The following is a 124,364-nucleotide window of genomic DNA, read 5'->3' on the forward strand; positions in this document are numbered from 1 at the left end:
TGATATGCCTAAACAGTGGAAACCCCCAAATCTATCTCCAGCCCTAACCCTAACACACCCCTAACCTGAACACACCCCTAATCCCAACCCCAACACACCCCTAACCCTAGCACACCCCTAACCCTAATCGCAACCCTAACTATAACCCTAACCACACCCCTAACCCAACCGTAAACGTAATCCAAACCCTAACCCCAACTCTAGCCCCAACCCTAACCCAAACTTTAGCCTCAACCCTAACCCTAACTTTAGCCCCAACCCTAGCCCTAATGGGAAAATGGAAATATACAAATTTAATCATTTTTCCCTAACTAAGGTGGTGATAAAGGGGGTTTGATTTACTATTTGTAGAAGGTTTTTATAGCGGGTTTTTATGTTTGGCAGCTGTCAGACACTAAAAGATGCTTTTTATTGCAAAAAGTAGTTTTTGCTTCTCCACATTTTGAGAGCTATAATTTTTCCATATTTTTTTTTTCTTGGGGGGGGGGGGCGTTTATACCGTTCCGCGTTTGGTAAAATGGATAAAGCAGTTTTATTCTTCGGGTCAGTACGATTACAGCGATACCTCATTTATATCAATTTTTATGTTTTGGTGCTTCTATATGATAAAAACTATTTTATATAAAAAATAATTATTTTTGCATCGCTTTATTCTGAGGGCTATAACTTTTTTCACTGTTGATGCTGGATGGTGGCTCGTTTTTGTGGGACAGGATGACGCTTTCAGCAGTACCATGGTTATTTATATCTGTCTTTTTGATCACGTGTTATTCCACTTTTTGTTCGGCAGTATGATGATAAAGCATTGTTTTTTTGCCTCGTTTTTTTTTTCCACGGTGTTCACTGAAGGGGTTAACTAGTGTGATAGTTTTATAGGACGGGTAGTTACGGACGCGGCGATACTAAATATGTGTACTTTTATTGTTTTTTTTATTTACATAAAGAAATGTATTTATTGGTACAATATTTTTTTTTTTTCTTTTTTAGGATTTAAAAAAAAATATTTTTGCAAAGTGTAATTTTTATTTTTTATACATTGTCCCAGAGTGGGACATCACTAGATATTGTCAGATCGCTGATCTAAAGGTACCTTCACATGAAGCGACGCTGCAGCGATAGCGACAACGATGCCGATCGCTGCAGCGTCGCTGTTTGATCACTGGAGAGCTGTCACACAGACCGCTCTCCAGCGACCAACGATGCCGAGGCCCCCGGGTAACCAGGGTAAACATCGGGTTGCTAAGCGCAGGGCCGCGCTTAGTAACCCGATTTTTACCCTGGTTACCAGCGTAAAAGTAAAAAAAACAAACAGTACATGCTCACCTGCGCGTCCCCCAGCGTCTGCTTCCTGACACTGACTGAGCTCCGGCCCTAACAGCACAGCGGTGACGTCACCGCTGTGCTTTCACTTTCACTTTAGGGCCGGCGCTCAGTAAGTGTCAGGAAGCAGAGGCTGGGGGACGCGCAGGTGAGCATGTACTGTTTGTTTTTTTTACTTTTACGCTGGTAACCAGGGTAAACATCGGGTTACTAAGCGCGGCCCTGCGCTTGGTAACCCGATGTTTACCCTGGTTACCAGTGTAAAACATCGCTGGTATCGTTGCTTTTGCTTTCAAACACAACGATACACAGCGATTGGACGACCAAATAAAGTTCTGGACTTTATTCAGCGACCAGCGACATCACAGCAGGATCCTGATCGCTGCTGCGTGTCAAACGAAACGATATCGCTAGCGAGGACGCTGCAACGTCACGGATCGCTAGCGATGTCGTTTCGTGTGAAGGTACCTTAACACTTTGCAGAGCACTGTATCAGATCAGCGATCTGACAGGCAGTGCAGGAGGCTTGCCGGCGCCTGCTCTCAGCAGGCAGGTATAGATAGCCATACGCACTACTATATAAGTGTGCCTGGGTAGGATCCCACACCATAGGTATATAATAAGTAGACCCAGCACTCAACTTAAGTGATCAAAACAGGATATTTAATGTGAATCACTGTAGAAAATGTTTCGGTCTTGCATCAGACTTTCATTAGTTACAGTGTAAGGTAAATCAACTTTACTGAAAAATCGTCACTGGTATTCAGTACGGCTACTAGATCAGAAACTTTTTATAGGAGGTGAGGTATGGTGGTGTTAGAGCCTGTTGTCAGGCCAAGCGCTGTGTGGAGCAGTGGCGCTAGCGAATGCGGTGTCCACCGCTAGTCCGGATCTGGCTGTAGTCTGCAGTGTCAACAAGCAAATGGAGAAAAAAGGGGCTCTGGAATGCTTTGTAATAAAATAATCAAGATTAAGATGCAAAAAAAATTATATCTGGCCACTGATACCTGGGGCTATGTATATATGTAATAGGCAGCAGCAGCCAGTAATGGAATGGACCCTCTTGATGTATGCGGTGATATCTATATACCCACATACGGTGCCTGCAGGCCTTGTACTGATATGTATAGAGCCACATACACTCCCCTGCCTACCTAGCACTGCAATCTATATACTCCGGAATTAGTCCTTAGAAGGACTGTTGGTTTAGCTGGATTTGTGGATTCTATGATGGTAGACTCTCACTAACTGAACCCCCCACATCTGACCCTATCTCGGCAGCAGCTCTCCCTACACTGTCTGAATCCGGAGCTGAATGTGACGAGCAGGACGAGGCCAGGTCTCTTATAGACCTGATGATGCTGTGCGGCCAGCCAATCACTGTAATGCCACAACCAACATGGCTACGGCATTACAGTGCGTGGCAGACAATCCCTGCATGTTTATTGTCTCTCTAAAGAGCACCAAACGTGCAGGGCGGGGACCCGAACTCCCACCGAGCAAACCCGGAAATGCTCGGTACTCGCCGAGTACAGCGATGGTCGGGCCAGTAACGACCATTACCGAGTATGCTCGCTCATCACTAGTGTAGTTCGTTCCCCCAGTTTTTCGTTGTCTCTGGCATCCAGAGTGCTCCTCCAATGGATCCTCCATTCTGTAGCCTGAGTGATCAGCCGACGCTCTTTGTATCGCATTATTCACCTCATCAACAACACCTCCCTCATTTTCCCTCACTCCCATTCACTACACATTCTATCAGCTTCCACCATAGTAGCTGACCCCGATACATGCTCACTAGGTTTATGTCTCCTGTCACCAGAACAGCCGCGATCAGGAACAACACACGCTCTTCGAATAGACAGCCGTCACATACAAGATTCAGTCACATTCTTGTGTTGTCAGCACTTCCATTTCTCACTATGTAACACCCCAGGCTGACATTCATTCTTATTACTTATTAACCATTGGGTTACGGATTTGTCTTCTGCTTCAATGGATTCTTTTCCAATAATCCTATTTCTTGAGTCCAATGCTGATCCATCCAGTTCACTAGTGGTGCACAGCTTTACACCACTATACCTGTGACTTCAGAACCTTCCAGAACACCAGGTCACATCTCATATAGGAAACTACTGACACAACTCAATAACACCATTTATATGATTTATTTACTGACAAGAACTTTCTCATTCACATCACATACAGGTTTATTCCTTCTTTTAGGTGACCTCACTTCATTCATAAGCACTTTTTAATATAATTAATGTATGTAAATGTTTTTTGTTTTTTCATGCACCATAATTTATCTTTGATGGACTTTCTCATGAACTTTGACATATTGTGCTTTGTTTGGCTTTTTTTCCCCAAAAAGACGGCATATAAAACGTTCCAAGCTTGACATGTTCATCCGCTATCAGGTTTGTCCTGAGGAAGAGGTCCTGTGTGACCATGAAACAAGTTGACTTTGAAAACCTATTTGAATAAACGTTTTTAAGTAAATCTCCATATCTGATGGTCTTCATCAGCAGTGCAGGTACAGACACATTACACCCGGATCAGCTATTCTGCTCGGTCTTTGGCCCCGTGTCCTGCAGCAGCTGATTTATGCATTGAACATGTTGCTGAGGTGCCGCTCTACCAGGTGAGTGTAATAATCCTCTATTCTCACTATATCTTGTTATCAGATAAGACCCTATTTTTCGCTTGTCTGTTTCTCGGTATCTCGACTACAAGAAATCTCTGTAACGCTTTCAGGTTACTTGGTTAGAAGCAATCATGGACTGCTTGGACCTTAACGGGGTCCATCTGAAACCCCAATGCAGAAGCCAAATGTCCTGAGAACTGGACCTGCTGTACCACAAATTGCGATTTCTCCAGGTTAGCAACTAAATAGTTGTCACGTAGAACCTGGAGAACCTGTCTGACATGCTCACCATGCTCCTCCAGAGGACGTGAGGAACTCAATATATCATCCAGGAAAATTACCACAAATCTACCAATCAGTGGGAAAAAATATAATTAATGACATTTTCACAGACTGCCGAAGCATTGGTTACCCCGAATGGCAGCATCAAATGTTCAATCTGCCCCTCAGGTGTATTGTGTGCGGTCTTCCATCCGTCACCATGGCGATACATATAAGGTTATATGCCCCTCTCACGTTAAGGCCGGCCTCACACTTGGCGTAAGACAATACACCACGTATTATACGTCCGTACTACGGAGAAATGTTCCCAAAATATTGATCCGTAGTCAGGGTGTGTCAGCGTATTTTGCGCATGGCATCCTCCGTATGTAATCCGTATGGCATCCGTACTGCGAGATTTTCGCCCAGGCTTGCAAAACCGACATCTAATGGATTTATGTGCTCAAATGTTCGGGAAAACATATATACAGTATACTAGATGGTGGCCCGATTCTAACGCATCGGGTATTCTAATATATGTATGCTCACGTAGTATATTGCCCAGTGACGTAGTATATTGCCCAGCCACGTAGTATATTGCCCAGTGACGTAGTATATTGCCCAGCCACGTAGTATATTGCCCAGCGACGTAGTATATTGCCCAGTCACGTATTATATTGCCCAGCCACGTAGTATATTGCCCAGTCACCTAGTATATTGCCCAGCCACGTAGTATATTGCCCAGCCACGTAGTATATTGCCCAGTCACGTAGTATATTGCCCAGTCACGTAGTATATTGCCCAGTCACGTAGTATATTGCTCAGTCACGTAGTATATTGCCAAGCGACGTAGTATATTGCCCAGCCACGTAGTATATTGCCCAGCCACGTAGTATATTGCCCAGCCACGTAGTATATTGCCCAGTCACGTAGTATATTGCCCACTCACGTAGTATATTGCCCAGTCACGTAGTATATTGCCCAGTCACGTAGTATATTGCCCAGTCACGTAGTATATTGCCCAGTCACGTAGTATATTGCCCAGCCACGTAGTATATTGCCCAGCCACGTAGTATATTGCCCAGTCACGTAGTATATTGCCCAGCCACGTAGTATATTGCCCAGGCACGTAGTATATTGCCCACTCACGTAGTATATTGCCCAGTCACGTAGTATATTGCCCAGCCACGTAGTATATTGCCCAGTCACGTAGTATATTGCCCAGTCACGTAGTATATTGCCCAGCCACATAGTATATTGCCCAGCCACGTAGTATATTGCCCAGTCACGTAGTATATTGCCCGGCGACATAGTATATTGCCCAGTGACGTAGTATGTTGTCCAGAGCCACGTAGTATATTGCCCAGCCACGTAGTATATTGCCCAGTCACGTAGTATATTGCCCAGTCACGTAGTATATTGTCCAGAGCCACGTAGTATATTGCCCAGCCACGTAGTATATTGCCCAGTCACGTAGTATATTGCCCAGCGACGTAGTATATTGCCCAGTGACGTAGTATATTGTCCAGAGCCACGTAGTATATTGCCCAGTCACGTAGTATATTGCACAGTCACGTAGTATATTGCACAGTCATGTAGTATATTGCCCAGTCGTATATTGCCCAGTGACGTAGCCCATTGTCAAGCTACGTAGTATATTGCCCAGTCATGTAAGTGACAGGTTAATAAATAAAAAAATAAACATACTCGCCTTCCGATCCGAAGTCCCCTTGTAGTGTGTACATACTCACCATACCTGTAGTTCTGTCGCCTGTGCTGCGCGGTACAGGCTGCAGCTTGAGGTCCTTGGGTGTGCTGACGCCGCGGTCACATGACCGTGACGTCATGGCAGGTCCTTCTGCCATGCGCTAAGTGGTACCGGAATCTACCGCTTGCACAGAGCGGTTACCGGAGGGTGGCGAGGAGCGGGCAAGGCATCGGAAGGTGAGTATATAATGATTTTTTATTTTTTACAACATTAGATCCTTTTACTATTGACGCTGCATAGGCTGCGTCATTAGTAAATCTTGGTCACACAGGGTTAATAGCGGCGGTAACGGAGTGCGATACCCGCGGCATAACGCGATCCGTTACCGCTGCCATTAACCCTGTGTGAGCGGAGGGGTGTATGCGGGCGCCGGGCAGTGAGTGCGGGGAGTAAGGAGCGGCCATTTTCTTCCGGACTGTGCGCGTCGCTGATTGGTCGCGGCAGCCATGACAGGCAGCTGCCGAGACCAATCAGCGAACGAATAACCGTGACAGACAGAAGGACAGACGGAAGTGACCTTAGACAATTATATAGTAGATATATATATATGTCATTGAGACACATATATATATATTCTGTATTTAGATTTCATTCAGCGCGATATCTGTGAAAAGCCGGTAATTCAATTGCCGGCTTTTCATTTCTCCTGCACAAACCCGACAGGATATGAGACATGGTTACATACAGTAAACCATCTCATATCCCCTTTTTTTTTGCATATTCCACACTACTAATGTTAGTAGTGTGTATGTGCAAAATTTCAGCGCTGTAGCTGCTAAAATAAAGGGTTAAATGGCGGAAAAAATTGGCGTGGGCTCCCACGCAATTTTCTCCGCCAGAATGGTAAAGCCAGTGACTGAGGGCAGATATTAATAGCCAGGAGAGGGTCCATGGTTATTGGCCCCCCCCCTGGCTACAAACATCTGCCCCCAGCCACCCCAGAAAAGGCACATCTGGAAGATGCGCCTATTCTGGCACTTGGCCACTCTCTTCCCACTCCCTGTAGCGGTGGGATATGGGGTAATGAAGGGTTAATGCCACCTTGCTATTGTAAGGTGACATTAAGCCAGATTAATAATGGAGAGGCGTCAATTATGACACCTATCCATTATTAATCCAATTGTAGGAAAGGGTTAAAAAACACACACACACATGATTCAAAAGTAGTTTAATGAAATAAACACAGCGGTTGTTGTAATAATTTATTGCTCTCTCAATCCATTTCCAGGCCCTCGCTTGGTAAAATAATAAACGCACAATGAGCGCCCCCCGAGGAAGCAATATTCGCGAAACGCGCGTCGGGGCTCCCCTCCTCCGCATACTGCTGCAGGGTGACTCTACGTGTGCATATATCTCTTCATTTGTAAGTACACTGTGCTTGGAATTTTCCTTATTGTATTTACATATTGGCACTAGGATTTACCATCATTATATGCAAAAGGCACTTTATTGTCCTGTATGACTCATGTGCACACCTATTGTCCCCCTGTACCTGCTCCTTATATGTGAACTGTCACGCTATTGTTGTTAGGATATTTATATATAAATGTGATAATTGGATCTCACATATTTTAGCAGGATACATATGTATGCGGCACTAGTGTCGCTTCTCCTCTACTTATTATTTATTATTATCGTATTTTATCTGTATGTATTGTTTGTATGGTTCTTTAATAAAATTGTAATTTTTAGCTCGTGGAGTCCATCTTCTTTTTGGTTTATAATAAACGCACAATATACATACCTTCTGATGTCCGATCACTTCCCACGATGTAATCCATCTGAAGGGGATAAAATAATTTACAAGCAGGAGCCCTGCTAATGCAGCGGTGTGCTCGTGCCTGTAATCCTCGGCGAATGAATGAAATGTAGGTCATTGACCTGCATTTCCTTCAGTCGCGGTGATGCGCCCCCTGGTGGATGTCCTCATATTACCTGGAGCGTGGGAAAAAGTTCCCAGGCTGCAGTTCATGAGAATATCCAGCAGGGGGCGCATCACCGCGACTCAATGTAAGTACAGATCCAGCTTTCCTTTCAGCACCCGGGGATTCCAGGCACGAGCGAGTGGTTTATCGCAGCTCGTGCCTGTAATATTAGTTAACCCCTTCAGATGGATTACATCGTGGGAAGTGATCGGACATCAGAAGGTATGTATCTTGTGCGTTTATTATTTTGCCAAGCGAGGGCCTGGAAATGGATTGTGAGAACAATAAATTATTACAACAACCGCTGTGTTTATTTCATTAAACTACTTTTGAATCATGTGTGTGTGTGTGTTTTAACCCTTTCCTACAATTGGATTAATAATGGATAGGTGTCATAATTGACGCCTCTCCAATATTTATCTGGCTTAATGTCACCTTACAATAGCAAGGTGGCATTAACCCTTCATTACCCCATATCCCACCGCTACAGGGAGTGGGAAGAGAGTGGCCAAGTGCCAGAATAGGTGCATCTTCCAGATGTGCCTTTTCTGGGGTGGCTGGGGGCAGATGTTTGTAGCCAGGGGGGGCCAATAACCATGGACCCTCTCCTGGCTATTAATATCTGCCCTCAGTCACTGGCTTTACCACTCTGGCGGAGAAAATTGCGCGGGAGCCCACGCCAATTTTTTCCGCCATTTAACCCTTTATTTCAGCAGCTACAGCGCTGAAATTTTGCACATACACACTACTAACAGTAGTGTGGAATATGCAAAAAAAAAGGGGGATATGAGATGGTTTACTGAATTGAATTACCGGCTTTTCAATAGAACACCGCTGCGTATTTCTCGCAATGCACACGCATGGTCCGTGTGTAATCCGATTTTTTCTCGCACCCATAGACTTGCATTGGCGATTCTCGGCCGAGATACGCTGACAATCGCAGCCTGCTGCGAGTTCCCTCGGATCCGAAATACGGTGGAGAAAATATCGGATGATGGGAGCTGAACCATAGATTAACATTCGGCCGAGTGCTGTGCGATCTTTTATCGCATAGCACTCGTCCGCATTACGGTCTAGTGTGAGGCCGGCCTTAGCCGGACACTGGAAGGAGGTAAATAAGCGAGATTTCGGCCTTTTAGCTCCCGGTGTGGAGGCGATAGCACAATCATATGCCGCCATATACTAGACGTCCGGTAACCGGTGATAATCCCCTCATGTGTGGGGTCTATTTGTCTCCAGAGAAATCACACGTTACATTCCACACAGAACATTGTGTAGAAAAGGCGGCGCGAGGTGATTGTGCCAGTAGTGAGGGCGAATAATGGCGGGAATGTCACTGACTGAGGAGAAGTCTCCATGTAGCGTCTTCACTGCGGATCACGTGACCCCTGACTCCTCCCCTGTGACCTCATCACAGGTCCTGTGCGCACAGAGCAGCCATATCTGTGGAGTGCGGCTCTGCAGGTGGAGGTATGTGGAGATTCCCCAGTACTGAGCGCAGCCGGGGACATTAACCCCTTCTGCACGGAGGAGACTCTTTTGGGGTTGTTGTTGCCCCTTTATAAGAACCATAACGTTGTTGTTCTGTTTCCTGTAATAGATACATACGAGCCAACTATGGAGGACAGGAAGTGAGGAGCGGAGTGTTCTCCTAGTACAGGGCCCCTTTCTTGGCCCCACACAGTGTAATGCCCCCATTATGCCCTGTAAGCAGGTTCTGCCCCACACCCAGCTGCCTCGGGCACTTTACCATGAGCTGGTACCTCAGATTCTTCCCCGCACCCCTTTCCTTTGTTGGCGCCAAATCTGTTCTGCCTTTGGGGCTCCGGCCTTTATAATATCAGTAACTGCGCCATCAAGGTCTCCTGACCAGGTGCACCCTCTAGACTCTTCCCTCCGGAAACCTCCCTCTTCCCATTGGTGTCACATGGTCCCGTCTGGACGGCAGATAGCAGTCTGTACAAATGCAGCACAGCCCTGAGGAGGCTTTTTTATGACTCTCCTTTTTACACCCCTTATGTAATATATATGATGGCGCTCACACAGTATAATGTTTCCACAGTACTGGCATCTCTCATAAAAAAGGGATTTTCACACTACCGCCATACCCCCACACACAGTATAATGTTCTCATAGTACCGCCATACCCCCACACACAGTATAGTGTTCTCATAGTACCGCCATACCCCCACACAGTATAATGTTCTCATAGTACCGCCATACCCCCACACACAGTATAATGTTCCCATAGTACCGCCATACACCCACACAGTATAATCTCATAGTACCGCCATACACCCACACAGTATAATGTTCCTACAGTACCGCCATACCCCCACACACAGTATAATGTTCTCATAGTACCGCCATACCCCCACACAGTATAATGTTCCTACAGTACCGCCATACCCCCACACACAGTATAATGTTCTCATAGTACCGCCATACCCCCACACAGTATACTGTTCTCATAATACCGCCATACCCCCACACAGTATACTGTTCTTATAATACCGCCATACCCCCACACACAGTATAATGTTCTCACAGTACCGCCATACCCCCACACACAGTATAATGTTCTCACATTACCGCCATACCCCCACACATATTATAATGTTCTCACAGTACCGCTGAAGCGATGGCCGGGGGACCACCATGGTGCAGGAAGACTACTGTACACAAGATGAGGTGCAAACAACAAAGGGTAGATTTATTGGAAGGCAAGAAATGAAGGGAATGAGGAAAATGCAAACAGGGGTATACAATGGCAACAGACAATTTACAAGATTTATGAACTTTAACTTTCCGTAAAACAGCACGGTGTTCCAACTATTGCAGACTCAAAATATGTCTAACAACCCAAATGTAAACAAGTGATGATGCTACTCTACATATAACCTCTCTGGCCTTTACTAAGCAGGCCACACGGCTCCCGTGTACTGACTATTGAAGCCTACACTAGGCCCTAACAGGTGCACCAAACAGGAACAAACTCACGGTGATGTTGGGGACTCAGGTCCAGTCCCAGGGGGCCCCCAGCAGTATAATATGGTGGTGCGCACGGCTTTCTGTCAGCTCTGTGAAACGTGGTCTTCTCCTTGCTTCTGGATCCTAGGGATGCTCCTGGAAACTGTAAATCCCTTTCTCTGTATCGTTGTGGCTCTCTTGCAGCTATATCAGGACACAGTTCTTCTCTCTTTCAGCTATCAGCACAAAAGTCCTTTTTGCAGCAGCCTCAGCTTACACATGCTGCACCAGCTGCACACCTGCACTCTGCACAGACTAGTTCATCACACCGACTCTTGCAGGGGAGAAGCAGAACATTCCATCACACCAGACAAGGGGGTGCAGCCTCTTAAAGTGACAGCGTGTTCCTTACTGTCCATAACAGCACCACCCTCTTACATGCATCCCTTCCTAATGATGGTCGTCCTCGGCCATCACAGCATAAGGGTCAAAGTGAAATGGAGAAACGTGCAATGCGGAAACAGCACCTACAGAGGAGGCAAAAAAGTTGTAAAAACAGACAGAGCACACTGTTCTACATATCGGACTGGTGGAACCCCTGAATTAGACCTCTGGGATCTCCGAAGCTCTTGGCTGTCAGGCAAGGCTTGACTATCTTCCAGAGGAACACTTGTTGCAGGAGATATTGTGAGCTTGGTCTGGCCTCGTCCTCGCATGGCGGTACTGGTACATCCATGGGATTACCGTCTCTGTGCGGCTGAGGACCCCCTACTGTGTCAGGGACGGTCCACCACTCATCATCAATTTCACCATCAGGCATTACAGATTCAGGAAGTGGAGTAGCGCCTTCAGGCGACAAGGGCGTAGAACAGACCTCAGACTGGCAAGGCCGTAGCATATTTCTGTTAAGTACTCTAGGTGCCGATGCCCCAGTCTCAATCTGTACCTTGTAGACAGGGCCGTTAGCATACACTCGCTCGATAACTTTGTACAGCTGTACTTCCCATCTCCTCACTTAGTTTTCCCTTGGGGCGTTTCTCTCTGACTAATACTCGGTCTTCAGGTTGGAGCGGTAACTCTTGAGTCGGTTTGTGGCCCGTATGTTCTTTTTCTTGCAGCTGCTGACCCGCCAACCGCCGTATCGTTTGCAATCGTTGACTTGCCGATGCTCTTTCACCCATGAGGTGACAGTTCGCTCCATCAGCTCCTCTGGCTGTTCCAAATTCAGCTCAATGATCTCTCGTCCAGCTCTTCCAAACAACAGTAGATAGGGGGTATAACTCATGGTGGAGTGGACCCGATTGTTGTAGGTCCAGACCAATTCCGGCAGATAGTCTGGCCAGCACGCCTTCTTATCCTCCTCCAAAGTTCTCAACATTTGAAGTGAGGTTCGGTTGAAGCGTTCACAAGCTCCGTTACCTTGAGGGTGGTAAGGGGTGGTCCGGGACCGCTCGATGCCATACATATGATACAAATCTTCCATCACCTTGCCTTGAAAACATGCGCCTTGGTCGGAGTGGATGCGCTTTGGGCACCCATACACCCGGATGAAGTCTTGACATATGGCTCGCGCCACCGATTCCGCAGTCTGATCTCTAGTCGGAGTGACTACTGCGAATTTAGAGAAATGATCGGTCATCATCAAACAGTATTGCAGCCCCCGGGCCGAGTGTCCCACGAGGAGATAGTCGATCATCAAGACTTCTAGCGGTTCCTTAGTTTGTATGGTCTGGATGGGTGCCCTCTGTTCGGTACTCTTAATGAGGTCACATACTCGACATTGCCAGCAAACCTCTTCCACCACAAACTCCAACCGGGGGCAATACACATACCGCTGTAACCATTGGTAGGTCTTTGTGGGGCCGAAGTGCGCTCCAAAATCGTGGGCTTCTTTAGCTACTTCTTGAGCCATTCTTCCTGGGATGACCACTTGCCACCTTACTTCCATATCTTTTGGCTGTTGCCTCTTACGATATAGCACTGACTCTCGCACTTCCAGTCTATCCCACTGGTGTAACACACTCCTCATTTCAGAGTCCAGTTCATCTCTCTCTTGTTTGCCAGGCTTCCGCTTTTGAGTTACCCACCATTTCATCTGTCTCAGCCCTTTGTATTCATCCTGAACATGTCCCCATTCCTCATTGGTTCTCCCCAGGGACCGGGGTAATGCGCAGGCCTCCCTTCTTGACTGGGCCGCAACCATTGGGGGCTTAAACTTATGAAAGTCTGGGGTTGCTTCCTCTTCGAGTTGCTCATCAAGATCCCCCACTGGAGTCTCCACAGTCACTCTTGACAGCCCATCAGCATTTGCGTTTTCGGTAGCAGAGCGATAACAGATGGTAAGGTCGAACTTGGCTAGGCGAGCCACCCACCGTTGTTCTAAGGCCCCCAATTTAGCATTCTCAAGGTGGGCCAGGGGATTATTGTCTGTTCGAACTTGAATCTTGGTACCTGTCAGGAAGCCTGCAAACTTTTCTGTCATGGCCCACACCAGGGCCAGGAGCTCTAACCGGAAGGAGCTGTAATTGTGAGGGTTTCTTTCGCTGTCTCGCAGGGACCTGCTGTCATACCCAATGACTCTCTCATGTCCATCCTGTATCTGAGAAAGTACTGCACTGAGTCCATGAAGGCTACCATCTGTGTACAACAGGAACGGTTGATCGAAGTCTGCGTAGGCCAAAATCGGGGCTGAGGTAAGTGCATTCTTTATAGGCTGGAAGGCCTCTTCTTGTCCCTGTGCCCAGGGGATGCACTGGGTCTTCGGCACTCCAGCGGTCCCCCTCAGCAACTCATTGAGAGGACCCGCCACCTTCGCGAAGTCTTTAACAAATCGGCGGTAGTACCCAGCGAGTCCCAGGAAGGCCTGGAGTTCTCTCACTGTTCGAGGGACTGGCCACTTCTGGATAGCAGCCACTTTTTCTGGTGAGGGTAGAACTCCATCTTGTGACACTGTGGCCCAGGTACTCGATCTCTCTCTTGAAGAGGTGGCACTTCTTTGGCTTCACCTTCAGGTTATGGGCCCACAGTCTTTTGAGTACCTGTCCAAGCCGGGCAAGGTGTTCTTTGAAAGAGGTCAAAAACACAATGATGTCATCCAGATAGATCAGGGTAGCCTCAAAATTTAAGTCTCCCAAACACTTTTCCATCAGCCGTTGAAAGGTGCCTGGAGCATTGGAGAGCCCGAAGGGCTTCCGGTTAAACTCGAACAGCCCCATAGGGAGGATGAAGGCAGTTTTCTCTCTGTCTTTCTCTGCCATGGCTACTTGCCAGTATCCGCTTGTTAGGTCCAGGGTAGAGAAGTACTTGGCTTTCCCCAACGCTGTCAAAGATTCCGGGGCAACGGATAAGAGTCTCGAACAGTGTAGGCATTGAGTTTCCTGTAATCTACACAGAACCGGATGGTCCCATCCTTTTTCTTGATGAACACCACCGGGGCTGCCCAAGGGCTCTGACTACTCTGCACCACTCCTGAATCCAGCATCTGCCTCAGTAATGTTTTCACCTCTTGATACATCTTGGGCGGGATCTGCCGGTATCGTTCTCGAATTGGACGAGCTTCCCCAGTGGGTATCTCATGCGTGATGGCTTCAGTACAGCCGAAATCTTCGTCGTGACGGCCGGGTGAATGCGGCCTGATTTTCCCACAGCATAGTTTCTATTGCTTGCACACGCTCAGGGCCCAGAGCATTCACATCCACTTCCATTTGCTCAACTCCACTCCGGGGATGGCGTCTCTTCGTCCCCTGCAGCAACTGCTAGGGTCCACCCCTCTCCTTCTTTCGGTGATAAAGACATCTCCTTCTGACTCACCACTTCACCCTTATGTAGGTACACCAGGGCCAGATGTGTCCCTCGTGGCAAGGTGACCTCCCCGGGGCCCACATTCAAAGCTCTTATGGGGACATGTCCTTGCTGGACCACAGCTATCGTATGAGCTATCATGACTTCTTGGTCTACTCCTCTGCCTACCACAGGCTGAACAGCCACTTCCAACCCGTCAAGGTTGCGGTGAGTCCCCACTGGAAGGTATACTATAGTTTCTCGCTCGGGAGGTAGGATTACAGGTTCTTTACCAGGAGCCCTGATGACCCCTACCGTCTGATAAGATGGCACACTCTTCTGCGTCCCACAGATGTGGATCAGTCGTTGAAGGGCTTCTTGAGTAGGCTTATGTGTAGTAGCCTTCCTCCAATATCCAGGTCCCCGTTTGGTAAACATAATCTGATTGAGTTCACGTAGGATATTCATTCCCAGTACTACAGGCACATCTTCCTTGATAGGCTCAGGGACTAGCAGGATCCCTTTTTTCCCAACTTCTTGCCCACAGATTCGAATATTCATCCACATGACCCCTGTGACCGGGATCGGTTGTTGGTTGGCAGCAAACAACTGGATCAATGTCTCTTTTTCTGGCTTGGCCAGGGCCTGGAAATGCTGCTTGAAGTACTCTTCTGGCATCGTTGTCACTTGTGACCCGGTATCTATCAAGAAATCCACCATAACTCCTTCGAATTCAGCACGTAGGTGTAATATTTATAGGGGATAACTCAAGAGATTCTTTGCGTGGAACAATACAACTACAGGACACAGTTTTATAAGTGGTAAAGTCTATATTCTCACACAGTGATTCAAACAGGTGCAGAGAGAAACTCAAGTCCACAACACTTGGTGCAAATAATAAACGCAGCTTAGAAGTCTATACGAAACTTCAGAGAAACAAGCAATCAAGCAGAAAGTCTATGAAGTACAGTTATACTTGAGGATACTTGACAAGAATAAATCCTTGACTTAGTCCAGACACAGATAGATATGCTTATAAGGCAGTTCAAATCATATCTTAGCTCAACCAGGGAGGCCTGGTTAATAGTCTAAGGTTATTGCAGCAGCAGCTTACATGTCCAGCAAATGCAGATGAAGTAAACACGAGCAGCAGATGGAGGATTACTGGAGACTTGTGTATGCAGCAGGAACTCTGAGCAGAGTAGCAGGATCACCACACAGGTTCACAGGAGCAGGTGTATAGCCAGGGAGTAATCAGAGGTCAGGAGCTGGATGCAAGGCAGAATAATCTACCACAGACTGAAGGCTGGGGTGGAGTTTTATAGCAGGAAGACAAGTGCACATGAGACCAAAGACGCCATGTTGGAAAAGGGCAGTGATGCACAAAAGGTAAAAAATGTTCAGAGTCCTGACATTACTCCACCCTTAGAAGCGGCCTCAGGACGATCCTGGACCTGGTTTCTCAGGGAATCTCTGATGAAAACGAGAAATCTTCTGTTGGGCATTGATGTTTTCCACAGGTTCCCAAGAGTCTTCCTCAGGGGGATATCCCTGCCATCTTATCAGATATTGGAGCCGATTCCTGCTGATCCTGGAATCAATAATTTCCTCCACCACAAATTGTTCTTGCCCATCAATCACCACAGGCTGCGGAGGTGGCACAACACGTCCCTGGAAGGTATTAGGAGATACAGGCTTTAGTAAAGATACATGAAAAACTGGGTGTACCTTCATTGTCCTAGGTAGCTTTAGCCGGCAGGCCACAGAGCTCACAATACCATTGATCTTGAAAGGGCCAATGAATTTCTGTCCAAGTTTTTGTGAAGGAATGTTTAACTTCAGATTCTTAGTTGCTAACCACACGGAATCTCCTACCTTGAACATGGGTGCAGGTTTACGGAATCTATCAGCCGATCTCTTATAACATTCTTGAGCTGTGGTCAGGGATTCCTTCAGAACCTCCAGATTTTGTCTCATCGCAGTCAGCCTTTCCTCCACTGCTGGAACCGGAGAATTAAATGGAGACCTAGGTAAAATACACGGATGATAACCCAGATTGGCAAAGAAAGGTGTAAATTTAGTGAAGGTGCTCTGAGAATTATTGTATGAAAATTTGGCTAACGGCAACAACTCCAGCCAATCATCCTGGAGATGGCTGACATAACATCTTAGATATTGTTCCAGCGTCTGGTTGGTACGCTCAGTCTGACCATTTGTCTGGGGATGGTAAGCAGAAGAGAGACAGACATTAATATTGAGTGCAGAGCAAAACCCCTTCCAGAATCTTGAAGAGAACTGTACTCCACGGTCCGAGATGATCTCATCCGGCACCCCATGCAACCGAATGACATTCTGTATAACCAAGTTCACTGTATCTTTAGCTTAGGGGAGGCCGGTGCACGGAACAAAATGAGCAGCTTTAGTCAGGCGATCAACTACCACCATGATTGTATTCATGCCCCCCGATGTAGGCAGCTCCACACTAAAGTCCATTGATATAGACCCCCAAGGGCGGGACGGAACAGGTAATGGTTGTAGAAGACCCGTAGGTGCCACATGAGGAGTCTTGTAACGGGCACATACCTCGCAAGAGAGAACATAGTCCTTGATATCCTTCAGGCAAATTGGCCACCAGAAGAATCGGCTCAGGAACTCTTGTGTCTTCTGTACCTGCCTGTGACCAGCCAACTTGGAGTCATTTACCAACCTGAGGATCTGCAGACGGACGACCTCTGGGACGTAGATACGTCGATCTCTGAACCACATGCCACCCTTAAAGACAAGATTAATATCCACAAGTGGGTTGGCCAGAAATACATCACCTTCATAGGCCTCCCTGCACTCCTTCCACAAGTCCTGATCGTGGATAACTCCGATGAAATTGGCATCAGATAGAATGGACTTGGACGGGGCTCCAGGTACGGAATCCGCAGCATGGATTCGGGATAAAGCATCAGCCTTCCCATTACGAGAACCTGGACGGTACGAGATAACAAAGTTAAATTGATTTAAAAATAAGTTCCAACGAGCCTGACGAGGAGAAAGACATCTAGCGGATCTAAGGGACTCTAGATTGCGATGGTCAGTTAGCACTATGATCTGTTGTTCAGCTCCTTGCAGATGATGCCTCCATTCTTTGAAAGCCGCAATATAAGCCAGCAATTCCTTGTCTCCCACGTCGTAATTCTTCTCTGCTGAGGTTAGTCTATGGGAAAAGAAAGCACAAGGATGTAGCAGACCCTTCTCTCCAGTTCTTTGGGAGAGAATAGCCCCCAAAGCATTATCAGAAGCGTCCACCTCCACAATGAAAGGAAGTGTGGGATCTGGGTGTATCAACAGCAGTGCTGATGTGAAACAGATCTTCAGCCGATCAAAAGCTTCTTGAGCCTGTGATGACCACTTAAAGGGTTTTTCCTTCTTTGTCAAGGAAGTAATGGGACGGACAATATCAGAAAAATTTCGAATGAAGAGTCTGTAGAAATTTGCAAAACCAATAAAATGTTGGACCTCCTTAATGTTCTTGGGTACCGGCCAGTCAAGGATAGCCTGAATCTTACCAGATTCCATGTCCAGTGTTATGATCTGGTGGCCTAGGAGCAGCATGAGACGTGCTCTGGAGAAGGTGGTACCTTTACTGACCGCAGACCCTGAACTTAACACCACAACTAGAAGTAGCTGTGGGATGTTCCTGTCACTCCCTAGACACCTCGTCACAGCCTGAGGACTAATTACCCCTAAAGAAAGAAACAGGAAAACTATCTTGCCTCAGAGAAAATCCCCAAAGGATAGACAGCCCCCCACAAATATTGACTGTGAGAGAAGAGGGAAATTACATACGCAGACTGAAAACAGAATTTAGCAAAGGAGGCTAAGCTAGCTAAAAAAAAAGGACAGGACAGAGCACTGTGCGGTCAGTATTAAAATACTACAAAATATCCACCACAGAGAATACAAAAATCTCCACACCTAACTAAAGGCATGGAGGGTAACTCTGCATCTCCAGAGCTTCCAGCTTGGCTGAATAAATCCTTACGCAGACAAGGCTGGACAAGAAAAAACATAGAAATGCACAGAGCTATAAGGTCCACAGCATGTGAACTGCAAAAACAAAGCCAGGACTTATCTTTGATGATTTGGACAGTATAACAGGAGAAACCAAGCAGAGATGTGAATCCTCCAAAAACCATGGACAACTGGCACGGACTAAAGGATCTAGCCAGATTAAATAGCCCAGTCAGAATTGGTAGTGAGTGAAAGCACCTGATGAGTGCTGAGATCCAAAGGAGCAGCAGTACCACTTACAACCACCGGAGGGAGCCCAAGAGCAGAATTCACAACAGTACCCCCCCTTGAGGAGGGGTCACCGAACCCTCACCAGAGCCCCCAGACCGATCAGGACGAGCCAAATGAAAAGCACGAACCAAATCGTCAGCATGAACATCGGAGGCAGCAACCCAAGTATTATCCTCCTGGCCATAACCCTTCCACTTGACAAGATACTGAAGCCTCCGCCTCGAAAAACGAGAATCCAAAATCTTCTCAACCACATATTCCAACTCCCCATCAACCAACACCGGAGCAGGAGGATCAACAGAGGGAACAACGGGCACCACATATTTCTGCAACAAAGATCTATGGAAAACATTATGGATGGAAAAGGAGACTGGAAGGGCCAAACGAAAAGACACTGGATTAATAATCTCAGAAATCTTATAGGGACCAATAAAGCGAGGCTTGAACTTAGGGGAAGAGACCTTCATAGGAACATGACGGGAAGACAACCAGACCAAATCCCCAACCAGAAGCCGGGAACCAACACCCCGACGACGGTTAGCAAAACGCTGAGCCTTCTCCTGAGACAAAACCAAATTGTCCACCACATGGGTCCAAATCTGCAGCAACCTATCAACCACAGAATCCACACCAGGGCAGTCAGAAGGCTCAACCTGCCCAGAAGAAAAACGAGGATGAAAACCAGAATTGCAAAAAAAGGCGAAACCAAAGTAGCCGAACTAGCCCGATTATTAAGGGCAAACTCGGCCAATGGCAAAAAGGTCACCCAATCATCCTGATCAGCAGACACAAAGCATCTCAAATAAGTCTCCAAGGTCTGATTAGTTCGCTCGGTCTGGCCATTTGTCTGAGGATGAAATGCGGAAGAAAAAGACAAATCAATGCCCAGCCTAGCACAAAAGGCCCGCCAAAACCTAGAAACAAACTGGGAACCTCTGTCAGACACAATATTCTCAGGAATGCCATGCAAACGAACCACATGCTGAAAAAACAACGGAACCAAATCAGAAGAGGAAGGCAACTTAGGCAAGGGTACCAAATGAACCATCTTAGAAAACCAATCACAAACCACCCAGATAACAGACATCTTCTGAGAAACTGGAAGATCTGAAATAAAATCCATAGAAATATGCGCCCAAGGCCTCTCAGGGACCGGCAAAGGCAAAAGCAACCCACTAGCGCGGGAACAGCAGGGCTTGGCCCGCGCACAAGTCCCACAGGACTGCACAAAAGAACGCACATCCCGTGACAAAGAAGGCCACCAAAAGAACCTACCAACCAAGTCTCTGGTACCAAAAATCCCAGGATGGCCAGCCAACACAGAACAATGAACCTCAGAAATCACCTTACTAGTCCATCTATCAGGAACAAACAGTTTCCCCGCTGGACAGCGGTCAGGTTTATCAGCCTGAAATTCCTGAAGAACCCGTCGTAAATCAGGGGAGATGGCAGAAAGAATCACCCCTTCTTTCAGAATGCCGACCGGCTCAAGGACCCCAGGAGAATCAGGCAAAAAGCTCCTAGAGAGGGCATCAGCCTTAACATTCTTAGAACCCGGAAGATACGAGACCACAAAATCAAAACGGGAGAAAAACAGGGACCATCAAGCCTGTCTAGGATTCAGCCGCTTGGCAGACTCGAGGTAAATCAGATTCTTATGATCGGTCAAGACCACAACACGGTGCTTGGCCCCCTCAAGCCAATGTCGCCACTCCTCAAATGCCCATTTCATAGCCAACAACTCCCGATTGCCGACATCATAATTGCGTTCCGCAGGCGAAAACTTTCGGGAAAAGATGGCACATGGTTTCATCAAGGAACCATCAGAATTCCTCTGAGACAAAACGGCCCCTGCCCCAATCTCAGAAGCGTCAATCTCAACCTGAAAAGGAAGAGAAACGTCCGGCTGACGCAACACAGGGGCAGAAGTAAATCGGCGTTTAAGCTCCTGAAAGGCAGAAACAGCCGCAGAGGACCAATTTGTCACATCAGCGCCTTTCTTTGTCAAATCGGTCAGGGGTTTAACCACACTGGAGAAGTTGGCAATAAAACGGCGATAAAAATTTCTGAAGACTCTTCACAGATGTGGGTTGAATCCAATCATGAATGGCCTGAACCTTAACCGGATCCATTTCTATAGACGAGGGAGAAAAAATGAAACCCAAAAAAGAAACCTTCTGCACTCCAAAGAGGCACTTAGACCCCTGCACAAATAAAGCATTATCACGAAGAATCTGAAATACCATCCTGGCCTGTTTCACATGAGACTCCCAATCATCGGAAAAAATCAAAATATCATCCAAATATACAATCATGAATTTATCAAGATAATTGCGGAAGATATCATGCATGAAGGACTGAAACACAGATGGAGCATTAGAGAGCCCGAATGGCATCACAAGGTATTCAAAATGGCCTTCGGGCGTATTAAACGCAGTTTTCCATTCGTCACCCTGTTTAATATGAACAAGATTATACGCCCCTCGAAGGTCAATCTTAGTAAACCAACTAGCCCCCTTAATCCTAGCAAACAAATCAGAAAGCAAAGGCAAAGGGTAATGAAATTTGACCGTGATCTTGTTCAAGAGGCGATAATCAATACAGGGTCTCAAGGAGCCATCCTTCTTGGCAACAAAAAAAACCCCGCTCCCAAAGGTGAAGAAGATGGCCGAATATGCCCTTTCTCCAAGGACTCCTTAATATAACTCCGCATGGCGGTATGTTCTGGCACAGACAGGTTGAAGAGTCGACCCTTAATGAACTTACAGCCTGGAATCAAGTCAATAGCACAATCACAGTCCCTATGCGGCGGAAGAGAACTGGATTTGGGTTCATCAAATACATCCTGGAAATCTGACAAAAACTCAGGACTTTCAGAAGAGGGGGAAGAGGAAATTGACATCAAAGGAACTTCATTATGAACCCCCTGACAACCCCAACTAGTCACAGACATAGATTTCCAATCCAGCACCGGGTTATGTACCTGTAACCATGGAAAACCCAGTACAATAGAATCATGCAAATTATGCAACACCAGAAAACGACAATCTTCCTGATGTGCTGGCGCCATGCACATGGTCAGCTGTGTCCAGAACTGAGGTTTATTTTTAGCCAAAGGTGTAGCATCAATGCCCCTTAAAGGAATAGGATTCTGCAAAGGGAACCCACAACGCTTGGCAAATTCTAAGTCCATCAAGTTCAAAGCGGCGCCTGAATCCACAAATGCCATGACAGAAAATGACAACAATGAGCAGATCAAGGTTACAGATAACAGAAATTTAGGCTGTACAGTACTGATGGTAACAGAGCTAGCAAGTCTCTTTGTACGCTTAGGACAATCGGAAATAACATGAGCAGAATCGCCGAAATAAAAACACAACCTATTCTGACGTCTGAATCCTTGTTGTTCAGCTCTAGACAAAATCCTATCACACTGCATAGGCTCAGGACTCCGCTCAGAGGACAATGCCATCGTGTGCACAACTCTGCGCTTGCGCAAGCGCCGATCAATCTGAATGACCAGAGACATAGAATCACTCAGACCAGCAGGCGTGGGGAACCCCACCATAACATCTTTAACGGATTCAGAAAGACCCTTTCTGAAAATTGCCACCAAAGCATCCTCATTCCATTTCGTGAGCACAGACCATTTTCTAAATTTCTGGCAGTATACACAGGGTCAACAAGGTCTTTTCTGCATGATCCACTTAATTAGGTTCATCATACAATAACCCTAGCGCCTGAAAAAAGGTGTCTACATTAAGCAAGGCCGGATTCCCAGATTCCAGGGAAAATGCCCAATCCTGAGGATCACCACGCAGCAAAGAGATGACAATTTTAACTTGCTGAATGGAATCACCAGAGGAACGAGATTTCAGAGCAAAAAACAGTTTGCAGTTATTTTTAAAGCTCAAAAACTTGGACCTGTCCCCAAAAAACAAATCAGGAGTTGGAATTCTAGGCTCTAAAACCGGAGTCTGGACAATATAATCGGAAATACCCTGTACTCTTGCAGCAAGCTGATCCACACGAGAAGCCAATCCCTGAACATCCATGCCAGCGCCAAACTCCTGAGCCACCCAGAGATTAAGAGGGAAGAGAAGACAAAATAGACTACAGAAAAAAAAATGGCTCAGCACTTTTCTTCCCTTCTTTTGAGATGCATTTAACTCATTGTGGGCCAGTTGTACTGTTATGATCTGGTGGCCTAGGAGCAGCATGAGACATGCTCTGGAGAAGGTGGTACCTTTACTGACCGCAGACCCTGAACTTAACACTGCAACTAGAAGTAGCCGTGGGATGTTCCTGTCACTCCCTAGACACCTCGTCACAGCCTGAGGACTAATTACCCCTAAAGAAAGAAACGGGAAAACTATCTTGCCTCAGAGAAAATCCCCAAAGGATAGACAGCCCCCCACAAATATTGACTGAGAGGAGAGGGAAATTACATACGCAGACTGAAAACACAATTTAGCAAAGGAGGCCAAGCTAGCTAAAAAGAAAGGACAGGACAGAGCACTGTGCGGTCAGTATTAAAATACTACAAAATATCCACCACAGAGAATACAAAAATCTCCACACCTAACTAAAGGCATGGAGGGTAACTCTGCATCTCCAGAGCTTCCAGCTTGGCTGAATAAATCCTTACGCAGACAAAGCTGGACAAGAAATAACATAGAAATGCACAGAGCTATAAGGTCCACAGCATGTGGACTGCAAAAACAAAGCCAGGACTTATCTTTGATGATTTGGACAGTATAACAAGAGAAACCAAGCAGAGATGTGAATCCTCCAAAAACCATGGACAACTGGCACTGACTAAAGGATCTAGCCAGATTAAATAGCCCAGTCAGAATTGGTAGTGAGTGAAAGCACCTGATGAGTGCTGAGATCCAAAGGAGCAGCAGTACCACTTACAACCACCGGAGGGAGCCCAAGAGCAGAATTCACAACAGTTCAGCCCCTGGGGAGAGATAATATATACCCTAAGAACTGTATCTCAGAACGATGGAACTCGCATTTCTCCGGCTTAATATACAGATGGTTCTCTTTCAGACGTCTTAAAACAGTTTTGACATGTTCTTCATGTTCCTGTAGAGAGTCAGAAAAGATTAGTATATCGTCCAAAGAGATCACTACAAACTGGTCCAACAAATCTCTGAAAATGTCATTAGCAAGGTGTTGAAATGTTGCAGGGGCATTACAAAGCCCGAAGGGCATCACAAGAGATTCAAAATGTCCATACCGGCATCTGAATGCTGTCTTCCACTCATCCCCTGGACGAATACGCACCAATTTATAAGCCCCACAAAGATCCAGTTTAGAGAACACTTTAGCATGGCGGACTCTTTCCAGTAATTCGGGAATCGGAGGCAAAGGGTAACGGTTTCGTATGGTTACCTTATTGAGTTCTCGATAGTCAATACAGGGTCTCAGGGTCCCGTCCTTCTTCTTTAAAAAGAAGATAGGTGCCACTCCTGGTGAGGAAGAAGGACGTATGAAGCCTTTGGCCAGATTTTCATCAATATATTATTTTAAGGCATGAAGCTCAGGTGCCGCCAAAGGGTATACGTTACCAAAAGTAATGGCTGCCCCGGGCAGCAGCTCAATGGGACAGTCATAATGCCTATGTGGAGGAAGCTGATCTGCATTCTTCTTGTCACAGATGTCAGAGAACTCTTTATAAGCTGGAGGTAAAGAAAATACCTTTACATGTGGTTTCGTAGCTGTGGACTCAGGGACAGCTTCTGTTAACGTTGAGTTGCTCCTTGTTAGGAAGATAATCATCTTGGTCTCCTAGTTGATACCGTATTTCGCGGACTATAAGACGCACCGGACCATAAGGCGCACCCCAAATTTGGGGTGAAAATTGCAGAAAAAAGGATTTTTTATAAGATGGGGGTCCATCTTATTGTCCGAATTTACAGTATCTTACCTGAGGGCTGGTGGTGGCAGAGCAGGGTCACAAGAGGCATGGTGGCGGCAGAGGTGGGGTAATGCGGTACGGCGTGCACCTGAGCAGGGTCCCTTCCTGCTTAGGTGGGCGACGCCACGGCCTAGTGTCCATGGGAGTGTGGCAGCAGTGGTTACTGACAGAGGTGCTGGGATGAGGAGGCACAGTGAGAGGTATGGCATGAGAGGGGTCCCTTTCCCCGGTGAGGTGATGGAAGGATCTCGTGGGCACATGGACTGGAGATGATGGAGGTAGTGGTGTACATTTTGAAGCGAGTATTCCACAGGAGCTCATATGTCTGAGTCCTTGCCGCTTCCCGGCGCTCCTCAGCGCAATAATTATTTCAGAAGCCGGTAATAAGTGAGGAGCTCCGCTACCGAGACACAGCCGCCATGACCGGACACTGCGGGAAAAGCGCCTCTGTACTGCTGCGAGCCCTGCTGGAGGCGGAGAGCCGGCCGTGCCATGCGGTGCTGAGGAGCGCCGGGAAGCGGCAAGGACTCAGACATCTGATCTCCTGTGGAATACTCGCTTCACAATGTACACCACTACCTCCATCATCTCCAGTCCATGTGCCCACGAGATCCTTCCTGAACCTTGCTGCACCCATCCTGGGAAGCAAAAGGATGGAGTACGGTATACAGAGTCCAAAGTCCCGGTGAGGTGATGCAGCAGCCCGGTAATGCAGCAGAGCCGGGTGAATCCTGTTGATATCGGTGGGCGCGGCCATCTTCCTGAGGCCGCGCGTTCGCAGATGGAGCTCTGCTGCCCGGGGCTTCAGGAAAATGGCCGCTGCGATCCCCATCTGCGCACGCGCGGCATCCCGCGGCCATTTTCCTGAAGCCCCGGGCAGCAGAGCTCCATCTGCGAACGCGCGTCCTCAGGAAGATGGCCGCGCCCACCGATAACAGGATTCACCCGGCTCTGCTGCCTTACCGGGCTGCTGCATCACCTCACCGGGAAAAGGGACCCCGCTCACTGCGCCTCCTCATCTCCGCACCTCTGCTGCCACACCTCTGCCGCCGCACCTCTGCCACCGCACCTCTGCCGCCACGGTAAGCCTGCATTGCGACTGTTAGACGCACCCCCCATTTTCCCCCCTTTTTTGGGGGGGAAAAAGTGCGTCTTGTAGTCCGAAAAATACGGTAATTGGGTTTTGAGAATGCAACCAAGGAATGCCTAAAATCACAGGGAAATGAGAAGAGATTAGCAAGAAAGAAAGTTGCTCCTGATGATTAGGCTCCAACAAAATTTCAAGGGGTACGGTCTCCTGATCCACAGGCCCAGAGATTAAAGGTGATTCATCCACTGTTTCCATGGTAATTGGAGAGGCTCTTTGCTGAGTTTTAATACCATGTTCCTTGGCAAATGCGATATCCATGAAATTGCCACCTGCACCAGAGTCAATCATAGCTAAACTGGAAATCCACTGTCCTGAACACAGGATCTTAATAGGGAGAGAACAGTGAGAGTTCTTTTCCTTCAGCTCCTTGGGGGGTGAAGCCATAGAAAGTGAATGGAATACAGCGTTTAAAGGCAGGCTACATTCAGAGATGTCAGATTCATCATCACAGTTGTCATACTCCCCTATTGCTGCTAGCACCTTGTTAGGCCGTCTAGGACACTTAGGACAATTGATCAAGAAGTGGTCAGACTGGCCGCAGTAGAAACATAGACTTTCACGAAGGCGATGCTCCCGGCGCTCATTGATCTCGCGCCTCTGAACAGAATCAATTTGCATGGGCACCTCCTCCACCTCCCGAGAGGTTTTACCTGCAGGCTCTTTGGAAGGAAGGGAAAAGTTAGAAACACGGTTATATGCAGCAAATTTCTCCTGCCTACGCTCATTAAGGCGAATGTCTATGCACACACAATGCTGTATAAATGTCTCTAGCTCTTGTGGTGACTCAGAGCGGGCTAGTTCATCTTTTGCAATGCTAGACAGATCCCTTTTAAAAATAGGCATTTGTGCATAACTGTCCCGATTGGTATCTACCGCCAATCTCCTGAATTCAGTGGCATACTCAATAACAGAACGTTTAGCCTGGAGTAAAGACAACAAAGCAGATTCAGCGGTTGCATGGCAATTAGGGTCATCAAACATTAATGCCATAGCGGCCAAGAAATCATCCAAGTCACTTAACCGTGGGTCAGGAGACTCAATCATCGGATTCGCCCAGGCGAGTGCTCGTGAGGTCAGTAGCATTATTACACACAATACTTTGGATCTACCAGTAGGAAAACGGTCAGCATGCACATCAAAATATAGCATACATTGATTCACAAAGCCACAAAATTTGTCGCGATCACCATTAAATCTGAATGGGGGCAACTTAGGTGGGCTAGCTGGCGGCGGTTGCCCAGAGGGTAAAGTCACTTGTGCAGCTATTTGCGTGCTTATGTCCTGAAAAGCCCGTCCATACTGGGACTCTATGCCAGCAAGTTTGTTTTCCTGGGCTGCCATGCGGTTGCTCAAGTTCTGCAAAGTTTATCCAAACACCTGTTGATTGTGTTTAAAGCTTCCAAACTTCTTTTGCAGACCTTCCACATCTTTATGCAGTGATCTAATTATGGAAAACACCTGCTCTAATCTGCTTTCTGCAGTCATTGTTCCAGAAGTCTCCTTTTTTTTTTTTTAGGCTAGATTATCCTGTAATAATTATAGGGGATAACTCAGGAGACTTTTTGCATGGAACAAGACAACTACAGGACACAGTTTTATAAGTGGTAAAGTCTATATTATCACACGGTGATTCAAACAGGTGCAGAGAGAAACTCAAGTCCACAACCCTTGGTGCAAATAATAAACGCAGCTTAGCAGTCTATAGGAAACTTCAGAGAAACAAGCAATCAAGCAGAAAGTCTATGAAGTACAGTTATACTTGAGGATACTTGACAAGAATAAATCCTTGACTTAGTCCTGACACAGATAGATATGCTTATAAGGCAGTTCAAATCATATCTTAGCTCAACCAGGGAGGCCTGGTTAATAGTCTCAGGTTATTGCAGCAGCAGCAGCTTACATGTCCAGCAAATGCAGATGAAGTAAACATGAGCAGCAGATGAAGGAGGATTACTGGAGACTTGTGTATGCAGCAGGAACTCAGAGCAGAGTAGCAGGATCACCACACAGGTTCACAGGAGCAGGTGTGTAGCCAGGGAGTAATCAGAGGTCAGGAGCTGGATGAAAGGCAGAATAATCTAGCACAGACTGAAGGCTGGGGTGGAGTTTTATAGCAGGAAGACAAGTGCACGTGAGACCAAAGACACCATGTTGGAAAAGGGCAGTGATGCACAAAAGGTAAAAAATGTTCAGAGTCCTGACAGTAGGATGGGGCTCCCAGCAATCAAGCGTTCGTTATGATATGGAGCGGCCTCTCTCCTTGCCTCCCCCGCAGAGTGCCGCACTACTGCAGGGGTTGGTAGTTTAACGGCGGCTTCCGCTGGCCTTTAGTATAGTTCCGACAGTCTCTGGCAAGGTGCCCCCGTCCTCCACATTCCCAGCATTGGATGCCTCCTTCTCGCCGAGGGGAACCTCGAGCCTGTCCTCGTGCCTCCGATGCCTGACGGGAGGGGGCTTGCTCCCACTGATCCCTTCGGTCTGGCTGAAAAATGGGTGCATGAGTGGGTCAGACTGTTGTAGTTCCCCCACTCTTTGCTCCATCTGGGTCAGTTTCTCTTGCACGTTGACAAGGGACCGCTGCAAGTCTTGCACCACCTGGACCAGCACCTCCTGATGGTTTGGGTCCCCTCTGGTATTTGCGCCCTGCACACGCATCACCCCAGACGCATAGCTCTCTTTACTTTGGGCCACTGTTTCTGACAGGATTTGAGGAAACGTAAGAGCCAGATCTGCCCGGACCCGTTCTGACAGTGCTCGCCTCAAGGATGTGCTGTGCAGTCCCAGAATGAATTGCTCCCGGAGTATCCGGTCTTTAGAGCCCATTCCGCCAAATCCATCCGCCTCCTTTCTTTGCACCTCTGCTAACACTTCTTGCAGTGCTGTTGCATACTGAGAAATTCCTTCTTCTTCCCGCTGCAGCCTAGAGAAAAATTTGGCGCGAAGGTGTCCGGCGCTAGCTGTCTCGCCGTAGATCTCTTCCAGGAACTTCACTAGCTCCTTCAGGGTACTGCGGGTGAGTTCTGGTTGTAGGCAGACATTTCTACGGGCTTCTCCCTCTAGGGCAGTTAACGCAATGTCCACTTCAAGGTCTGGGCTGTTGTTATAAATCTTCAGGGTGCTTTGCAGCCGGGACACCCAGTCGGACAGTGGCATATTCTTGCCGTCAAACTTTGGTAGCACACTAAATATGGTGCCCATAGGGAGTGTCCTTGCAGGGGTTCCACCAATGCCCACAGCATCTCCATTAAAATTAGCATTCCCGCCACTGCTGTCTGCTGCCTCCATCTTAGTGACAGTACCTTGCTCGCAGCGCCACTTGAAGCGATGGCCGGGGGGACCACCACGGTGCAGGAAGACTACTCTACACAAGATGAGGTACAAACAACAAAGGGTAGATTTATTGGAAGGCAAGGAATGAAGGGAATGAGGAAGATGCAAACAGGGGTATACAATGGCAACAGACAATTTACAAGAGTTATGAACTTTAACTTTCCGTAAAACAGCACGGCTCTCCAACTATTGCAGACTCAAAATATGTCTAACAACCCAAATGTAAACAGTAAACAAGTGATGATGCTACTCTACATATAACCTCCCTGGCCTTTACTAAGCAGGCCACACGGCTCCCGTGTACTGACTATTGAAGCCTACACTAGACCCTGACGGGTGCACAAAACAGGAACAAATTCACGGTGATGTTGGGGACTCGGGTCCAGTCCCAGGGGGGCCCCCAGCAGTCTAATATGGTGGTTCGCACGGCTTTCTGTCAGCTCTGTGAAACGTGGTCTTCTCCTTGCTTCTGGATCCTAGGGATGCTCCTGGAAACTGTAAATCCCTTTCTCTGTATCTTCGTGGCTCTCTTGCAGCTATATCAGGACACAGTTCATCTCTCTTTCAGCCATCAGCACAAAAAGTCCTTTTTGCAGCAGCCTCAGCTCACACACGCTGCTCCAGCTCCACACCTGCACTCTGCACAGACTAGTTCATCACACCGACTCTTGCAGGGGAGAAGCAGAACATTCCATCACACCAGACAAGGGGGTGCAGCCTCTTAAAGTGACAGCGTGTTCCTTACTGTCCATAACAGCACCACCCTCTTACACCGCCATACCCCCACACACAGTATAATGTTCTCATAGTACCGCTATACCCTCACACACAGTGTAAAGCTCCCACAGTACCATCATCCCACCACATACAGTATTTTGTTCCTACAATAGTGGCTTCCCACAGACACAGGATAATGTTTCCACAGGACTGGCATCCCCCTCACACACAGTATAATGTCCCCACAGTACTGCCATCCCTCCACTTTCTAATGTTCCCACAGTACTGCCCCCTACATGCATAATATGGTGCCATCTGCCTCAATGGCTACCTCCGACCACCGACAATTAATAAATGCTCACTTAGCCTCATTCTTGGTGCAAATACTAATGAACCCAGGATCTATGAGATATTTACCATACGATAGTTGGATAGGCAGGAGTGTATCATCCATAAAGGTAGCTCACTCGGTTGCTATGATGCCTATGAAGAAGAAGAAAGATTGGACTAAAACAGGCCCGCACAACCACATAATGTAGAAAAATATAGCAAACGTTTTATTGAACACCACAACAAACAGCATAAAAACATTTAAAATGCACAAATATGTACACAACACTCCAATTAAATTGAATATGCAGAATAAAGTGTGTATATATTACACTAATATGCTCAACAGAACTAGCACATATGCACCAACATGATTGCCAAGACCTTAGGGGACCCTCAGAGTGAACCAAGCAATGATGGAAAAGGTCCAAAACAATATGTGATGGGTCCCTATGCTCTAAAATAAGATAAGGTAACAAGGAGGCAAGATAAGACTGCTGAATGTGCAGAAAACGGCATCATGCCATAAATACTAAGCTAGATCAGGAGCAAGTCGGAGCCACAAAAATGTGAGGCTGTAGGAGTCACCTAAGCCCGCATACCGAAAATGGTCGGCATGAAATGCAGATGGGGTGTGAGGAACTGGCCCCACGCGTATCGCTGCCGCAGCAGCTTCGTCAGGGGAAGTGAGTGCTGTGGTGAACCACCCATGTTATATATAGTAAAAATAAGTAAACTGACTGAACAATATATATATATAATTTATGCTAGTGCATAGCCAAAAATAGACACATACAAAATAGATCAATGGCCGCACTCATCTGTGCTAAAATAAGGAAATGTGTAATATATGGAATGTGAATAGCATAATGGCTTATGAACGTTATGAAAAAACACATGAGATTTTTAGCACAAGATTTGGCCAAACGTTGTGAGCCCATTCACCAAACGTCAAGGTAATCTCAGATCGAATGGGTAACTACACTGACTGCCTGGTGTGAACACTTACCTCCCAAATACAGGGGAGACAGTATGAAAATGTCTAGTATATTACAGAAAGAGACACATAATCAAGATATTATCTCTGTTTTTGGACACAGGACTCACAAAAGGCACAAATCAAACTGGCTATAATGTGCACCAAGTTCTCTTCTTGTACGTCAAAAGAGTGCACGTAATAGTGTCCATGGAGACCAAGCCAATAAGTCCATTGTTCATAAGGTGAAGAGATGTCTCAATTCTCTGTTCCGTTAATTCCTCCAAAGGGTAATCCCAACGAGAACACATCCAATAATCACGTCCTTCCGGATCCAGGCTCATGGGGGTCAAAAGTCCCAACCTCCTCACTGTTAGGGTAATCAGGAAACCAGAATATCCATAGGTCATGTACAGGAGAGCACGTGATATCCAGCATGCAGAATCATAGGTCTGAGTGAATAGATATAACCACCAGAAGAGGCTAAAAATGATACAAATGGAGGAAAAATAGCATTAATACAACACGGATGAAACAGTAGAGGTTCCTGAAGAGGTTCAACTACCTAAAAACCCCGTGAAGAGAAGTTCTTCATTTAGGCCAGAGGGAGTCACTGATTGTAGCTCAAAAATCCATCTGGACTCAATTTGTAAGAGGAGCTTGTGACTGTCTCCTCTCTCATTGGGGGTGAGTTTTTGCAAGCCCACCATCCTAAGATTAGTCGAAGAACCCCCGTGTTTAGTTAAAAAATGCTCAGCCACTGGGGTGAGGGTTCTGCCCCTCTTAAGATCTGAGGTCGCTAGATGTATCGTGGAAATATGTTTCTGTGTGCGTTTCCTCAGTTCTTGCGAAGTTTGCCCAACGTACACCATTTTACACGGGCAAATGAGGGCATAAATTACATCCCCAGATCTGCAGTTGATATATGCTTTTAGGGGATGTCTGCTAAGAAGTGTAGGATGGACAAAGAGGTCGTGAGTCGGAGCCATGTGGGGACAAATGTTACACCCCCCGCATGGAAATGAGCCTCTGAGAATAATGCCTCTATTCAACCTCACCGTAGACCTTTTTAAATGGCTCCTCGTGAGTATATCTCTCAGATTTGGTGCCCGTCTGGCTGTCATGAAAGGTCTGTCACTCGTAACTTCCATCGTTTGATGGTCCGCTCTTAAAATTGGCCAATGTTTAAATAGAATATCACTGACCTGCTTCCAGCTGTTATTAAAGTCCGTGATAAATCTAGTCTGTGTCTCCTGGCGTTGTCTTCCAGATGATAGAAGTGACTTCTGATCCTGTCCTCTCGCTCTTTGATAAGCTGTAGAGATGACACGTCGAGGGTAACCCCTTTGCTTAAAGCGAAACGACAGATCCCGGGCCTGGGCCGAGAAATCGCAATCACGGGTACAGTTACGTCTCACACGTAAAAACTGCCCTGTGGGCACACCCACCTTGGTGTGCCAGGGATGAAAACTGGAAAATTCCAGAAGTGCATTAGTTGCCGTAGGTTTTCGGAATAGATTCGTCGCCAGGCGATTCTCGTAACGAAAAATCTTCAGGTCCAGAAAGGTGATTTCTCTGTCAGAGATGGAATAAGTAAGGAAGATGTTGTAGGGGTTAGAATTTAGAACATTAAAAATTTCAATACACTCCCCTTCTGTACCTCTCCAGAGGATAAAGACATCGTCTATAAAGCGAAACCAGGCGTGTACGTGGGCAGCGAGGGAGGGTAAAGGGTAGACGAATTTCTCCTCCCACCAGCCTAAAAAGGTGTTAGCATAGGCTGGTGCACATTTCGCGCCCATCGCCACGCCTGATCGCTGTAAATAATAGACTCTATCAAAGAGAAAAAAATTATGGTGAAGGAGAAATATCAAAAGATCAAGTAAAAAAGAAAAATCATGCCCTCTATCCATGGAATTGTTCTTGTACAGAAAATAAGCTACCGCCTCTGTTCCATCTTTGTGACCAATGTTAGAATACAAAGATTCCATGTCGCACGTTGTTAATAGGAAATCCTCATGGAGTTCAACCTGATCACATAGTTCAATAAAATGTGAAGAGTCACGAACATATGAAGGGAGAGAAGAGGCAATAGGTTGAAGGAAGAAATCCAGGTACTCACCCGCCCTTTCACACATGCTGCCGACACTTGAGACTATAGGTCTACCGGGAGGCCTTGTGCTGTCTTTGTGTATCTTCGGCAACATATAAAATGTTGCTGTAACTGGATTTTCCTCCCACAGATACTGTTTCTCTTGTGGGGTGATGATGGCAAGCTGTAGGGCCCTGCAAAGGAGTCGTTCAAATTTTAAGAGGAACACGGATGTAGGGTCAGAAGGAAGCTTTTGATAGTACTGGGCATTATTAAGTTGTCGTTTGGCTTCAACCTCATACAATTGAGTGGACCACAACAATACGTTGCCCCCTTTTTCCGCCTCTTTAATGGTAAACCCTCTGTTGTTTTGTAGGGCAGTTACAGCTCGTTTTTCTTCTAATTTTAAATTAGAAGGGCCACTTACCCGAGCTGGCATAGCCAATATGTCCCGCTTGACCACCTCAAAGAATATCTTTATAGCCGGCACCAGGGTGAAGGATGGTGTTTTAACAGATTTATTCCGGTACGGGAACTTCCTTCTAGTAGACCTCGTTTCATTTTCCTCTAGTAGAGCCAGCAAATCCTGAAACGTTTGGCGTTCATCCATAGGAATCGTCTGCAGAATATCTCCCTTTTGGAGAGCAGACAACTCGGCAGATGTAAGATGATGATCGGAGAGGTTGATTACCTGTAATGCCGTGGAGTTGGACTCGTATTCTGGGGTGTCTCGACAGGGAACATCCAAATCCGCTACTTCCGTCTGGTGGGATACTTGTGACGGTAAGGAGATCCGTGGCCTCTGTAGCGGGTTGGTCTTCTTTGTACGTTTCTTACGTTTTCCTCCCCGTCTGGTCCGTGGTCTACCTCGCTCCCGGTTGAAGATAAAAAATCACTGGAACTTTCCTCCCTGCGAGGGGAAGTCGTAACCAGCGATGAAGAATAGTCCCTGTTTACTCTTGGACGACAGGCGTTACCCGTGTGTCTCCACATATGCCATCTTTTGTTCGAAATCCGTCTTATCCCTCTGGAACTTCTTATGTTTACGTTATGTCACTTCAGTTTCATATTTGTCAAGCGTATCCTTCAATTTACTCTTGAAGGTCATAATTTGGCCTTCATCAAATACTGCCAATTTAGTTTCCAGATCTCTAACCAAAGTTTTAGTAGATGCAAAAAGCGTTCTATCGTGTTCAAGTAATAGATTCATCAGGATAATAGAGCAACGTGTTAGTCCCTGTTCCCAATGCTGTTGAAACATGTCAGAAGGTTCCCAAGCTGGGAAAATCGGTATACGGAGTCCCCTGGGGATATAGCCAGATTTAATGTACTCCTCTAAACTTCTCACATTCCACCAGAGTCTGACACACGTCTTGTGAGCCCTGGTTATATCGGAACAGAGTGCAGAAAAACCACTACTTTCAACATGAGCCGTGGAAGCTCCTGTACCCTCAAAAATACTGGAAGATTTAGCCCGCCAAGACGCCTCTCGGGCCTCCCAATCCATGGCACCAACTGACAATGTCTGAGCCACACAAGGTAAATAAATCAGAAAATATGAGTAAATATCTCTCAACAGCACCACCTAAATTGGTGTGTGCAACCCTTGGAAAATTGCCCTGGAACACAGGGCTAAACAATGAGCATGGAATTATAAAGAAAGGGTGCACCCTAGCTGTATACTGACTATAAATAGGGGTGCAGTGCCTAGTCCAATGATATATATGGCCACAACAAAGAAGAAGAAGAAAGATTAAACTAAAACAGGCCCGCACAACCACATAATGTAGAAAAATATAGCAAACATTTTATTGAACACCACAACAAACAGCATAAAAACATTTAAAATGCACAAATATGTACACAACACCCCAATTAAATTGAATATGCAGAATAAAGTGTGAATATATTACACTAATATGCTCAACAGAACTAGCACATATGCACCAACATAATTGCCAAGACCTTAGGGGACCCTCAGAGTGAACCAAGCAATGATGGAAAAGGTCCAAAACAATATGTGATGGGTCCCTATGCTCTAAAATAAGATAAGGTAACAAGGAGGCAAGATAAGACTGCTGAATGTGCAGAAAACGGCATCATGCCATAAATACTCAGCTAGATCAGGAGCAAGTCGGAGCCATAAAAATGTGAGGCTGTAGGAGTCACCTAAGCCCGCATACCGAAAATGGTCGGCATGAAATGCAGATGGGGTGTGAGGAACTGGCCCCACGCGTATCGCTGCCGCAGCAGCTTCATCAGGGGAAGTGAGTGCTGTGGTGAACCGCCCACGTTATATATAGAACATGATTACCTTAAGTGCCCACCGTTGTGTCGCCTCAAGGAAGGGAGACATGAACCGCGATGTGCGCGCCAGCCGGAAATGGAAAGGAGCTAGGCGGAAATCATAAGAATCTCCATGGAGAAAGAGTTGCGCATGCGCACACACGGCTCCAGTAATGAGCCATGTTGCGCAAGCGCCAAGCAGAGGAGAAAAACCGGGTAGGAAGGATAAAGACATACAGTGCAATCATCGCACCAGAATAAAGTAAAATATAGCGCAAATACGGGCCCCAGAGACACAGGAGGAACATGAGGCAACCTATATAGCAAGGGAATAAATTATGTAATTAGTACATGAGAAAACAGACAAATGTAAATATGCATGCAAGCCAGATGGTCATCAAATGATTCCCCAAAAGTAAATAAAAATACAAATACAGGGGAGACAGTATGAAAATGTCTAGTATATTACAGAAAGAGACACATAATCAAGATATTATCTCTGTTTTTGGACACAGGACTCACAAAAGGCACAAATCAAACTGGCTATAATGTCCACCAAGTTCTCTTCTTGTACGTCAAAAGAGTGCACGTAATAGTGTCCACGGAGACCAAGCCAGTAAGTCCATTGTTCATAAGGTGAAGAGATGTCTCAATTCTCTGTTCCGTTAATTCCTCCAAAGGGTAATCCCAACGAGAACACATCCAATAGTCACGTCCTTCCGGATCCAGGCTCATGGGGGTCAAAAGTCCCAACCTCCTCACTGTTAGGGTAATCAGGAAACCAGAATATCCATAGGTCATGTACAGGAGAGCACGTGATATCCAGCATGCAGAATCATAGGTCCGAGTGAATAGATATAACCACCAGAAGAGGCTAAAAATTATACAAATGGAGGAAAAATAGCATTAATACAACACGGATGAAACAGTAGAGGTTCCTGAAGAGGTTCAACTACCTAAAAACCCCGTGAAGAGAAGTTCTTCATTTAGGCCAGAGGGAGCCACTGATTGTAGCTCAAAAATCCATCTGGACTCAATTTGTAAGAGGAGCTTGTGACTGTCTCCTCTCTCATTGGGGGTGAGTTTTTGCAAGCCCACCATCCTAAGATTAGTCGAAGAACCCCCGTGTTTAGTTAAAAAATGCTCAGCCACTGGGGTGAGGGTTCTGCCCCTCTTAAGATCTGAGGTCGCTAGATGTATCGTGGAAATATGTTTCTGTGTGCGTTTCCTCAGTTCTTGCGAAGTTTGCCCAACGTACACCATTTTACACGGGCAAATGAGGGCATAAATTACATCCCCAGATCTGCAGTTGATATATGCTTTTAGGGGATGTCTGCTAAGAAGTGTAGGATGGACAAAGAGGTCGTGAGTCGGAGCCATGTGGGGACAAATGTTACACCCCCCGCATGGAAATGAGCCTCTGAGAATAATGCCTCTATTCAACCTCACCGTAGACCTTTTTAAATGGCTCCTCGTGAGTATATCTCTCAGATTTGGTGCCCGTCTGGCTGTCATGAAAGGTCTGTCACTCGTAACTTCCATCGTTTGATGGTCCGCTCTTAAAATTGGCTAATGTTTAAATAGAATATCACTGACCTGCTTCCAGCTGTTATTAAAGTCCGTGATAAATCTAGTCTGTGTCTCCTGGCGTTGTCTTCCAGATGATAGAAGTGACTTCTGATCCTGTCCTCTCGCTCTTTGATAAGCTGTAGAGATGACACGTCGAGGGTAACCCCTTTGCTTAAAGCGAAACGACAGATCCCGGGCCTGGGCCGAGAAATCGCAATCACGGGTACAGTTACGTCTCACACGTAAAAACTGCCCTGTGGGCACACCCACCTTGGTGTGCCAGGGATGAAAACTGGAAAATTCCAGAAGTGCATTAGTTGCCGTAGGTTTTCGGAATAGATTCGTCGCCAGGCGATTCTCATAACGAAAAATCTTCAGGTCCAGAAAGGTGATTTCTCTGTCAGAGATGGAATAAGTAAGGAAGATGTTGTAGGGGTTAGAATTTAGAACATTAAAAAATGCAATACACTCCCCTTCTGTACCTCTCCAGAGGATAAAGACATCGTCTATAAAGCGAAACCAGGCGTGTACGTGGGCAGCGAAGGAGGGTAAAGGGTAGACGAATTTCTCCTCCCACCAGCCTAAAAAGGTGTTAGCATAGGCTGGTGCACATTTTGCGCCCATCGCCACGCCTGATCGCTGTAAATAATAGACTATCAAAGAGAAAAAAATTATGGTGAAGGAGAAATGTCAAAAGATCAAGTAAAAAAGAAAAATCATGCCCTCTATCCGTGGAATTGTTCTTGTACAGAAAATAAGCTACCGCCTCTGTTCCATCTTTGTGACCAATGTTAGAATACAAAGATTCCATGTCGCACGTTATTAATAGGAAATCCTCATGGAGTTCAACCTGATCACATAGTTCAATAAAATGTGAAGAGTCACGAACATATGAAGGGAGAGAAGAGGCAATAGGTTGAAGGAAGAAATCCAGGTACTCACCCGCCCTTTCACACATGCTGCCGACACTTGAGACTATAGGTCTACCGGGAGGCCTTGTGCTGTCTTTGTGTATCTTCGGCAACATATAAAATGTTGCTGTAACTGGATTTTCCTCCCACAGATACTGTTTCTCTTGTGGGGTGATGATGGCAAGCTGTAGGGCCCTGCAAAGGAGTCGTTCAAATTTTAAGAGGAACACGGATGTAGGGTCAGAAGGAAGCTTTTGATAGTACTGGGCATTATTAAGTTGTCGTTTGGCTTCAACCTCATACAATTGAGTGGACCACAACAATACGTTGCCCCCTTTTTCCGCCTCTTTAATGGTAAACCCACTGTTGTTTTGTAGGGCAGTTAGAGCTCGTTTTTCTTCTAATTTTAAATTAGAAGGGCCACTTACCCGAGCTGGCATAGCCAATATGTCCCGCTTGACCACCTCAAAGAATATCTTTATAGCCGGCACCAGGGTGAAGGATGGTGTTTTAGCAGATTTATTCCGGTACGGGAACTTCCTTCTAGTAGACCTCGTTTCATTTTCCTCTAGTAGAGCCAGCAAATCCTGAAACGTTTGGCGTTCATCCATAGGAATCGTCTGCAGAATATCTCCCTTTTGGAGAGCAGACAACTCGGCAGATGTAAGATGATGATCGGAGAGGTTGATTACCTGTAATGCCGTGGAGTTGGACTCGTATTCTGGGGTGTCTCGACAGGGAACATCCAAATCCGCTACTTCCGTCTGGTGGGATACTTGTGACGGTAAGGAGATCTGTGGCCTCTGTAGCGGGTTGGTCTTCTTTGTACGTTTCTTACGTTTTCCTCCCCGTCTGGTCCGTGGTCTACCTCGCTCCCGGTTGAAGATAAAAAATCACTGGAACTTTCCTCCCTGCGAGGGGAAGTCGTAACCAGCGATGAAGAATAGTCCCTGTTTACTCTTGGACGACAGGCGTTACCCGTGTGTCTCCACTTATATGCCATCTTTTGTTCGAAATCCGTCTTATCCCTCTGGAACTTCTTATGTTTACGTTATGTCACTTCAGTTTCATATTTGTCAAGCGTATCCTTCAATTTACTCTTGAAGGTCATAATTTGGCCTTCATCAAATACTGCCAATTTAGTTTCCAGATCTCTAACCAAAGTTTTAGTAGATGCAAAAAGCGTTCTATCGTGTTCAAGTAATAGATTCATCAGGATAATAGAGCAACGTGTTAGTCCCTGTTCCCAATGCTGTTGAAACATGTCAGAAGGTTCCCAAGCTGGGAAAATCGGTATATGGAGTCCCCTGGGGATATAGCCAGATTTAATGTACTCCTCTAAACTTCTCACATTCCACCAGAGTCTGACACACGTCTTGTGAGCCCTGGTTATATCGGAACAGAGTGCAGAAAAACCACTACTTTCAACATGAGCCGTGGAAGCTCCTGTACCCTCAAAAATACTGGAAGATTTAGCCCGCCAAGACGCCTCTCGGGCCTCCCAATCCATGGCACCAACTGACAATGTCTGAGCCACACAAGGTAAATAAATCAGAAAATATGAGTAAATATCTCTCAACAGCACCACCTAAATTGGTGTGTGCAACCCTTGGAAAATTGCCCTGGAACACAGGGCTAAACAATGAGCATGGAATTATAAAGAAAGGGTGCACCCTAGCTGTATACTGACTATAAATAGGGGTGCAGTGCCTAGTCCAATGATATATATGGCCACAACAAAGAAGAAGAAGAAAGATTAAACTAAAACAGGCCCGCACAACCACATAATGTAGAAAAATATAGCAAACATTTTATTGAACACCACAACAAACAGCATAAAAACATTTAAAATGCACAAATATGTACACAACACCCCAATTAAATTGAATATGCAGAATAAAGTGTGAATATATTACACTAATATGCTCAACAGAACTAGCACATATGCACCAACATAATTGCCAAGACCTTAGGGGACCCTCAGAGTGAACCAAGCAATGATGGAAAAGGTCCAAAACAATATGTGATGGGTCCCTATGCTCTAAAATAAGATAAGGTAACAAGGAGGCAAGATAAGACTGCTGAATGTGCAGAAAACGGCATCATGCCATAAATACTCAGCTAGATCAGGAGCAAGTCGGAGCCATAAAAATGTGAGGCTGTAGGAGTCACCTAAGCCCGCATACCGAAAATGGTCGGCATGAAATGCAGATGGAGTGTGAGGAACTGGCCCCACGCGTATCGCTGCCGCAGCAGCTTCATCAGGGGAAGTGAGTGCTGTGGTGAACCGCCCACGTTATATATAGAACATGATTACCTTAAGTGCCCACCGTTGTGTCGCCTCAAGGAAGGGAGACATGAACCGCGATGTGCGCGCCAGCCGGAAATGGAAAGGAGCTAGGCGGAAATCATAAGAATCTCCATGGAGAAAGAGTTGCGCATGCGCACACACGGCTCCAGTAATGAGCCATGTTGCGCAAGCGCCAAGCAGAGGAGAAAAACCGGGTAGGAAGGATAAAGACATACAGTGCAATCATCGCACCAGAATAAAGTAAAATATAGCGCAAATACGGGCCCCAGAGACACAGGAGGAACATGAGGCAACCTATATAGCAAGGGAATAAATTATGTAATTAGTACATGAGAAAACAGACAAATGTAAATATGCATGCAAGCCAGATGGTCATCAAATGATTCCCCAAAAGTAAATAAAAATACAAATACAGGGGAGACAGTATGAAAATGTCTAGTATATTACAGAAAGAGACACATAATCAAGATATTATCTCTGTTTTTGGACACAGGACTCACAAAAGGCACAAATCAAACTGGCTATAATGTCCACCAAGTTCTCTTCTTGTACGTCAAAAGAGTGCACGTAATAGTGTCCCCGGAGACCAAGCCAATAAGTCCATTGTTCATAAGGTGAAGAGATGTCTCAATTCTCTGTTCCATTAATTCCTCCAAAGGGTAATCCCAACGAGAACACATCCAATAGTCACGTCCTTCCGGATCCAGGCTCATGGGGGTCAAAAGTCCCAACCTCCTCACTGTTAGGGTAATCAAGAAACCAGAATATCCATAGGTCATGTACAGGAGAGCACGTGATATCCAGCATGCAGAATCATAGGTCCGAGTGAATAGATATAACCACCAGAAGAGGCTAAAAATGATACAAATGGAGGAAAAATAGCATTAATACAATACGGATGAAACAGTAGAGGTTCCTGAAGAGGTTCAACTACCTAAAAACCCCGTGAAGAGAAGTTCTTCATTTAGGCCAGAGGGAGCCACTGATTGTAGCTCAAAAATCCATCTGGACTCAATTTGTAAGAGGAGCTTGTGACTGTCTCCTCTCTCATTGGGGGTGAGTTTTTGCAAGCCCACCATCCTAAGATTAGTCGAAGAACCCCCGTGTTTAGTTAAAAAATGCTCAGCCACTGGGGTGAGGGTTCTGCCCCTCTTAAGATCTGAGGTCGCTAGATGTATCGTGGAAATGTTTCTGTGTGCGTTTCCTCAGTTCTTGCGAAGTTTGCCCAACGTACACCATTTCACACGGGCAAATGAGGGCATAAATTACATCCCCAGATCTGCAGTTGATATATGCTTTTAGGGGATGTCTGCTAAGAAGTGTAGGATGGACAAAGAGGTCGCGAGTCGGAGCCATGTGGGGACAAATGTTACACCCCCCGCATGGAAATGAGCCTCTGAGAATAATGCCTCTATTCAACCTCATCGTAGACCTTTTAAAATGGCTCCTCATGAGTATATCTCTCAGATTTGGTGCCCGTCTGGCTGTCATGAAAGGTCTGTCACTCGTAACTTCCATCGTTTGATGGTCCGCTCGTAAAATTGGCCAATGTTTAAATAGAATATCACTGACCTGCTTCCAGCTGTTATTAAAGTCCGTGATAAATCTAGTCTGTGTCTCCTGGCTTTGTCTTCCAGATGATAGGAGTGACTTCTGATCCTGTTTTCTCGCTCTTTGATAAGCTGTAGAGATGACACTTCGAGGGTAATCCCTTTGCTTAAAGCGAAACGACAGATCCCGGGCCTGGGCCGAGAAATCGCAATCACGGGTACACTTACGTCTCACACGTAAAAACTGCCCTGTGGGCACACCCACCTTGGTGTGCCAGGGATGAAAACTCGAAAATTCCAGAAGTGCATTAGTTGCCGTAGGTTTTCGGAATAGATTAGTTGCCAGGCGATTCTCATAAGGAAAAATCTTCAGGTCCAGAAAGGTGATTTCTCTGTCAGAGATGGAATAAGTAAGGAAGATGTTGTAGGGGTTAGAATTTAGAACATTGAAAAATTCAATACACTCCCCTTCTGTACCTCTCCAGAGGATAAAGACATCGTCTATAAAGCTCCTTTCCATTTCCGGCCGGCGCGCACATCGCGGTTCATGTCTCCCTTCCTTGAGGCGACACAACGGTGGGCACTTAAGGTAATCATGTTCTATATATAACGTGGGTGGTTCACCACAGCACTCACTTCCTCTGACGAAGCTGCTGCGGCAGTGATACGCGTGGGGCCAGTTCCTCACACCCCATCTGCATTTCATGCCGACCATTTTCGGTATTCGGGCTTAGGTGACTCCTACAGCCTCACATTTTTGTGGCTCCGACTTGATCCTGATCTAGCTGAGTATTTATGGCATGATGCCGTTTTCTGCACATTCAGTAGTCTTACCTTGTCTCCTTGTTACCTTATCTTATTTTAGAGCATAGGGACCCATCACATATTGTTTTGGACCTTTTCTATCATTGCTTGGTTCACTCTGAGGGTCCCCTAAGGTCTTGGCAATTATGTTGGTGCATATGTGCTAGTTCTGTTGGGCATATTAGTGTAATATATACACACTTTGTTCTGCATATTCAATTTAATTGGGGTGTTGTGTACATATTTGTGCATTTTAAATGTTTTTATGCTGTTTGTTGTGGTGTTCAATAAAACGTTTGCTATATTTTTCTACATTATGTGGATGTGCGGGCCTGTTTTAGTCCAATCTTTCTTCTTCTTCTTTGTTGTGGCCATATATATCATTGGACTAGGCACTGCACCCCTATTTATAGTCAGTATACAGCTAGGGTGCACCCTTTCTTTATAATTCCATGATGCCTATGAATTGACAGGGCTCAGTGGGGTGTGGTATTGGTCACCCTCTCCTTCCCATCATCACAATTTCAGCGATATCCACACTCCCATGACGGTGATACCGCTGAATAGATTAGTGAATCAGGGAGTGGAAAGCTCCTGATCCACCATTCAGCCTTCACTTCTGAGTCTGAGACTCCGTGCACTGCAGGCACAATGACGTCACTACATCACACCTGTAGTACGGAGCCTCAGTACTCACACCGCACAGACCAGAGCAGCGCTCCTCAGGAACCGGGTTGGCTGAGTAGTGTGTGGTTTTTTTTCAAATATCAGGAATTGTGGGGGCATCATATTAAGAGAAGAGCTGTTGGGACTCTCATACTGAATGTGTGGCTGGTAGGGGCCATTATACTGGGGTTGTGATGAACTGTAAATGCCTCCATACTGAGTGGGGGTTTTTATTTTGTGCAGCAGGTTGTGGTGGCCATAATTAGAGATAAGCGAATATGTTCTGAAAACGATTGCCAAACGTAAATTTGGCACAAATATGGTACATTCGGATTCATGATCGGTAACACGAGCATTTTTCTTAAGATCAGAAAAAGTCGGTAACATTCGGTAAAAGATATAATAGAAGCCGGCAATACATGTGCCGCATTTAGTAAAATCACAGCCACCAATGTGGGAGACTGGGGTTCAAATCCTGGCTCTGCCCTGTTGGACATAATATACCAGTAGTTGTCTATAACACTATGGTGCCTGCCTCAATAAACATGAGTGTCAGGAGCAAAGAGAGTCATGCCGGCTCAGACGTCACCTGGATTAACAAGGTCCGCGTCAGATGTTGAGGAACCAGGACAATCTGATGATAAATGGGCTACTGGACCAAACCATATATGGACAAGGCAAGAGGGAATAGGAGCCAGTGAAGAGATTTGCAGAGGGCAGAAGCGGAGGAGTAGCGAGGAGAGAGATGAATTAGTCGGGCAGCAGAGTTAATAATGGACTGGAGAGGTGCAAGGGTTTTAGCAGGGAGGCCACAGAAAAGGATGTTGCAGTAGTCGAAGCGGGAGATCATCACACATCCTCCATCCCATAGTCCAGTGCCCGTATACTATTATTTATTTATATGTCACCATTGATTCCATGGTGCTGTACATGAGGGGGGGTTCCATACAAATATCACTTACAGTAAGCAAACTAACAATTACAGACTGATACAGAGGGGCGAGGACCCTGCCCTTGTGGGCTTACATTCTTCAGGATGGTGGGGAAGGAGACAATAGGTTGGGGGGGTTGCAACAGCTCCGTTGTTAGTGAAGAGGCAGCAGAGTCAGTGCAGGCTGTAGGCTTTCCTGAAGAGGTGGGTTTTCAGGTCCAAATGTGGTTGATAGTCGGAGGGAAGATATCGGGAAATTACAAGAATTGTTGGAGCCAATTTTCTTTAGAAATATTTCAATATCTGTTTTTTTCTGTTGTCTTTTCTGTAATATCGGAAAACCTAAGGCCAGATATAAACCCCATAAATCACTGTACATGGAGACTTTGGAATCGGATAATTCCTATCTGCATTGATTGTGGAAACAAAAAAGTTTTTCTAAAAGCCTCAAACTTCTGTGTGTGAATCAGAGCTGAGATCTAACGTGATAGAAGATTACAGTGCGGGGAAGACGGGAAACCTTCATATAGAGGCCGGTGGTGATGGAGTCAGTGACCGACTCTGGCCACATATGTCTCTAGAGCCGTAGTAGAAGATGAAGATGTCGTCCTCATCATGAAGTAGTTATTTCTCCTGTCGCCTGTAATGAATATCTCCTGCAGTATTGCTAATGCCGATTCCAGGGTCGGTAAATGAGACCAGAATTAGTGTTATGGAAGATGAGTCTATGAGGAACGTATTCAGCTGCCGACTCCGAGGAGGAAACTGCTTGTTGTCTGTGGCCTAAATATATAGGTTTTATTAGTATATGTAAAGAAGGAAACTAAATACTGTAAAATAATAAATCTCCTCATATGTTTCCCTTATTATCTCCAGTAATTGTATTATTACACAGGATTCTTATGATGTTACATCGGCTCATCTTCTCATTCAGGTCTCTACAATATCGGATCCTCTCAGTGAAGATCTTCTACAAAAGAGAATTTTCCTGATTTACCCATCAAAGATGGATATGGACAGAGACAAGATGGCGGAGAGGATATTACACCTCACCCTAGAGATCCTCTTCCGGCTTACTGGAGAGGTGAGAGATTCTGATGACGTCACGTTACATCATTCTTATCTATGGCAATAACAGATGGACAGAACTGGAGAGGTGAGGACTCTGGAAATGTCTGTAGTGAGATTTATTAATGTGTCTCTCCATTACCAGGATTACACTGTGGTGAAGAAGACCTCTAGTGATCGCTGTCAGGACCCTGTGTCTGAGGGATGGGGAAGACCCCTGAGCCCAATCATGGGGCCTCCACCTCACCCCCTGATCCATGAGGACATCAATGACCAGAAGATCCTAGAACTCATCTACAAGATGATTGAGCTGCTGACTGGAGAGGTGACACTGCTGGGAATGCTGGGACATTATACAGTAACACTATGAAGGGATCGGGGGGATGACGGTATCATTGTATGTGTCAGGTTCCTATAAGGTGTCAGGATGTCGCTGTCTATTTCTCCATGGAGGAGTGGGAGTATTTAGAAGGACACAGAGATCTGTACAAGAATGTCATAATGGAGGTTCCCCAGCCCCTCACATCTCCAGGTAATAGACAGGACTAAATACACACGGCCTATAATTATCTGTATGTAAAGAATGAATTCACTCCCTGTATGTGTTTCCTCCAGATCTATCCAGTAAGAGGACAACACCAGAGAGATGTCCCCGTCCTCTTCTTCCACAGGACTGTAACCAAGAAGATCCCAGTGCTCCTCAGGATCATCAGGTAGATGGAGAGGTGTCAGGAGATCTCCCCTATGATGTGTAGACTCCGGTGAAGGTCTTGTGCTCAGTCTTGTTTTATCCACCAGTATTATATGTTTTATACTTGTGTAATGAGAACGGTGGAGATGGCAGGATTAGAGCTGATCATAGATGGGACTTCTCCATCTGTCGGTGACTTTTATATTTGTTTCAGGGTGAAGATCTGACCCATATTAATACTACAGAGACATATGTGAGGGGGGATGAGCGGTGTAAAGAGGAGATTCCCACATATGACTACCCAGGTGAGTAGTAACCACTAAATGCAGAGAGGTCACAGATTCTTCTCATCACCGGCTGTGGCTGCTTTATCGGTGGTGTAGTCCGGCCGTATTACCATGATCACCATTCTGCCTCTAGACCACAACATTCTCCTCCACCCAAAATTGTTCTAATGACTTTGGGCATTGAGAGCCCTTTACTATAGAACTTACAACCTGGAGGATCCACCTACCCCCTGCTATTAGTGTGAGGGTGATCCCTTAAAGCGAGATCTATATGATTGCTTGTACCTGACCCAATATAGGCTGAGTGTGCGCTTAAAGAGTCACACCGAACACAGAGTTAGATGTATACTCCTTTCTCAGCTAAGGCACACAACTGAAGATTATTCTCAAGACAAAGGGTACCGTCACACATTGAAATTTTCATCGCTGCGACGGCACGATTCGTGACGTCGCAGCGTCGTATAATCATCGCTCCAGCGTCGTAGACTGCGGTCACACGTTGCAATCACGGCGCTGGAGCGATGCCGAAGTCCCCGGGTAACCAGGGTAAACATCGGGTAACTAAGCGCAGGGCCGCGCTTAGTAACCCGATGTTTACCCTGGTTACCAGCGTAAATGTAAAAAAACAAACAGTACATACTCACCCGTCGGTGTCCTTCAGGTCCCTTGCCGTCTGCTTCCTGCTCTGAGTGCAGCCGTACAGTGAGCAGAGTGCAGCACCGCTGTGATCTGCTCTCACTGTACGGCTGCACTCAGAGCAGGAAGCAGACGGCAAGGGACCTGAAGGACACCGACGGGTGAGCATGTACGGTTTGTTTTTTTACGTTTACGCTTGTAACCAGGGTAAACATCGGGTTACTAAGCGCGGCCCTGCGCTTAGTTACCCGATGTTTACCCTGGTTACAAGCGAACACATCGCTGGATCGCTGTCACACACAACGATCCAGCGATGTCAGCGGGTGATCAAGCGACGAAAGAAAGTTCCAAACGATCTGCTACGACGTACGATTCTCAGCAGGGTGTCTGATCGCAGTAGCGTGTCAGACACAGCGATATCGTAACGATATCGCTAGAACGTCACGAATCGTAACGTCGTAGCGATTGAAATTTCAATGTGTGACAGTACCCAAAGAGACAGGAAATGGGTGTCACACAATCTTCTGAGTGCCAGTATCAGTCTATGATAGGTCCATTTCCACTTGTCCATCAAAAGAGGGGAGGATAAGGAAGGGTAGAGGTGGGATTGGGTTAAAGGTGCAGTTAGAAGAAAGGAGAAGGCCCACTCCTCCACCATGTCTGTTGCCGGGACGAGGGGTGTGGGTGAAGTGGAGGCCGCCGTAGCACAGCGCAGCAGGGGAGGCTGTGTCAGAGGGTGTTAGCCATGTTTCTGTGAGGCCAAGGAAGACAAGATTGCGGGAGAGAAAAAGGTCATGAATGACATGAAGCTTATTGCATATTGAGCTGGTATTCCAGAGTGCTCCAGAGAGAGGGAGCAGGGGGGTGGGCGTCAGGGGCACGGGTTTTATGTTGGAAATATTGCGGTAGTTTGTATTACATAGGGAGCGATAGGAGGGGGTAGTCATGGGAGGTATGAGCTGTGGGGGTCCAGGGTTGGGAGATATGTCACCAGCAATGAGGAGAAGCAGAGAAAGGGAGAGCAGGTGGGAGAAGGACAGTGGGCGACTTGCATAATGTTTTATTAGGACAGATTTGAGGTTAAGGAGCAGGTCAGCAGAGGACGACAGGTGGGGAGGTAAGAATGAAGGGGAGATGATTATTTGGTTAGAGGGTGCTGGTGATTGTGGATAGCGAAGGCGAGGATTAGTGGAGCAAGCACTGTAAGGGCATACGTATGTAAACATGGTGAAGGAGTAAGATGGGTTAATAGAAAGCTAGGTCCAAGTAATAAGAAGTGCTTACTCAGCAGACATACCCAAAAGAGCCAGATCATAGAGTGGGGTCCTGACTCCTGCCGTGACTAACTGCCGTTGAAATAACTGCGGCGTCTGTATGCTTTGCTGCAGGAATGTGCGTGCCTGACCCCACACGCGTGCACCCCTTAAGATGCTACTAAATTTATAGGACTGAGTAAAGGATCAGGTGAGAGGGATTGTGGGACCTGATTGTGGATAAATTAGCATTGGCCAACACCCCAGGGGAGGTTACATCATCAAAGGCACTGAGCCTGGCCACAACCATATGCTCTAACACCTTGCACATGATAATATCTCCTGTGACCCCAGCATGGATGTGCAGCAGTGAGTAATACAATACAACAAATGAATTAAGCAATCATTCAGCAGGCACATTAAAGGAATTGTTGCAGGGCGATAGGCAGCAGTTGACAGGAAGCAGAGATTGTACCATTAAAGGGAATGTTGCAGAGTGATAGGTGCAGCGCCCCAGAGTCTGGTCTTTGCAGTAACGTCGCTCTTCCACCAGGGGGAGTGATGGTACGTCTGATTGCACTAAAAGAGTTCACCTTGCAGGTATCACAGTCACACATTACACTTCACACTCCGGCCGCCAGGGGGAGCAAAAGGTCCTATCTACTAGGCCACTCCTCACACATGGGTAAAACTGGGGGTTGGATAGGTATTTAGGAAGAAAGTATCTGGGGAGAGTTCGAGAGAGGACCTGTCAGGGGTGGGATCCTGACAGCGGCCTAGCACAGACAGATCATTACGGAGCCGTGCCTGTGCCTTATAGTGGCAGACTCCTAAGAAAGGACACGAAGCGAAGTATATTGTGGAGAAGTGAGAAACGAGATCACAGCACAAAGGAGATAAGACCAGTAGGAGTCGTGCCCCGAGATCGGCAGCATCCTACTGAGGCGCGTAGCCGGCGGTCGGAACGCCGAGGATGTAATAGACTCTACGCATTACTTCGAACCAACGGCCGGGCAGTTAATTATAGGTTGGCTGTCTCCCCTTAATCACCTAATGAAGACAACGGAGGCAATTGTGGGAGAGGGGCGTCTCTAGGGTCCCTATAAAATAACTCCAGGCCTACCCCGTCATACGGGTGCATCCTATCCATATCATCTGGGGGACGGAGAGAAAGAACAGAAACATACACGACAGTTGTGAGGACTATCCTGTGGTGCTCAGCGGGGAAGTACTACAACACCCAGGCGCTAGAAGGTAGACGCTGATTCCCACCTGCGAAGGGAACTCTGGATGTGCCTTCAGACCGGCCGGTCTCAGCCAGCCCTGTGAGCAGTGCTCTGGATTGTGGATGCCGAAGCCTTCAGTAAAGAGGTAAAGAGATTGCAACCCTGTGTCCTCGTCATTTACTGCGACCTACACCACCACCTACACCTTTTATTGGGCACCCCTTAGCAGGACCACGGACCGGGTCAGGTCACCGTGACATCCCCAGAACCGAGAGAGACCCGGTACCGAGTACCCCGCTGCCCTGCGTCTGGGGGCCGCTCCAATAGGCAGCAGTTGACAAGAAGCAGAGATTGTACCATTAAAGGGAATGTTGCAGGGTGATAGGCAGCAGTTGACAGGAAGCAGAGATTGTACCATTAAAGGGAATGTTGCAGGGTGATAGGCAGCAGTTGACAGGAAGCAGAGATTGTACCATTAAAGGGAATGTTGCAGGGTGATAGGCAGCAGTTGACAGGAAGCAGAGATTGTACCATTAAAGGGAATGTTGCAGGGTGATAGGCAGCAGTTGACAGGAAGCAGAGATTGTACCATTAAAGGGAATGTTGCAGGGTGATAGGCAGCAGTTGACAGGAAGCAGAGATTGTACCATTGTACCAAGAGAGGAGATGGATGTTAATTTCCGGCCGTTGAAATAACTGCGGCGTCTTTATGCTTAGCTGCGTAATGCTTTGCTGCAGGAATGCGCGTGCCTGACCCCAGACGCAAATTAAAACCGACTAACTTCCAGGAGGATTGTGATAATCTACATAAACCCATCACACCGGTGCCATGATATATCTCTGAGCTGGGCGCGGCTGATGGCTGTAATATACATTTATTCCCGCCTGCAGGAGATGTGTTGGCTCCAGCCCTGGTTTCATGGATTCACTCCACCTCATAAATTACATTGTTTTTAATCCTAAGAAATTCAGATTACTGCACAATCTCTCCTGAAATGGGGAGCAATATTATTTTCTCTAATCTTCTGGTCCGGATTCATAGTAGCTCCAATGGTCCACCATAAATGAGTGCAACACCGGTTTACTGTTGTGTAATCTGTATTTGTAGTTTTCAGTTAATGAGATTCTCGTGCTCTGGGGCGGGGCTGTGGGCGGGGCTTTGTGCTCTGGGTGGGGCTTTATGTGGGGCTTTATGTGGTGCTCTGGGGTGGGGCTGTGGGTGGGGCTTTATGTATTGCTCTGGGGCGGGGCTTTATGTTGTGCTCTGGGGCGGGGCTGTGGGCGGGGCTTTATGTGGTGCTCTGATTACATATTCATCTGTATTGGCTTATGACAGGTCGCTGATCCCTCACTGTCCTGCCCCCATTTTTACATAATGTATATAATAGTGTTGATATTATTGTTGATAATGCTTATAATATTGTGGCTATTGGGAGGCTTAGAAAAAAAATTACATCCAGCAAAATGACACCAGTGGCATCTGTCCAGAGCATCTCTTACTTATAGATGCTACTGCGCAGGCGCTGCCATCGCTCTTATGACCTGTCATAAGCCAATACAGATGCATAAGTAATCAGAGCACCACATAAAGCCCCGCCCACAGCCCCGCCCCAGAGCACCACATAAAGCCCCGCCCACAGCCCCGCCCCAGAGCACCACATAAAGCCCCGCCCACAGCCCCGCCCCAGAGCACCACATAAAGCCCCGCCCACAGCCCCGCCCCAGAGCACGAGAATCTCATTAACTGAAAACTACAAATACAGATTAAACAACAAGTCTGATTTCATCACCAGGTATCGGTGTAATCAGTATAATGGCACCGACCTGACAGTGTCTGTAGTCACTGAGCACAATCCTGCTGACAGGTTCCCTATAAGACATCTCCGCTCTGCACTATTATACACAGTTCTCTATAAATGTGTAATATTTCTTCTTGAAACTCATCTGACAGAAAATATTGGAGCTTCCGATAGTTTAGATTGTGAAGTCACCGAGCCCCGTGCTCTAATTCCCCCAGAGAGGTTTCACCACTAGCTCCTCATTTATTACTGATGGAGACTGTTCAGTTTGAGCATTTCAGTAGATGTTATTGTCTATAGTCAGGTTTTGATTACAGTAGTGTCCAGAATACTCTGATTTATCCTCTTCCCGCAGCCAGTTTTGTGTTCTTAATCATGTCCCCATTTTTACAATCTGACGTGGTCACTTTATGTGGTGATAACTTTGGAATTATTCACAAAGGATAATAGAAAACAAATGGATCTTACAAATTATTTTCCAGCTTCTCACAATACCCTACATACGATTGTACACTACTCTCTGGGCACATGGCAGTGTTCAGAAGGGAAGGAGTGCCATTTAGCTGTTTGAATGCTGATCTAGCTGGAATAGTTTGCAGACACAATGTATTGGGAGCACTGTTCGTGGTCAACTGGCAGCTCAAAAGATCTCCACCATGAACATGCTTGGCACTATCTTCTCTGCTTTCCATATCCCAAGGATTGCCTTGCTCATCGCCCTTTAACACCATTACATGGATCTGGACTTACACTGGGACCCCTAGGCTTGGACCATGGTGTTACCTGCTATTCTGCGGTGTTAGATGGCAAGAAGAATAGTCAGGTACCTGGATCAGAACCAGAAGGACAGAATACAGAATCAGAAGACACAAGAGTAGTCAGTAAACGGGCCACGGTCACAACAGGAAACAAATACACAAGTCACAAGCTAAGCACAGAGGACTGAACCAGAGGAGAACAACGCTGTTTCTGGCAGATTCCGGCCATGTGCTTTGAGCTTTAGTAGGGTGTGGTACTTTCCAATTGGCTGAAGTAGGGAGCAGATTACTCCAGCTGGACAGCAGCAACAGATCCCAGATGAGATTGGACACACCATATGCAGAAGCCTTAATATGACTATATGACTAAATGACAGAAAACCAGAATAGTCGAAATCCTCATAAAGTGATTTGATTTTATAAATTAATTCTTTGAGGGTTATAATCTATACATATGTGGTCAAAATTGTTGGTACCCCTCGTTTAATGACAGAAAAACCCACAATGGTGACAGAAATAACTTGAATCTGACAAGTAATAAGAAATAAAATATCTATGAAAAAGAACAAATGAAAGTCAAACATAAAAAAAATAATAAAACTCATGAAATAGGCATGGACAGAAATGATGGTACCCCTGAAAATAATGTGACAAAAGGAACATGTTAAATCGTGGTGTGTCCACTAACTAGCATTACGGGTGTCTACAATCTTGGAATCAGTGAGTGGCCTGTATATAGGGCTACAGATACTCACTGTGCTGTTTGATAACATGATGTGTATCACACTCAACATGGACCAGAGGAAGCGAGGGAAAGAGTTGTCTGAGATTAGAAAGAAAATTATAGACAAACATGTTAAAGGTAATAGTTATAAGACCATCTCCAAGCAGCTTGATGTTCCTGTGACTACAGTTGCACATATTATTCAGAAATGTAAGATCCATGGGACTGTAGCCAACCTTCCTAGATGTGGCCGCAGGAGAAAAATTGATGGCAAATCATGGAGACTGATGATACGAATGGTAACAAAAGAGCGCAGAAAAGCTTCTAAACAGATTAAAGGTGAACTTCAAGCTCAAGGAACATCAGTGTCAGATTGCACCATCTGTAGTTGTATGAGCTAAAGTGGATTTCATGGGAGACGAACAAGGATGACACCATTTTTGAAAAAAATCCTAAAAAAGCCAGACTGGAATTTGCCAAACTACATGTTGACAAGCCCCAAAGCTTCTGGGAGAATGTCCTATGGACAGATGAGACATAAATGGAACTTTTTGGCAATGCACATCAGCTCTATGGTCAGAGACGGAAAAATTAAGCATATTAAGAAAAGAAAACTGTCCCTACTGTGAAACATGGAGGAGGCTCTGTTATGTTCTGGGGTTGCTTTGCTGCATCTGGCACAGGGTGTCTAGAATCTGTGCAGGGCACAATAAAATCTCAAGACTATCAAGGGATTCTAGAGAGAAATGTGCTGCCTAGTTTCAGAAAGCTTGGTCTCAGTCACGGTCATGGGTCTTACAACAGGATAATGACCCAAAACACACAGCTAAAAACACCCAAGAATGGCTAAGAGGAAAACATTGGACTATTCTGAAGTGGCCCTCTATGAGCCCTTACCTAAAACCTATTGAGCATTTTTGGAAAGAGCTGAAACATGCTGTCTGGAAAAGGCAACCTTCAGACACGAGACAACTGGAGCAGTTTGCTCTTGAGTGGCCAAAATACCCGTCGAGAGGTGCAGAAGTCTTATTGACAGTTACAGGAATCGTTTGATTGCTGTGATTGCCTCAAAAGGTTGTGCAGCAAAATATTACGCGCCAGAACCTGTTTTTGCCTTCATGATTGGACCAATTTTTTCAATTCTGACAAGTGTCACTTTATGAGGTCATAACTCTAACACTTAAATGAATCCTGGTGATTCTGAGACTATTTTCTCATTACATATTGTAGTTTATGATAGTGACAAAATTTCTCTGATAGAACTTGCGTTTATGTGTTAAAAAAATAAAAATTTGGTGAAAATTTTGAAAATTTCGCAATTTTCAAAATTGTTATATTTATGCTCTTAAATCAGAGAGTCATATCACACAAAATAGTTAATAAATGACATTTCCCACATGTCTAGTTTACATCAGCACAATTTTGGAAACAAATTTGTTTTTGGATTAGGAAAATATAAGGGTTAAAAGTTGACCAGCGATTTCTAATTTTTACAAAAAAAATTTGCAAAACCTTTTTTTTAGGACCACATCACATTTGAAGTGAGTTTGGGATCAATATGATATGAAATACCCCAAAGTGACACCATTCTAAAACCTGCACCCCTCAAGGTGCTCAAAACCACATTCAAGAAGTTTATTAACCCTTCAGGTGCTTCAAAGGAATGAATGGAATGTGGAAGGAAAAAATAAACATTTTCTTTCTCAAAAATTTTCCATTAGACCTATTTTTTAATTTTTTAACTTTCGCAAGGGTAACAGGAGAAAATGGACTATACATTTTGTTTTGTAATTTCTCCTGAGCATGCCGATACCCCATATGTGGGGAAATCTACTGTTTGGGTGCACGGCAGGGCTTGGAAGAAAAGGAGCGCCATTTGACTTTTTGAATGTAAAATATTCTGGAATAATCAGTGGTTGCCATGTCGCGTTTGCCTAAACAGTGGAAACACCCCACAAGTTACACCATTTTGGAAACACCTTGATCCCTCAGGTGCCTCGCAGAAGTTTATAATGTAGAGCCATGGAAATAAAAAAAAATATTTTTCACAAATCTTTTTATCTCCATATTTTGCATTTTTGTAAGTGTAACAGGAGAAATTGCTCCATACTGTTTGTTGTGCAATTTCTCCTGAGCATACCGAAACCCCATATGTGGGGGAATACTACTGTTTGGGTGCATGGCAGAGCTTGGAAGGGAAGGAGTGCCTTCTTGGAGAGCAGATTTTGCTGGAATTGTTTGTGAGTGACATGCCACATTGTAAGAGCCCCTGATGTGTCTAAACAGTGGAAACCCCCAACAAGTGACCTCATTTTGGAAATTAGACCCCGAAGGAACTTATCTAGATGTGTGATGGAAACTTTGAACCCCCAGTGCTTCACAAAGGTTAATTACGTAGAGCGGTGAAAATAAAAAAATCATATTTTTTTCCACAAAAAATGATCTTTTCACCCTCAATTTTTTTCCAAAGGGTAACTGGAGAAATTGGACCCCAAAAGTTGTTATGCAATTTGTCCTGAGTATGCTGACACCCCATATGTGGGGGTAAACCACTGTTCAGGCGCATAGCAGAGCTCAGAAGGGAAGGAGCGCCATATTGGAGAGCAGATTTTGCTGGAATTGTTTGTGGGTGACATGTCACATTGTCAGAGCCCCTGAGGTGCCAGAACAGCATAAGCCCCCAAAAGTGACTGCATTGTACAAAATACTTCCCTGAATGAATTCTTCTAGAGGTGCAGTAAGCATAATGACATCACGAGGGCGTGGCCTAGCGTGCAATGTGAGAAGACATGCGGCTGAGCTCTCCTGCCACAATCTCCCTTAATATCGGTACCTGAGGCGCCGCCGAATGCTGAAAATCACTCTAAAGAGTGTGCAGGGACCCGGGGAGCAGCAGTGAGCGGTGTGTGGTCTGGTGGAGAGGAGTCCCGCAAGAGGATGACGCGCAGGAGACAGAAGGAGCCGGCAGCATCGGGAAGCTCTCAGGCCCAAGATGGTGCCGAGACTGCAGAGGAGGTGGCAAGGGCGAGCACGGCATATCAAAGGAAGATGGAGGTGATTGCTCGGCTTGAACGCTTTGCGAGGTCAGAGGTGGCTGCTAATGAGTGGTCAGCGGCTGAAGGTGAGAGATCTGAAACAACATATGTTCCCGGGGAACAACAAGAAGGAGGGGGCCAGTCGCAGAGCGGTGGGGAAGAACAGAGATCCCCTGATATGGCTGCACGTGCTGGCCAGCTTGAACAGCCGGACACATTAGACATAGCAGAGCCAACGCTCAAAGATATATTCTCTGTGGTAATGTACAACAAGTCTGCCCTTGCAGCTCTGAACTGTCGTGTGGATGATTTAAAGGGAGAGATGGTTGCGATTAATGCTGCAGTGCGCAAAGTTGAACAGAGAGTGGAGGTGGTGGAAGAACGTGTGGGGAGCGCTGAAGACCAGGTGAAAGGGAACCTGTCACCCCGTTTTTTGAAGATGAGCTAAAAATAGCGTTAAATAGGGGCAGAGCTGGGCGTTACATGAAAAAGATGAAAAAGAGCGCGATCTGCGCTATTCAGCCATTTACCGGTGGGCGCGGCCATCTTTCTGTGGCCGCGCGTGCGCAGATGGAGCGCTCTGCTGCCCGGCGCTTTGGGAAAATGGCCGCGGGATGCCGCGTGTGCGCAGATGGAGATTGCGGCGGCCATTTTCCTGAAGCCCCGGGCAGCAGAGTGCTCCATCTGCGCACGCGCGGCCACAGGAAGATGGCCGCGCCCACCGGTAAACGGCTGAATAGCGCAGATCGCGCTCTTTTTCATCACCTGGGCAGTGGATATTCTCTGTTGGACATGCGCACACCACTACGCCACCAACAGAATGATGAGCCTGATCTGGGGGAGAAACAGCGCTGTCACCACGCCCATAGGACCAGACCAGCGTGAGTGACAGCACAAAACGGTGACTTTACAAAGGCATTTCGGCAGCATAGGTGGGTAATAAAGGCACACAAAGACACTAATGTAACGCCCAGCTCTGCCCCTATTTAATGCTATTTTTAGCTCATCTTCAAAAAACGGGGTGACAGGTTCCCTTTAATGAACTGTTAAAAAGGGAAAAAAGGTATGTGCAGCGTATAGCTGAACTGGAATTTTAAACTGATGATCTTGAGAACTGCTCCTGCAGGAGCAACCTGAGGATTGTGGGGGTGCCAGAAAAAGTGGAAGGAAATAACCCCACTGAGTACATTGAGTCATGGCTGAAAAATTCTGTAGGTGGGGATGGTCTCACTAAAATGTTTTCCGTTGAAAGGGCACATCGAGTGCCCACTAGACCCCTGCCCCCAGGATCAGCCCCAAGAGTCATCTTGGCTAAAGTTTTGAATTATCGGGACCAGGATACACTGCTGAGGAAAGCCAGGAACTGTGTGGATCTAACCAGAGACGGCAATCGCATCTCCATCTACCCAGATTATTCTGCAGCGGTCCAAAAACTCCGAATGACGTTTGGAGAAGTCAAAAGACGACTACCAGACATGGATTTTCGCTATTCAATGATTTACCCAGCTAAGCTGAGAGTCGCTGCCTTGGATCGGGTGCACTTTTTTCAAAATCCAGAGGAGGCGACACACTGGCATGATTCTAACACTAAAAATATCAGAGCGGAACGGTCCCGCTGAAGCAAACTCTGAGTGTTGTTGAAACAGCGACTAACCGTTATTCAGTTTGAATTTGATAAGTTAAGGGTCATTTCTGATCTGACGTAATGCTATGCTGGTTTATGTGGGTTGCGTTCGGCAGCGCAACGGTTATTGCAGTTTGATAAATGTGGACGGGAGAGTAGTTGGAGTAAAGAGCTTGTATTGTTAGGCTGTAAAAACGCCCTCCTAGATCTCAAATAGAGAGGGAGAGTGAATTCTTATCAGCTTAAAAGTTGTGGGAGACAATCAATCTTTCGGGAGGGGGATTGAAGGGAAGGTTGGGAGTTATTTCAGTTGGAAGGTTAGGAAGGTGGGGGGGCAAGGGGGAATGGCAAGGGGGGGGGGGACCGAGACCTTATTTATTACGAGTCAAATGTTTGGTATTTATTGCAAAACAATGGGGAGACAAAGAGCACAATAGGGTCTTATCCACATTACACAGAGGAGAATATACACCAAATTTGCTCACCTGGTTAGGATGAGATTAGAGCATATACATAGCGGCTGCTGCAGATTCACAGGTCTTCACCGACCACAGAAAATAATGTCTTCAAAGGGAGATTTGTAGTTAAAATTCTGCGCTGCCGCTAAGATGAATTTCAGGAGAGTATAGTTGATTCACAGTGGTTTTATTCAACGCGTTTCAGGGGTCTCATGCCCCATTCATCAGGAAATACCACAGGTATAGCTTTGGTACAACGGGAATCCTCGCATGTGTGCGCAATTAAAACAAAGGAAGGTAATGTGGTCACACAAGGGGATCAAATTTTGAATGTATTCAAACAATTTTACAGTGAGTTATACTCCTCTAAGATACATAAAGGTCAAGAGGAAATGGACAGGTATATGAGTGCGATTAAGCTTCCTAGACTAGGTGATGAAGGCAGAGAATGGATGGATAGGCCGCTTGCAGCGGAGGAGTTGAGGGTGGCACTGGCGGACATGGCAGGTAATAAGGCCCCGGGGGCGGATGGCATTCCTGCAGAGGTGTATAAAATTTTTAATGAAGAAATAATAACTAAATTGGAGAAGGTATTTAATGAGTCATTGGAGAGGGGAATATTACCTACATCTATGAGGGAGGCCATTGTTGTCATTCCTAAAGCTGATAAGGATCCGTTGAATCCGGAGTCCTATAGACCAATCTCACTCCTTACGGCGGATACAAAGATTTTGGCGAAGGCCTTGGCCAATAGACTAACCCACGTGATTGATAAAGTAATCCACCCAGATCAATCTGGATTTATGCCCAATAAATCTACAGCAATCAATTTAAGGAGACTATATTTAAATATGCAAATCCCAGCCGAAAATGCTGGAAAGAGAGTAGTAGTGTCTTTGTATGCCCATAAGGCCTTTCATTGTGTGGAATGGAATTACTTGTGGTTGGATTTGTTGTGCCTTGGGTTCGGGCCTAAGTTTATATCTTGGGTGGGGTTGCTATATTCCTCTCCAGTGGCAAAAATTAGAGTAAATAATAAATTATCTGATAGTTTCTCATTGCATAGGGGTACAAGGCAGGGGTGCCCATTGTCTCCTTTGCTATTTGCCCTAGCTGTGGAACCCTTGGCCGCTAAAATAAGGGAGGCACGAGAGATAAAAGGATTTGTCTATGGAATGAAGGAGGAGAAGGTGTCTCTGTATGCTGACGATATTTTGTTATTTTTGGGAGACTCAGGGGAGAATCTGGATAACGCGGTGGCATTAATTGGGGAATTCGGGGAAATTTCTGGCCTCAAAATAAATTTAGACAAATCGAGCATTATGCCCATTGATGAGGTAGAAAGGGGTACTGGGGAGGTGGAAATGTCAGCAAAATTGAGGGTAGTTTCGAAATTTAAAGATTTGGGGACACAAATCGCCCTCCCTCTGACGAGGTTTGAAGAACTTAATATAAGCCCTCTGTTACAAAAAATACGTACCAAAATTTCGGCGTGGAATAAATTACATCTTTCTGTAATTGGAAGAGTGAACCTTTTGAAGATGATTGTGATGCCACAGCTGTTATACGTACTGCATAATTCTCCAATTTGGATTCCGCAGAGTAGGTTCCACAAAATTAAATCGCTGTTTGGCGAACTGCTATGGGGGGGGGGGGAAGCCCAAGGTTTAACCCCTTCACCCCCAAGGGTGGTTTGCACGTTAATGACCGGGCCAATTTTTACAATTCTGACCACTGTCCCTTTATGAGGCTATAACTCTGGAACGCTTTGACGGATCTTGGCGATTCTGACATTGTTTTCTTGTGACATATTGTACTTCATGTTAGTGGTAAAATTTATTCGATATAACTTGCGTTTATTTGTGAAAAAAATGGAAATTTGGCGAAAATTATGAAAATTTTGCAATTTTCCAACTTTGAATTTTTATGCCCTTAAATCACAGACATATGTCACGCAAAATACTTAATAAGTAACATTTCCCACATGTCTACTTTACATCAGTACAATTTTGGAACCAAAATTTTTTTTTGTGACGGAGTTATAAGGGTTAAAAGTTGACCAGCAATTTCTCATTTTTACAACACCATTTTTTTTTAGGGACCACATCTCATTTGAAGTCATTTTGAGGGGTCTATATGATAGAAAATACTCAAGTGTGACACCATTCTAAAAACTGCACCCCTCAAGGTGCTCAAAACCACATTCAAGAAGTTTATTAACCCTTCAGGTGTTTCACAGGAATTTTTGGAATGTTTAAATAAAAATGAACATTTAACTTTTTTTCACACAAAATTTATTTCAGCTCCAATTTGTTTTATTTTACCAAGGGTAACAGGAGAAAATGGACCCCCAAAGTTGTTGTATAATTTGTCCTGAGTACGCTGATACCCCATATGTGGGGGTAAACCATTGTTTGGGCGCATGGCAGGGCTTGGAAGGGAAGGAGCGCCATTTGACTTTTCAATGCAAAATTGACTGGAATTGAGATGGGACGCCATGTTGCGTTTGGAGAGCCCCTGATGTGCCTAAACATTGAAACTCCCTACAAGTGACACCATTTTGGAAAGTAGACCCCCTAAGGAACTTATCTAGATGTGTGGTGAGCACTTTGACCCACCAAGTGCTTCACAGAAGTTTATAATGCAGAGCCGTAAAAATAAAAAATCATATTTTTTCACAAAAATGATCTTTTCGCCCCCAATTTTTTATTTTCCCAAGGGTAAGAGAAGAAATTGGACCCCAAAAAATGTTGTGCAATTTGTCCTGAGTACGCTGATACCCCATATGTGGGTGTAAACCATTGTTTGGGCGCATGGCAGAGCTTGGAAGGGAAGGAGCGCCATTTGACTTTTCAATGCAAAATTGACTGGAATTGAGATGGGACGCCATGTTGCGTTTGGAGAGCCCCTGATGTGCCTAAACATTGAAACTCCCTACAAGTGACACCATTTTGGAAAGTAGACCCCCTAAGGAACTTATCTAGATGTGTGGTGAGCACTTTGACCCACCAAGTGCTTCACAGAAGTTTATAATGCAGAGCCGTAAAAATAAAAAATCATATTTTTTCACAAAAATGATCTTTTCGCCCCCAATTTTTTATTTTCCCAAGGGTAAGAGAAGAAATTGGACCGCAAAAAATGTTGTGCAATTTGTCCTGAGTACGCTGATACCCCATATGTGGGTGTAAACCATTGTTTGGGCGCATGGCAGAGCTTGGAAGGGAAGGAGCGCCATTTGACTTTTCAATGCAAAATTGACTGGAATTGAGATGGGACGCCATGTTGCGTTTGGAGAGCCCCTGATGTGCCTAAACATTGAAACTCCCTACAAGTGACACCATTTTGGAAAGTAGACCCCCTAAGGAACTTATCTAGATGTGTGGTGAGCACTTTGACCCACCAAGTGCTTCACAGAAGTTTATAATGCAGAGCCGTAAAAATAAAAAATCATATTTTTTCACAAAAATGATCTTTTCGCCCCCAATTTTTTATTTTCCCAAGGGTAAGAGAAGAAATTGGACCGCAAAAAATGTTGTGCAATTTTATCCTGAGTACGCTGATACCCCATATGTGGGTGTAAACCATTGTTTGGGCGCATGGCAGAGCTTGGAAGGGAAGGAGCGCCATTTGACTTTTCAATGCAAAATTGACTGGAATTGAGATGGGACGCCATGTTGCGTTTGGAGAGCCCCTGATGTGCCTAAACATTGAAACTCCCTACAAGTGACACCATTTTGGAAAGTAGACCCCCTAAGGAACTTATCTAGATGTGTGGTGAGCACTTTGACCCACCAAGTGCTTCACAGAAGTTTATAATGCAGAGCCGTAAAAATAAAAAATCATATTTTTTCACACAAATGATCTTTTCGCCCCCAATTTTTTATTTTCCCAAGGGTAAGAGAAGAAATTTGACCCCAAAAAATGTTGTGCAATTTGTCCTGAGTACGCTGATACCCCATATGTGGGTGTAAACCATTGTTTTGGCGCATGGCAGAGCTTGGAAGGGAAGGAGCGCCATTTGACTTTTCAATGCAAAATTGACTGGAATTGAGATGGGACGCCATGTTGCGTTTGGAGAGCCCCTGATGTGCCTAAACATTGAAACTCCCTACAAGTGACACCATTTTGGAAAGTAGACCCCCTAAGGAACTTATCTAGATGTGTTTTGAGAGCTTTGAACCCCCAAGTGTTTCACTACAGATTATAACGCAGAGCCGTGAAAATAATTTTTTTTTTTTTTTCTCAAAAATGATTTTTTAGCCCCCAGCTTTGTATTTTTACAAGGGTAACAGAATAAATTGGACCCCAAAATTTGTTTTCCAATTTGTCCTGAGTACGCTGATACCCCATATGTGGGGGGGAACCACTGTTTGGGCGCATGACAGAGCTCGGAAGGGAAGGAGCGCCATTTGGAATGCAGACTTAAATGGATTGGTCAGCAGCCGTCACGTTGCATTTGCAGAGCCCCTGATGTACCCAAACAGTACAAACCCCCCACAAGTGACCCCATATTGGAAACTAGACCTCCCAAGGAACTTATCTAGATGTGTTTTGAGAACTTTGAACCCCCAAGTGTTTCACTAAAGTTTATAGCGCAAATCCGTGAAAATAAAAATTCTTTTTTTTTTTCACAAAAATGATTTTTTAGCCCCCAGTTTTGTATTTTCACAAGGGTAACAGGATAAATTGGACCCCAAAAGTTGTTGTCCAATTTGTCCTGAGTACGCTGATACCCCATATGTGGGGGGGAACCACTGTTTGGGTGCATGACAGAGCTCGGAAGGGAAGGAGCACCATTTGGAATGCAGCCTTAAATGGATTGGTCTGCAGGCGTCACGTTGCATTTGCAGAGCCCCTGATGTACCCAAACAGTACAAACCCCCCACAAGTGACCCCCATATTGGAAACTAGACCTCCCAAGGAACTTATCTAGATGTGTTGTGAGAACTTTGAACCCCCAAGTGTTTCACTAAAGTTTATAGCGCAAATCCGTGAAAATAAAAATTCTTTTTTTTTTTCACAAAAATGATTTTTTAGCCCCCAGTTTTGTATTTTCACAAGGGTAACAGGATAAATTGGACCCCAAAAGTTGTTGTCCAATTTGTCCTGAGTACGCTGATACCCCATATGTGGGGGGGAACCACTGTTTGGGTGCATGACAGAGCTCGGAAGGGAAGGAGCACCATTTGGAATGCAGCCTTAAATGGATTGGTCTGCAGGCGTCACGTTGCATTTGCAGAGCCCCTGATGTACCCAAACAGTACAAACCCCCCACAAGTGACCCCATATTGGAAACTAGACCTCCCAAGGAACTTATCTAGATGTGTTGTGAGAACTTTGAACCCCCAAGTGTTTCACTACAGTTTATAACGCAGAGCCGTGAAAATAAAACATCTTTTTTTTCCCACAAAAATGATTTTTAGCCCCCCAAATTTTTATTTTCCTAAGGATAACAAGAGAGCTTGGACCCCAGAAGTTGTTGTTCAATTTGTCCCGAGTACGCTGATAACACATATGTTGGGGTAAACCCCTTTTTGGGCGCACGGGAGAGCTCGGAAGGGAAGGAGCACTGTTTTACTTTTTCAACGCAGAATTGGCTGGAATTGAGATTGGACGCCATGTCGCGCTTGGAGAGCCCCTGATGTGCCTGGACAGTGGAAACTCCCCAATTCTACCTGAAACCCTAACCCAAACACACCCCTAACCCTAATCCCAACGGTAACCCTAACCACACCCCTAGCCCTGACACACCCATAATTCTAATCCCAACCCTAATCCAAACGTAAATGTAATCCAAACCCTAACCCTAACTTTAGCCCCAACCTTAACTTTAGCCCCAACCCTAACTTTAGCCCCAACCCTAACTTTACCTCCAACCCTAGCCCTAACCCTAACCCTACCCCTACCCCTAAACGTGACTGAAATACGTGGCACTGAAATACGTGGCACTGAAATACGTGGCACTGAAATACGTGGCACTTAAATACGTGGCACTTAAATTCGTGGCACTGAAATACGTGGCACTGAAATACGTGGCACTTAAATACGTGGCACTTAAATACGTGGCACTGAAATATGTGATACGTGGCACTTAAATACGTGGCACTGAAACACGTGGCACTGAAACACGTGGCACTGAAATACGTGATACGTGGCACTGAAATACGTGGCACTGAAATACGTGGCACTGAAATACGTGGCACTGAAATATGTGATACGTGGCACTTAAATACGTGGCACTGAAATACGTGGCACTGAAATACGTGGCACTGAAATACGTGGCACTGAAATACGTGGCACTGAAATATGTGATACGTGGCACTTAAATACGTGGCACTGAAACACGTGGCACTGAAATACGTGATACATGGCACTGAAATACGTGGCACTGAAATACGTGGCACTGAAATACGTGGCACTGAAATACGTGGCACTGAAACACGTGCAACTGAAATACGTGGTACTAAAATATGTGGCACTGAAATACGTGATACGTGGCACTGAAATACGTGGCACTGAAACACGTGGCACTGAAATATGTGATACGTTGCCCTGAAATACATGGCACTGAAATACATGGCACTGAAATACGTGGCACTGAAATACGTGGCACTGAAATACGTGGCACTGAAATACGTGGCACTGAAATACGTGGCACTATGACTGTCAGAAAATGTTCATTAAACGGTTAGGGGTGAGGTTAGGGGTAGAGTTAGGGTTAGGGTTTGGATCCCTTTATCACAATGATGGTGGTGGGTGGCTTTTCAGTGTGTTTTCTGTTTTTTTTTCGATAAAAATGCATGCGTTTTTAACGCAAACAAACGCATGTGCTTAAAAACGCAAGAAAATACTGCAGGTTGTATTTCTGAAAATTAACGCATGCAGAAAAAAACCGCATGCGTTTGAAAACGCGACCAAACGTGTACAAAAAAAACGCATGCGTTTTCAATGTTAAATATAGGGAAAAAACGCATGCGTTTTTTTGTGCAAAAAACGCTGCAGACAAAAACGCAAGTGTGAAACCAGCGACGCTTTTTATAGCAAAAAAGTTTTTGCGTCTCCACATTTTGAGAGCTATAATTTTTCCACATTTTGCTCCACAGAGTCATGTGAGGTCTTGTTTTTTGCGGGACGAGTTGACGTTTTTATTGGTAACATTTTCAGACACGTGACCGTTTTTGATCGCTTTTTATTCCGATTTTTGTGAGGCAGAATGACCAAAAACCAGCAATTCCTGAATTTCTTTTGGGAGAGGCGTTTATACCGTTCCGCGTTTGGTAAAATTGATAAAGCAGTTTTATTCTTCGGGTCAGTACGATTACAGCGATATCTCATTTATATCATTTTTTTATGTTTTGGCGCTTTTATACGATAAAAACTATTTTATAGAAAAAATAATTATTTTGGTATCGCTTTATTCTCAGGACTATAACTTTTTTATTTTTTTGCTGATGATGCTGTGTGGCGGCTTGTTTTTTGCAGGACAAGATGACGTTTTCAGTGGTACCATGGTTATTTATATATGTCTTTTTGATCGCGTGTTATTCCACTTTTTGTTCGGCGGTATGGTAATAAAGCGTTGTTTTTTGCCTCGTTTTTTTTTTTTTTTTTTCTTACGGTGTTTACTGAAGGGGTTAACTAGTGGGGCAGTTTTATAGGTGGGGTCGTTACGGACGCGGCGATACTAAACATGTGTACTTTTATTGTTTTTTTTTTTTATTTAGATAAAGAAATGTATTTATGGGAATAATATATTTTTTTTTTTTTCATTATTTTGGAATATTTTTTTTTATTTTTTTTACACATTTGGAAATTTTTTTTTTTACTTTTTTACTTTGCCCCGGGGGGGACAATACAGATCGGTGATCTGTCAGTTTGCATAGCACTCTGACAGATCACCGATCTGCGAGAGGTGCAGGCTGCTTCACAGTGCCTGCTCTGAGCAGGCTTCTGTGAAGCCACCTCCCTCCCTGCAGGACCCGGATCCGCGGCCATCTTGGATCCGGGTCTGGGAGCTGCAGGGAGGGAGGTAAGACCCTCGCAGCAACGCGATCACATCGCGTTGCTGCGGGGGGCTCAGGGAAGCCCGCAGGGAGCCCCCTCCCTGCGCGATGCTTCCCTGCACCGCCGGCACATCGCGATCATGTTTGATCGCGGTGTGCCGGGGGTTAATGTGCCGGGAGCGGTCCGTGACCGCTCCTGGCACATAGTGCCGGATGTCAGCTGCGATATGCAGCCGACACCCGGCCGCGATCGGCCGCGCTCCCCCCGTGAGCGCGGCCGATCGGCTATGACGTACTATCCCGTCGGCGGTCATGGGGGCCCACCCCACCTCGACGGGATAGTACGTCGGATGTCAGGAAGGGGTTAAACAAGAAACTTTGCAGAGGCCAAAGGCGGAAGGGGGCTTGGCGCTCCCTAACCCTTGGGTATATTTTTTATCAGCACAATGCCAGCATATTGGAGGATGGGGGGAAGAGATGGGAAAGGGGCAATCACCCAGTAGTTTGAGATATTTGATGGGAAAATGGTCTCTGGGTGAGAGTTTGGAAGGGGGGCAATTTTTGAAACTGGGTTCTTGGTTTCCTACTGTTCTCCTAATTCATAAGGTATGGGAAAAAGTTAAACAGATTAGGGGTGTCACAGGCCTTACCAAATACTCACCTATATGGGATAATATAAACTTACAAGAATTTAAGCAAATGGAAGGATATGGGCCATGGAGAGAGGCAGGAATTAGAAAGATGGGTCAGCTACTGGGTCAAGGGGGACTTAAGTCATTCGTAGAGTTACAAACAGAATTCCAGTTATCACATTTAAATTTATATCATTATAAAAGAATTCATCATGCGTATCGGTCGCAATGTCAATGAAAACTTATTGAGATCCAGATTGATATCACACTGGCTTCCATTTTGGAGAACAGCGGGACAAGGGGGGCAATATCAGAAGTGTATAGAGATTTATTATTCACCTTTCTAGCCAAACATCCCATCAAGTCTAGAGTGAAATGGGAAGCTGAATTGGGAGAGATAAATGATAGATGGGAATCTATTTTAGAATACAGTATGTGCCTAAGATCTCTATGAGCGAACCTGGGAGGATGTCTCAACTTTATGTAATTCATAGAGCCTACAGAACTCCTGATAGACTGTTCAAGATGGGTTTGAGGTCTGATTCCGAGTGTCCACAATGTTCGCAGGAACGGGCGGACATGTTACACATGCTGTGGCACTGCCCTAGATTGTCTGCCTTCTGGACAGTTGTATTGAATTGGTATATAGGTGTGTCATTCCCAGAGACCCTTTGGTCTGTATATTAGGTTATGTGGAAGAAATAGCAGCGGTATCTATGGTTAAACTGGCGATTGCTAGACTGTTATTCATAGCAAGGAAATTGATAGCTCGGTTCTGGATCAGGGAGGAGTCTCCGACTAGATGAGACTTTCTTACGCAGGCGGGTCATATAATATTATTGGAAAAAAGTATCTATACTAAGAGAAATAAACTCGATGTATTTCAAAAGATTTGGAAGCCATGAATAGAATGGAATTAGAATTGTGGGGAGGATACATAATGTTATAGATGATGTTCATACTATACAATTGTATATGGATTCGAGAAAGAATATCGGATGGGAAGTGAGGAAGGCACTAAAGGGGTCTCGAAGGGGGGAGGGGGTTAGGGGGGAAAAGGGGGGGGGGGAGTTTTGTTCAAAAAATGTATGATTACATGTGAACAATAGCCTGATGTCATATTTGTTATAATTGTTTTCCTTAATAAAAATGTATCTGATTAAAAAAAAAAAAGCATAATGACATCACAGCTGCGCCATAGAAAATTATACCATTGGGCAGTGAAGAAAAAATAATTACATTTTTACACAAAAAAAGTTAGTATTTCAGCTCACCCTTGTAGATAGATTCCTCGTGGTCCAAAGGAAATCTGAGCACGGAAAAAGCATCTCTGCCGAACACTAAAACGTTTGTATGAAGAGAAAGGAGGAATCCAGCTCCGGAATTAAAATTGAAAAAATGTATTTCAACATTTTAAAAATTAGAAAGCTACTTACAGATGACCAACAGATTGATGAAGAACAGCCATGAACTGCTGACCGCGTTTCGAACACTCCCTGTGTTCTTAGTCCTCAGTATGAATGTGAGCAGTCCGAATCACAGGTAAAAACATTTCCGACAGGTGAATGACATTAACGATAATCACATGATCGCTATTAGCTTGAATGAAAAAAAACATAAAACAGTGCTAACAAAAATATAAAGTGAAAACCAAAAAATAAGTAACGAATTAATAACAACATGAAAACGTATATATGAAACTAGCTGTTTCCAGCCAGCTAACGCTCGGCACGCTCATTGCTATCTAATTAACGCTGCTGGTGATTAAACTAAAGTAAATAATGACAACATTCAATACGCTTACACAGGTGGTAAATTAACTTAAAATGAAGTTAATAACAATAGTGTGGTGATGTGTTGGGGGCGGGATTATGTGTGGTGATGTGGTGGGGGGGCGGAATTAGGTGTGCTGATGTCGTGGGGGAGGGATTATGTGTGGTGATGTGGTGGGGGGTGGAATTATGTGTGGTGGGGGGAGGGATTATGTGTGGTGATGTGGGGGGGATTATGTGTGGTGATGTGGTGGGGGTGGGATTATGTGTGGTGATGTGGTGGGGGGAGGGATTATGTGTGGTGATGTGGTGGGGGGTGGGATTATGTGTGGTTATGTGTGGTGATGTGTTGGGTGGCGGGATTATGTGTGGTGATTTGGTGGGGGCGGGATTATGTGTGGTTATAGGGTGGGGGTGGGATTATCTGTGGTAATGTGGTGGGGGGCGGGATTATATGTGGTAATGTGGGGGCGGGATTATCTGTGGTAATGTAGGAGGCGGGATTATGTGTGGTAATGTGGTGGGGGGGCGGGATTCTCTGTGGTAATGTGGTGGGGGCGGGATTATGTGGTAATGTGGGGGTGGGTGATTATCTGTAGTAATGTGGGTGAGCGGGATTATGTGTGGTAATGTGGTTGGGGCGGGATCATGTGTGGGGGCGGGATTTGTGGGGGGCGGGATTGTGTGTAGTAATGTGGTGTGGATTGTGTGTAGTAATGTGGTGTGGATTGTGTGTAGTAATGTGGTGTGGATTGTGTGTAGTAATGTGGTGTGGATTGTGTGTGGTAATGTGGTGGGGGCGGGATTAGGTGTGGTAATGGGGTGGGGGGCTGGATTATGTGTGGTGATGTGTTGGGTGGCGGGATTATGTGTGGTGGGGGGTGGGATTATGTGTGGTAATGGGGTGGGGGGCGGGATTATGTGGTGATGTGGTGGGGGCGGGATTATGTGTGGTAATGTGGGGGGCGGGATTATGTGTGGTAATGTGGGGGGCGGGATTATGTGTGGTAATGTGGGGGGCGGGATTATGTGTGGTAATGTGGGGGACGGGATTATGTGTGGTAATGTGGTGGGGGGTGGGATTATGTGTGGTAATGTGGTGGGGTGGCGGGATTATTTGTGATAATGTGGTGGGGTGGCGGGATTATGTATGGTTATGTGGTGGGGTAGCGGGATTATGTATGGTTATGTGGTGGGGGGCGGGATTATGTGTGGTGATGTGGGGGGTCTGAATTATGTGTGGTGATGTGGTGGGGGGCGGGATTATGTGTGGTGATGTGGTGGGGGGCGGGATTATGTGTGGTGATGTGGTGGGGGGGCTGGATTATGTGTGGTAATGTGGGGGGCGGGATAATGTGGTGGGGGGCGGGATTATCTTTGGTAATGTGGGGGGTGGGATTATCTGTGGTAATGTGGTGGGGGCGGGATTATGTGTGGTAATGTGGTGGGGGCGGGATTATGTGTGGTAATGTGGTGGGGGCGGGATTATTTGTAGTAATGTGGTGGGTGAGCGGGATTATGTGTGGTAATGTGGTTGGGGGCGGGATCATGTGGGGGCGGGATTTGTGAGGGGCGGGATTGTGTGTGGTGATGTGGTGCGGATTGTGTGTGGTAATGTGGTGGGGGCGGGATTGTGTGTGGTAATGTGGGGGCAGGATTGTGTGGTAATGGGGTGGGGGGCAAGATTATGTGTGGTGATGTGGTGGGGGGCAGAGCTACTGTGCAGGGGGCGGGATTAGCGAGTAATCACGATGCCTCATATATATATATATATAGATAACTGCAAGAAAAAAGCCCTACAATAAACACATTCGTAGTGCAACATAATTTCCTTTTTAAGATTTAACCCTAAGGGTGCCCGGGTGTTCAGTAAATAAATCCAAAAGGCTTCCCTATCTCGCAACCTCTTTTCTCGGTCTCCTCCACGTATGTCTTTGTGGGCTTGTTCTTTTGCAAAAACTCTTAGGTATGTCGTCTGTCTATTATGTGTTTTTATAAAATGGTTGGATGCATTAGAAACATGGCGAAGGGTCGGTTGTACAATATCATAAAGGTGTTCCCTAAACCTGTCCTCCAGTCTTCTTATTGTAGATCCTACATAGAATAATTTACACTCCACACATTCTATGATGTAAACTAGTTTGATGAGGTCAGGGGTCGTAGCATTGTGCGCCGGAATCCTCTTGTTATAAGGTTTGTGGGTCTCCCAGTCAGCACAAAACCGCTGACTGTAGACAAGCGGTAGATAGATGTCAGCGCTAGCAGAGCTTTGTGCAACGCCGACGTTTATCTACCATTGATGGTCTCGAAGCGGTTAAGTTAAGGGTACCATCATTTCTGTCCAGGCCTATTTCATGAGTTTTATTTATTTTTTTTTTAATTCTGTGGAAGCATGGTTGAAAAGTAATATCCGACTTTCATTTGTTCATTCTCATAGATTTTTTATTTATTATTACTTTTGTCAGATTCAAGTTATTTCTGTCACCATTGTGTGTTTTTTGGGGATACCAACAATTTTGACCAAGTGTGTAGGAGGAGTGAATATTTTGACTCCACAGCCAGACACACATCGCAGACTAAGTGGATTCTTCTCACTATAATATTGGTAAATACAGGGATGCTAAATGTTGTTGGAGCACACTGCAAGACTCCGAAGTGAGAGCGGATTTTGCTGGATTGGTTTATAGAAACTGTTGCATTTCAATAGCCTTTGAGCCACTAATAGTGTGGGAGCCTCTGTTTTTCCATTGACAGATGATGGACCTGACTGGAGACTTGTTTTTGTGAGATGAGAATTAGAATTATTTTTACCTACATAACATTGATTGGTTTCTTTTTATTTGATATTTGGGAGGCAGAATGAACAAACAGTTGAACACCACACACTACTGGCTCATCCAACAAGGTCTTCTATTAGACTGTGAATGGTTATTGTCTTGGTAAATAATCAAAGTTTGTTTACATAGCTTGCCATTTTTATGGACAGTTTAAGGAGAAATGTTCAAAAATATAAAACTCAAGGATATTTTATTAAAAAATTATTTTTTTTATCTTAGCAGATGACTGTACCAGGAGATCAGAGGGACAGTTGACATCTTCAATTTTTAAGTCTGATGATCTTGAGATCCTACAAGATACAAGTGAAGAGAATGCCATTACAGATATATCATCATCAATTCACAGCAAAGATCTGTCATCTGATCCTATGAAACAGGTCCCTTCTTCTGACTCATTACTGACTACTAAGGAAAATCAAAGTCACAAAAGAGGCATTAAAAGACAAACTGCTCCTAAAGCAAAAAAGTCATTTTCATGTTCAGAATGTGGGAAATGTTTTAAATGGAAAATAGATCTTGATCGCCATCAAAGAACCCACACAGGGGAGAAGCCGTTTTCCTGTTCAGAATGTGGGAAATGTTTTAACCAGAAATGGCATCTTGTAAGTCACCAGAGAACTCACACAGGGGAGAAGCCTTTTTCCTGTTCAGAATGTGGGAAATGTTTTAACCAGAAAGGGAATCTTGATGAACACCAAAGAACCCACACAGGGGAGAAGCCTTTTTCATGTTCAGAATGTGAGAAATGTTTTAACCGGAAATCAGATTTGGTTAATCACTATAGAACTCACACAGGGGAGAAGCCTTTTTCCTGTTCAGAATGTGGGAAATGTTTTAAATGGAAAATAAATCATGATAGCCATCAAAGAACCCACACAGGGGAGAAGCCTTTTTCCTGTTCAGAATGTGGGAAATGTTTTAACCGTAAATGGCATCTTGTTAGTCACCAGAGAACTCACACAGAGGAGACGCCATTTTCATGTTCAGATTGTTGGAAATGTTTTAAATGGAAAATAGATTTGGTTAACCACCATAGAACTCACACTGGGGAGAAGCCTTTTTCCTGTTCAGAATGTGGGAAATGTTTTAAACAGAAATGGCATCTTGTTATTCACCAGAGAACTCACACAGGGGAGAAGCCTTTTTCCTGTTCAGAATGCGGAAAGTGTTTTAACCAGAAATGGCATCTTGTTAGACATCAGAGCAGTCACAAAGATGAGAAGCCTTTTTCCTGTTCAGAATGTGGGAAATGTTTTATTCAGAAATCAGATTTGGTTAGGCACCATAGAACTCACACTGGGGAGAAGCCTTTTTCCTGTTCAGATTGTGGGAAATGTTTTAAATGGAAAATAGATCTTGATCGACATCAGAGAACTCACGCAGGGGAGAAGCCTTTTTCCTGTTGAGAATGTGGGAAATGTTTTAACCAGAAATTACATCTTGTTAAAGGGAACCTGTCACCCCCCCCAGGAGTTTTTAACTAAAAGAGCCACCTTGTGCAGCACTAATGCTGCATTCTGTCAAGGTGGCTCTTTTAATTCGGGTCCCTGCAAACGCTTAAATAATCGCTTTAATAATTTGTCCCTGATACCTTGAAATAGAGCTGGAGGCTTGTCTTTTCCCCCCAGACAGAAACGCCTCCCAGCCATCACGCAATACTCTGCACGCCAGGCTCCACCTCCTCTGCCTTCATTAACGTCCCACTGGGGCTCCATGACCCTATATTGGGTTAACCCCTTTCTGCCAGCTGATGGAATAGTACGTCAGCTGGCAGAACCCCCGCTTTGAGGTGGGGTCCGGCGGTGAGCCCACCTCAAAGCCACGACACGTCAGCTGTTTTGTACAGCTGACATGTGCGTGAAATGAGCCCATTAACTAGTTAAATGCCGCTGTCATATGCTGACAGCGGCATTTATCTAGTGCTCCCGGCCATGCGGCCAGTCGTGCTCTCACCGCTAACCCCCGTCGCATGATCGAGGGTCATCGGTGCATTGCCATAACAACCAGAGGTCTCCTTGAGACCTCTATGGTTGTTGATGGCCAATTGCTTTGAGCGCCACCCTGTGGTCGGTGTTCAAAGCTACCCTGCATTTCTGCTATGTAGATGTGCTCTGTGCTTCACCTCTATGTAGCAGAGGCGATCGAGTTGTGCCAGCTTCTAGCCTCCTATGGAGGCTATTGAAGCATGCCAAAATAAAAATTAAAAAAGTGTTTAAAAATATAAAAAAAAATAAAAAATATATAAAAGTTCAAATCCACCCCCCTTTCGCCCCAATCAAAATAAAACAATAAAAAAATCAAACCTACACATATTTGGTATCGCTGCGTTCAGAATCGCCCAATCTATCAATAAAAACAAAGGATTAACTTGATCGCTAAACAGCGTAGCGAGAAAAAAAATCAAAACGCCAAACTTACGTTTTTTTTGGTCACTGCAACATTGCATTAAAATGCAATAAAAGAACGTATCTGCACCAAAATGGTATTAATAAAAACGGCAGCTCAGCACACAAAAAATAAGCCCTCACACGACCCCAGATCATGAAAAATGGAGACGCTACGAGTATCATAAAATGGCGCAAATTTTTTTTTTTTTAGCAAATTTTGGAATTTTTTTTCATCACTTAGATAAAAGAGGACCTAGACATGTTTGGTGTCTATGAACTCGTAATGACCTGGAGAATCATAATGGCAGGTCAGTTTTAGCATTTGGTGAAACTAGCAAAAAAGTCAAACAAAAAACAAGTGTGGGATTGCACTTTTTTTGCAATTTCATAGCACTTGGAATTTTTTTTCCTGTTTTCTGTTACATGTCATGGTAAAACCAATGGTATCGTTCAAAAGTACATCTTGTCCCACAAAAAATAAGCCCTCACATGGCCATATTGACGGAAAAATATAAAAGTTATGGCTCTGGGAAGGAGGGGAGCGGAAAAAGAAAAAACTCAAAAAGCTCCGGGGGTGAAGGGGTTAATGTCCCAGAAATTAAAGGTTCGTGTGCGAGATCTCGTTCTAGATATTGGAAAGGCCTTTGAGATTTCAGATTTGTCTCAACTTAAACCCATCTCCAAACATTTTACATTGGCACATAACTGTGATGCAAGACTTTTGAAGGTTCGACGGATAGACAGGATCCAACTGAATAACCGGGGAGGAGATCTGAAGAAGAGATTGGCTCAACTTGAGTCACACTGGATCTAGTGGGTAGATTCTCTGCACCCAAAAGGTTTTATTGAAGTTTTGAGCTTTGCACCAGTTTTATGACTTGATTATTGGTTTTATGTTATTTGTTTTTTAATTTTGATCTTAATGTTTTTAGGTTCATTTCCTCCGCGTTCTCCTTTCATCTTCCATCTTTTATTCTGATGTTCGTTTGAAGAAGATAACCCCACTTTCTGATAAAGGATTTTATAGCAAAGAAAATGTTCAGAAATTATTTCTCGTACATATTTTAACCCCTTCATGACCCAGCCTATTTTGGCCTTAATGACCTTGCCATTTTTTGCAATTCTGACCAGTGTCCCTTTATGAGGTAATAACTCAGGAACGCTTCAACGGATCCTAGTGATTTTGAGATTGTTTTTTCGTGACATATTGGGCTTCATGTTAGTTGTAAATTTAGGTCGATAATTTCTGAGTTTATTTGTGAAAAAAAAACGGAAATTTGGCGAAAATTTTGAACATTTCGCAATTTTCACATTTTGAATTTTTATTCTGTTAAACCAGAAAGTTATGTGACACAAAATAGTTAATAAATAACATTTCCCGCATGTCTACTTTACATCAGCACAATTTTGGAAACAAATTTTTTCTTTGCTAGAAAGTTATAAGGGTTCAAATTTGACCAGTGATTTCTCATTTTTACAACAAAATTTACAAAACCATTTTTTTTAGGGACCACCTCACAATTAAAGTCAGTTTGAGGGTTCTATATGGCTGAAAATACCCAAAAGTGACACCATTCTAAAAACCACATTCAAGAAGTTTATTAACCCTTCAGGTGTTTCACAGCAGCAGAAGCAACATGGAAGGAAAAAATGAACATTTAACTTTTTAGTCACAAAAATGATCTTTTAGCAACAATGTTTTTATTTTCCCAAGGGTAAAAGGAGAAACTGGACATTGAACGTTGTTGTACAATTTGTCCTGAGTACGCTGATACCTCACATGTGGGGGTAAACCACTGTTTGGGCGCACGGCAGGGCTCGGAAGGGAAGGAGCGCCATTTGACTATTTGAATGAAAAATTATCTCCATCGTTAGCGGACACCATGTCGCGTTTGGAGAGCCCCCGTGTGCCTAAACATTGGAGCTCCCCCACAAGTGAACCCATTTGGAAAACTAGACCCCCCAAGGAACTTATCTAGAAGCATAGTGAGCACTTGAAACCCCCAAGTGCTTCACAGAAGTTTATAACGCAGAGCCATGAAAATAAAAAATAATTTTAAGTTGTTGTCCAGTTTCTCCTGAGTACGCTGATACCCCATATGTGTGGGTAAACTACTGTTTGGGCACACGTCGGGGTTCGGAAGGGAAGTAGTGACGTTTTGAAATGCAGACTTTGATGGAGTGGTCTGCGGGCATCACATTCCATTTGCAGAGCCCCTGATGTGCCTAAACAGTAGAAACCCCCCACAAGTGACCCTATTTTGGAAACTAGACCCCTCAAGGAACTTATCTAGATGTGTAGTGAGCACTTAGAACCCCCAAGTGCTTCATAGACGTTTATAATGCAGAGCCATGAAAATAAAAAATAATTTTTCATTCCTCTAAAATTATGTTTTAGCAAGCAATTTTTTATTTTCGCAAGAGTAACAGGAGAACTTGGACACCAATAGTTGTTGACCAGTTTGTCCTGAGTATGCTGGTACCCCATATGTGGGGGTAAACCACTGTTTGGGCACACGTCGGGGCTCGGAAGGGAAGCAGTGACGTTTTGAAATGCAGATTTTGATGGAATGGTCTGCGGGTGTCACGTTGCATTTGCAGAGCCCCTGATGTGCCTAAACAGTAGAAACCCCACACAAGTGACCCCATTTTGGAAACTAGACCCCCCAAGGAACTTATCTAGATGTGTGGTGAGCACTTTGAACCCCCAAGTGGTTCACAGTCGTTTATAACGCAGAGCCGTGAAAATAAAAAATAATTTTTCATTCCTCTAAAATTATGTTTTAGCAAGCAATTTTTTATTTTCGCAAGGATAACAGGAGAAATTGGACCCCAATAATTGTTGCCCAGTTTGTCCTGAGTATGCTGGTACCCCATATGTGGGGGTAAACCACTGTTTGGGCGCACGTCGGGGCTCGGAAGGGAGGGAGCACCATTTGACTTTTTGAACGCAAGATTGTCTGGAATAAATGGTGGCGCCATGTTGTGTTTGGAGACCCCTGATGTGCCTAAACAGTGGAAACCCCTCAATTCTAACTCCAACACTATCCCCAACACACCCCAAACCCTAATTCCAACTCTAGATATAACCCTAACCCAACACACCTCTAACCACAAGCCTAATCTTAACCCTATTTCCAACCCTAGCTCTAATTCCAACTCTAACTCTAATTCCAACCCTAACCCTAAGGCTATGTGCCCACATTGCGGATTCGTGTGAGATTTTTCTGCACCATTTTTGAAAAATCCGCAGGTAAAAGGCACTGCGTTTTACCTGCGCATTTACCGCAGATTTCCAGTGTTTTTTGTGTGGATTTCACCTGCGGATTCCTATTGAGGAGCAGGTGTAAAACGGAATCCGCACAAAGAATTGACATGCTGCGGAAAATACAACATAGCGTTTGCGCGCGGTATTTTCCGCACCATGGGCACAGCGGATTTGGTTTTCAGTAGGTTTACATTTTACTGTAAACCTGATGGAAAACTGCTACAAATCTGCAGCGGCCAATCCGCTGCGGATCCACAGCCAAATCCGCACCATGTGTGCACATAGTCTATTCTAACCCTAACTCTAGTTCTAACCCTAATTCTAACCCTAATCCTAACCCTAGCCCTAACCCTAACCCTAGTGGGGGAAGAAAAAAAAAATATATTTTCTTTATTTTTATTATTGTCCCTACCTATGGGGGTGATAAAGGGGGGGGTTCATTTACTATTTTTTTTATTTTGATCACTGTGATAGATTTTATCACAGTTATCAAAATGTTCCTGGAACGAATCTGCCGGCCGGCAGATTCGGCGGGCGCACTGCGCATGCGCCCGCCATTCTGGAAGATGGCGGCTCCCATGAAGAAGACGGACGGACACCGCGAGGCTCAGTAAGTATGAGGGGGGGGATCGGAGCACGGGGGGGTGGATCGAAGCAAGGGGGGAGCGGACAGGAGGACGGGGAAGCGGACAGGAGGACGGAGGGGAGCGGAGCACAGAACGGGGCAGAAAGGATGACTGGGGAGGTGATCGGTGGCGGTGGGGGGGGCAGATCGGAGTCTCCAGCCATGGCAGATGCTACTGCAGCATTGGCCATGGCTGGATTGTAATATTTCACCATTTTTATAGGTGAAATATTACAAATCGCTCTGATTGGCTGTTGAAAGTGAAACAGCCAATCAGAGCGATCGTAGCCACGGGGGGGTGAAGCCACTCCCCCCCTGGGCTGAAGTACCACTCCCACTGTCCCTGCAGATCAGGTGAAATTGGAGTTAACCCTTTCACCCGATCTGCAGGGACGCGATCATTCCATGACGCCACATAGGCGTCACAGGTCGGATTGGCACCGACTTTCATGACGCCTACGTGGCGTCATGGGTCGGGAAGGGGTTAATATGCGAGATTTGTTGCTTGAAGAAACATTGGTATTGGACCCATATTTAGTGGGTTTGTGCAAGGATTACTTTTGGTTTATGGGTAATAATTTGATTTCAAGGACTCGCTCGCATGTACTTATTCCACCACCTGAGATCTCTTGTGTGGTGGAGTCGGCACATGTGACCGTGTGCCTTAGGCAGTCATTTCATTTCATATATATTTAGTCTGGCTGAGATAGGACGCGTGCGGGTTCGCGTGTGCAACAGATATTAAGTGCAACAGTATAAAGTGCATGGCAGTTATAAAATGGCAGTTGGACAGGGCAGGAGACAGGTAAGGTGCATAAGTTATTCTAACAAACATGCTTCTTGGTCAGTCATAATACATTATGCATTGATCATATCAATCTGCTTCTTATTTATTTTTACTTCTGCTCTCTCACAACTCGCCCGCCCTTTAACACATTCTGGGCACTCTCTCTATAGCCACCCCTCCCGTCTCCCATGTATAACTCTGAGGCTCTACTGACATTTCTTACCCACTCCAAACCAGCCACTACCGCCATGCAGCACTCAAAACGTTCATACAAATCATCCCACCACCTGCTTTTCCTGTTTTTTCTCCTTCTACTAGTTGCAGGTGACATTTCCCCAAACCCTGGCCACCCCTCCACCAGCATACCTTAGGGTACTGTCACACTCTGCAACTTTCCAAAGATCACGACCAGCGATACGACCTGGCCGTGATCGTTGGAAAGTCGTTGTGTGGTCGCTGGGGAGCTGTCACACAGACAGCTCTCCAGCGACCAACGATGCCGAAGGCCCCGGGTAACCAGGGTAAACTTCGGGTTACTAAGCGCAGGGCCGCGCTTAGTAACCCGATGTTTACCGTGGTTACCAGCGTAAAAGTAAAAAAAACAAACCGTACATACTCACATTCCGGTGTCCTTCAGGTCCCTTGCCATCTGCTTCCCGCACTGACTGAGTGCCGCCGTAAAGTGAAAGCACAGCACAGCGGTGACGTCACCGCTGTGCTGTGCCACTGCCTTACGGCCGGCAGTCAGTCAGTGCAGGAAGCAGACGGCAAGGGACCTTCAAAGGCAGTCCCGGGGCGTTCTACTGACAGCTAAGTGTCTTGTTCTGGGGACAATACCCTATTCACTGGCTGCCTTTGAAATCATCTATTTTTGGTCCACCGCACTGTGCATGAATATAGACACTGACCACCGGTCACTACTGCTTATGGGCATCTGCATACGATTTCATCTAATGTGCAGTTGAATGTATTGGTCTGTAATTTTTTCTGCCTAATGGGGTATGGCATTTGGAAATATTTTTTCTTGTCTATGGGTACCAGCAATTGTGTTGAAATGTGCAATATTGTCTAGACACTTTTGTATGTATTCATTATAACTACCGTATTTTCCGGCGTATAAGACGACTGGGCGTATAAGACGACCCCCCAACTTTACCAGTTAAAAAATAAAATCTTAAAAGTCGGGGGTCTTCTTATACACCCTATGTCGTCTTATAGGGCCGGTGAATATGTGCCTTTTGGGGGGGGGGGAGTGATCCTGATGACGACGAGGGGGCGTCTCACAGGAAAGTGAGTATCCCCCATTACCTTATCATAGCGCTGCAGCGTGGGGTCTCTGTGCTGGGAGCGGCGGCTGCTGTGCTGTGGTGCGGCGGCTCCTCTTCTGCAGTGTGGGGCCTCTGGTGCTGTGGGGCGGTGGCGGCGTATCTTCATGCAGTCGGGGCTCCTCCGGCATCTCAAAGCCTGGAAGCCCCGCCGGCAACTCCATCGGTACAATGCGGTGGCCTCCGGGAAAATGGCCGCTGCTCAGATTCAGATCTCGTCCCGAGATCTCGGGAGACGAGATCTGAATCTGAGCAGCGGCCATTTTCCCGGAGGCAGCTCAATAGGTGCGATGCGGTGGCCCGGCCGCTGGGGGCTGCGCATGCTCAGATTCAGATCTCGTCCCGAAATCTCGGGACACGAGATCTGAATCTAAGCAGCGGCCATTTTCCCGGAGGCCACCGCATTGTACCGATGGAGTTGCCGGCGGGGCTTCCAGGCTTTGAGATGCCGGAGGAGCCCCGACTGCATGAAGATACGCCGCCACCGCCCCACAGCACCAGAGGCCCCACACTGCAGAAGAGGAGCCGCCGCACCACAGCACAGCAGCCGCCGCTCCCAGCACAGAGACCCCACGCTGCAGCGCTATGATAAGGTAATGGGGGATACTCACTTTCCTGTGAGACGCCCCCTCGTCGTCATCAGGACCACTCCCCCCCCCCCCCACCCACCATATACACTCGGCGTACAAGGCGATTCCCGGCGTACAAGACGACCCCCGACTTTTAAGAAGATTTTCAGGGGTTAAAAAGTCGTCTTGTACGCCGGAAAATACGGTATTTTTGAATACCACTAGGTAGTGTGGTCATGCACAGTTCTCATTTCGGACTGAACCAGGTCATTTGTTACTTATGTCTTTCCTCCGACTGATGTCTCACCATCTATGCACATAGGTATATCTTTTTGTAATTGTGCATTAGGACGGCTACATTAAAACTTTGAGTGAAATTATCTATATGCTCTAAGTATATATTTTCAGTAGTCTATCGACCTGTTTGGGACTTCAATTAGGGAGGTTGTTAGTACATATCTAGTGTGCACCTTAGCTTTCTTTTACCCTCGCCTTTTTCATTTCTTTTAATTGCTCATTGTTTTCCCGCCTATAGTTGGTTAGCTACTTAATAGGGCCAGCAGGCGTTAGCCGTCGCGGAGTGGGGGCGCCAAATAATCTATCAGGGTGCCAACCTCCACTGATAGGAAGGGACAGCAGGTTAGCGCAGGGCTATTGTATTAGGACAGGTGCACCTAGTAGATTTGTTCTCTATCAATTCTTTTCTGTTTTCACTGGGAAGTGGTATTTTTAATTATATTTTATTAAAATCTATTTTTTTAAGGGGATAACATGTTACACGACTGTGTGACAGTACCCTTACTCTCCTCCAGCTACATATAGAAACCATGCTAATCTTATTAACATTCAGTGCATGCCTTCTCCTATCGCTTTCCACTGTGCTCTCTGGAATTAACGGTCTGTGTGTAACAAACTAACTTACATTCACGATCTTTTCCTCTCCAATTCCCTTAACCTCCTGGCTATTACAGAAACCTGGATCCAGCATTCAGACACCAACCGCCGCTGCTGCTCTCTCGTTTGGTGGGCTGAAATTTTCACATACCACCAGACCTGAGAACAGACAGGGTGGGGGTGTTGGTTTGCTCCTTTCATCACAATGTGATGGTTATTCACTTACCACATAATTATGTTACTTTTTAATAATATGTATCGTTAAAAAACATAAAAGAGATTGTTTGCTAACTTAAGATCTGCCATGCCACTGGTTTATATGTGTTTATAAAAGCTACTAGATGGTGGCCCGATTCTAATGCATCGAGTATTCTAGAATATGTATGTATGTATGTATATAGCAGCCACATAGTATATAGCTCAGGCCACGTAGTATATAGGAGCCATGTAGTATATAGCAGACACGCAGTATATAACACAGCCCACGTAATATATAGCACAGCCCACGCAGTATATAACAGCCCACGCAGTATATAACACAGCCTGCGTAATATATAGCACAGCCCATGCAGTATATAACACAGCCCACACAGTATATAACACAGCCACATAATATATAGCACAGCCCACGCAGTATATAACACAGGCCACGCAGTATATAACAAAGGCCACGCAGTATATAACAGCCCACGTAGTATATAACACTGCCCCCATAGTATATAGCAGCCACGCAGTATATAACACAGCCCACGTATATATAGCAGAGCCCACGCAGTATATAACAGCCCACGCAGTATATAACACAGCCTGCGTAATATATAGCACAGCCCATGCAGTATATAACAGCCCACACAGTATATAACACAGCCACATAATATATAGCACAGCCCACGCAGTATATAACACAGGCCACGCAGTATATAACAAAGGCCACGCAGTATATAACAGCCCACGTAGTATATAACACTGCCCCCATAGTATATAGCAGCCACGCAGTATATAACACAGCCCACGTATATATAGCACAGCCCACGCAGTATATAACAGCCCACGCAGTATATAACACAGCCAACATAATATATATAGCAGCCACGCAGTATATAACACAGCCCACACAGTATATTACACAGCCACGTAGTATATTACACAGCCCACACAGTATATAACAGCCCATGCAGTATATAACACTGTCCATGTAGTATATAGCAGCCACACAGTATATAACACAGCCCACGTAGTATATAGCAGTGTGGGCACCATATCCCTGTTAAAAAAAATAATTAAAATAAAAAATAGTTATATACTCACCCCCTGGCGTCCAGCGAAGCTGTCCCGATGCGCGCGGCTGCCGCCAGCTTCCGTTCCCAGCGATGCATTGCGAAATTACCCAGATGACTTAGCGGTCTCGCGAGACCGCTAAGTCTTCTCGGTAATTTTGCAATGAATCGCTGGGAACGGAAGCTGGCGGCAGCCGCGCACACATCGGTGGACGACGGAAGGTGAGAATAGCAGGTTTTTTGTGTTTTTATTATTTTTAACACTAGATCTTTTTACTATTGATGCTGCATTGATGCTGACGCCGAAATGCGCATCGGGGAGTGGCACATCCAGGAGACGGCAGTACGACAGGTAATACCTGCTCCAGGCAATCTATTTAAAGATACTATGTTCCAAATTTATGATTTATCATCTGTGACATTGGTCATAATGCCTAGATCTATTTAGCAGGTACCCGTATGTACACTCTTATTACCAGCGTATATTTGGCCGCACATTTGCACTTTATTTTGATACTCTGGCTGCACATTCTAGCACTTGTTGCACTTTACGCTGGTATATTAATATATACACACACTTTCTATTGCACTTGCAGTTACTACGTGCACCTTAGCCTACAAAGCACTCTAGGCACCACTACATAATTTTTCTTCCCCTTGCATATTCATTATTTTAGTGTGTGTGTATATACATTTTTCAGTTCTATGTTGGGTCATATATATTTATTTATTTGTATTACACCATCACTGTATTATAGCAGGACTGCTTATTGCTTTGTCTCCTTGGTATTGTGCCCTCTTTTGGTTTCTTTCCCCCTCACCATTTGGTGTGATCTTTTATAAATAAAATTATTTGAATTTATTGTTTGGGCATCAGTTTGGTTTTTGTGTTCGCTCTTTTTTTATAACATCCTACTGAGGCGCGTAGCCAGTGGCCGGAACGCCGAGGAAGTATTGGGCTCCAAGCATTACTTCAAACAGCAGCAGGACAGTTAATTATAGGTTGGCTGTCTCACCTAAATCACCTAAGCAGACATAGGAGGCAATTGTGGGAGAGGGGCGACTCTAGGGTCCCGGAAGAACTCCAGGCCTACCCGTCATACGGCTGCGTCCTAGCCATATCATCTGGGGGACGGAGAAGAACATCAGAACAGATACGAGTTGTGGGAAATAACATCAGAAACAGACACAACAGTTGTGAGGACTATCCCGTGGTGCTCAGCAGGGAGGTACTACAACACACAGGCGCTAGAAGGTAGGCACTGATTTCCACCTGCAAAGGGAACTCTGGATGTGCCTTTGGACCGGCCGGTCTCAGCCAGCCCTGTCAGGGCACGTGTCCACGGTCAGGAAACGCTGCGTGTTTGACGCTGCGTGGGGCCGCAGCGTCAAACACGCAGCGTCCAGATGTTCCAGCATAGTGGAGGTGATTTTTTGAAATCCCGTGTCCACTATGCGTGGAAACACGCACGCGGCGCAAGGAATAACACAGGGCCCTATGTGTGGGGTGCGATGATCCCGGATGTGTACAATGAACACATCCGGCATCATCGTGTCCCAGAAGGGGGCGGGGCTTAGCGCCGAGCTGCTTTGCCGCTCCGACGATACCGCCGGCCATCCTGAACGTGGACACATACCCTTAGCAGTACTCTGGATTGCAGATCCTGAAGCCTTCAGTAAAGAGGTAAAGAGACTGCAACCCTGTGTCCTCGTTATTCATCGCGACTTGCACCACGCACCACCATCACACCTTTCATTGGACGCCCCTTAGCAGGGCCACGGACCGGGTCTAGCCACCGTGACATCCCCAGGACCGAGACAGAGAGGCCCGGTACCGAGTACCCCGCGGCCCTGCGTCTGGGGGCACTCCATATACACTGCACAGTACCTCTCCCCCTGTATATATATACTGCACAGCACTTCTCCTGTATATATACACTGCACAGTACCACTCCTCCTGTCCTGTATATATACACTGCACAGTACTACTCCTCCTGTCCTGTATATATACACTGCACAGTACCACTCCTCCTGTATATATATACTGCACAGCACTTCTCCTGTATATATACACTGCACAGTACCACTCCTCCTGTCCTGTATATATACACTGCACAGTACCACTCCTCCTGTCCTGTATATATACACTGCACAGTACCACTCCTCCTGTCCTGTATATATACACTGCACAGTACCGCTCCTCCTGTCCTGTATATATACACTGCACAGTACCACTCCTCCTGTCCTGTATATATACACTGCACAGTACCTCTCCTCCTGTATATATACACTGCACAGTACCACTCCTCCTGTCCTGTATATATACACTGCACAGTACCACTCCTCCTGTCCTGTATATATACACTGCACAGTACCACTCCTCCTGTCCTGTATATATACACTGCACAGTACCACTCCTCCTGTCCTGTATATATACACTGCACAGTACCATTCCTCCTGTCCTGTATATATACACTGCACAGTACCATTCCTCCTGTCCTGTATATATACACTGCACAGTACCACTCCTCCTGTCCTGTATATATACACTGCACAGTACCACTCCTCCTGTCCTGTATATACACACTGCACAGTACCACTCCTACTGTCCTGTATATATACACTGCACAGTACCACTCCTCCTGTCCTGTATATATACACTGCACAGTACCACTCCTCCTGTCCTGTATATATACACTGCACAGTACCACTCCTCCTGTCCTGTATATATACACTGCACAGTACCACTCCTCCTGTCCTGTATATATACACTGCACAGTACCATTCCTCCTGTCCTGTATATATACACTGCACAGTACCATTCCTCCTGTCCTGTATATATACACTGCACAGTACCACTCCTCCTGTCCTGTATATATACACTGCACAGTACCATTCCTCCTGTCCTGTATATATACACTGCACAGTACCACTCCTCCGGTCCTGTATATATACACTGCACAGTACCATTCCTCCTGTCCTGTATATATACACTGCACAGTACCATTCCTCCTGTCCTGTATATATACACTGCACAGTACCACTCCTCCTGTCCTGTATATATACACTGCACAGTACCATTCCTCCTGTCCTGTATATATACACTGCACAGTACCACTCCTCCTGTCCTGTATATATACACTGCACAGTACCACTCCTCCTGTCCTGTATATACACACTGCACAGTACCACTCCTACTGTCCTGTATATATACACTGCACAGTACCACTCCTCCTGTCCTGTATATATACACTGCACAGTACCACTCCTCCTGTCCTGTATATATACACTGCACAGTACCACTCCTCCTGTCCTGTATATATACACTGCACAGTACCACTCCTCCTGTCCTGTATATACACACTGCACAGTACCACTCCTACTGTCCTGTATATATACACTGCACAGTACCATTCCTCCTGTCCTGTATATATACACTGCACAGTACCACTCCTCCGGTCCTGTATATATACACTGCACAGTACCATTCCTCCTGTCCTGTATATATACACTGCACAGTACCACTCCTCCTGTCCTGTATATACACACTGCACAGTACCATTCCTCCTGTCCTGTATATATACACTGCACAGTACCATTCCTCCTGTCCTGTATATATACACTGCACAGTACCACTCCTCCTGTCCTGTATATATACACTGCACAGTACCATTCCTCCTGTCCTGTATATATACACTGCACAGTACCACTCCTCCTGTCCTGTATATATACACTGCACAGTACCACTCCTCCTGTCCTGTATATACACACTGCACAGTACCACTCCTACTGTCCTGTATATATACACTGCACAGTACCACTCCTCCTGTCCTGTATATATACACTGCACAGTACCACTCCTCCTGTCCTGTATATATACACTGCACAGTACCACTCCTCCTGTCCTGTATATATACACTGCACAGTACCACTCCTCCTGTCCTGTATATACACACTGCACAGTACCACTCCTACTGTCCTGTATATATACACTGCACAGTACCATTCCTCCTGTCCTGTATATATACACTGCACAGTACCACTCCTCCGGTCCTGTATATATACACTGCACAGTACCATTCCTCCTGTCCTGTATATATACACTGCACAGTACCACTCCTCCTGTCCTGTATATATACACTGCACAGTACCTCTCCTCCTGTATATATACACTGCACAGTACCACTCCTCCTGTCCTGTATATATACACTGCACAGTACCACTCCTCCTGTCCTGTATATATACACTGCACAGTACCATTCCTCCTGTCCTGTATATATACACTGCACAGTACCACTCCTCCTGTCCTGTATATACACACTGCACAGTACCACTCCTACTGTCCTGTATATATACACTGCACAGTACCACTCCTCCTGTCCTGTATATATACACTGCACAGTACCATTCCTCCTGTCCTGTATATATACACTGCACAGTACCACTCCTACTGTCCTGTATATATATACTGCACAGTACCACTCCTCCTGTCCTGTATATATACACTGCACAGTACCATTCCTCCTGTCCTGTATATATACACTGCACAGTACCACTCCTCCTGTATATATACACTGCACAGTACCACTCCTCCTGTCCTGTATATATACACTGCACAGTACCACTCCTGTATATATACACTGCACAGTACCACTCCTCCTGTATATATACACTGCACAGTACCACTCCTCCTGTATATACACACTGCACAGTACCACTCCTCCTGTATATATACACTGCACAGTACCACTCCTCCTGTATATATACACTGCACAGTACCACTCCTCCTGTCCTGTATATATACACTGCACAGTACCACTCCTGTATATATACACTGCACAGTACCACTCCTCCTGTATATATACACTGCACAGTACCACTCCTCCTGTATATACACACTGCACAGTACCACTCCTCCTGTATATATACACTGCACAGTACCACTCCTCCTGTATATATATACACTGCACAGTACCACTCCTCCTGTCCTGTATATATACACTGCACAGTACCACTCCTCCTGTCCTGTATATATACACTGCACAGTACCACTCCTCCTGTCCTGTATATATACAGTTAGGTCCATATATATTTGGACAGAGAGAACATTTTTCTAATTTTGATTATAGACATTACCACAATGAATTTTAAACAAAACAATTCAGATGCAGTTGAAGTTCAGACTTTCAGCTTCCATTTGAGGGTATCCACATTAAAATTGGATGAAGGGTTTAGAAGTTTCAGATTGTTAACATGTGCCACCCTGTTTTTAAAGGGACCAAAAGTAATTGGACAGATTCAATAATTTTAAATAAAATGTTTATTTTTAGTGCTTAGTTGAAAACCCTTGGCTGGCAATGACTGCCTGAAGTCTTGACCTCATGGACATCACCAGACGCTGTGTTTCCTCCTTTTTGATGCTCTGCCAGGCCTTCACTGCTGTGGTTTTCAGTTGCTGTTTGTTTGTGGCCTTTCTGTCTGAAGTTTAGTCTTTAACAAGTGAAATGCTGCTCAATTGGGTTGAGATCAGGTGACTGACTTGGCCATTCAAGAATATTCCACTTCTTTGATTTAATAAACTCCTGGGTTTCTTTGACTTTATGTTTTGGGTCATTGTCCATCTGTAGTATGAAACGACGACCAATCAGTTTGGCTGCATTTGGCTTGATCTGAGCACACAGTATGGTGGCTCTGAAGACCTCAGAATTCATTCGGCTGCTTCTGTCCTGTGTCACATCATCAATAAACACTAGTGACCCAGTGCCACTGGCAGCCATGCATGCCCAAGCCATCACACTGCCTCTGCCATGTTTTACAGATGATGTGGTATGCTTTGGATCATGAGCTGTACCGCGCCTTCACCATACTTTTCTCTTTCCATCATTCTGGTAGAGGTTGATCTTGGTTTCATCTGTCCAAAGAATGTTCTTCCAGAACTGTGCCGGCTTTTTTAGATGTTTTTAGCCTTTTTCTTCTTGATGCTTATGAGTGGCTGCACCGTGCAGTGAACCCTCTGTAGTTACTTTCATGCAGTCTTCTCTTTATGGTAGATTTGGATATTGATGCGCCGACCTCCTGGAGAGTGTTGGTCACTTGGTTGGCTGTTGTGAAGGGGTTTCTCTTCACCATGGAGATTATTCTGCGATCATCCTCCACTGTTGTCTTCCGTGGGCGCCCAGGTCTTTTTGCATTGATGAGTTCACCAGTGCTTTCTTTCTTTCTCAGGATGTACCAAACTGTAGATTTTGCCACTCCTAATATTGTAGCAATTTCTCGGATGGGTTTTTTCTGTTTTCGCAGCTTAAGGATGGCTTGTTTCACCTGCATGGAGAGCTCCTTTGACCGCATGTTTACTTCACAGCAAAACCTTCCAAATGCAAACACCACACCTCAAATCAGCTCCAGGCCTTTTATCTGCTTAATTGAGAATGACCTAACGAAGGGATTACCCACACCTATCCATAAAATAGCCTTGGAGTCAATTGTCCAATTACTTTTGGTCCCTTTAAAAACAGGGTGGCACATGTTAAGGAGCTGAAACTCCTAAACCCTTCATCCAATTTTAATGTGGATAATCTCAAATGAAAGCTGAAAGTCTGAACGTCAACTGCATCTGAATTGTTTTGTTTAAAATTCATTGTGGTAATGTCTATAACCAAAATTAGAAAAATGTTGTCTCTGTCCAAATATATATGGACCTAACTGTACACTGCACAGTACCACTCCTCCTGTCCTGTATATATACACTGCACAGTACCACTCCTCCTCCTGTCCTGTATATATACACTGCACAGTACCACTTCTCCTGTCCTGTATATATACACTGCACAGTACCACTCCTCCTGTCCTGTATATATACACTGCACAGTACCACTCCTCCTGTATATATACACTGCACAGTACCACTCCTCCTGTCCTGTATATATACACTGCACAGTACCACTCCTCCTGTCCTGTATATATACACTGCAAAGTACCACTCCTCCTGTCCTGTATATATACACTGCACAGTACCACTCCTCCTGTCCTGTATATATACACTGCACAGTATCACTCCTCCTGTCCTGTATATATACACTGCACAGTACCACTCCTCCTGTCCTGTGTATATACACTGCACAGAACCACTCCTCCTGTCCTGTATATATACACTGCACAGTACCACTCCTCCTGTCCTGTATATATACACTGCACAGTACCACTTCTCCTGTCCTGTATATATACACTGCACAGTACCACTCCTCCTGTATATATACACTGCACAGTACCACTCCTCCTGTCCTGTATATATACACTGCACAGTACCACTCCTCCTGTCCTGTATATATACACTGCACAGTACCACTCCTCCTGTATATATACACTGCACAGTACCACTCCTCCTGTCCTGTATATATACACTGCACAGTACCACTCCTCCTGTCCTGTATATATACACTGCAAAGTACCACTCCTCCTGTCCTGTATATATACACTGCACAGTACCACTCCTCCTGTCCTGTATATATACACTGCACAGTACCACTCCTCCTCCTGTCCTGTATATATACACTGCACAGTACCACTTCTCCTGTCCTGTATATATACACTGCACAGTACCACTCCTCCTGTCCTGTATATATACACTGCACAGTACCACTCCTCCTGTCCTGTATATATACACTGCACAGTACCACTCCTCCTGTCCTGTATATATACACTGCAAAGTACCACTCCTCCTGTCCTGTATATATACACTGCACAGTACCACTCCTCCTATACACTGCACAGTACCACTCCTCCTCCTGTCCTGTATATATACACTGCACAGTACCACTTCTCCTGTCCTGTATATATACACTGCACAGTACCACTCCTCCTGTCCTGTATATATACACTGCACAGTACCACTCCTCCTGTATATATACACTGCACAGTACCACTCCTCCTGTCCTGTATATATACACTGCACAGTACCACTCCTCCTGTCCTGTATATATACACTGCAAAGTACCACTCCTCCTGTCCTGTATATATACACTGCACAGTACCACTCCTCCTGTCCTGTATATATACACTGCACAGTATCACTCCTCCTGTCCTGTATATATACACTGCACAGTACCACTCCTCCTGTCCTGTGTATATACACTGCACAGAACCACTCCTCCTGTCCTGTATATATACACTGCACAGTACCACTCCTCCTGTCCTGTATATATACACTGCACAGTACCACTTCTCCTGTCCTGTATATATACACTGCACAGTACCACTCCTCCTGTATATATACACTGCACAGTACCACTCCTCCTGTCCTGTATATATACACTGCACAGTACCACTCCTCCTGTCCTGTATATATACACTGCACAGTACCACTCCTCCTGTCCTGTATATATACACTGCAAAGTACCACTCCTCCTGTCCTGTATATATACACTGCACAGTACCACTCCTCCTGTCCTGTATATATACACTGCACAGTATCACTCCTCCTGTCCTGTATATATACACTGCACAGTACCACTCCTCCTGTCCTGTGTATATACACTGCACAGTACCACTCCTTCTGTCCTGTATATATACACTGCACAGTACCACTCCTCCTGTCCTGTATATATACACTGCACAGAACCACTCCTCCTGTCCTGTATATATACACTGCACAGTACCACTGCTCCTGTCCTGTATATATACACTGCACAGTACCACTTCTCCTGTCCTGTATATATACACTGCACAGTACCACTCCTCCTGTATATATACACTGCACAGTACCACTCCTCCTGTCCTGTATATATACACTGCACAGTACCACTCCTCCTGTCCTGTATATATACACTGCACAGTACCACTCCTCCTGTATATATACACTGCACAGTACCACTCCTCCTGTCCTGTATATATACACTGCACAGTACCACTCCTCCTGTCCTGTATATATACACTGCAAAGTACCACTCCTCCTGTCCTGTGTATATACACTGCACAGAACCACTCCTCCTGTCCTGTATATATACACTGCACAGTACCACTCCTCCTGTCCTGTGTATATACACTGCACAGTACCTCTCCTCCTGTATATATACACTGCACAGTACCACTCCTCCTGTCCTGTGTATATACACTGCACAGTACCACTCCTCCTGTATATATACACTGCACAGTACCACTCCTCCTGTCCTGTGTATATACACTGCACAGTACCACTCCTCCTGTATATATACACTGCACAGTACCACTCCTCCTGTCCTGTATATATACACTGCACAGTACCACTCCTCCTGTCCTGTATATATACACTGCACAGTACCACTCCTCCTGTATACAGTGGGGCAAAAAAGTATTTAGTCAGTCAGCAATAGTGCAAGTTCCACCACTTAAAAAGATGAGAGGCGTCTGTAATTTACACCATAGGTAGACCTCAACTATGGGAGACAAACTGAGAAAAAAAAATCCAGAAAATCACATTGTCTGTTTTTTTATCATTTTATTTGCATATTATGGTGGAAAATAAGTATTTGGTCAGAAACAAAATTTCAAGATTTCTGGCTCTCACAGACCTGTAACTTCTTCTTTAAGAGTCTCCTCTTTCCTCCACTCATTACCTGTAGTAATGGCACCTGTTTAAACTTGTTATCAGTATAAAAAGACACCTGTGCACACCCTCAAACAGTCTGACTCCAAACTCCACTATGGTGAAGACCAAAGAGCTGTCAAAGGACACCAGAAACAAAATTGTAGCCCTGCACCAGGCTGGGAAGACTGAATCTGCAATAGCCAACCAGCTTGGAGTGAAGAAATCAACAGTGGGAGCAATAATTAGAAAATGGAAGACATACAAGACCACTGATAATCTCCCTCGATCTGGGGCTCCACGCAAAATCCCACCCCGTGGGGTCAGAATGATCACAAGAACGGTGAGCAAAAATCCCAGAACCACGCGGGGGGACCTAGTGAATGAACTGCAGAGAGCTGGGACCAATGTAACAAGGCCTACCATAAGTAACACACACCGCCACCATGGACTCAGATCCTGCAGTGCCAGACGTGTCCCACTGCTTAAGCCAGTACATGTCCGGGCCCGTCTGAAGTTTGCTAGAGAGCATTTGGATGATCCAGAGGAGTTTTGGGAGAATGTCCTATGGTCTGATGAAACCAAACTGGAACTGTTTGGTAGAAACACAACTTGTCGTGTTTGGAGGAAAAAGAATACTGAGTTGCATCCATCAAACACCATACCTACTGTAAAGCATGGTGGCGGAAACATCATGCTTTGGGGCTGTTTCTCTGCAAAGGGGCCAGGACGACTGATCCGGGTACATGAAAGAATGAATGGGGCCATGTATCGTGAGATTTTGAGTGCAAACCTCCTTCCATCAGCAAGGGCATTGAAGATGAAACGTGGCTGGGTCTTTCAACATGACAATGATCCAAAGCACACCGCCAGGGCAACGAAGGAGTGGCTTCGTAAGAAGCATTTCAAGGTCCTGGAGTGGCCTAGCCAGTCTCCAGATCTCAACCCTATAGAAAACCTTTGGAGGGAGTTGAAAGTCCGTGTTGCCAAGCGAAAAGCCAAAAACATCACTGCTCTAGAGGACATCTGCATGGAGGAATGGGCCAACATACAAACAACAGTGTGTGGCAACCTTGTGAAGACTTACAGAAAACGTTTGACCTCTGTCATTGCCAACAAAGGATATATTACAAAGTATTGAGATGAAATTTTGTTTCTGACCAAATACTTATTTTCCACCATAATATGCAAATAAAATGATAAAAAAACAGACAATGTGATTTTCTGGATTTTTTTTTCTCAGTTTGTCTCCCATAGCTGTGGTCTACCTATGATGTAAATTACAGACGCCTCTCATCTTTTTAAGTGGTGGAACTTGCACTATTGCTGACTGACTAAATACTTTTTTGCCTCACTGTATATACACTGCACAGTACCACTCCTCCTGTCCTGTATATATACACTGCACAGTACCACTCCTCCTGTCCTGTATATATACACTGCACAGTACCACTCCTCCTGTCCTGTATATATACACTGCACAGAACCACTCCTCCTGTCCTGTATATATACACTGCACAGTACCACTCCTCCTGTATATATACACTGTACAGTACCACTCCTCCTGTCCTGTATATATACACTGCACAGTACCACTTCTACTGTCGTGTATATATACACTACACAGTACCACTCCTCCTGTCCTGTATATATACACTGCACAGTACCACTCCTCCTGTCCTGTATATATGCACTGCACAGTACCATTCCTCCTGTATATATACACTGCACAGTACCGCTCCTCCTGTATGTATTCACTGCACAGTACCACTCCTCCTGTCCTGTATATATACACTGCACAGTACCACTCCTCCTGTCCTGTATATATACACTGAACAGTACCACTCATCCTGTATATATACACTGCACAGTACCACTCCTCCTGAATATATACACTGCACAATACCACTCCTCCTGTCCTGTATATATACACTGCACAGTACCACTCCTCCTGTATGTATACACTGCACAGTACCACTCCTCCTGTCCTGTATATATACACTGCACAGTACCACTCCTCCTGTCCTGTATATATATACACTGCACAGTACCACTCCTCCTGTATATATACACTGCACAGTACCACTCCTCCTGTCCTGTATATATACACTGCACAGTATCACTCCTCCTGTCCTGTATATATACACTGCACAGTACCGCTACTCCTGTCCTGTATATATACACTGCACAATACCACTCCTCCTGTCCTGTATATATACACTGCACAGTACCACTCCTCCTGTATATATACACTGCACAGTACCACTCCTCCGGTATATATACACTGCACAGTACCACTCCTCCTGTATATATACACTGCACAGTACCACTCCTCCTGTCCGGTATATATACACTGCACAGTACCACTCCTCCTGTCCTGTATATATACACTGCACAGTACCACTCCTCCTGTCCTGTATATATACACTGCACAGTACCCCTCCTCCTGTCCTGTATATATACACTGCACAGTACCACTTCTCCTGTCGTGTATATATACACTACACAGTACCACTCCTCCTGTCCTGTATATATACACTGCACAGTACCACTCCTCCTGTCCTGTATATATACACTGCACAGTACCACTACTCCTGTCCTGTATATATACACTGCACAGTACCACTCCTCCTGTATATATACACTGCACAGTAGCACTCCTCCTGTCCTGTATATATACACACTGCACAGTACCGCTACTCCTGTCCTGTATATATACAGTGCACAGTACCACTCCTCCTGTCCTGTATATGTACACTGCACAGTACCACTCCTCCTGTATATATACACTGCACAGTACCACTCCTCCTGTATATATACTGTACAGTACCACTCCTCCTTTCCTGTATATATACACTGCACAGTACCGCTACTCCTGTCCTGTATATATACACTGCACAATACCACTCCTCCTGTCCTGTATATATACACTGCACAGTACCCCTCCTCCTGTATATATACACTGCACAGTACCACTCCTCCTGTCCTGTATATATACACTGCACAGTACCACTCCTCCTGTATATATACACTGCACAGTACCACTCCTCCTGTATATATACACTGCACAGTACCACTCCTCCTGTATATATACACTGCACAGTACCACTCCTCCTGTATATATACACTGCACAGTACCACTCCTCCTGTATGTATACACTGCACAGTACCCCTCCTCCTGTATATATACACTGCACAGTACCACTCCTCCTGTATATATACACTGCACAGTACCACTCCTCCTGTCTTGTATATATACACTGCACAGTACCACTCCTCCTGTATATATACACTGCACAGTACCACTCCTCCTGTTTATATACACTGCACAGTACCACTCCTCCTGTATATATACACTTCACAGTACCACTCCTCCTGTATATATACACTGCACAGTACCACTCCTCCTGTATATATACACTGCACAGTACCACTCCTCCTGTATATATACACTGCACAGTACCACTCCTCCTGTATATATACACTTCACAGTACCACTCCTCCTGTATATATACTGTACAGTACCACTCCTCCTTTCCTGTATATATACACTGCACAGTACCGCTACTCCTGTCCTGTATATATACACTGCACAATACCACTCCTCCTGTCCTGTATATATACACTGCACAGTACCACTCCTCCTGTATATATACACTGCACAGTACCACTCCTCCTGTATATATACACTGCACAGTACCACTCCTCCTGTATATATACACTGCACAGTACCACTTCTCCTGTCCTGTATATATACACTGCACAGTACCACTCCTCCTGTATATATACACTGCACAGTACCACTCCTCCTGTATATATACACTGCACAGTACCACTTCTCCTGTCCTGTATATATACACTGCACAGTACCACTCCTCCTGTCCTGTATATATATACACTGCACAGTACCACTCCTCCTGTATATATACACTGCACAGTACCACTCCTCCTGTATATATACACTGCACAGTACCACTCCTCCTTTATATATATACTGCACAGTACCACTCCTCCTGTATATATACACTGCACAGTACCACTCCTCCTGTATATATACACTGCACAGTACCACTCCTCCTTTATATATACACTGCACAGTACCACTCCTCCTGTATATATACACTGCACAGTACCACTCCTCCTCTCCTGTATATATACACTGCACAGTACCACTCCTCCTGTCCTGTATATATACACTGCACAGTACCACTCCTCCTGTATATATACACTGCACAGTACCACTCCTCCTGTATATACACACTGCACAGTACCACTCCCCCTGTATATATACACTGCACAGTACCACTCCCCCTGTATATATACACTGCACAGTACCACTCCCCCTGTATATATACACTGCACAGTTCCACTTCTCCTGTCCTGTATATATACACTGCACAGTACCACTCCTCCTGTCCTGTATATATACACTGCACAGTACCACTCCTCCTGTATATACACACTGCACAGTACCACTCCCCCTGTATATATACACTGCACAGTACCACTCCCCCTGTATATATACACTGCACAGTACCACTCCCCCTGTATATATACACTGCACAGTTCCACTTCTCCTGTCCTGTATATATACACTGCACAGTACCGCTCCTCCTGTCCTGTATATATACACTGCCCAGTACCACTCCTCCTGTATATATGCACTGCACAGTACCACTCCTCCTCTCCTGTATATATACACTGCACAGTACCACTCCTCCTCTCCTGTATATATACACTACACAGTACCACTCCTCCTGTATATATACACTGCACAGTACCGCTACTCCTGTCCTGTATATATACACTGCACAATACCACTCCTCCTGTCCTGTATATATACACTGCACAGTACCACTCCTCCTGTCCTGTATATATACACTGCACAGTACCACTCCTCCTGTATATACACACTGCACAGTACCACTCCCCCTGTATATATACACTGCACAGTACCACTCCCCCTGTATATATACACTGCACAGTTCCACTTCTCCTGTCCTGTATATATACACTGCACAGTACCGCTCCTCCTGTCCTGTATATATACACTGCACAGTACCACTCCTCCTGTATATATGCACTGCACAGTACCACTCCTCCTCTCCTGTATATATACACTGCACAGTACCACTCCTCCTCTCCTGTATATATACACTGCACAGTACCACTCCTCCTCTCCTGTATATATATACACTGCACATTATATTTTCCCATGATCTGCTGCCCTCTGGTTTTTATTAGTGTTTGTCTGATGTTTATATCACATACAGAAATATAATTGCAATCATATTATGAGGACCAATAGGTTATATTGACAGAATGAGTTAATGCAGCAAGTCAATATTTGCAGTGTTGACCCTTCTTCTTCAAGACCTCTGCAATTCTCCCTGGCATGCTCTCAATCAACTTCTGGACCAAATCCTGACTGATAGCAGTCCATTCTTGCATAATCAATGCTTGCATTTTGCCAGAATTTGTTGGTTTTTGTTAGTCCACCCATCTCTTGATGATTGACCACAAGATCTCAATGGGATTAAGATCTGGGGAGTTTCCAGGCCATGGACCCAAAATCTCTGTTTTGTTCCTTGAGCCATTTAGTTATCACTAAGGTTGAGCGAAACGGATTGGTCATTTTCATAAGTCGCCGACTTTTGGCAAAGTCGGCGTCTCATGAAACCCGACCCGATCCCTGTGCGGGGTCGGCCACGCGGTACGCGAACTTGGCGCCAAAGTCGCGTTTTGTATGACGCGTTTAGCACCATTATTGCAGCCAATGAAGGAGCGGCAGAGTGATATGACATAGGTGTCAGGGGGCGTGCACAACAATCGCCATTTTTTCGCTTGTGTGTTGCAGCGATTTGTAATGTGTAAAACCAGCCTTCCCGTTCGGGGGAGAGAGAAACCCGACTCGACCCTAAAAAAATAAAGGTCGCTCAACCCTAGTTATCACGTTTTCTTTATGGCAAGGTGCTCCATCATGCTGGAAAAGGCATTGTTGGGCGCCAAACTGCTCTTGGACGTTTGGGAGAAGTTCCTCTTGGAGGACATTCTGGTACCATTCTTTATTCATGGCTGTGTTTTTAGGCAAGACTGTGAGTGAGCCGATTCCCTTGGCTGAGAAGCAACCCCACACATGAATGGTTTCAGGATGCTTTACAGTTGGCATGAGACAAGACTGGTGGTAGCGCTCACCTCTTCTTCTCCGAATAAGTTGTTTTCCAGATGTCCCAAACAATCGAAAAGGGAATTCATCAGAGAAAATGACTTTGCCCCAGTCCTCAGCAGTCCACTCCCTGTACCTTTTGCAGAATATCAGTCGGTCCCTGATGTTTTTTCTGGAGAGAAGTGGCTTCTTTGCTGCCCTCCTTGAAACCAGGCCTTGCTCAAAGAGTCTCCGCCTCACAGTGCATGCAGAAGCACTCACACCAGCCTGCTGCCATTCCGGAGCAAGCTCGGCACTGCTGGGAGTCCGATCCCGCAGCTGAAACAGTTTTAAGATACGGTCCTGGCGCTTGCTGGTCTTTCTTGGGCGCCCTGGAGCCTTTTTGACAACAATGGAAGCTCTCTCCTTGAAGTTCTTGATGATGCGATAGATTGTTGACTGAGGTGCAATCTGTGTAGCTGCGATACTCTTCCCTGTTAGGCCATTTTTGTGCAGTGCAATGATGGCTGCACGTGTTTCTTTAGAGATAACCATGGTTAACTGAAGAGAAACAATGATACCAAGCACCAGCCTCCTTTTAAAGTGTCCAGTGATGTCATTCTTACTTAATCATGACTGATTGATCGCCAGCCCTGTCCTCATCAACACCCACACCTGTGTTACTGGATCAATCACTAAAACGATGTTAGCCGCTCCTTTTAAGGCAGGACTGCAATGATGTTGAAATGTGTTTTGGGGGTTAAAGTTCATTTTCTGGGAAAATATTGACTTTGTAAGTACAGTAATTGCTGTTAAGCTGATCACTCTGACATTCAGGAGTATATACAAATTGCCATTAGAAAAAATGAAGCAGTAGACTTTGGAAAAATTAATATTTGTCTCATTCTCAAAATTTGTGTCCATGACTGTACACTGCACAGTACCACTCCTCCTGTATATATATACACTGCACAGTACCTCTCCCCTGTATATATACACTGCACAGTACCACTCCTCCTGTATATATATACACTGCACAGTACCTCTCCCCTGTATATATACACTGCACAGTACCACTCCTCCTGTATATATACACTGCACAGTACCACTCCTCCTGTATATATACACTGCACAGTACCACTCTTCCTGTATATATACACTGCACAGTACCACTCCTCCTGTATATATACACTGCACAGTACCACTCCTCCTGTATATATACACTGCACAGTACCACTCCTCCTGTATATATACACTGCACAGTACCCCTCCTCCTGTATATATACACTGCACAGTACCACTCCTCCTGTATATATACACTGCACAGTACCACTCCTCCTGTATATATACACTGCACAGTACCACTCCTCCTGTATATATACACTGCACAGTACCACTCTTCCTGTATATATACACTGCACAGTACCACTCCTCCTGTATATATACACTGCACAGTACCACTCCTCCTGTATATATACACTGCACAGTACCACTCCTCCTGTATATATACACTGCACAGTACCACTCCTCCTGTATATATATACACTGCACAGTACCACTCCTCCTGTCCTATATATACACTGCACAGTACCACTCCTCCTGTCCTGTATATATACACTGCACAGTACCACTCCTCCTGTATATATATACACTGCACAGTACCACTCCTCCTGTCCTATATATACACTGCACAGTACCACTCCTATATATATACACTGCACAGTACCACTCCTCCTGTCCTATATATACACTGCACAGTACCACTCCTCCTGTCCTGTATATATACACTGCACAGTACCACTCCTCCTGTATATATACACTGCACAGTACCACTCCTCCTGTATATATATACACTGCACAGTAGCACTCCTCCTGTCCTATATATACCACTCCTCCTGTCCTGTATATATACACTGCACAGTACCACTCCTCCTGTATATATACACTGCACAGTACCACTCCTCCTGTATATATACACTGCACAGTACCACTCCTCCTGTATATATACACTGCACAGTACCACTCCTCCTGTATATATACACTGCACAGTACCACTCCTCCTGTATATATACACTGCACAGTACAACTCCTCCTGTCCTGTATATATACACTGCACAGTACCACTCCTCCTGTATATATACACTGCACAGTACCACTCCTCCTGTATATATATACACTGCACAGTACCACTCCTCCTGTATATATACACTGCACAGTACCACTCCTCCTGTATATATACACTGCACAGTACCACTCCTCCTGTATATATACACTGCACAGTACCACTCCTCCTGTATATATACACTGCACAGTGCCACTCCTCCTGTATATATACACTGCACAGTACCACTCCTCCTGTCCTATATATACACTGCACAGTACCACTCCTCCTGTCCTGTATATATACACTGCACAGTACCACTCCTCCTGTATATATACACTGCACAGTACCGCTCCTCCTGTCCTGTATATATACACTGCACAGTACCACTCCTCCTGTATATATACACTGCACAGTACCGCTCCTCCTGTCCTGTATATATACACTGCACAGTACCACTCCTCCTGTATATATACACTGCACAGTACCACTCCTCCTGTATATATACACTGCACAGTACCACTCCTCCTGTCCTGTATATATACACTGCACAGTACCACTCCTCCTGTCCTGTATGTATACACTGCACAGTATCACTCCTCCTGTATGTATACACTGCACAGTACCACTCCTCCTGTATACACACTGCACAGTACCACTCCTCCTGTATATATACACTGCACAGTACCACTCCTCCTGTATATATATACACTGCACAGAACCACTCCTCCTGTCCTGTATATATACACTGCACAGAACCACTCCTCCTGTATATATACACTGCACAGTACCACTCCTCCTGTCCTGTATATATACACACTGCACAGTACCACTCCTCCTGTATATATACACTGCACAGTACCACTCCTCCTGTATATATATACACTGCACAGAACCACTCCTCCTGTCCTGTATATATACACTGCACAGTACCACTCCTCCTGTATATATACACTGCACAGTACCACTCCTCCTGTATATATATACACTGCACAGAACCACTCCTCCTGTCCTGTATATATACACTGCACAGTACCACTCCTCCTGTATATATACACTGCACAGTACCACTCCTCCTGTCCTGTATATATACACACTGCACAGTACCACTCCTCCTGTATATATACACTGCACAGTACCACTCCTCCTGTATATATATACACTGCACAGAACCACTCCTCCTGTCCTCTATATATACACTGCACAGTACCACTCCTCCTGTATATATACACTGCACAGTACCACTCCTCCTGTATATATACACTGCAGAATTTACAATAGCTATCACTCATGTAAGAAGTGAAATCTGGCATTGTACTATACCTATATTTCTCTGTCATATCTGTGCATCATAAATCAGGGTATGTGTTAAAGGCGCCCACTGAGACTCTTTCGCCCGGGGAACTCAAAAACCTGGAGCCGGCCCTGCTGGTAGCGTTAGGGGTCTTTTACATATGTGCTGTGTGACCGCGAGTAGTGCCTGTGGTGCCATTGTAACGCGATCCTGGAAGGAGGTGATGTAGCGGGCCCAGGGAGACGTGCAGTGATAATGTTATCTCTAACATCCCTAAGGGTACCGTCACACAGTGCCATTTTGATCGCTACGACGGTACGATTCGTGACGTTCTAGCGATATCGTTACGATATCGCTGTGTCTGACACGCAGCAGCGATCAGGGACCCTGCTGAGAATCGTACGTCGTAGCAGATCGTATGGAACTTTCTTTCGTCGCTTGATCACCCGCTGACATCGCTGGATCGTTGTGTGTGACAGCGATCCAGCGATGTGTTCGCTTGTAACCAGGGTAAACATCGGGTAACTAAGCGCAGGGCCGCGCTTAGTAACCCGATGTTTACCGTGGTTACCAGCGTAAACGTAAAAAAAACAAACAGTACATACTCACATTCCGGTGTCTGTCCCCGGCGTCTCAGCTTCTCTGCAGTGTGAGCGCCGGCCGGAAAGCGAGCACAGCGGTGACGTCACCGCTCTGCTTTCTGGCTATGGCGCTTACACAGTGGAGAGAAGCAGAACGCCGGGGACAGACACCAGAATGTAAGTATGTACTGTTTGTTTTTTTTACGTTTACGCTGGTAACCAGGGTAAACATCGGGTTACTAAGCGCGGCCCTGCGCTTAGTTACCCGATGTTTACCCTGGTTACCGGGGACTTCGGCATCGCTCCAGCGCCGTGATTGCAACGTGTGACCGCAGTCTACGACGCTGGAGCGATATTCATACGATCGCTGCGACGTCACGGATCGTGCCGTCGTAGCGATTAAAATGGTACTGTGTGACGGTACCCTTAGGGTACCGTCTCACAGTGGCACTTTGGTCGCAACGACGGCACGATCCGTGACGTTCCAGCGATATCCATACGCAGCAGCGATCAGGGACCCCGCTGAGAATCGTACGTCGTAGCAGATCGTTTGGAACTTTATTTCGTCGCTGGATCTCCCGCTGTCACACACACCGATCCAGCGATGTGTTCGCTTGTAACCAGGGTAAACATCGGGTTACTAAGCGCAGGGCCGCGCTTAGTAACCCGATCTTTACCCTGGTTACCATTGTAAATGTAAAAAAAAAAAACCTCCATACTCACATTCCGGTGCCTGTCACGTCCCTCGCCATCTGATTCCCACACTGAGCGCCGGCCGTAAAGTAAAAGCAGAGCACAGCGGTAACGTCACCGCTGTGCAGTGCTTTACGGCCGGCACTGACACAGTCAGTGCGGGAAGCCGCCGGCGGTGGACGTGACAGACATCAGAGGGTGAGTATGTAGTGTTTGTTTGTTTTTTACATTTACACTGGTAACCAGCGTAAACATCGGGTTACTACATAGTTACATAGTTATTAAGGTTGAAGGAAGACTTTAAGTCCATCTAGTTCAACACATAGCCTAACCTAACTTGCCCTAACATGTTGATCCAGAGGAAGGCAAAAAAAACCCATGTGGTAAGAGTAAGCTCCACACTGGGGAAAAAAATTCCTTCCCGACTCCACATACGGCAATCAGACTAGTTCCCTGGATCAACGCCTTATCAAGGAATCTAGTGTATATACCCTGTAACATTATACTTTTCCAGAAAGGTATCCAGTCCCCTCTTAAATTTAAGTAATGAATCACTCATTACAACATCATACGGCAGAGAGTTCCATAGTCTCACTGCTCTTACAGTAAAGAATCCACGTCTGTTATTATGCTTAAACCTTCTTTTCTCCAGACGTAGAGGATGCCCCCTTGTCCCTGTCTCAGGTCTATGATTAAAAAGATCATCAGAAAGGTCTTTGTACTGTCCCCTCATATATTTATACATTGTAATAAGATCACCCCTTAGTCTTCGTTATTCCAAGTGTAATAACCTATCTTGGTATTGCAGACCCCTCAGTCCTCTAATAACCTTGGTCGCTCTTCTCTGCACCCGCTCCAGTTCAGCTATGTCTTTCTTATACACCGGAGACCAGAACTGTGCACAGTATTCTAAGTGTGGTCGCACTAGTGACTTGTATAGAGGTAAAATTATGTTCTCCTCATGAGCATCTATGCCTCTTTTAATACATCCCATTATTTTATTTGCCTTTGTAGCAGCTGCCTGACACTGGCCACTGAATATGAGTTTGTCATCCACCCATACACCCAGGTCTTTTTCATTGACGGTTTTGCCCAGAGTTTTAGAATTAAGCACATAGTTATACATTTTATTACTTCTACCCAAGTGCATGACCTTACATTTATCCCCATTAAAGCTCATTTGCCATTTATCAGCCCAAGCTTCTAGTTTACATAAATCATCCTGTAATATACAATTGTCCTCCCCTGTATTGATTACCCTACAGAGTTTAGTGTCATCTGCAAATATTGAAATTCTACTCTGAATGCCCCCTACAAGGTCATTAATAAATATGTTAAAAAGAAGAGGGCCCAATACTGACCCCTGTGGTACCCCACTGCTAACCGCGACCCAGTCCGAGTGTGCTCCATTAATAACCACCCTTTGTTTCCTATCCCTGAGCCAGCTCTCAACCCACTTACACATATTTTCCACTATCCCCATTACTCTCATTTTATGTAACAACCTTTTGTGTGGCACCGTATCAAAAGCTTTGGAAAAGTCCATACACACTACATCCACTGGGTTCCCTTGGTCCAGTCCGGAACTTACCTCTTCATAGAAGCTGATCAAATTAGTCTGACATGAGCGGTCCCTAGTAAACCCGTGCTGATACTGGGTCATGAGGTTCTTCCTCTTCAGATACTCCAGTATAGCATCCCTTAGAATGCCCTCCAGGATTTTACCCACAGTAGAGGTTAAGCTTACTGGCCTATAATTACCGAGTTCAGTTTTTGCCCCTTTTTTGAATATTGGCACCACATTTGCTATACGCCAGTCCTGTGGTACAGACCCTGTTACTATGGAGTCTTTAAAGATTAAAAATAATGGTCTATCAATGACTGTACTTAGTTCCTGCAGTACTCGGGGGTGTATCCCATCCGGGCCCGGAGATTTCTCAATTTTTGTGATTTTTAGACGCCGCTGTACTTCCTGCTGGGTTAAGCAGGTGACATTTAATGGGGAATTTTTATCACTAGTCATATTGGCTGCCATGGGATTTTCTTTTGTAAATACTGATGAAAAAAAGTCATTTAGCATATTGGCTTTTTCCTCATCCTCATCCACCATTTCCCCCAGACTATTTTTAAGGGGGCCAACACTGTCATTTTTTAGTTTCTTACTATTTATGTAGTTAAAGAATATTTTGGGGTTATTTTTGCTCTCTCTGGCAATGAGTCTCTCTGTCTCAATCTTTGCTGCCTTGATTTGCTTTTTACAGAATTTATGTAATTTTTTGTATTTATTTAATGCCTCCTCACTACCTACTTCCTTTAATTCTCTAAATGCTTTCTTTTTGTCCCTTATTGCGCCCCTTACAGCTCTATTTAGCCATATAGGTTTCCTCCTATTTCTAGTATGTTTATTCCCATACGGTATATACTGTGCACAGGTCCTATCCAGGATGCTAATAAACGTCTCCCATTTTCTTTGTGTATTTTTGTGTCTCAGGATATCGTCCCAGTTAATTGCACCAAGATCCTCTCTCATCCGTTGGAAATTTGCCCTCCTGAAGTTTGCTCCATACTGTATAATGACCACACATGATGCTCCATACTGTACAATGACCACACATGATGCTCCATACTGTATAATGACTGCACATGATGCTCCATACTGTATAATGACCGCACATGATGCTCAATACTGTATATTGGCCGCACATGATGCTCCATACTGTATATTGGCCGCACATGATGCTCAATACTGTATAATGACCGCACATGATGCTCCATACTGTATAATGACCGCACATGATGATCCATACTGTATAATGACCGCACATGATGGTCCATACTGTATAATGGCCACTCATGATGCTCCATACTGTATAATGACCGCACATGATGCTCCATACTGAATAATGACCGCACATGATGCTCCATACTGTATAATGACCGCACATGATGCTCCATACTGTATAATGACCGCACATGATGCTCCATACTGTATAATGACCGCACATGATGCTCCATACTGTATAATGACCGCACATGATGCTCCATACTGTATAATGACCGCACATGATGCTCCATACTGTATAATGACCGCACATGACGCTCAATACTGTATAATGACCGCACATGACGCTCCATACTGTATAATGACCGCCCATGACGCTCCATACTGTATAATGACCGCCCATGACGCTCCATACTGTATAATAACCGCACATGATGCTCCATACTGTATAATGACCGCACATGATGCTCCATACTGTATAATGACCGCACATGATGCTCCATACTTAATATTACAGTCATGAAGCACCAATATACTCAGTATGTGTGAGTGGTAAGTACCAACTCTCTCTAGGCACTCCTCAGGTGCCCTTCTGGGACTACTCCAAATCAATACATAAACAAAAACACGGAGGAAAAGAGTCCACTTCAACATATTTAGAGAACAATATACAAAAAGTTTATTAAATAATCAATACAAAAACAGAATTAAAAATACAAAACATGGGTGTATTGTTAATACCGCCATATCGCAGAAGACACATAGGAGGAAATGCGGCAATGACCAAGTCAGGGGGGAGTTCACATATACACCTTTTGGGTGGCAGCGTCAGCTCAGAAAAATAGAAGGAATGTATGACCAAATACAATTACTACGTTCCACTCATATGGCACAAATAGCCCAGAGTACAAAAGGTCATATATTCATAAGCACATGTAATTGCTGCTTACCCATTGTAAGTCAGGTGTGTCCTCCCCACCTTGCTCGGTCCCCCCGGACGCGCGTTTCGCGTGGCTTTTTCAACAGGGTGTATCCATAGTGTGTCTCATTGTGTTTTTATATCATAGACCCGGAAATAGAATCGGTGACGCCGGCGCATGCGCAGTAGCGTCCAGAGTGCATCGCTCAATAGGGCCATCACAGTGGGGAGTGTATGAGAGGCGGAGCTCCACCTTCCAAACACAAGAAGTGTGACACTCCCCACTTGTAAGTGATAGGTCCACAAGAAGATGGCTACGATGGACGACACCGGGCATGCGCACCACCAATTCCCAATAAAAAGGCCATGGCTACAGCCATTTTTTTAGTGATAAAGTTAAGATCGCTCAAAAACAGAAACAGAACGCCGCAGCGTCCCGAAATGTACGTAGACCGGAACGCTAGATAGATTAGAGGCGTCCCCAATAAAGTGGAAAAACGGGACGCCAAAAAGATGCAAAAAAATAATAATAACGCATCACATGTGTTTAAAGTGTGTACAGTTACATAAAAACAATGACAAAAAAAGACAGAAAAAGGGAGAAAAAGGAGCATAGCAATAAAAAGACAGATGACAAAAAGAAATAATAACATACATATAAATATGTAAACAAAACATATTATCATACATGTGAGACATATATGTGAATCCGTGTATATATAATGGAACAGACCCCACAACATACTGGGGAATAAATTGTGCTATATATTGGTGGTCGCTTACAGTCCCAAAGTACATATTCAATGTCAAAGGGTCCGCTCACGGTGCTAAAATATAAACCAACCAAGGAGGTTAAAATTGATGTATGATCTATAATCCTGCACGTTTATAAAAAGCGCAGGGATATCAAGTGAAACTTAGTGAATAACTGAAGACCCCCAATTCCTGAACTAAACCAAATAATATAAACATGCTAGCAACTCATACAAACATTCACTAAAGAATAATGTTAGCGTATAAAGACTACATAAAGTGCAGATTCATAAGAAAACATAAACCACGTATAAGAACCTATACGTGGACAACGTATAAACAGAAACTACAGGACACTCCTTCTCTTCAGATTCCGAGACGTTCACCGGGTTTTGCTGCGGCGTCATCACCAGTGCGTAGCCATGGATAACTAATAAAAACTAAAAAGAAAAGAAAAACACACAACAAGACGTAAATATATAAAAATATTAAAAGCGAGTGGTGAAAAAATCACCCAAAAGAGGACAGCCAGGTCAAGGGACATGGAATATTTTCCACATTACATCCTCATTATATTGCTGCATGTCAGGACAGAGCCGAAAAATTATGGAAGTATATTTTTGGAACCAAATAATATATAGAACACGAAGGAGAACCCACGGGACTCTCACAGAAAAGGAGCGAAGCTAAGCTGTTCATTAAGTCCCTTAGGGGCAAGGGTGTCAAGGGTGACAATCCACTTACATTCACACTGTGCGAGTAACTTGGTCAGATTGCCCCCCCTGACACCTCCATGTATCACATCTATCCCTCTCACTTTTAAGCCCCTAGGGTCAGATCCGTGAAACAGTCGAAAGTGCCTGGGTAATGTTTTTAAGACCGATGGGTCTTCTACTTCTTTACCTGCCAAGATATCCCTTACGTGTTCGCGCGTCCGAACCTTAAGTTCCCTAGATGTGAGACCGACATAGATCAGGGAGCAGGGACAGGTCGCATAATAGACCACAAAAGTAGTGTTACATGAGATGTACTCTCTTATCTTAAATTCCCTGCTCCCATCAAAATTCTTGAAGGTCCCACATCTAAGGATGTTCGGACACGCGACACACGAACCACAAGGAAAACATCCCTGTCTGGGACTCCTCGCACCAAGAAATGTTTTATTTTTTGGGGTGATATAATGGCTGCTTACCAGAGTATCTTTCAGGTTTCTGGCTCTCCTTTGTGTCATCAAAGGAGATTTTGTGAGATATGGGGCCAGGACACTATCGGTCTGCAACACGGACCAATGTTTGCTTAACACCTCACGAATACGGTGCCATTGGCAATTCGCAGTAGAGATAAATCTAATTGCCATCTCATCCTTCGCTCCTGACCTGTTCGACCCCCCTAGTAGGTCCTCTCTCCGTGTATGTCTGGCCCTTCCATACCCTGCCCTAATGCTACGACGACTGTATCCTCTTGCCCTAAACCGTTCGGTGAGGATGGCGGACTGTCTCTCGAAGCGGGCATCCGTAGAACACACCCGCCTATTCCTCAAGAATTGTCCAACTGGGATGGCTTTTATAACCGAGTAGTTGTGTGCCGAGGAGGCATGAAGCAAGGAATTCACAGAGGATTCCTTGCGATACAGATCTGTTTCAATAGAGCCATCCTCGGCAACACACAGCGTAATGTCCAAAAAATTAATTTCCCTAGAATGCCAAGTATACGTGAATTTTAAATTAAAGTTGTTAATATTCAGGGCCTGCATAAATTTGGATAGGCTGGCTTCGCTACCATTCCACACCATCAGAATGTCATCAATGTAGCGAAACCAGCCCACCACTGGGTCCGCGGCGTGTGCGCCATCGCCTTGGAAAATACACCTTTCCCAATAACCTAAAAATAAATTTGCATACGAAGGCGCACACGCCGCGCCCATTGCAGTGCCCTGCAACTGTAAATAAAATTTATCTTTGAAAACAAAATAATTGTGGGTTAAAATAAACTCAAGCAATTCCAAAATAAGTTCCGAAAAATGGCCATCCCAGTTGGTAGTCTCAAGGAAGAAGCGGGTGGCCCTCAGACCATCTACATGTCTGATCGAGGTGTATAATGACTCCACATCAATGGTGACTAAAATCATGCCCGCCTCCAGAGACAGCCCGTCCACCCTTCTAAGCACGTCAGTAGTGTCCCTGACATAGGAGGGCAGTGTCTCCACCAGAGGTTTTAAATAAAAATCAATAAATTTACAAATATTCTCGCATAACCCTCCTATGCCAGAGACAATAGGACGCCCAGGTGGATTAACAGCATCTTTGTGCACTTTGGGCAGGGCATAGAAGGTAGCCACCTTAGGGGACCTTGGCATAAGTCCATCAAGGACCTTTTTGGGGACAACACCTGACTCGCTCGCCAACTCCAAGATATACTCCAACTCCCCTGAAAAAACCGAGGTGGGATTTTGGGGTAAACACCGATATGTTTCTTTGTTCTTTAATTGTCGAAATATCTCTTTTTCGTATTTTTCAATTGGCCAGATCACCACATTCCCCCCCTTGTCTGCAGGTTTAATAACTACTGTGTCCAGAGCCTGTAGCTCCCTCAGCGCCTTCCTTTGATCTGGTGTTAGGTTGTCATTGTAGAGTCCCCTTGGAATCTTAATTAGATCCTCAATGACCAATCTGCAAAAAATGTCTATCTGTGGACACAGAGACAAAGGGGGGAAGGTGGATGATCTGGGCAAAATCGAAGAAGGAAATTTACCTACTGAATCTGGTTGTTGTTCCTCAAGTAGGTCTTCCAAGGCCGATAAAGCAACGGCTTCCACGTCACTAGGAAGTTGATTACCAGAATTTTTAGGGGCGTGTAACTTCTTCAGTAGTAATTTACGACAAAATAAATGCGTGTCTTTTACAGCTGTAAAAAAATTAAACTGATTAGATGGAACAAAATTAAGACCAAGTTTAAGGACTTCAGACTGGGTTTTAGAGAGGGAATGGGTAGATAGATTAATCACCTCTAAGTTGTTATTTTTCGCCTTCCGCTCGTACGTAGGAGGGGAGGTAAATTTTCTCTTTTGGGAGGTATATCTTCCTTTTGCAGCTCTATTGGGTTGTATTTTTCTCCCTCTATCACCATGTATGCTTTTAGATTGGTCGGATGTCACACTCAGTTCATCCACTGAAGTGGCGGATGACATTGAGCCCGACCTAACCAGTGATGTTGGGCGAGTTCTCATTCTCCCTGTCCTCCACCTATATACGTGATTATCGCGGTAGTCTGAATTGTCTCTTTGCAGTTTTTTTGTCTTGACCGCACTTATCTCTTGCTCCCATTTGAGGAAATCACTCTCAAGGTCACCATTGAGTTTCCCCAATGCTTCTGGTGTCAAATCTTCTTTTATAAATAGTTGAATATCGTCAATTTCCTTCTCCAATTCCGCTAGTTTGGTCTCATCAAGTTTAATAAGCAAACCGATGAAGCCTCTAGAACATATATTAGCAATATTCTCCCATTCGGTTTTAAATACCTCGTCTTCAATTGGATAAGAGGGGAAAATTTGGACACGTAAGCCCCTCGGAATCAGGTTGCGAGCCAGGTATTGCCCCAAAGTGGCCCTATTCCACCACAGCTTTGTCCTTTTATGCAGCAATAACCTCAGCCTGGCAATCCTCTCTCTAGAATCACCACCACTCGCGACAGTAGAGCCGACATTATCCTCCTTAAAGGCCTCCTGCAGCCGAGACAACCATGTCTGGTCCCGACTACGAAAATCCATTGACTTCTGACTAACTGCTGTGGGAAACACAGAAAAGCAATATTTAATATTACAGTCATGAAGCACCAATATACTCAGTATGTGTGAGTGGTAAGTACCAACTCTCTCTAGGCACTCCTCAGGTGCCCTTCTGGGACTACTCCAAATCAATACATAAACAAAAACACGGAGGAAAAGAGTCCACTTCAACATATTTAGAGAACAATATACAAAAAGTTTATTAAATAATCAATACAAAAACAGAATTAAAAATACAAAACATGGGTGTATTGTTAATACCGCCATATCGCAGAAGACACATAGGAGGAAATGCGGCAATGACCAAGTCAGGGGGGAGTTCACATATACACCTTTTGGGTGGCAGCGTCAGCTCAGAAAAATAGAAGGAATGTATGACCAAATACAATTACTACGTTCCACTCATATGGCACAAATAGCCCAGAGTACAAAAGGTCATATATTCATAAGCACATGTAATTGCTGCTTACCCATTGTAAGTCAGGTGTGTCCTCCCAAATGATGCTCAATACTCTATAATGTCCCGCACATGATGCTCAATACTGTATAATGTCCCGCACATGATGCTCAATACTGTATTATGACTGCACATGATGCTCCATACTGTATAATGACCGCACATGATGCTCCATGCTGTATAATGACCGCACATGATGCTCCATGCTGTATAATGACCGCACATGATGCTCCATACTGTATAATGACCGCACATGATGCTCCATACTGTATAATGACCGCACATGATGCTCCATACTGTATAATGACCGCACATGATGCTCCACACTGTATAATGACCGCACATGATGCTCCATGCTGTATAATGACCGCCCATGATTCTCCATACTGTATAATTGCCGCACATGATGCTCCATACTGTATAATGACCGCACATGATGCTCCATACTGAATAATGACCGCACATGATGCTCCATACTGTATAATGACCGCACATGATGCTCCATACTGTATAATGACCGCACATGATGCTCCATACTGTATAATGGCTGCACATGATGCTCCATACTGTATAATGACCGCACATGATGCTCAATACTGTATAATGACCGCACATGATGCTCCATACTGTATAATGACCGCACATGATGCTCCATACTGTATAATGACCGCACATGATGCTCCATACTGTATAATGACCGCACATGATGCTCCATACAGTATATTGGCCGCACATGATGCTCCATACTGTGATCTTTGATGCAGACTAATTTTATAACTATGTATATCTACTGTTGATGTTCATGATATATAGCCCTATATGGGTGACACTTGTTTATTATGGTATATATTGGACATTGTTTGATTCTATGCTGCTGCTATAGATATACATATATCTTATTGTGCTTATTACTTGTTTTTTATATGTATATACATGTGTTCATATATATGGTTATTCATGTAATATTTGTGTGTATATGTGCCCAGAAGCAATACTTGTGTCCATATTCTTCTTATGCTATTGGTGTTGTTTTCTCTTTTTTATGTATTTTTTATATGTATTCCTCCACAATATAATATAATATATGGCCCTGTACATTATTTGTTCGCTGTATTGCGGGGATGTTCTAATTGTAGCCATTGTCACCTAAGTATTAGGTGATTAATGTTTAAGCGGTACGGATGTGTGGGATCGTATTTGTATTATATTTATAGCACTTTTTGCATTGTTATACTTACTCCCATTGATATAAGTTCGATACATCTGCTCCTGTACCAAGATGTCTGCGGATTGTTTATCCCTGCACTATTATGGCAGCGTTTTGTTCTATTGTGTATGTGTATATTCGTCACTTCCGGGCTCGGACACTGCGGTGTGGATGACCCCGGATCACATGGGCCCGTGTGCTTCCGGTGTCGTCTAACCGGGCAGGCTGTCGACCGCTGATTAGGACGCTACACACGGGGGGATATTTTGCGCAGCTATTTCCGGCCTATATGACATATATATTGAATCCATGCATATACTCATTTACCCCTTGAGAAAGGCATCAGCCGAAACGCGAGTTGGGGTGGGCAGGAGCTGGGTGCATATCCATCTTTATCCTTCAAGTTACCGGTATGTACCATCGTATATCTGTGTATTTATACTGAACACTTGTCTGTTGATATCTATTTGGTTATACTTGTATATGCGAGGCTGGTACTGCTACTACTATCAAACACCTGCATATGCACCCACTCTTGTCCTTTTTGTGCTGAGGATATCATGGGGGATCTGCTCCCTGCTGTTTATACCTGTCCTATACCTGTTGTAACTAATAACATTTATTTGTTTTCACGCATATTTGGACTTATGACTGCTTGTGTTCTTTTGGCTCTGTTGGTAATGTTTATGCAGTTTGTCTGCTATGGTCCTGCTTAGTACTATTATTCTCTTTATTTACTTATGTGATTATTCTGTTGTACTGGCATGTTTTCCACTAAGTATTTATGATGCTCCATACTGTATAATGACCGCACATGATGCTCCATACTGTATAATGGCCGCACATGATGCTCCATACTGTATAATGTCCCGCACATGATGCTCAATACTGTATAATGACCGCACATGATGCTCCATACTGTATAATGACCGCACATGATGCTCCATACTGAATAATGACCGCACATGATGCTCCATACTGTATAATGACCCCAAATGATGCTCCATACTGTATAATGACCGCACATGATGCTCCATACTGTATAATGACCGTACATGATGCTCCATACTGTATAATGACCGCACATGATGCTCCATACTGTATAATGACCGCACATGATGCTCCATACTGTATAATGACCGCACATGATGCTCCATACTGTATAATGACCGCACATGATGCTCCATACTGTATAATGTCAAGCACATGATGCTCCATACTGTATAATGACCGTACATGATGCTCCATACTGTATAATGACCGCACATGATGCTCCATACTGTATGACCGCACATGATGCTCCATACTGTATAATGACCGCACATGATGCTCCATACTGTATAATGTCAAGCACATGATGCTCCATACTGTATAATGACCGCACATGATGCTCCATACTGTATAATGACCCCACATGATGCTCCATACTGTATAATGACCGCACATGATGCTCCATACTGTATAATGGCCGCACATGATGCTCCATACTGTATAATGGCCGCACATGATGCTCCATACTGTATAATGTCCCGCACATGATGCTCAATACTGTATAATGACCGCACATGATGCTCCATACTGTATAATGACCGCACATGATGCTCCATACTGTATAATGGCTGCCCATGATGCTCCATACTGTATAATGACCGCACATGATGCTCAATACTGTATAATGTCCTGCACATGATGCTCAATACTGTATAATGACCGCACATGATGCTCCATACTGTATAATGTCCCGCACATGATGCTCCATACTGTATAATGACCGCACATGATGCTCCATACTATATAATGACCGCACATGATGCTCCATACTGTATAATGGCCGCACATGATGCTCCATACTGTATAATGACCCCAAATGATGCTCAATACTCTATAATGTCCCGCACATGATGCTCAATACTGTATAATGTCCCGCACATGATGCTCAATACTGTATTATGACTGCACATGATGCTCCATACTGTATAATGACCGCACATGATGCTCCATACTGTATAACGACCGCACATGATGCTCCATACTGTATAATGACTGCACATGATGCTCCATACTGTATAATGTCAAGCACATGATGCTCCATACTGTATAATGACCGCACATGATGCTCCATACTGTATAATGACCCCACATGATGCTCCATACTGTATAATGACCGCACATGATGCTCCATACTGTATAATGGCCGCACATGATGCTCCATACTGTATAATGGCCGCACATGATGCTCCATACTGTATAATGTCCCGCACATGATGCTCAATACTGTATAATGACCGCACATGATGCTCCATACTGTATAATGACCGCACATGATGCTCCATACTGTATAATGTCCCGCACATGATGCTCCATACTGTATAATGACCGCACATGATGCTCCATACTGTATAATGACCGCACATGATGCTCCATACTGTATAATGACCGCACATGATGCTCCATACTGTATAATGACCGCACATGATGCTCCATACTGTATAATGACCGTACATGATGCTCCATACTGTATAATGACCGCACATGATGCTCCATACTGTATAATGACCGCACATGATGCTCCATACTGTATAATGACCGCACATGATGCTCCATACTGTATAATGACCGCACATGATGCTCCATACTGTATAATGTCAAGCACATGATGCTCCATACTGTATAATGACCGCACATGATGCTCCATACTGTATAATGGCCGCACATGATGCTCCATACTGTATAATGACCCCAAATGATGCTCAATACTCTATAATGTCCCGCACATGATGCTCAATACTGTATAATGTCCCGCACATGATGCTCAATACTGTATTATGACTGCACATGATGCTCCATACTGTATAATGACCGCACATGATGCTCCATACTGTATAATGACCGCACATGATGCTCCATACTGTATAATGACCGCACATGATGCTCCATACTGTATAATGTCAAGCACATGATGCTCCATACTGTATAATGACCGCACATGATGCTCCATACTGTATAATGACCCCACATGATGCTCCATACTGTATAATGACCGCACATGATGCTCCATACTGTATAATGGCCGCACATGATGCTCCATACTGTATAATGGCCGCACATGATGCTCCATACTGTATAATGTCCCGCACATGATGCTCAATACTGTATAATGACCGCACATGATGCTCCATACTGTATAATGACCGCACATGATGCTCCATACTGTATAATGTCCCGCACATGATGCTCCATACTGTATAATGACCGCACATGATGCTCCATACTGTATAATGACCGCACATGATGCTCCATACTGTATAATGACCGCACATGATGCTCCATACTGTATAATGACCGCACATGATGCTCCATACTGTATAATGACCGTACATGATGCTCCATACTGTATAATGACCGCACATGATGCTCCATACTGTATAATGACCGCACATGATGCTCCATACTGTATAATGACCGCACATGATGCTCCATACTGTATAATGACCGCACATGATGCTCCATACTGTATAATGTCAAGCACATGATGCTCCATACTGTATAATGACCGCACATGATGCTCCATACTGTATAATGACCCCACATGATGCTCCATACTGTATAATGACCGCACATGATGCTCCATACTGTATAATGGCCGCACATGATGTTCCATACTGTATAATGGCCGCACATGATGCTCCATACTGTATAATGTCCAGCACATGATGCTCAATACTGTATAATGACCGCACATGATGCTCCATACTGTATAATGACCGCACATGATGCTCCATACTGTATAATGGCTGCATATGATGCTCCATACTGTATAATGACCGCACATGATGCTCAATACTGTATAATGTCCTGCACATGATGCTCAATACTGTATAATGACCGCACATGATGCTCCATACTGTATAATGTCCCGCACATGATGCTCCATACTGTATATTGACCGCACATGATGCTCCATACTATATAATGACCGCACATGATGCTCCATACTGTATAATGGCCGCACATGATGCTCCATACTGTATAATGACCCCAAATGATGCTCAATACTCTATAATGTCCCGCACATGATGCTCAATACTGTATAATGTCCCGCACATGATGCTCAATACTGTATTATGACTGCACATGATGCTCCATACAGTATAATGACCGCACATGATGCTCCATACTGTATAATGACCGCACATGCTGCTCCATACTGTATAGTGACAGCACATGATGCTCCATACTGTATAATGACCGCACATCATGCTCCATACTGTTTAATGGCCGCACATGATGCTCCATACTGTATAATGGCCGCACATGATGCTCCATACTGTATAATGTCCCGCACATGATGCTCAATACTGTATAATGACCGCACATGATGCTCCATACTGTATAATGACCGCACATGATGCTCCATACTGTATAATGTCCCGCACATGATGCTCCATACTGTATAATGACCGCACATGATGCTCCATACTGTATAATGACCGCACATGATGCTCCATACTGTATAATGACCGCACATGATGCTCCATACTGTATAATGTCAAGCACATGATGCTCCATACTGTATAATGACCGCACATGATGCTCCATACTGTATAATGACCCCACATGATGCTCCATACTGTATAATGACCGCACATGATGCTCCATACTGTATAATGGCCGCACATGATGCTCCATACTGTATAATGGCCGCACATGATGCTCCATACTGTATAATGTCCCGCACATGATGCTCAATACTGTATAATGACCGCACATGATGCTCCATACTGTATAATGACCGCACATGATGCTCCATACTGTATAATGGCTGCATATGATGCTCCATACTGTATAATGACCGCACATGATGCTCAATACTGTATAATGTCCTGCACATGATGCTCAATACTGTATAATGACCGCACATGATGCTCCATACTGTATAATGTCCCGCACATGATGCTCCATACTGTATAATGACCGCACATGATGCTCCATACTATATAATGACCGCACATGATGCTCCATACTGTATAATGGCCGCACATGATGCTCCATACTGTATAATGACCCCAAATGATGCTCAATACTCTATAATGTCCCGCACATGATGCTCAATACCGTATAATGTCCCGCACATGATGCTCAATACTGTATTATGACTGCACATGATGCTCCATACAGTATAATGACCGCACATGATGCTCCATACTGTATAATGACCGCACATGCTGCTCCATACTGTATAGTGACAGCACATGATGCTCCATACTGTATAATGACCGCACATGATGCTCCATACTGTATAATGACCGCACATGATGCTCCATACTGTATAATGACCGCACATGATGCTCCATACTGTATAATGTCAAGCACATGATGCTCCATACTGTATAATGACCGCACATGATGCTCCATACTGTATAATGACCGCACATGATGCTCCATACTGTATAATGGCCGCACATGATGCTCCATACTGTATAATGACCGCACATGATGCTCCATACTGTATAATGTCAAGCACATGATGCTCCATACTGTATAATGACCCCACATGATGCTCCATACTGTATAATGACCGCACATGATGCTCCATACTGTATAATGGCCGCACATGATGCTCCATACTGTATAATGGCCGCACATGATGCTCCATACTGTAATGTCCCGCACATGATGCTCAATACTGTATAATGACCGCACATGATGCTCCATACTGTGTAATGACCGCACATGATGCTCCATACTGTATAATGTCCCGCACATGATGCTCCATACTGTATAATGACCGCACATGATGCTCCATACTGTATAATGTCCCGCACATGATGCTCCATACTGTATAATGACCGCACATGATGCTCCATACTGTATAATGACCGCACATGATGCTCCATACTGTATGTCAAGCACATGATGCTCCATACTGTATAATGACCGTACATGATGCTCCATACTGTATAATGACCGCACATGATGCTCCATACTGTATAATGACCGCACATGATGCTCCATGCTGTATAATGACTGCACATGATGCTCCATGCTGTATAATGACCGCATATGATGCTCCATACTGTATAATGACCCCAAATGATGCTTCATACTGTATAATGACCGCACATGATGCCCCATACCGTATAATGACCCCAAATGATGCTCAATACTGTATAATGACTGCACATGATGCTCCATACTGTATAATGACCGCACATGATGCTCCATACTGTATAATGACCGCACATGATGCTCCATACTGTATAATGACCGCACATGATGCTCCATACGGTATAATGACCGCATATAATGCTCCATACCGTATAATGGCCGCACATGATGCTCCATACTGTATAATGGCCGCACATGATGCTCCATACTGTGTAATGACCGCACATGATGCTCCATACTGTATAATGGCCGCACATGATGCTCCATACTGTATAATGACCGCACATGATGCTCCATGCTGTATAATGACTGCACATGATGCTCCATGCTGTATAATGACCGCATATGATGCTCCATACTGTATAATGACCCCAAATGATGCTTCATACTGTATAATGACCGCACATGATGCCCCATACCGTATAATGACCCCAAATAATGCTCAATACTGTATAATGACCGCACATGATGCTCCATACTGTATAATGACCGCACATGATGCTCCATACTGTATAATGACCGCACATGATGCTCCATACTGTATAATGACCGCACATGATGCTCCATACTGTATAATGACCGCACATGATGCTCCATACTGTGTAATGACCGCACATGATGCTCCATACTGTATAATGGCCGCACATGATGCTCCATACTGTATATTGGCCGCACATGATACTTTGTACCATATAATGGCCACACATAGCTACTCCTACACACGCGGCTGCGCTCCGTACACTTTGCACACATGGCTCCGCTCCATACACCTCATACACACATGGCTCTGCTCCGCACACCTCGTACACATTTAGCTCCGCTCTATACACTTCATACACACACAGCTCCGCTCCATACACCTCATACACACGGCTCCGTTCCATACACCTCGCACACACACAGCTCCGCTCCATACACCTCGTACACACACGGCTCCGCTCCATACACCTCGCACACACACAGCTCCGCTCCGTACACCTCGCACACACACGGCTCTGCTACATCCACACTGTACACCTCCTGACCCCACACAAGGCATTACTTACCTTATCTTGCGGCTGCAGCACCATGTGGCAAGTTGGCAACCAGCACAGGCAGTCAAGTCCCGCAATCCACGGAGGTCCCGATCATGTGACCCCTGACTCCTCCCCTCCTGTGACCTCATCACAGGTCCTGTGCACAGAAAGCAGGCAGCCATACGGAAGGGTAAGGGCCTGGGGCACGGCTTAACACAAGGAGGCGTGTCGGTCCTGCTGTCTGTCTGCAGGATCAGAGCATCTCGTGCTGGACAGCAGGGCAAAGGCTCAAAACCGGGACAGTCCCGCACAATGAGGGATGGTTGGGAGCTATGTGATTATGTCTCCCTGATTTTCAGCCCATCTGGTTGTCTACCTCCACATAGCACAGTCGGTGAGTTATTGTTTTCCCCTTGTTAGAGCTCGCCATGTTGTATTATATAGCTACTCTGTTCTATATATCTTTTATATCAAAGTAGCCTTTTGATATTACAGATGTTTATACTACCGCCATGTTGTGCACTTACACTGTGAATGTCCTCTACCATACATAATGCGGTGTATGTAGATATGTTGTATGCCTTGTACTGAGTACTTTCATTTTTTCTTATAGTTTTACACTGATCCTATCAATAAAAGTTGTAACGGACCCCCTGCGTCTACCTCAATGCATAGACAGGAGTTTAGCTGTCTGTCAAGTCGCTTTTCTTAAGCACAAAGTTGAGGATGCCAGAACAACTGGTGGGATAGTTTTATAGGTCGGGGCGTTACCAAATATGCGTATTTTTATTGTTTAGATTTTTTTTTCATTCAAATATTTATTTAGAGATAGAATATATATTGATTTTTAGTTATTATTTTAGAATTAAAAAAAATATTTTTACAATTATTTAAAAAAAAAAAAAAAATTCTAACTTTATACTTTGTCCCACTATGGGACAATCATTTTTTGCAGGCCGATCACTCCTATAGCATGCAGATGAAGCAGCATCAGCAGCCATAGAAGCTGTCAGCGCTGCTGCACTTACACGGGGAGACTTCCTGACATGCACTGCGCATGATCGCCAGGTTCCCTAGCTGTGGTGACCCGGATGTCGTCATGATGATATTGACTCACCATGGTAACTATCTGGAGCCGCGTTGCGCCGCGGGGTCTCCGACCCAAAGGCAGAGGGGCTGTCAGCTTCCGGAATGCTGCGCTCGCGTTCGATTGCAGTATTTCAGGGGTTAAAGTGCCGGGAGCGTCTGTGACTGCTCCTGCCACCTAGCGCCGGGTGTCAGCTGTCAGAATCAGCTGTCACCTGTGGTGATCGCTCGCACGCACCCAGTGTGCATGGCCAATTGTGATGACGTAATATTACGCACCTGGTCAGATAGGCCCAGGTCACATGGACGGAATATTACGTCAGATGCCAGAAAGGGTTAAAAAGTATTTTGGGTTAAAAAAAATGGCTGAAGATATCCTGATTGTGTAGCACTATACTGTAAATTGTGCTGTGGCTTGCCGCATCATGGGCCTAAGAGAAAAAGTCTTTGTTGCCCATAGCAACCAATCACAGCAATGCTTTAATTGTTGTAACCCGCTGTAGGAAGATGAAAGCTGCGCTGTGACGAGTCTCTACCTGCTGGATCGGGCTCACTTAGTAATTTGCACAGTGATGTAGATGTAACGGACATGATGTCAGTTTTCTAGTACAAGTTAGAAATCATCTGATAGAGATTCAGCAGCGGTAAGTTGCCGATAGGCGGTAATTCCAGCCATGGACAATAACGGGCCCAGGCCAGCCTCCCCCTGGACAGGATGGGAAAGGTTGGAGGAGCTGGTATTAATCATTCTGATGGTAAACGATCTTTATACAGATTTCTGAGCTATAGATATATATTATGACGGAAAGGCCAGGAGTAGTTACCAAGAGGGCTCGTAATAAACAGCCTTTATTTTCTACAAGTGTAAAGATCGATGTTCACAATATATTCCTATGTAACAGTGTATGTATCTTACATGTGCGTCAGGATAGGCTGGTAAATAGTAAGCCAGATTTATTGGTACTGATTTTACTACGGGGGGCGCAGTTCATCTCAGGCAGCAGAGGCTAGGTTCACCCCTGTATGTAGTTATCTTATACGGTGCACTTAATCTCATCTCTTAGGATACATTCTACTCTATGATGGCACTTTTGCACATAGCCATTGGATGGAGCTATAACATTTGACATTTGCCTGAATTTTTATAGCTACACATGGTTTATACAAATGATATTTTCTTGTCTTAATCTTAACTATATCTCCAGCAGACCTCTATGGTGGTCACTGCCAGATTGCTAGGAGCACTGCCTGCTAGCCGAAACAGCATGGACAAGGGATCGTCCCGCCAAACTCCCGCTCTCCTTTTAACATGGGCAAAACGCTACTGAGACAACACAGGATGAGGGTAAAGCAGTGTGGCAAAGCTTTATTGTACCACAAAACAGGCAGATAGCACATAGAACAGTCCCCAAGATGGGGCACATTACAGAGTCTCGCTCTTCTGGGATAATAGTAGCCGTGACTTCAGATCTTCCACGGTCGCTAACCCACCTGTGGCACACACAGAGGCAACGGCTAGCATAGGAAGATGACAGTCCATTCAGTCCGTACAAGGCCAGTTGATCCGAGGATCACAAACTGGCTTCATCTTCCAGGGTCGGTTACTCTACCAGTGGCACGCACGAAGAGAGAAGGTAACGAGTGTAGGAAGATGACAGTCTATTGAGTCCATTCAAGGTACAAGGCCAGTTGATCCGAGGATCACAACCTGGCTTCTCCAAACATATCCATGGTTCAGAGATAGTCAATGGAGCAGATCTGTATTCTTCCAACCGAGGCTGAAAACCCCTAGGTTGTTCCCTATAGAATGCTAGATCAGTGTCACCCGTAATGGAGCCATGGTGTAAAATGGCTGCTGTCCTGTCTCTGGTTCTTTTGAGATGTATGGATGTCTTGGCAGAATCTTTCTGGCTGTTTCTCCCTCAGTCTCTTTATACAGAGGCATGTAACTTATTTTTAGACTTAACAAGTGTCCCTCATTCATTATTTACATAAAAGGTAAGAATGAAGATGAGATCAAGTGCATTACTTAATTATTTAAACCATTTGCATAGTTTTATCCTCTCTGCTTTAGAAGTCAACAAACTGGATCCATAATACAATGCATAATTAGCATATCAGCAAACATCAGTAGTGATTAAGGATAAGCGCACAATAAAAGTCAATATTACCGGCCTACACAAACAAAAGTCTGTTTTCTTGACCAACCAGAAATCAACACTTAGGGTACCGTCTCACAGTCGCACTTTGGTCACTACGACGGCACGATCTGTGACGTTCCAGCGTCGCTTGATTATCGCTCCAGCATCGTAGACTGCGGTCACACTTTGCAATGCACGACGCTGGAGCGATAATTTCATGATGTATTTGCGATGTAGAAGCCATTGCTTACTGTGCGCACATCGTATACAATATCGTGCACACCTTTGTCACACGATGCAATCATGCCGCCACAGCGGGACACTTGACGATGAAAGAAAGTTTCAAACGATCTGCTACGACGTACGATTCTCAGCGGGGTCCCTGATCGCAGTAGCGTGTCAGACACAGCGATATCGTATGGATATCGCTGGAACGTCACGGATCGTGCCGTCGTAGCGACCAAAGTGCCACTGTGAGACAGTACCCTTACATTTGAAAGCCAACATACAGATAACATTCTATTATTCTTGCTAAAAATAGTTGTCTGGTTAATTAAGATACAATGCTGTATGTCTTCACAATGCCAAAAGTAAAAAAAAAGTTTTTAAAAATATAAAAAAAATAAAAAAATATATAAAAGTTCACATCACCCCCTTTCGCCCCATTCAAAATAAAACAATTAAAAAAAAAAATCAAACATATACATATTTGGTATCGCCGCGTTCAGAATTGCCCGATCTAAAGGTTTTAAAGGTTGACAACTAGTTGGACAAGCCCTTCTCATTCCTCATGTTCGGTCCTCATATTTGCTGTCACTGTTTCACTGGTGTTGTGCTCATGTTCTTGGGGCTCTTTTGAGGCTTTTTACGTCATGTGAGCCCTGTGCCCAATCAGCGCTGACGTCACTGTCCCCACCTTCTGACAAATCAAGCATCATGAGGCAGTCAGAGAGCAGCCGCGGCCCTGGCTTCCTGTTCATGTTCAATACGTCCGAAGGAAGGAACAGTGAAGCTGCCGCTGATCGGGTGCAGGGCTCGTGTGATGTAACAACCTCACATAAGCCCCGGGACAGGGAGTCTCGACACCGCTGAAGTGGAGCCGGCCGCCAGCGGAGTATGAGTGGTTTTATTTTAATGAGGTCAAACATGAGGAATGAGTTCACGGAGAAAAAAAATTTATAAGATATAATTATATATAAAATGATCTATTGATTAGAAGATTCACTGACAAAA

The 124,364-nt window shown here is 45.0% G+C and overlaps 1 protein-coding gene across 1 annotated transcript; it reads left to right on the top strand.

Annotated features, from left to right (window-relative positions):
• Positions 1-9,249: 9,249 nt before the first annotated feature.
• Positions 9,250-74,977, top strand: LOC143766878 (uncharacterized). The gene is made up of 7 exons (XM_077254877.1): positions 9,250-9,388; positions 45,445-45,594; positions 45,724-45,903; positions 45,987-46,110; positions 46,194-46,291; positions 46,484-46,574; positions 71,536-74,977. The coding sequence occupies exons 2-7, from the start codon at positions 45,517-45,519 to the stop codon at positions 72,717-72,719; spliced, it is 1,755 nt and encodes a 584-aa protein (XP_077110992.1). The 5' UTR covers positions 9,250-9,388; positions 45,445-45,516; the 3' UTR covers positions 72,720-74,977.
• Positions 74,978-124,364: the final 49,387 nt, after the last annotated feature.

Source organism: Ranitomeya variabilis, chromosome 4 (genome assembly GCF_051348905.1).
Source record: "Ranitomeya variabilis isolate aRanVar5 chromosome 4, aRanVar5.hap1, whole genome shotgun sequence".
In the NCBI taxonomy this organism is placed as follows: domain Eukaryota; kingdom Metazoa; phylum Chordata; class Amphibia; order Anura; family Dendrobatidae; genus Ranitomeya; species Ranitomeya variabilis.

What these genes read in the sequence shown, in the direction of transcription:
- LOC143766878 (XM_077254877.1), top strand. Translation starts at nt 45,517, where the DNA reads ATGGATATGGACAGAGACAAGATGGCGGAGAGGATATTACACCTCACC. An exon ending in TTGAGCTGCTGACTGGAGAG is followed by an intron (nt 45,904 to 45,986) that starts GTGACACTGCTG and finishes TGTATGTGTCAG; the next exon opens with GTTCCTATAAGGTGTCAGGA. An exon ending in CCAGCCCCTCACATCTCCAG is followed by an intron (nt 46,111 to 46,193) that starts GTAATAGACAGG and finishes TGTTTCCTCCAG; the next exon opens with ATCTATCCAGTAAGAGGACA.